This window comes from Alexandromys fortis, unplaced genomic scaffold (genome assembly GCF_014885135.2).
Source record: "Alexandromys fortis isolate MF-2015 unplaced genomic scaffold, M_Fortis_MF-2015_v1.1 scaffold_67, whole genome shotgun sequence".
Taxonomy (NCBI): Eukaryota; Metazoa; Chordata; class Mammalia; order Rodentia; family Cricetidae; genus Alexandromys; species Alexandromys fortis.
Window position 1 is genome coordinate 1,431,563 of NW_026067945.1, and position 144,179 is coordinate 1,575,741.

The 144,179-nt window shown below is 44.9% G+C and overlaps 2 protein-coding genes and 1 long non-coding RNA gene across 4 annotated transcripts; 2 read left to right on the forward strand and 1 right to left on the reverse strand.

Annotated features, from left to right (window-relative positions):
• Nucleotides 1-52,125: 52,125 nt before the first annotated feature.
• Tars3 (threonyl-tRNA synthetase 3) lies at nt 52,126-95,132 on the forward strand. Its single transcript, XM_050149193.1, has 19 exons — nt 52,126-52,463; nt 53,530-53,598; nt 54,480-54,670; nt 58,807-58,930; nt 62,574-62,695; nt 64,917-65,034; nt 67,220-67,284; nt 68,348-68,426; nt 70,095-70,241; nt 71,031-71,129; nt 80,913-81,079; nt 81,781-81,943; nt 82,129-82,266; nt 84,828-84,905; nt 84,998-85,098; nt 87,913-88,017; nt 91,873-91,945; nt 92,918-93,032; nt 94,242-95,132. Exons 1-19 carry the CDS (start codon nt 52,194-52,196, stop codon nt 94,388-94,390), a joined length of 2,373 nt encoding a protein of 790 aa, XP_050005150.1. The 5' UTR covers nt 52,126-52,193; the 3' UTR covers nt 94,391-95,132.
• Nucleotides 85,116-91,864, reverse strand: LOC126505946 (uncharacterized). The gene is made up of 3 exons (XR_007593017.1): nt 88,462-91,864; nt 87,887-88,002; nt 85,116-86,643 (listed from the first exon to the last, which is right to left on the reverse strand). It is a non-coding gene; the product is annotated as an uncharacterized lncRNA (long non-coding RNA).
• A 1,306-nt stretch (nt 95,133-96,438) lies between the features above and the next one.
• Nucleotides 96,439-107,739, forward strand: Tm2d3 (TM2 domain containing 3). Of its 2 annotated transcripts, XM_050149194.1 has the most exons (6): nt 96,447-96,563; nt 96,795-96,887; nt 98,067-98,251; nt 101,382-101,556; nt 102,511-102,586; nt 107,425-107,739. In XM_050149194.1, the coding sequence occupies exons 1-6, from the start codon at nt 96,473-96,475 to the stop codon at nt 107,588-107,590; spliced, it is 786 nt and encodes a 261-aa protein (XP_050005151.1). In that variant the 5' UTR covers nt 96,447-96,472; the 3' UTR covers nt 107,591-107,739. The 2 variants fall into 2 exon arrangements, with proteins under 2 accessions (XP_050005152.1, XP_050005151.1); XM_050149195.1 differs by lacking the exon at nt 96,795-96,887 and having other exon boundaries at nt 96,439-96,563.
• Nucleotides 107,740-144,179: the final 36,440 nt, after the last annotated feature.

Here is a 144,179-nt window from a genome sequence, read left to right on the forward strand (position 1 = left end):
GTGTGTGTGTGTGTGTGTGTGTGTGTGTGTGTTTGTGAATTAAATCCAGGATCTTGAATATTTTGGGCAAGAATGCTCATATTGAGCCACATCCCTATCCCTGTTTTCTTCTTTTTGTGGGGTGGGGCTGTGCCTCTCTATATTGTCCAGATTGGCCATGAACTTGGGATCCTCCTCATGGCCAAACACCTGTCTCCCTGTGACTCCTTACCGTGGTCAAAAATCTGCCTTCAGGAATTACTGAAGTGAGACATTCCCTTCCAAGCACACAACACTTGTTTAGATTCAGATATTTTAAAATGTTATTTTTAATTTTTTAAATAATTTCTTTAATTACATTTTTTATGTACATTGGTGTGAAGGTGCTAGGTCCCCTGGAACTGGAGTTACAGACAGTTGTGAGCTGCCATGTGGGAGCTGGGAATTGAACCCAGGTCCTCTGGAAGAGCAGCCAGTGCTCCTAACCTCTAAGCCATCTCTCCAGCCCTGTTTTTAAATTTTTAAAAATTATATTCTGAAGGCGTAAGTCACAAACAATGCCACACCAGTTTGGAATTATGATTAATAGGGTGGTATTTATTTAAAGGGGAAAAAACTTACAGATAACCGTCCCAGACAACAGCCCTCTGAGCAATCAGGAAGAAGTCTAGTAGCCAGAACAGGAGCAGGAAGCAAAGAGAGTGAGAAGGGAAGTAGCCGCTTTTTTAAAGGGAGAGAGACCACGCCCCAATGGGCTGGTATCTCAGCGGCTATTGGCTGGAGGAGCGGAAGGACCTCCCGCAACAATATTCATTTGTTTGTTTTCAGGGAGAGACCAGAACAGGACTTGCAGGAGTTGGTTCTTCCTTCCACCATGGGAGTCTCAGGGATTGAACTCAGGTCGCCAGGCTGGGCAGAAAGCACTGGGCCATTTTGCCAGCCCAAGTCTTTTAAGATAGTCTTGTTTCAGGGCTTAAGACTCGCCAACTTTTTACCTGTGCTCCAGGTAGAGTGATTATTTCCAGGAATATGTGTTTGTAAAACATAATTTGCAGAATGAATTTTCCTCGGTGTTTAGCAAGAGAACAAGATGTGTAACACATTACTGAAAGTTTTCAAATATTTAATTTGTAAGGTTTAGATCTTGAAGATTCCTCCTCATGATGCTATTGGGAGTTGGTAGAACCAAGAGTCACAACAAACCTTTCTGTCTCTCACGGCGGCGTGTCGCGGTAACAGAAAGCTGACGAGCAAACCGATACTGAAACCAACGGTTTGGTTAAAACGTTGACCTGGCCCAACCATTTAGTTGGATCATATTGGAAATCCAGGGTTTGGAATTTATCTTGTCTCATTTCTTTTTTCATAACTCAGCCACTATTTACCAAAACAGCTGTCTAAGTGTAGTGGTCCGCATGGTTGGTATCGAGTGGGGAAGGAAGTTAAGGAAGTTGGGAAGAACAACGTTCAGATTCTTAGAGACACCGAGGCAATTTGTACTTTTACAACTGACAGAAAAACCCCAGGTATGACAAGTTCTTTATCTGGTGCTTATGAATCCAGACGAAATCTAGGGAGCAAGTAGGAATTAGTAACTTGTTGGAAGCTCTCTTCCCCTCTGGGCAGGGTTTATGTAAAAAAAGGTGACTGAGATCCCAAATTAGGATGAGGCTTTTACTGGTTTGGGAAGGTGACTATATAAAGATAAGAATAAGGAAGAAGCTATGACCAATAGCAAGAATGAGATCCTAATCATAGCCTTACCACCCGCAACAAGGGCCACGGGCAGTCTCAATTATGTCTTATGTTATTAACTCAACAACCCCCAATTTTCCCCACAACATATTTTTGGGTGCCAATATTTTTGGGTTTTTTGCCTCCAAATCCTAGCCTCATAATGAAACCAGGCAGCTTTAAAGTGTGCGCGTGAGCTTAAGTTTTATAAATAGAGACGAACTTGTGGGTACATGAAAAGAATATTTATGTCACCCATACTTAACTTTAAAAATATTCATCGTTGTATAATGTTTTTAAAACATTAAAAATAAGTTGCTCTGAATTCCCGAGGAGTAGCACACATGTAATTAAAGACGTTCCTCTTCTGTTTGTGTTCTACATGTCTTAGTTCTTCAGACTCAGTGAAAAACACATGGGAGAAAATGATATGTGTATATAATAATAAAAGCACTACATGGGTTATTAATGAGTTGAAAATACTCCTTTGTGTGTATCTAGTCTGACTATAGTTTTGGATATTTCTGTATATTAGCACGTAAGGGGTACTGGTCTCAAAAATTAGATAAATCAAAGGCATCCTGGTTGAGCACAAAAAGTAATTTAGAAGATTTCCAGTTTCCTTTGATAGAAAATGAAGGATAGAATGTGGGTGGAATTACAGAAGTCTCCCCCAAATTGATTCTGAAACCAAACAGTGCTGACGACATCAGAACCAGGCAAATGTACTAAACACTCTGAGCTGAACACTTCAGTGGCCAAATGAGAGCATCTGCATGACATGTTTATGATAGATTGCCTTGTCAATGAGACAGGATTTAGAACCACATCGGAGACACGACGCGAAGTGTCTGAATATGAGAGGCAGGAAGACCCATAATGCATGTGAGTGGCTTCATTCTTTGGGCTGGGGTCCTGGAATAGATATGAAGGAGGAAGCAATCTGAGGACACACAGACACACATGTGTGTGCACAGGCACACACACACACACACGAACATACACACAGATATAGACACACACAGCAAACATACATACACAGATACAGACACACATGTGGTACACACACAGGCATATACACACAAACATACACACAGATACAGTTACACAGACACAGACACACACATGTGTGCACACCCAGGTGCACATGCACAAACATACACACAGATACAGACACACACAGACACATGCAAAGACGGACACATATACAGGTGCACACTCACAAATATACATACACAGATACAGACACATACACACAAACATACACACAGGTACAGACACACAGACACAGGCACACACAGACACACACAGGCGCACACTCACAAACATACACGCAGATACAGATACACACACAGACACACATTCCAGGAACTTACTTTTTTTAAATTAAAATAAAAAGATAAACTTAAGCTGAGTTTGCTGGATCACCCATCGCTTTCTTTGCTGACGACAGGAAAAATGTCAGCTAGCTTCTGGTCAATTGAGAGTCTGCTCAGCAGAGGCGAGCCAGCAGCGAAGCTCTGTGGGGCACGGGTAAGTCAGAGAGTCTTTGGACAGACTGTTGGTGTGCGTGCCCAGCTGGGCCAGCTGCAGACAGAAGTGAGCAGCTCGGAGAACTGTCCACGCTTGTGATGTCGCCCAGAGGCAGCTGGCTGGCACGGGGGGCCAGCACAAACCGCCCTTGATGCTAATCTCTGTTAGTATCCCCGAGGCACAATCTCCAATTCACTCCTTCCCTTTGGAGGCTGCAGTCTTAGGACATATTGGATTTTGGTTGCTGAAGAGGACAGGCTGAGTGGCAAATGGTTGTCACAAAGTAAGATTTTCTTGTGTGTGTATCTGTGTGCGTGCATGCACACGTGTATGCATGAGTAAATGGTGGAGATGGGTCTTCACTTGTGTGCTTATATGTGAAGACCAGAAGCCACTGTTTAGTGTCTTCCTCTGTCATTTCTATACCTTACTTTTTGAGGCAGGATGCCTTACTGAACCTGGGGCTCATCAATTAAGCTAGATTACCTGGCCAGCAAGGTCCAGGGTGCTTCTGTCTCTACCTTCCCCAGGGATGCAATGACAGGTACACAAGGTTCCTTTGTGCCTGACTTTTTCTGTGGGTGCTGGGAATCTGAATTCATGTCTCCATGCTTGCACAGGAAGCACTTGGCCTACTGAGCTGTTTCTCCATCCCCAATGTAGGGTTTTCTTCCGGCTAGGAAAAGTCTCGATAAAAAATTAATAACAAACAAAAAACGTGGACAATGCTAGACAGTGTGGTGGCTCCTGAGCAAATGTTGAAGTGTAAGTAGTGGCTTTGACTGTTGTATGAATAATTATGTTACAATAATATAATAATAATAGTCTTAGTGTTTCATAATTTGAAAATGGTGGAATTCAAGAGGGGTAGGAATGTGATAGGTCATTGGTGAAGAAGCTTCTACTTTCACTCCAGGGCAGAAGTTCGAATTAGATCAAATTCCCACTGGGGGTTGGGATCCAAAACATTCGTGCCATTGGGGCAGGGGTCTAACTACATGAACAACCAAGACATTGTCTAGGCTGTTCTGTGGAGCATTGTGTCTCAAGCCGCAGTGCGCATACTAAGCAGTTCCTGACTTGGTAGATGTTGCACTTCTAACAAATTCTCGGGATCTGGTCCTGGGGGCACTACAAGTCCCAAGGTTCCTGGAGACTCGGGAGCTAGCAAGAGAGAAGCTAGCACCATTCCACTTTGACGAGCACCGTCTACTAACTTCCTGGAAATTTTAACCTGATTCTTGCTCTAAAAGTCAATCCCAATAGATGATGTCAAACATTACACACAGCATATTAGATGTGGTGTGTTCTTTGACCTTTCATGTGAACACACACGGACACATGCACACACACACACATACACTTATGCACACACAGGCTTTCACAACTGATGTTTGAGAAATTAATAAGTAAACAATGAGACAACAGATCTTTTTGAGCCTCCATGTTAAGTTCAAGGAAGCTTCTGGAAAGGTTGCCTGGTCAATATGGGTCAGTATGAAGAAGATTGACTTATGTTGGCTTAGTCTTAGAAGCATCGATGAAGAATGAACATGTCTTTGGCACTCTAGGTAAGCAGCGTGGTCATGCTTAGACTTCATATCATATCACGATGCAGAGCCTCATAGCAGATGTCACATCTTTTTTTAAAATTTATTTATTTTTGTTTTGTGTGCCTTGGTGTTTTGCCTACAGGTATGTTTGTGTAGGGTGTCAGATCTTGGAGTTACAGACAGTTGTGAGCTGCCATGTGGGTGCTGGGAATTGAATCCAGGTCCTTTGGAAGAACAGTCAGTGCTCTTAACCACTGAGCTATCTCTCCAGCCCCCAGATATCACACCTTATGACATCTGACATCTATAAGGATTGTTAAATTTGTTAGTTTGATTTTTTTTAATTGGTTATATAATTACAATAATATGTGTTTGTAGCCTCATGGTCACACAAACTCAGGGAAATTTGAGTGCTGAGACTAAGTGTTTTTCGTACATGGGCCTTCCAGAAAGCTCGGCAGTCATCAGGGCCATGGCAACACTGTCTTCTCTGAATGAGAACTTTCTAAGCTGCTGTCAGCAGCAGTTCGAAGCCAGGAAATACTCAGACATTTGCAAAGGACACCTTGCCCTGGCTGAACATTCGCATCCATGAAATTCTGTACCTTGGCTGCACAAATTAGGAGATCACAGCTTGTGTGTGTGTGTGTGTGTGTGTGTGCCTGCGTATTACCTACCTGGGATGATACTTGCTACAATTTGGATGTACAGAGAAAACACTTTTTCTTGTTTCATTGTATAATCCCTTCCTTTTTTGGGGGGGAGGGAGGGGAGAAGGGGAAGAGTGGAGAGACGCGGGGAGAGAGAGAAAGAGAGAGAGAGAGAGAGAACTAGAGAGAGAAAACTAGAGAGAGGGTGTGGAAGGGGAGAAGGGAGGAGAAGGGAAGAGGCAGAAGCTCAGTCCTTGCCTTTCTAAAGTACCTCTTACTGCTAACAACCAGACAAAGCAAAAGAACTAACAAGGCTCAAGTAAACGGCCCATCTGATTTAAACATTAGATGCATACATTATTTCTGTCCCTTGTGCACCGTGAGCTTTCATCTGGATGGGTAAACTGTACCCAGTGGCTTGGTTTGGGGTCTTGGTGATGCCCTTGGCTTTCTGTGTGTTGATTCCATGATTTCTTCTAATTTGAGGCCAGGGCAGGTGAAACTAGAAGGTACAGAAGCCATTCTTGTATGGCACAGCCTTTAACAGACCCAGTTTCTCCCTTATCTCACTATTGGAAATGTCTCCAGATTTGTGTCCTCCACACAACTTCATCGACCCTTGACTTACCCTAGCCTCCCTCCATGAACACTGTCGGGGTAGAGCTTGGGTGCTATTAGCTCACTCCTTTCTGGGCAGGGCTTCCGGATGGATACTTGTGCTTACATCACCAGAGCTCTACTGCCCCCTTCTTTTCTTGCTCTTCCATCCCTCTAGGACATTCTCCTTCTGCCTCATGGAAGAAAACTCCAAGTTGCGGCAGAGATGGGGAAAAGATGTTATCTGTACTGACTATTAGAGATCCGAAGCAGGATGTCTGAATGGCAACAAAAGGAATCTATAGCTTGTATTCTGAGCCTTTCATCTCACCAAAGAAAGCATGCATTACTGCTTGAGTGTGAAATGCCCCTCACAGGTTTACGTTTTTGGTGTGGTCTCCAGCTGGTAACACCATTTTGGAAGGATTTGGAAACATTAGGAGGTGTGACTAACTGGATGAAGTAGATCAGCATGGATGTAGTCTTAAGAAAGCTGTATCTTGTACCAAGCTCCTTTCTCCTGCCCTCAGTTTCCCATGTTCCATGAACTGAGATGTTCCTAGGTCACAAGCTTCTGCCGCCATGACTGGGATCAAGTGACCCTGGACTGAGCCCTCTGAAGCCATGAGCCAAAAATCAACCTTCCCTATTTGAAGTAGTTCTCTCATGTCTTTGTCCTAGCAACAAGAAGAGTAAAACTCGTCTAGCAACGGCTCTCAGCCTCAGGCAATAAACCTCTTGCCTCTACTTCAAGATAAGAGTCTAAGATGAAAAGTAGCTCTGGAATTAAATGCCTTATATGTGTTAAGTATTGTCTCCATGGATCTATTTTATAGAGTCTTAGATTGAAAACCAAGACAAATCAACGAGTACTTGTGTGGCTCAGTAAACCATGACAAGAACAGACTTCCTTAATTATGAAATCAGGTGTTGGAGCTATTTTCCATATTGGCTGCATCTTGACTATGTCTGAGCATCTCAGATGCTGGCTGTCCCCTATACACACATGTGTTGTTTTCCACGTGTGGCCCTGTCTTCTTTTCTAACTCACACAACAAATATATGTTGTCCTCAGAGAGGAGAATAAGTGCGTGGATGTTAGGGCGTGCGCCTAGCACTCTGGGACATAGGAGATTGGCAGAGCCCTGAGTCAGCAGTCCGGTGCTCACAGTTCCTACTCCTGACAGCTGTTTATTTCTCTCAGTGTAATTTCAGAGGAAAATATCCAGAAGGGATTTGGTGTCCTAGATCTATCAGAAAACATGTGTAAGATAGTCTGTCATTTTACCGCATAAAAATCTAACTAAATAATCACATCATAAATGGTTAGAATCTCAGTAATGATTCATTTGAAATTGGAGGAGGTGTTTCAAGCATACGACTGCTAACTGAGAGGGATAGAAAGACGTGAAGTGGGGCAGCAGCGTGGGGTGAGAATGTTTTCCACCACTTTAAGGCAAGAAGAGGATAATAACATTTGAAAGGTTTGTTTTCCAAATATATCAGATCCAGGCCCTGTTTTCTGCACTGGAAAAGCAGCATGCTGACTTGCCCCTGGCGCATGAGTGGGGATGCTCCAACATTAGGAAGCTTTGAGGTCATGTTTGATGAGGCATAAAGGAGCCCAGATCAAAAGGTGTGAAGCCTTCAGGCTCATCCTGGAGACTGGGCTATAGGCCAGAGTGGAATCTAGATGGTCTCCAGACAGAAGCAATCCCAGAGAGGAATATGAGAGAAATTTGATTTGTAGAAACTAGTGTTTCCAGAAGCAAGAGAGAACACTATCCACACCACACACACAACATCTACACAGACAGCATCCACACAGACAACATCCACACACACAGCATCTACACACACGGCATCCACACAGACAACATCCACACAGACAGTACCACACAGACAACATCCACACACACAGCATCTACACACACGGCATCCACACAGACAGTACCACACAGACAACATCCACACACACAGCATCTACACACACAGCATCTACACAGACAGCATCCACACACACAGCATCCACACACACGGCATCCACACACACAGCATCTACACACACAGCATCTACACACACAGCATCTACACACACGGCATCCACACAGACAGTACCACACAGACAACTTCCACACACACAACATCTACACATACAGCATCTACACACACAGCATCCACACAGACAGCATCCACACACACAGCATCCACACACACAGCATCTACACACACGGCATCCACACAGACAACATCCACACAGACAGCACACACACACACATAACATCCACACACACACAGCATTCACACACACAGCATCCACACACACAGCATTCACACACACAGCATCCACACACACAGCATCCAAACACACGGCATCCACACACACAGCATCCACACACACAGCATCTACACACACAGCATCCACACAGACAGTACCACACAGACAACATCCACACACACAGCATCTACACACACAGCATCCACACACACGGCATCCACACACACGGCATCCACACACATAACATCCACACACACAGCGTTCACACAGATAGTATCACATAATATCCACATGGAGACTCAGCTTTGTCTTGCTAGCCGCATAAATTTAAAATATCAACTAAGAAAATAGCTAAGACAAAAATAGTCAAAATATTAACAAAATGATTAAAGTGGCACACTAGAAAATACCTACTGAGAAAAGACAATAAAGGAGGAACATTTACAACACTAACAAAACAAACAGAATCGTGTCATGACATATACACATGTATGTATGTATGTATGAATGTATGTATGTATGAATGTATGTATGTGTGGCAGACAAAGTGGCAGATAAAAGCCAGACTTGGTCGCATATTCCCACAACCCCAGCTCTTAAGAGACTGACAGGAGGATTGAGAGTTCAAGGCCAACCTGAGTTATGTTGTAAGACCCAGACAGAAATGCAAAACAAAAGCAGCAGACACTGTTTTGACCCTATCAAGAATAACATTAAATATGCATGAACCAAGCATCCCAATCAAAAGGAAGAGATTGTCAGGTTGGATTTAAAAAGGAGCATCCATTTCTATGCCGTCTTCAAAGGAGAGTTTAGATTGAACAAGGTCAGAAGTAAGAGACTAAAGGCAAATGGTGCAAATAGTAACTTGGTGAGAGCAACTTTGTGGGTGCCTGTGATACTGTGAGACAATAGAAACTTTAAGACACAAAAGGAGTTCAATACAAAGGGGCCTTCAGTTTAAAGATAGCTGCATGGCTTACATGAAGCAATTACTCTATGTAGAAGAATACTATATGTTTGTGCCTGTATATACCTACCATTATAATGCTACATAAAATAGTTCTCTTTCACTCCACCTGCTAGGCTCCTGACAACCAATGATCTTTTTTTTTTTTTTTACAATCTGATTTTACTTTTCCAGACTATTATATAATAGGACGTAGGGTGTAGCCTTTTGGAACTGTTTCTTTAAGCTAGTGTTTTAGTTACCTTCTCATAATCCATGACCAAATACGGTGTAAGGGAGAAAAGATTTCTTTCGACTCAGTTTCATGCAAGAAAGGCATCTGTGGCTTTTTGACATGGTTTGTTACATCTCTGAGGATCAGGAATCGGGGAGATCTGGCTACATACAACCTCTAAAACTTTGGAACAAAGTGAAGAGGTGGTGGACACTCCAGAAGAAGTGGATTCACCATGGTTGCCAAAGCTGTGCACTTGGCTGTGCACTTGGCACTGTGCACTGCTCCCGAGATGTGACCTCCAACCACGAATCGCATCTTCAAGCTTTAATGTTCCAGGCATCGATGGGCCAGCCCCTGATGTACATTGTGCTGAGAGAGGAGCTGAGAGAGGAATAACGGATATGGTTTCCGTTATTCATGGTAGAGTTGTCCTGCACCTTAGTCTGTTTTCTGATGCTGTAACTGAGTACCAAAGGCAGGGGTACCTCTAAGATAGAAGTTAATTTGCTCAATAATAGCTCAGGAGATGGGGATGATGAGAGCAAGACGGCAGCATCTGCATGGCTCATGCTGAGGGTTTTTTTTGATACATTGTGACATGTGAAGGGTTTCACATGGTGAAAGAGAGAAGGCATGAAGCTCAGCATGTCTCCTTCTTGGCTTTCAAAGCACAGACGAGGCCATGCCCTCAACCATTCGGGCATACAACCTAATCCGGAAGGCATTGCCTCTAAATACCATCAACACATGATTTTTAGGAGCTTGTGTTTTTGACACATAAGCTTCTGGAGAGTGCATTCAAACCATCACCAAGTGCTGGACTAGAGAATTTCCCACGACTAATGTTCCCACAGCCTCCCGGGGCCCCACCCTCTCCAAAGATGCAGGCTGCTAAAAACTGTGGCTATCTTCAGCTACCTCATCTTGCTGGAAGTCTTTTCTTCCTGCTGTTTCTTTTAATGCTTCAATTAATCTAAAAAGAATTCAATCCAAAAGGTGAGAATAGAGTTGATGATAGGGGTCACAGAGCTGATCTCAATCCACAGTTGAGAAAAAAAAAACACACATGTGTGAACAATAACATCTTTGGTTTAAAAACAGACTTGCCAAGCTTCAGCTGAGTTTACCGTAAGTGTGTCCTGTGGATGTGCACGGGGCATGTACTACACACCTGTTTTTGTGTCCGCACCAGACTGGGCATACCACAGTGGTGTGGCTGCCTTTTGTTTTTAACCTCAGGTTCATTTTTGGATCCCAAAACACAAACTGGAATCCAGGAAGTGTGAATTTGCTTGAACTAACCTGAAAAAGGGTTTTCTCAGCCTCTTCAAAACGAAGCTGCAGAATTCACAACAGTTTTAATTATAACACACTAAATAAATATACTAGGCGACTCTTTGCTCTGCGGTCGAGGTCTCTATTTTTGTCTCCAGTGTTCCGAGTGGGTTTTTGGGTGGCTGAGCATCAACAGCTTCCATGTCACTGTACTGCAGTGTCAGCTGAAGGAAGTCATTTGGACAAACAGGAAAACGGAGCAACAAGGTTTTAAAGATCCTTTTAGAAGAAATTCTCTTTCTACACAAACCAGGGCAGTTCACACTTGTAATCGCAGCACTCAGGAGCTGAGGCAGGAAGACCATGAATTTGAGGCCAGGCGGGCTATGTAGAAAGACACTGTCTCAAAAAACAAAACAGAATTGCTGGCTCATGTGAGAGCTCTAGTTTGAGGGACCACTCTTCAGTCTTCCGTAACGGTGACATCATTTCTCACCTCACTGATGGTCACAGGGATTCTGATTTCCCTGCATCCTTTACCAACTCTTTTTTTTTAAAATATTTATTTATTTATTTATTTATTTATTTATTTATTTATTATGTATACAATATTCTGTCTGTGTGTATGCCTTCAGGCCAGAAGAGGGCGCCAGACCCCATTACAGATGGCTGTGAGCCAGCATGGGGTTGCTGGGAATTGAACTCAGGACCTTTGGAAGAGCAGGCAATGCTCTTAACCTCTGAGCCATCTCTCCAGCCCCTTTACCAACTCTTGTTATTCTCTGTTTCCAGTAGTAGCTAGACATACTAATAGATGAGAAATGGTACTTCAGTAGGGTATTCTGCTCTTCTTTGTGTCTTCCTTCTTTCTTCCCTCTCACCCTCCCTCTCTTTCATCATTCTTTCTTTTTTTTTTTTTTCAATTTTGGCAACCTTTTGATGTGGTGGAGATCAAGCTTTATTGTATAATGTTTGTTTAACTATGAAAGATTGTTGCATTTGTTTAATTATGTAAAGATGTGTTGCTATTTTACCTTGCTTGCTTGGTCTAATAAAAAGCTTAATGGCCAATAATGAGGGAAGAGGTAGAGGTGGAACTTCTAGTCAGGGAGAGTATGTAGGAGGAGGAATTTAGGCTTGGAAGAAAGAAAAGGAGACAACAGGGAGTCACCAGGGGCCAGCCAGCCAGATACAGAGGAAGCAGGAAAGCAGGACATACAGAATGAAAGGAAGGTAAAAAGCCCCAAGGTGAACATAGATGAATAGGAACAGGTTAAATTAAATTAAAAGAGCTAGTGGGACAAGCCTAAGCTCAGGCCGAACATTCATAGTTAATAGTAAGTCTCCATGTCTTTATTTGGGAGCTAGTTGGTGGCCCAAGGAAAAATTCTAACTACAAAGCTTCAAGGTAGCCTAAGCCACTGAGCCACACCCCAGCTCCTCACTTTGACATTGATTTGCATTCCTTACTGATTAGGGCCGCTAAGCATCACTATGTATGCTCGTTAGCCATGTTTTTTTTTTTTTTTTTTTTTTTTTTTGTAAAACACCTCTGAGAATTTGATAGGGATCACATTTAATCTGTATATTGCTTTGGGTAGTATGGCTATTTTAGCAATAGTTATTCTTCCAATCCATCAACATCTGTTGCATCTCTATCTACTCTGTTATTTAATAAAAACTTTCTGGAACATTTCACCATTTTCAGTGTAAAGTCTCTTGTCTCCTGGTTCATTTCTAAGTATTTTATTCTTTTTAATTCTGTCACAAGTGAAATTATTTTCTTAATTTCCTTTTCTGATTTTTTTCATTGTTAACCCAGGGATATGCCACTGAGTTTTGCATGTTGATTTTGTGCCCTGAAAGTTTGCTGATTCATTTCCTGGCTCTAATAATTTGCTTATGAAATATTTGATTTTTTTATACATATGTAAGATCGTGTTTGTGAATAAAGATTATGCTTATTTGGATGCCTGATTATATTTTCTTTTCTTATTTTCATGTATGTATTAGTGTGGGAGGTCCTTCTATCTATGTGTTGCTTTTATTGGTTAATGAATAAAGAAACTGCCTTGGCCTGTTGATAGAGCAGAACTTAGGTAGGCAGGGAAAACTGGGTTGAATCTTGGGAGAAGGAGGCAGAGTCAGGGAGAAGCCATGTAGCCCTGCTGGAGACGGATTCCGGAACTTTTCCTGGTAAGCCATAGCCACATGGCAATACACAGATTAATGGAGAGGGGTTAAATTAATATGTAAGAGTTATCCAATAAGAAGCTAGAGCTAATGGACCAAGCAGTGATTTAAATAATACAGTTTCTGTGTGATTACTTCAGGTCTAAGCTAGCTGGGTGTCTGGGAACCAACAAGCAGCCTCCTGCTACAATGTATGTGTACATGTTCAGACATGTTTGCGCCTGTTTGAGAAGACCCAAAACTGACATTAAGAATCACCCATGACGGCTCTTCTGCCTTCCTCATTCAGGTGGGGGCTCTCAATCAAACCAAGAACTCACCAATATGGCTCATCTCACCAGCTAACTTGCTCTCAGATCCCCTGTCTCTACCATCTAGGACTGAAATGGGAGGTGACTGCCCTGCACACCTCATATTTACATGGGTTCTGGGGACCCATGCTTTGGTCCTCATACTCATGTGGTGATTGCTTAACTGCTAAGCTATGTTGGTTAGCTTTTTTTTTTTTTAAACTTGACATAAGTTAAAGTCATCTGGGAAGAGGGGACCACAATTGAGAAAATGCCTCCATCAGATTGCCTGTAGTCTAGTCTGTGGGGCAGTCTCCTGATGAATGATTGATGTGGGAGGGCCCAGTCCTTTGTGGGCAGTGCCATTTCTGGGCAGGTCATTAAAAAAAATATAAGTGAGCCATGAGTGAGTCATGAGGAGCAAGCCAGTTAGCAGCTCTCCTCCATGGTCTCTCTTTTAGCCCCTGCTTCCAGGTTCCTACCTTGAGTTCCTGCCCTGACTTTCTTTCATGATGAACGACAAACTGTAAACTAAAATAAGCCCTTTCTTTCCCAAGTTGCTTTTGGTCATGGTGTCTATCACAGATATAAGAAGCAAGCTAGTGCACAAGCCATCTCCGCCATCTTGTTTTGTTTTGTTTTTTTGAGACAGGGTTTCCCTGTGTAACAGTCCTAGTTGTCCTGGAGCTCTTGTAGACCAGGCTGGCCCCGAACTCACAGGGATTCACCTGCCTCTGCCTCCTGAGTGCTGGGATTAAAGGCGTGCACCATCACCACCTGGCCCCATCTTGATATTTTTAAGGATAAAATATAAAACAGAAGGAGTCGCAGGCGATCGAACTGAAGTTCAGAATGATATCCTCAGAACCTCTCAGCTGCTTCCCTCTAAGCTGTTTTCCTTTTCTGTTTTCGGGGTTCTGTTTCAGACCTGAGCACCAAGGCCACCAGCTGGCTGAGGCCACCGGCCAGTTAGGCCAGGAACACCTTGGGAAAGACGGAGTATCTTTCATAGCGTTATCAACAACATCAGCAGGGAAAAAAAGGCAAAACAAATAGAAACCAGGGCGTGCTCCCCAACTGCCTTCACTTAGTCCTTGATTCACTAGTACGGCAGAACACCACTCACTAAACATTCACGGTCCCACTGTTGTGAACGAACATATCAGGCTAAAAATAAAAATGGAGCCGCACAAAAATTCCCTGTCCCCAAGCTCGGGGTAAGCTCTTTATCTGACCTTCCAAGAAATCGGGATTGGAGAGAGAAAGGCAAGATGTCACCAATAGGCCCTTTTCAACTGCCGTGACAATGGAGTTCTTTCTGCTGTCATCCCTTACACGGAGAATGTAGCCAGAAATAGCCTGCCTTTTGCCAGCTGCTTTTCTATTATCGTCTTTAAAAGTAACTTTGAAATGACCAGCCTGCTTTTCATTTTATTTGTTTCGCTTCTATTATCCCCATTCTTCTATAAAATTAACCTCTCATGCTCAGTTAACCAGAATATTTATTCTATTTATTTGCTTTAAATTAATTAGTTACCCAAGTAACTATCTAGTTAATTGTGGTGCTAGAGTTCAAAGCCAAGACCTAATTCATGTTAGGTAAGTGCTCAACCACCAAACTACACCACAGTTCTACTTTATTTTTATCAAATGAAACCTTGTTCAATGCAGAATAAATTTAAAACCAATTAATACTACCAAACTCTCTGGTTCGAATACTCTCTTGACAGTGTACTTGAGTCTGGGTTCCAGACTTGGATTCTAAACATCAAAGGCATCTATGATCTGGGTGCTTTGAGGGCTCCCTGGCTCCTGTTTTTAACAATGTGATTATGAATATGTTGATTCATAGCTGTGGTCTTGAGTTCTACCTCAGGTTCTTGCTTGTAGTTTGCTTTTGCCTTCCCATTTACTCCTTTGGCCTGAGTTGGCCTGTCCATTTATTTCTTGAGACTTGAACTCTGGATATAGGAGCCAATGGATTCCTTCTTCTTCCCAGGTCAGGGTCTCCAGGCCTCTCAACCCGGAGAGCCCATGACCTTCAGAAAGTGCTGATGTCTTTTCAACTTGAGAGCTGTATTACAGGGAACAATGGGATAAGCCATTTGTAGGCTCCTTTTGCTTTTTAGTCCTCCCAAGGCATTATTATTCTGAGTAAAGCATTATTTGTGTTATGCGCACTCCTGTGTTTTTCAGTGGTGTGAACACAGTCTCAAGATAGGTCTCACCCCTTCCACCTAGCATGGAGATCCAAACTTTCCTACCCTCCCATAGAGAGATCTTTGGTGGCTGACACTAATTCCCTTATTCTGGATCTCTTTAGGTAAATTATATGTCCCTGAGGACTGTGACAAGAAGAACATGAAATATCATCTTGGTTCCGTTAAGTGACAAATTACCATTTCTTCTATTTTCTCTTTGACTAAAAGATCCATTAACTTGACAGGGCATTGCATTTTTTCTCAGTTATCTGAAACCGTAAGAGAATATGATATGCTCTATAAAGGTTAGCCTGGGGGCTGCAGAGATAATTTAGAGGTTAAGAGCACTGATTGCTCTTCTAGAGGACCAGGGTTTGATTTTGAGCACCCACAAAGCAACTCCCAACTGTCTCTAACTCCAGGCCCATGGGATCTGATGCCCTCTTCTGGTATTGTGCACACAAGTGGTACACAGACATACATGAGGACAAAATACCTGTATGCATATAAATGAATAAATAAATAAATAAATTTTAATTTTAAGACATTAGCTTGGTTGGAGCCAGGAAGATTTCTGATCCTTTGTTTACTTTCTTAGAAGTCTTTTGGGTTTCTGTTTATATTTCCTTCTTTGGGTTGGAGTTTACCTTCTAGTACTTTGTGTAGGGTTGGGTTTGTGGCTAGGTATTGGTTATTTCTGGTTTTATCATGGAATATCTTGTTTTGTTCATCTCTGGTGATTGAAAGTTTTGCTGGGCATAGTAATCTGGGCTGGCATCTGTGGTCTCTTAATGTCTGCATAATGCTTGACCAGGACCTTCTGGTTTTCATTGTCTCCAATGAGAAGTCAGGTGTAATTCTGATAGGTCTGCCTTTATATGTTATTTGGCCTTTTTCCTTTGTAGCTCTTAATATTCTTTCTTTATTCTGTATATTTAGTGTTTTGATTATTATGTGGCGAAGGGACCTTTTTTTTTTTTAAAAAAAAATCCAGTCTATTGGAGTTCTGTAAGCTTTTTGTATCTTCATTCTATGATTTTGTTAAATATATTTTCTGTGCTTTTTGTTTTTGTTTTTGTTTTGTTTTTTTTCGAGACAGGGTTTCTCTGTGGCTTTGGAGCCTGTCCTGGAACTAGCTCTTGTAGACCAGGCTGGTCTTGAACTCACAGAGATCCGCCTGCCTCTGCCTCCCGAGTGCTGGAATTAAAGGCATGCGCCACAGAGAAACCCTGTCTCGAAAAACCAAAAAAAAAAAAAAAAAAAAAAAAAAACAAATAAAGGCGTGCGCCACCATCGCCCGGCTATTTTCTGTGCTTTTAAGTTGGACTTCTTCTTCTATACCCATTATTCTTAGGTTTGGTCTTTCCATGGTGTTCCATATTTCCTGGATACTTGGTATTAAATTTTTGTTAGATTTAATGTTTCCTCTGATGTCGCAAGAAAGTCACAAAGAAAGACACATTTTGCACTCATTATGTGAGAATATAGAGTGTCCCCATTAGTGAATGCCTGCTTGTAAAAGCTCAAAGGCCCTGTGAAGCCAGCCTCAGCCGGAGAAGCCCATGAAGGGGCAGGGTTTGTCTGTGCCCTGGTGTTTCATTCCATGGATAGAGAGGAATGTGGGGCAGAGTGATGCTTCATTTGAGATGTCAGTTTGGCTAGATGGAGGGATGCTTGGCAACCGTAGGCATAGCTTTTAGGATGGTGTAGAGGTATGTTGCCAGAGGAGATGGGCATAGAGCCTGGCAGTAAGTTGGGGAATGTCATTCTGTGGATGGGTACTATCCAGTGGTCTTGGGCTCACTAGAACAGAAACAGAGGAAAAGCCCATGCTTCTTTCTCCTGGAGCTGGGTTGCATGCCTCTTCATGGACACCAGAACTCCAGCCTCTCTGGTGCTTGGACTGAACTTTGATCCCAGTACTCAGAATCTCCCTATCAGTTTCCCTGGTTCTGAGGCCATTGGACCTGGGCTCAGTTATGCCTCATGCATCCTAAGGTTAGCAGCAGTACAAAGCCTATTATGGAACTTCTCGGCTTCCATAGTCATATGAGCTAATTCCCACAGATCTCTCTATACCCTATTGAGTCTATCTGCTTAGAGAACAGGTGGCTAATAGACACTAATCAGAAATTAAGAACAAATGGTAATAGGAGATGAAAACGAAAAAGTTAAAATAAAGGCTGTCAGGATACAGTGGGCAAAAGTGCTGTTGCCAAATCAGGAAACCTAGTTGGATCTCTGGGAACCACATAATGGAAGGAGAGAATTGACTCCTGAGAGCTGTCCTCTGGCCGCCATACAAATCTCTCTCTCTCTCTCTCTCTCTCTCTCTCTCTCTCTCTCTCTCTCTCTCTCTCTCACACACACACACACACACACACACACACACACACATTAAATAAAAATGTAAATACAAATTGTAAAATATTAAAAACAAAGTGAGGTCATATTTTGAATTTTTATCTTTCTTACTGAATCCCAGAAGCTCCTCAGTAACCTACATGGTTCTATATCGACGGTTTGTTAATTACTATTACGTATTTATTTATCCTTTATTCCAGGAATCACATGAAGCTAGTGGCCAGCACAGACCTAGCACCATTCCCTCATGCCAGGCAGTTCTCGGGGACAGTACTGCTGTGTGTTACTCCCTGGAGATTCCGCCCCAGTTCAAGAACCTTCATCCCGAATATTTATACTAACTTTTACTAATATGACTTTATCAAGCAGAAATGCTTTTTTTTTATGTGTTCATCTGTATGTTTTCTCTGTAAGGTGTATATCTGGTGCCTCATGCAAGAAGTCTCCTCCTTGTCAAGTAGCAGTGGGATACAGGAGGAAGGGATGAGAGGAGGTAATGGGAGGTGGAAAATGACTGAAAATTCATCACATATATATGTACGAAATTATCAAAGAATAAGAAAATAAAAATACATTGTAAAAGAGAAAAAAATCTCCACCCCAAGGTCTTCAGGACCTAATCTTTTTGGCCAGCTTTGTGGCTTTACTTTTGTGATGTACGTACTGAGTCCAGAAGGACTTTCGGTTTTTAATACAGTTCAAGGTAAGGCACAACCTTGTGCCTCTCACCCAGCGAGGCCACTGCTGCTTCTCACATATTGCCCTGTGTGCCGCTGGGCACTTCCTGGGTCTGTGTGAGGCAGTTTGTGTCCCCGTTCCTGACAACATCTATGCTTTTGAGATTTCTGCAGTGGAAACAGGTAGACACATTGCCGAGGTAAAGGGCCCTTCTCTCTCTCACTTTACTAAGTGGTCATAACTCTCCAGGGACCTTGCTTATATAGATGATTTTTAAATCTGGTCTTTGTGTTTTACAAACACACACACGCATGCATGCATGCATGTATCATGACTGGGGTAATAGCATAGTTATTAAAGTGCATGCTTGCTGAGTTTGGTCCCCAGAACTCATGTGAGAGAAAACACAGGAGTGGCGCTGCATGCTTGTAATCCTGCCACTACAGGGGGACAAAGGTGGATCCCTGGGGCTTGCGAGCCAGTCAGCCTAGGCTACCTAGCATCTTCTAGGCCAATGAGAAACCTTGTTTCAGAAAATATCCAAGGTTGTCCTCTGCTCTCCCCCATGTGAAAGTGTGTGTGTGTATATGCATATAAATACATACATATATGGTGTGTATGAATGTATGCACATATATTTATTTAACAACCACTAACTATGAAATAAGTGCCATTATACTCTTCCTTCATTAAGGCACAGTATAAGAAGTAGGTATAGTGATGCACACCCATAATCTCAACACTTGGGAGGTTGAGGCACAAGGGTCACCATGTTGAGTACATAGTAGGGAGAGGAAGATGGGACAGCATCAATGCACACGATATTTGAATCTGGGAATGAGAGTCACAGTATCAGGGATGAGTTCAAATCTGCCCCATGGGGTTGATTACCCACAGTGATGCTCAGCAAAGCTGCTTCCCTAAGGTGCTTTGCCTCTGAGGCCCACTAATGAATGCAGGATGTTACCATGGTAATGGTTACTTTTCGTACTTTTTATAGATGAAAGTGTTACACTCTGGAGTCTATTCATGTAAAAGCCTGAATTTTAAGATACTGCAATACTTCCTTTAATGTAACATCAGACCGAACTGACCAATGTCTGTGCTTAGTACCTATAAGCACTGTGACCAGGTACACATGTGCACAGTGACCAGGTACACATGTGCACTGTGACCAGGTACAGATGTGTACAGTGATCAGGTACAGATGTGCAGAGTGACCAGGTACACATGTGCACTGTGACCAGGTACAGATGTGTACAGTGATCAGGTACAGATGTGCACAGTGACCAGGTACACATGTGCACTGTGACCAGGTACAGATGTGTACAGTGATCAGGTACACATGTGCACTGTGACCAGGTACAGATGTGTACAGTGATCAGGTACAGATGTGCACTGTGACCAGGTACAGATGTGTACAGTGATCAGGTACAGATGTGCACAGTGATCAGAAGCTAACTTCATTTATCCCTTTAAAATTATCAACACTTGATAAATTACAGCACAAATACAGATGACTTTCTAAAGGGCGCATACATCACTTTTGGAATCAAAAGGAATTTTCTAGAAAATGGACAACAGCTGGAGGGGTTTGTTAGAGTTCTCAAGAAAGACCTGTTGGCCCCAATGGTGCACTCTCTTATGTTACAGACATGTGTAATGAAACTAAAGGAACATGCCTGTGGCCAGGGCAGGATGCTCCCTAACCCGTGTCTGCAGTCTGCTTCCCTGCTGGAGACTTTCAGTGTCTCAGATGGCTGTGGGCTGCGGTTCTGGAAGCCACATTAGCACCTTACACTCACCTACATCTGAACTCATCGTTTGAGTCCTAAATAACTCCATCCTGACGTTGCATTTTGGCCCAAGATATTTTTGTTTTCCCAGTCTCCAAGTGTGGCAACCAGCTCCTGGTAGATCTCCAACTCCTGATATCCGTGCTTTGGATAGAGCCCCTCCCTGTATGTGAGAGATGAACTCAATGACCCGATTTCAATGAGTAAAATCCAACAAAGGTAATGGGTGTCCATTCTGAGATGGGACCATGATAGACTCTGTCTTCCATCTCCTTCATATATTCTTTCTCTGACGCCTCTCACATGCTTGCTGAGATGAAGCAAGCGGGAGAAATTCACATGACGAGAAACTGAGGGCAGCTCCCAGCCCACCACCAATGAAGCGAGACCCTTATTCTAACATCCCACAGAACTGAATCCTTCCAACAGCCACGCAGGTGAGCTTAGAAGCAGTCCTCCAGCGGAACCTTCAGATGACTTCATAGCCTGTCTGACACCCTGACTGTAGCCTTTAGAGAAACCTGGAGCTGGTTACACAAGTAACCTGTGTCCAGATGTCCTGCCCATAGGCACCGTGATTCAGTTATCACCAACTTTGTATTAATAGTTTGCTATTTGTCAGTAGATACCTTCTCATACCTACATCCTAGCCAACTACTGGAAGCTGTCCTCGGCCCATCCGGAATTTGAGGGAAGGTTAAGCTATTGAGGGAGAAGCCTGTTGCTCAGTTTACACAAGCCTCCAGATGCCCTTTTCTCTGTTCTGACGCTGTTTCTCCAGTCTGATCTTGATCCAAGTCCTTCCGGAAGTAAATGCTCCCCTCATTTTCTGCCTTGCACTTCTGGTGTTCCCAAACTCGGCTTAGAGCCTCATGGTATTCTTCTGCTTCCCTGACCTGGATTCCGGTTCCAGAGCTGGATCGCCGCATTTCTCAGACGATCTAGTTGGCCGAGTTGTTTTTATAATTGCAGCTGTATCCCATGGCTGAGTTACATTTTTGACTTTGCACAGTACCCACACAAATCGAAATAGCTTGGGCATTCCATCCCTGAAAGGTGTTCAGATTCCATCCTCCAGAAACATAAAGTTCTGAGTTACCAAAGCAAGGACTCCCCAACTGTTACCCTTGACCTTTCATTTCCATTTCTGCCGCCTCAAGGAGGCAGAAACCATGTCACAGGCATGTGTCAAGTTCTGAGCTCGTCTTCCTGTCTTTCCAGGGGGGCATGGGATGGAACTTGGCAGATGTGTGGTCCTCATAGGGAGATGTGAATGCACCAGCTCCAAGCAGAGCTGCCAACTGGCGCCACCACTCCGTGGCACAGCGGTGAGTCATGAAAGCAGCGAGGAGTGGGATGTGGGGCTGAGAATCAGTTCTCAGGCTCTTGCCAGCAATTAGGAAGCAGGCCATTGACTTATGGCCAAGAAACTAGAGTAGAAGTCTTGTTTCCTGGCTCCCCAGTGCTTCCACGCGTTCATGCCAACCTGCTTGCCCAGTGTGTCCCTTACCCTGAGCCCTCTGCACCTACAATCCCTTATGTGGACACTATTTTTGGAGTGATGGCTAGACTTGACTATTTTAGCTTCAGAATGGGCTTACTGCCCAAGAACAGGTTGGATGTAGACAAACAAGTCTGCTGTAGCCTCTGAGCAGAATCGTTATCACCTCCAAAAGACTGGACCACAGCAAGCCCAACTGCAGTTATCTCAGAGACTGAAATGCTGCCTGCCTGCAAGTCTCTGCATCAGAGCAGCCCCAGGGATGTCCCCATGCGGACAGCTTGTTCTCTCCTGCCTGTGTGTGTGTGTGTGTGTGTGTGTGTGTGCCACAGCGCACCAATAAACTCCGCCTCTGCCTTCATGCCCCGGTAAACCCTCTCATACTGCACATCACCGGCCCGTCACCACTATTTCCTGACACATTTTTGGGGCACACATGTGGTCACCTCTCTTTGCCTCCCCTCCCAGTACTGTCAATGGTGTTTGGTCTGTTGTCCCGTGGGCAAATGAAAGACCACAGCTGGAACTCCCCTCCAGAGACACCCAAAGGCCTCCAAGGTGTGACCCTGTGGTCGCAAGCAGGGCCATATGATTTGCCATAACCCACCTCCAACACATGCCCAGCTGCAAACGGTCAGACTACTGAAAAAGTGGAATTGCCTCCCTCGTGAGAGACAGACATTCTGTTCTCAGGGGTTCCGCACAAGAGATATCACTAAGGACCTGACTCCATTCATAGACAGTTAAGAGTTCATCAGAAAAGATCCGTCCCTCAGGGGCTGATGGGCCACACAGCTCTGCAAATGCCATGCTGCCTAGATTCATAAATGTGCCCTTGGAGACTTTAGATATGACCCCCAAAGCACCGTTTCTAGTCAACGCAAGGGCCACATATTCTTCCTTGACTGATTTCACAGGTCTATACTCTCAGTCCCCAATTCTCCTCACCAAGACCGATGACAGATCACGGTCTGGCCGGCTAATCTTCCCTGAGGATGTGTGGGAGGAAGCAATGGCTTGTGCTCTCCTGGTCTGCCCAAATTGCCTGGTTTCTCTACTAGGGAGAGACATCATGTCAAAATGACAGATTAATTTACTTTTGCACACCCCCATACTTCCTTCAATGTCTCTCCTGACTCCCTAGTCCTTTCATAACCTTGTGTAGAGACCATCACGTCACGTACCCATCCATCAAACCTCAGACCATTCCTGACCACCACACCTCTCATAACCTTGTCTTTCCCTGACGATCCTATGACCCATCAAAACCTGATACCCCTGTGAATCTGCAGTCATTGATTAACAAGTTCCTGGCCACTAAGCTGTCACACCTCTCCAACTCACTGTGCAGCACCCCATTTTGGCCACAGGACATCAGATGGGACTTACAAGAACCAAGAACCAAGAGCCACAGTTCTAATAGCCATAGTGCTAAGGAGATAGCAGTTCCAGTTCACCCAGGGCTTGCCAGCCCCTCTACGTCCCTGGAATGAAACCTCCTTCTTTCTCACTTATCTTTTGACTCTGATGTCATTTTGTAAACTTGCGCTCTCTGTTTGCTACTGACTCACCTGCCCTGCTTGCTTTAAACACTTAATCCCAGACTTTCCCTTCGGGCTCCTTCTGACTAGACCTGGACATTAATGATAAATTTTCTAAAGCCGCAATCTCACCCCAACCTCACAGGGGTCAAACCCTTGAAACTATTATAACCTTCTCTCTCCTGCTATTCCTCCCCCGGTTCCCACAGCAGTCTCCACTTCCCACCCACTCCGAAAGTCCCACTATCTCCTCAGATGCCCCAATCTAACTCGTCCAAGGGACTGCTGGCTTTGCCCGCCCTTAAGTCTTATCTGGACCATCAGTGTTTACCCAGCCATTCAGATTGACCTAATTAACAATCTCCCTTCGTGCACATCTCCAATGTGTCTGATAAACGAAAAGAGACATCCTACTTTCTGGGTTCATCACCCCTTTCAACAGTCTCATGGCCAAATACAATAACAAATCCCTCCTTCCATACATCTCTGCTTGTCACTTGATGGAGTAGCGTAGTCTTGTTGGGTTGTCAGCCTCTCAAGCCACTGACTTGAGTACCACAGGGAAGGATACATCCCTTTCCCCATACAACCTGTCTTAGTTAGAGTTATTGTTGCTGTGATGAAACACCACGACCAGCAGCAGCTTGGGGAGGGAAGGGTGTGCTTTGTTTACACTTCCACCTATTGTTCATCGTTGAGGGAAGTCAGGGCAGGAACTCAAGCAAGGCAGGAACCTGGAGGCAGAAGATGATGCAGAGGCCATGGAGGAACACTGCTAACTGGTTTGCTCCCCAGGATTTGCTCTGGACCCAGGACCATTAACCCAGGGGCTGTCCCCACTCACAATGGGCTGGCCCCTCCCACATCAATCGCGAATTAAGAAAATGCCCTACAGCCTTGTCTACAGCTAAATCTGGTGGAGGCAAATTCTCAACTGAGGTTCATTCCTCCTAGATAACGCTATAGATTGTATCAGGTTGACATAAAACTAGCCAGCACACAATTCTATCCTTTTATTAGATAAAATAAAAATCTCTATCTTTCTTCCTCTCCTTCCCCACCCCCTGTCTCTTACACACACACATACACACACACACACACACACACACACACACACACACACACACCCCTACCTCCAACTCTAAGGCAGCTTACAGGTCTCACAGACTTTTAAAATCAGTGAGATGCTAGATAAAAATCTCAATCCAAACAAGCTTGACCTTCCTCTTGCCTTAATTCATCTCCTTAAAAGGGTGCACCTCCTCAGGGGGAGGAGCTTGAGTTCAGCCTCAATTTGATTTGCTATACTTTATTGATTCCCATGGGAGGTCTGCCCCTTTCTAAAGGGAGAAGGAGGGAATAAGGGGGGGGGGGTAGACAGCAGTGGGGGGGGAGGGAATAGGAGGAGAGGAGAGAGAGAAATCCGTGGTTGAAATGTAAAATAAATGAAAAGAGCTCTTTCTGCCATCTCGGCACCTGTGGGGCCTGCCTGGAACAGGACTTATAAAAGGCAAGTATGTCTGGAAGGCTGTGGTGCAAGGCCATTTTTTTTTCTGGCTATAAGGAGGTCTCTGGAACCAGAGAGAGCACACAGCTCTTCTTAAAATTGAAGGTGTTTATGCACGAGATGAAACTGAATTCAACTTGGGTAAGAGATGTGCTATGTGTATAAAGCAATAGTACCCTTGTCTGGGTGATGTGACTGACATAGCTCGTGGTTCATCCTTTGTTTCCCAGATAGCATCCAGAGGAATGACCTGCACTGACCAGTGGTTCCTTGGAATGCCCTCACAGGCCCCGAGACAGCCGGAGTCCTCTGGCAAGGGATGGGCCCTGGTGAGTTCTGAAGTCTTATCATAATTCTATACAACCAGGACAGGAACTATGACGGATAAACTCCGTAGTCCACTCACTTCTGGGAAACCCTCTCTGCCTTCTTGTATTTGACTGCCTGATATTGCTAACGTTCATGCTGGCATCTAGGTTTATGTAGCCTTGTACTATTTGTAAAATTTCAGGCTTGTTGTTTTTTAATGTGATATCTGTTCTTGAGGGTAGGGACTATCACTTAAAAAATGTTGAAATAGGAGCGGCAGGGCTGCGTCCCCGGCACCCGGCCGCCCGCATGGCTAGGTTATGCCCGAAATAATTACATGGAAACTGTATTCTTTCAAACACTGTCTGGCCCGGCTAGGTCCAGTTTCTTATTGGCTAGCTCTTACATATTGTTCTAACCCATTTCTAATATTCTGTGTAGCCCACAAGCTGGCTTACCAGAGAGGATCTTAACCTGCGTCTGTCTGGAGTGGGAGCATCATGGCGACTCCTCTCAGCTTCTTTTTTCCACAATTCTGTTCTGTTTTCTCCACCCACCTAAGGGTTGGCCTATCAAATGCAAATGGGCCTAGGCAGTTTCTTTATTAATAAGAAATCACTCCCACATCAAAAAAACAATTTTTAATCAATATTTTGAGAGTGTCAAATAGGCGTATAATATATTTTGGTCACATTTCACCTGCATTTCTCCCCCAGATCCTCCATTTCATCTCTATACTTCCCTACTTTGCACCCCCAAACCTATCCCAGTATATGCTACCTTTATATTTATGGGTGTTAGGCCATCCATTGGTGAAGGCTAACTTATCAAGGGCCACACCTTTAAAGAAAACCAACTTTTCCTCCTGAAGGAGCCATCGACTATCAATGGCTCCTTAGCTAGGGTGAAGATCTCAAGCCTCTCCCCAGTCCATGCTGGAGTATTGACTGACTTGTTCTTCTGTTGGTCTTGTGTAGATCACTACAATTGCCTGAGTTCATGAGGACAGCAGTATTTTTAAATTGGAATACATATATCTCTATTTATGTGTAAAAATATATAAAGAATTGCTTTTAAGGTACTGAACTAAGTGCTTAGGGGATGTGTTCTTGATGAAAGAAGTAGGAATAGATGTCTAAATGCAAATATATTTTTCAGCTATTTAATTTTGTAATTTATTTATTCAGTGTATTCCTTATTGAAGAGAACCTTGTCTACGCAATCAGCCCTCTGTATTCCTGGATTCTGTTCGCACATGCGTAAACAACTGTGGACAGAAAATTTTAAAGGGAATGGTTGCCTTGGTCCTGAACATGCAGAGACTTTCTATTGCCAATCATTCCCCAAACAATATAGTATCAAAGCATTCACATTGCATGCAGCATTGTAAGTTGTCCAGAGACGATTTCTATATGGGAGGATGTTGACTAGGTCCATGCAAACGCTGTGATGTTTTACATGAGACTTGAGCACTGATGGGTTTTGTTCTCCGTAAATGATTCTGAAACTTGTGAGTTCGAGGCCAGCCTGGTCTACAAGAGCTAGTTCCAGGACAGGCTCCAAAACTACAGAGAAAGCCTGTCTCGAAAAACCAAAAAGGAAAAAATCCGGGAAACATCTTTGCACCTTTGACCTGCTGCACATAATTCAGAGGCTGGCTGCCTGGAGGAGAAGCTTTTGTTCTGAAGGAGTTCCTGCGAGCTGAACTGGGGCAGGATTTGGAGAACCATCTCTCTGACTCATTCGTCAAAAATGAGCTAGGGATTTCATCTATGCATTACAAACCAGAATAAAAATGACCTCATGTAAATAGTATGGATTTTTTTTTTCCAATGAAAAATGACCCAATTTAGCAGCACAGAGTGAAGTTGGCTTCCAGTGCTCTCTGCACTGAAAGGACTGCTTTCCTCGGTGGCTGAGGCCAGCACTGCTGCCCATCAGAGGAGCCACTGGAAGCTACAGTGCTGTGATTAAACAGGGAATTAGCCACAAACTGGATGCTTGAATCCCACTGGTAATGACAACATTCACCTATCTACCAAAAGCATTCTTTCCATGCAAGACTTAGCAATGAAAACAAGCAAAGCCTATGCTGTCAGCTACGTATATCATGAAGAGTGGTCAACTTCAGGTTCGCCCAATGTCATCTCTCTTTTCTTTGAAATTTTCTAGTTGGCTATGAAAACGATTATTTCAGATCCCTGCAATAATGTTTAGCTCAAATATATACATATTAGAGTACTACTCAGCAGTAAAAAACAAGGACTTCTTGAAGTTTGCAGGCAAATGGATGGAAATAGAAAACACTATCCTGAGTGAAGTAAGCCAGACCCAAAAAGAGGAACATGGGATGTACTCACTCATATTTGGTTTCTAGCCATAAATAAAGGACATAGAGCCTATAATTCGGGTTCTTAGAGAAGCTAAATAAGAAGGAGAACACAAAGAAAAACATATAGGCATCCTCCTGAATATTAACCTTCATCAGGCAATGAAAGGAGACAGAGACAGAGACCCACATTGGAGCACTGGACTGAAATCTCAAGGTCCAAATCAGAAGCAGAAGGAGAGAGAGCACGAGCAAGGAACTCAGGACCGCGAGGGGTGCACCCACACACTGAGACAATGGAGATGTTCTATCGGGAACTCACCAAGGCCAGCTGGCCTGGGTCTGAAAAAGCCTGGGTTAAAACCAGTCTCGCTGAACATAGCGGACAAGGAGGACTACTGAGACCTCAAGAACAATGGCAATGGGTTTTTGATCCTACTGCACGTATTGGCTTTGTGGGAGCCTAGGCAGTTTGGATGCTCACCTTACTAGACCTGGATGGAGGTGGGTGGTCCTTGGACTTCCCACAGGGCAGAGAACCCTGATTGCTCTTTGGGCTGATGAGGGAGGGGCCTTGATTGGGGGAGGGGAAGGGAAAGGGGAGGCTGCGGTGGGGAAGAGACAGAAATCTTTAATAAACAAATAAAAAAAGAGTAAAAAAAATAATGTTTAGCTCAAAGGCAGTTATGGAAGAAAATGAGGAATCAGGGCCTCCTCTCCAAAGCCCACTTTTTATTATTTAACCCTATGAGATTCTGTTGTGAATCAAAGGGTTGTCATTCATTCGAAACATGGCGGTTCACCAGACTCAAGTCAGGAGATGCTTCAAACGTACTGATGGGAAGGGCAAGAACGTATGAAGAGGAATTTATCCTTTGTAAAAAAAGAAAACCACTGCTAATGTGAAGCTTGACCAATGTGGAATTTAATAGTGCCACCTAGTGGCCATGTACCTCCAGCCTTGCATTAAGTGAGGACGGGTTCATTTTAGCCTCAAACTCAAGGCCCAGTCAATGGCTTATCACACACACCGGCTGTAAACTCAGAACCGTAATGGGTGAAAGGCATCTTTTGCTTGCATTTTCTTAAGGAGATGAAGTGAGTTAATATCAGGAACATCCGGGAAACATCTGTAGCTCATAAGATACAAAAATTAAAATTTAAATGCTTCCAGGGCTCAGGCATATTCTATATGGGTTCTCAATAAAAATGCCTTCTAAAATATTGAATAAGTGCTATAGCAATTGGTTCTGGATTCTATCATGAAATTCTGAGTACTGCTTTTTTTTTAACTATGAAGAATTGTACATTATATATTTCTTCCAATAAATATAAGCTGAAAAATAAACTTTGATGTGGTGTGCACTGGTGGGTATGGAGGGTAGATGGGGCTTTATGGGGAGAGCCTTAGCTGGGGATAAAACCCAGGATTCCACAGTGCTGGACAGGCAAGGGCTCGGCTTTTTTTCTAGCCCAAGAATGTTTTTAAAGGAACAGTTAATTGTTCCTAAGAAAACTTGAGGGCATAGTTGATAGAGTTCGAGGTCATTCGGGCACTTCTATATCAAATTCAGATAGAAGAAGGCCTGAAACACTTGGTTTGCCAATAGTTGAAATTAGGAAGACATTTTCATGGTTATAAGTCTAACTTGCTTAACTATAAATAAGATTCTCCAGGCTGGGGAGATGGCTGGGCCAGTGAAGTCGATACTGTGCAAGCAAAAGAACCTGATCTCCAGGCCCCAAAGAAAAGAGCCGGGGTGGTGGCCCACACCTGCAGTCCTCTGCTGGGGAAGCAGAGACAGGAGCATCTCTGAGGCTTGCTGGCCAACCTGCCTAGAATTGCCAAGGGCTAGGTTCAGGGAGGGAACTCTTCTACAAAAATAGGGAGAATGATGGAGGAAGACATTCAACATCTACTTCTACCGCCCACTTCCAGCCCCCTACAGGCACATTCACGCAACCATACCACGTCATACACACATGAACACACACATACACATATGCACACATGTCACATACACACATACGTGCGCTCGCACATAAACATGCTGCATTGCACACACCCTACACACACGAACACCCTCACATGTACACATAACACACACCAAGACATCATACACATACCATACATATGCACACATATATATGTATACACACATATTTATATTTAGAGAGAGAAAAAAAGAAAGGGGGTATAGCCACACAAAATAAGATTCAATGTGAATTTATAATTTTATCTCTTTTCAAGTATTTTTTATAAAAGGGACACTGACTATTTGGTGTGTATGAGTCTACAAATTAGTCTATTAGATGTCACTACAATGATAAAGGGTCTAAAAAGACAATGTAAATATTCAGGTGTGTGTGTGTGTGTGTGTTTAAGTGTGCACATGTGCGCATGCTTATGAGTTGAGACCAAAGGTTGGTGTCCAGTATCTCCCTAGCTCTCCGTGTTAGTTGCTGAGGGGAAGGTCACTTGTTAAACTTGCCAGATTTTGCTAGTTCAGCAGCTTGCCTCCCATACATGGATTACTGGGGGGGGGGGGGGGCTCAAGGTTCTCCCAGTTTTCTACGGGTTCTGTGGAATCAGAGCACCTTTCCTAAGCTCACCTGCCTGCACATTATCTGCGGAGCTGTCTCCCCAGCCCATTACATTTATTTCTTTAGGATCAACTCTCTCATTCCCATTTCCTTAGAAAGAAAATGCCATTGTTTAAATATCCCTACAAAAGCACAGTGAGAGACGTCAAGATAATACAGTGTTCATTTCTGAACTAGCCACACTTCTAAGTCCCGCCGCCTGCAAGGAAGTTAGCTAAAATTACATGGCCCTTTGAGAAGACTAAGGTCTCAGAGCTGAAGTAGCATGGCTGTTAATAACAGATACAATTTCCCTAACAGAGTCGAGAATTCCTTCAGGGCAAGCTTTGTTTTCTCTCTGCTGCTTGTTATCCAGTGTCCCTCGGGACGCGTTTGTGACCAGGGACAGAAGGTTAGTCAAGTGCTGGAGTAGGAGGGAAGTTAGCCCACGATCTCGCCAAGCCGAGACCCAGAATTGGACCCAGTTGTTCCTTCCATGTCTCACAGCCCTGATTCTGCCCTTTGGGGTTGACTGCGTCCCTTTCTGCTCCTCCTTCTTAGTAGATCTTTTCCCAACAAAGCCCACACATCTCCTTGCTGAGGTAGCATTAGGCTGATGCAGTCTAAGGTACAGAAGCCACAACTGGTGAACATTAAGAGAACAACAAGCCTTCTAGCTGCTGATGGACCAAATTCGCATGCTTATCCTCATCCCTCCTAAGACCCACTGCAATGACCAAAGTGATATCAAGGGGACAGCGGAAGTCCAAAGCCATCTTGGAGGTCTTGGAGGGTTTTAAAGGAGATCAGAAGAGACAAAACTTCTTAGAGAAATAAAGCCAATGGAGGCGGTTTGGTGGCAGGTCTATCTAGAATTTGGGTCTAGATTAAATCTGCCAGCAATGATCCAGAATAAAAGAGGAAACTGTGCTAAAGGTGGTGTTCAGGATGGGTTCTGGGCCTGTGGCCAAGTGAGTCAGTGCCTTGAGCTGACAGTTGCTCTGGGGGACAAGGAGGATATGTAGGGAGACATCAAGTGACAGCAGAATCTTCATTCCGACTGTCATCTGGTCCCCTGAAATGCAGAGAAGCAATCAGGGCTGGAAAGTTAAACACAGTTTCTTAACTAAGAAGACAAGTGATCGTGTTGCATAGAGAATCGGGCTGACTAGTCAGAGACCCAAAAGGATGTATAATGAAGTGCTTCTAGAACACAGTCAAAGCAAGATGCAGAGAGAACCCTCAGCGTTTATAAGTGACTGTGACTTATGGCTTCCACAGAGCTTAGGCTCAAATCCTACCTGATTTTTATTGCTGGGTAGGGCACATAAAGTACTCAAGTCTTCTGTTTCTTTAGCTTTGTCAGGGAACAAGCAGAGAGTTCCCTCCTAGGACAGGTTGGAGCACCATATGACATAATGGGTAAACTGCTTAGGAGAACAGGCAAGGTATAGGACACAGAACTACTTAACTACTCCGTATGACTAGCGGACCATTGGGCATATAAAAAATAAGTTAAAACCACAGTTATTTTTACAGATATTCTTAAAACAGAATTCTGAAGAATGGTAGAAAATGATAGCAAAAGAGTCACTTATTTATAAAAAAAGAAAGACAAAAACCAAAAACAATGGACTCAGAGAACCAATTCAAAACCCAAAGTGTTGGATTTTATATTTATAAATAAAAACATAAAGACAATACAATGGTCATGTGCCTTTATGACTGAACAACATGTTAATTAAATATATAAAATAGTAGTTCAATATTCAAGGCAATAGGCAAAATGAAAGAATTTAACAACTCTCAGAAAAGGATTAAGTAGATAAAAATAGGCCAAAGAGGTTTTAAATATTGTGATCAGAAGTTTGACTCAATAGTAGCATAGGTATTTCTTAACGCAATATGAGTACAGAACGTACATTCTAAGTACAAATGAAATATCTATAGGAATTGGCACAGTACCAAACCAGAAAGCCTGCATTTCTTTCCAGATGTGGAAAACATTCAGGCTATTTCTCTAATCACAGTGCACTAGTAGCAGACATGAGAAACAACACAGAAGAGAACATCCCCAATCTAAATGAAAATAATGGAAAAGCAAGCAAGCCAAAGCAAAAGGCTCTTTGAAATAAAAGCAAAACAAAGCAGAGACTCCTTCACTCTTGAGTGACACAGGAAGTCACAGGTGGTATTGCCCGCAGAAGAGTGTGTCCAAGAGGGAGAAGACAAAGAAAAAGACATGGATTCTAAAAGCCAGAAGGCAACTCCAAACATAGAGAGCAACCAGGCATGGTGCCACACGACCAGAATCTCAGCTTTTGGGAGGATCAAAGTTATTCTTAAGTGCTTAGCAAGATAGAGGCCAGCCTGCACTATATATGACTGTATCTTTAAAAAAGGAACAACAGATGAAAGTCGAAGGGTAAACAATAGAATTTGATAAGTCTCAACTCAAGTTATTTGAAAATATCTAAGAAAACTGACAAACCATTGGTCATCCAGTTAGGGCAGAAACAAAAACAAACAAACAAAACCCCCCAAAACTGTAACTATAAAGAAAGAAGGAACTTTCAAATTGTAGCTGACCCCATAAAAACAAATATGAAAACCTGGGAGAACTGAGTATTTGTAAGAAATATCAATTACCTCTTTTAGACCAAATTCTTAATCTCTCTGTTAAGGAAACTGAAAAGCCCTCAGCTAACCCACCCTGAAACAGTACCAGGTTCAGGCTGTACCTGGAGTGAGGCTCCTAAATCCTGGTGAATCTGACGTCCAAATTCTCAGGATAGTTGGGCAGATGAGATATTCCCTTCTCATCCCCAAGCCTAGCAACATCCTGATACCCAAACTCATTTGAATGAGAAGTATCTGAAGTAATGCATATGCTAATCAGCTTGATTTAACGATTCCATAGAATACATATTTCAAAAAACATGTTATGCAACGTCCATATGCAAATCCTGTCACTTTAAATAAGTCAAAAGGAGACTCAATTGCAGGGAATGGCGGAGTCTGAAGGTAAATGTATTCAAAACGCTCATTCAGTCCTAGAATGCCTAGTTAGCATGTACTGGGTTCAGTCACTGAAAACACATGTAAGTCAAAACCAGACCACATCTCAGGACAACTTAACCCTTCTTTTTTAGTAAGTATGTTAGTGGATTAATTAACTCATGTTATACTTTTAAAAAACTAATAATCTTACTGACCCAGCGACATCCTCCCGAACAGGCCTGAGGCAGTGACCTCCACAGGAGCAGGTACAAGGGATCAACATCAAAAAGAGAGCAGGCCCAAGCCAGGGACATCTGTGGGAACAGGCCTGAACCAGCAACCTCTGCCGGAGCAGACCTGACCTAGTAGCACACGCACTGTGAGAGACAATTACTAAATGGAACCTCCTGAAACTGAAAGCTTCTGTAAAGCAAAGGACACGGTCAACAAGACAAAATGACAGCCTATAGAATGGCTAAAGATCTTTACCAACCCTACATGGGGCAGAGGCTGATCTCCAAAATATACAAAAGACTCAGGAAACTTGTCATCAAAAGAACAAATAATCCAATGAAAAATGGGGCACAGACCTAAACAGAGAACTCTTGACAGAGGAATCTTAAGGAGATGCTCACCATCCTTAGCCATCAGAGAAATGCAAATCAAAATAGCTCTGAGATTCCATATTATACCTGTAAGAATGGCCAAGATCAAAAACACTGATGACAACCAATGCTGGAGAGGATATGAGGTAGAGGGAACACTCCTCCACCCCTAGTGGGAATGCAAACTGGTACAACCTTTTGGGATATCAGTATAGTGATTTCTCAGAAAATTAGGAAACAACCTACCTCAAGACCCAGCAATACCACTTTTGCGTATATGCCCAAAGGATGCTCAGTCACACCACAAGGACATTTGCGCAACTATGCCCATAGCAGCATTGTTTGTCATAGCCAGAATCTGGAAACAACCTAAATTCCCCTCGACTGAAGAATGGATAAGAAACGTGTGGTACATTTACACAATGGAGTGTTACATAGCAGAAAAAAATAATGATGTCTTGAAATTTGAGACCAAATGGATGGATCTAGAAAACATCATATTGAGTAAGGTAACCCAGACCCAGAAAGACAAATACTATATGTACTCACTCATAAGTTTGATGTGGGAGTGTCATATATCAATCTGTTGATTTCATTGGTTAAGTTATAATAAACCAGCTGCTTGGCCTCATGGCTTGGAACATAGATGGGAGGAGTAAACAGAATAGAATTCTGGGCGGAAGAGGAAGTGAGGTCAGACTCTGCTCTGCTTCCGGGGAGAGAGCCGACAGCTTGGGAGCAGAGACGCCATGCTCAGCCCTCCCAGGTAGACACAACGATGGATGGAGGCTAGAATCTTCCCGGTAAGCGCACCTTGGGGTGCTTACACACATCATTAGAAATGGGCTAGTCCAGGTGCGAGAATTAGCCTATAAGGGCTAGGGTTCATGGGCCAAGCAGTTCTTTAAATGAATACAGTTTGTGTGTTGTTATTTCGGGCGTGAGCTAGCAAGCGGCCGGGGTGTTGGGGACGCAGCCCCGCCGCCGCCCTTATTTCAACATAAGTTGCTTAGACATAAAGCAAAGACAAGCAGCCTACAATTCACAATCCCAGAGGACATAGACAACAATGAGGACCCTAAGAGAGACATACATGGATTTAATCCACATGGGAAGTAGAAAATATAAGATCTCCTGGGTAAATTGGGAGCCTGGGGACCATGGAAGAGGGTAGAAGGGGTTGGGAGGGGAGAGGAAGGGAGAGGAGTGAAGAAAAATACATAGCTCAATAAAAACAATTAAAAAATAATCTTTAGTGTCTTCTAAAGTCCTGGGAACAGTTCAGTATCCCCTATTATAGCAAGATCTTTTTCCACTGAGTTTTTTTGTTTATTTGGGTTTTTGTTTGTTTGTTTTTTGAAACAGCGTTTTTCTGTGTATCTCTGGCTCTCCTGGAACTCACTCTTTAGACCAGCTGACCTCGAACTCACAGAGATCTGCCTGCCTCTGCCTCCTTAAATGCTTTGATTGAAAGCATGCATCACTATTGCCCGGCTTCCACTGAGTTTTTTTCCATATAATATTTGTTGTAATTTTTTAAAAGCATTCCTTATTTTATCTGGTAGTCCCTTTTAAACCAAAGATGAGGTTCATATCAGCAATTGATAATTTCTTTCTCTGTGAGGCCGGAGACTTTGGCTATTCAATCTCTGTCTTACAATTTTGACCTTGGTGATTAGCTTGAAAGCCACATATAACCAATGCAAGCAGATTATATCCTATAAACATTGCAAAACAGACTATATGAAGAATTCAGTATTTTTATATATTTTATTTTATTAAACCTCTGCTGGAAACCTTGTCCAGTTTTTTTTTTTTTAACAATTTATGTATTTATTTTTTAGGTGTAAGTGCTCTGTCTGCATGTACACATGCAGGCCAGAAGAGGGCATCAGATTCCATTATAGATAGTTGTGAGCCACGATGTCATTTTTGGGAATTGAACTCAAGACCTTTGGAAGGGCAGCCTGTGCTCTTAACCACTGAGCTATCACTCCAGCCCATCTTGTTCGTTTTTTTTTAAACAACTGTATAGACTGTATCCTTTGTTCTTCGTATAGCTCCAGAAACTAGGGGTGTGTCAGTGAATGAAACTGGCTGTCCTCAGGGAGGCATCATTTTATTGAGAGAAGACACACAGAGCACACACAAGGCACATGTCTGTGAGATTAAGTCCATGAAAGAAACAAGATGAAAGCTGGGTGGGACTAGAAGTTGGGTTGGCTCATAGACAGGCACTGCCTTCCATGTCCGCCCCTGGCCTAGCCAGAGAACACCATCCCAGGCCTCTTGTGCTCTAGAAATGCAAGGCAGATCCTTTTTCCTTTTGTGTGTGTGCAGGGAGGTAGTGATAAGGGAAACAGCTCAGGGAAGAGAGAGAGAAGCAAGACAGAAAGGAGTCCCATTATCCTGAGGAGCCTCAGATAGAGTGCAGAAACAGAGAAGGGCCTTATGCCATTTTAAATGTTGCGTATTTCCTATCGGGTGTGCACCACATGAGCGTGAGTGCCAGTGCAGGTGCCACACTGCTCACCTGACACCAATTCTGAAGGTGGTTTCTCTCCTTCTACTATAGGCTTCTTGGGATTGGATGCAACCATCTTGTTGACCCATTTGTTTTTTCTTTTTGGTTTTTTTTTTAACAGGTTTTCTATGTGTAGTCTTGGCTGTCCTGGAACTCATTCTATAGACAAGATCACGCATGACTGCTTGTCCTCCCAGCTTCTCCAAGAGGAAGAATTCATACCTTTATCATTCTTAAACCAAAAGCAGATTCACCCAATACCTCATTTCCCCCACACCCAATTCTATCACCAAGTTCTTTCCACTCTAAGTGAACTTCTATCAATTTAGTTGAGGGGTATCTTCTTTCCAGGGCTCCTCCCAAAAAACATTCACCCACCTCAATCATCAAACGTCCCCCTACAGCTTTTCCTTAGGTTCTGGGATTTATAAGTCAGAGTTGTCATCTCCTTTACCCATGGCTCCCTGGTCCATCAAGTCAAGCTCTGATTGGAATAACACAGCTCAGCCTTGCCCTATTCTTCCAGCCTGGAAACATTCCGGAGTGCACACACTCAACAAGCTCCCAGGTAGGCTGCAGTGGGGGTGAGTTTTGAAATATAACTCCTGGGGAATTAATTGGACAAGGAGCCTGGATCCCAGGCATATGTTGAACATACGTTGTTGCCATGGCAACTTTGCTTCTGTTTGCTGGACCAGGTTGGCTGTGCTTTGGCTGTTTTCTGCCTACAGCAGAGTTTCTAGTAGACAGGAGTGGGAAGTAGGTCTATCTATCCCTAGGCTTAAGAGCTGGGCTGGACACATTTATCTGTGTGGGTCTTAGATACAGTGCCCTGTATTGAGGAACACAAGGTTTTTGCAGATGACGAGGTCTCCAAAAAGAACAAAGAATGCAGAACCTAGGTGAAGCCTTGCCCTCTTTGAGCCTGCTCCCAAACCTGGGGCATCTGAATAACTCCATACAAGGGAAAAGAGAATAACAAGTTGGAAAGTCCTCGTGGATTTTGCAGGCTTGTATTAATGTCTCACTATCCCACGGAAGTATCTAGCCCAGTGGTTCACCACCTTCCTAATGCTGAGATCCTTCAATAGAGTTCTTCATGATGTGGTGACCCCCAGCCATGGAATTATTTTCATTGCTACTTCATAACTGTAATTTCGCTACTATTATGAATCATAATGTAAATATTTGTGCTTTCTGATGGTCTTAGGTGACCTCTGTGAAAGGGTTGTTCGATGTTCAAAAAGGGGTCTTGACCCACAGGTTGAGAAGCGCTGATACAGACTCTCACTGACTTATCAAGTCACCAAAGGGACATAATTTTTGATTTACAATTTGGGGTATAAATTATGACCAGCACTTGTCTCAAACACTTTTTTTCCCCAGTGCATTAAGGGTCTGCAGGGCTTGGCTTGGTCTTGAATGCTGCAGCCTTGACTAGATGAGGCCTACCACGGGCGTCTCATAGGTAGATCCTAGGTCCTGGATACAGTTGCCTTGGTGAATTTATACAGATGTGTGTGGGCAGGGACAGGCTCTGTGATTTATTGCCTGCTTCTGAAAATTGAGGTTATCCTCACAGACACTTCAAGTGGGTTGTGGCATGCCCTGACGTCTGCTTTCTTTTCTCTTATGTATGCCTCTACATTGTTTGGGTGACTGAATGAGCAGGCAAAGGGGGAAGGCGAGTATCTGCTTTGTCCCAGTTAACTCCGTTCTTTCTAGTCCTTCAGCAATAGGAGAAAAATCACGTTTCAGTTAGCTGAGGAGGGATGAGGTCTTCTTTGAAGGACTCCTTCTGGCCTGCCTTCTGGGGCTAGCTTCTGTTCCTCTGCCTTCCAATGGTGAGGTCAGGGAAGTCAGGAGAACGTATGGTTTCACACAGAGGGTCCAGAGGGTGGCTTGCACAATGACAGCAAGGTGTGGGCACTTGAAAAGTCCTCTAACAGGCCAAGGGGATTCAAGTTGAGTTTACTCATAAAAGTAACTCTCAATTCCCTTATAAAATTTAGTATGTGCAATCTACCTATTTGTTCATAAGCTAAACAGGATGGTGTGTGTGTGTGTGTGTGTGTGTGTGTGTGTGTGTGTGTGTGTGTGTAACTTATCTGAATTACTATTCTTCTCATGGGCTGTTTTGAAGGGTTCATGATCTAGAAGCATCATAGCATATTCTCGTTGTTAGTGTGACAACCTAAAGAGGTGAAAGTGTAGTACCATCGAATTCAGAAAGAGAAATAGCTCTGGGACTTGGGCCAGGACAGAGGGAGCCCAGGAGAATACCGCTAGATTCCTCCAGTGCGCTCTGTAGCCCACAGGCACCTAAATTAACTGGGCTGGATGCTGAGAGAAAAGCTGGTGGTAGGTGTGGAACTTAGGAATGAAGGAGAAAAAAAGGTACAGCCCTTCTCCACGAACCAGAAAGGAAGCCAACTTCAAGGGCTTCGAAGCCTGGCTTCTGTTTACTTGATGTCCAATATAGATATGATTGAGCACAGTGTTTTTATCTATTTATGTATAGAAAAAGAGCCAGAGGAAAGAGGGAGGGAGAGAGAGAGAGAGAACAAGAGGAGGAAGACCAAAAGCAGTTTGATGGTAGAATTTCCAGTTTTTGTTCTCTTCATTCAGACCTTCAATTTATCTGGGAAGACCCACCCACATTTTGTATCTTATAGTTTATTCAAATTCAGCAGGGTAAATGTTTACCCAGCCCAAATACAGTTGGCAGAAACATCCAGAATAATGCACAATCAAATATCCGGACATTGTGGCCCCACCCAAGTTGACACAGTATCACACTATTCTTATCCTGAGGTAGGGGTCCAAAACAGAAGAAAGAAGAATCTAGAACTCAGGGGTGGGTGCATTATGATAAGAATCCACAAACATGATCCTTCCTTCTAAGACTGGAAGTCAGAATCTAGGAAGTTTTGCGGCTTGTGACGCACAGAGTTTAAGCAGGTTGCCCAAGGCTACACGATCCATGTGGTGCTTAATTTTGGGTCATGTTTGCTGGGCTGTAGTGCCCAGCTGTTACTCCAACAACAACCTTCAAGTTCCTATGACATATTTTTAGATGTAATCAATATTTAAATCAGTAGACTTGAGGTGATGTGTATTGTCCTCTGTCCTGTGGATGGGCCTCATCTAATCAGAGAATGTCAGTGAAGGAGCAGAGGCTGCGGGTTTTTCAAAGCTGCCTCACAGAAACCAGATTCTGGAAACTCTGAATCCTGGTGGCCACACCAACTCTTGCCGAAATTCCCAGGGACCAGCAGCTTGGGGATTTGCCCGCTACCCAAATCATGTGAGCCAATTCCTTAAAATCAGTCTGTTGTTGTTTCTGTGCTATACCTACTTATATACTCATAAATGCTGCTTGCCCCTCTCTGTTTGCTGAAAGAAAGATGAAAAAAAAAAGAAAAAGAAATAGAAGTCCCCGCTTTCACAAATGCTGGAGGTGCTGGGAGTCCAGGGCCTTGAACAGGAAGGGATGGCAGCAAAGGGGCCAGACCTCCTCTCTTGGACAGGACCAGCAGGGCGTGTTGCTCTGCATGGAAAGGGCACCCCTGAACCAGCAAGATGGTTCCAGCCTCAGCATGTCTGCTGGCCCTGCAGGGCACCGCCCAAGGTAGGTTCAGGGACCACTACAAGCTTGACTGCAAACTGCATGGTCTCTTCCCAGGGTAGAAACCAGGACATGCTGCAGAGGGAACAGACGGTGGCAGTGGAGGCAACAGGGCAATTACAATAATCCTGGTAACATACACATAGTCAACACTGGCTGGCACAACTTCTAGAAGATTTACTGATCACATCTTAGATACTTAGAAGATATAAGCAAATTAAAGAAAACTGATGGCTAACACAATATGGGCATCACATTTCATGCTTTCTGGAGATCAAGGAACACAGAGGGCCATTTTAATGACTGTTCTGAATTCTCAATATACAACAGTCTTTCTTCTCAGGACGCTAGTACTTGAAAGAAATGAACATGAAGTCTAACCATGGGTCAGACCTCAGTATCGCTTATAAGACAGGCAACTTATGAACCAAAAAGACAGATGAAGTCCATATACGTTGAGCAATTCTGTAACGTTCTACAAGCAATTAAGAGAGTCTGGGTTTTTACATGAAAGAAGCATCAGTATGCTTTTTAAAGGAGCTGCCTCTCAATTTCTAAGTCCCATTTAGAATTAGCCTTTGGACATGTGTGGTCATTCGGGATGCTGTGGATGAGCCAGGCCAGAGTCAGTCAACCGCCTACCATCAGAGAGCAGCCTTCAAGTGCCATTCCCCAGCTCTACCATATGACAACGAAGAAGTCACACGCTGGCCTTCACACTGGCAAAACGGAACCTCAGCAGAATTCTTTGTAACTAGTTAGCTGAGAGCACAGTGGAATGAGGTCCTGAGAGGAGGAGGAAGAGGGGAAGAGGGGGGAGGAGAAAGAGGGGAAGTGGGGAGGAGGAGGTGCGGGGGGGGGGAGAATGAGAAGTGGATAGGTGTGATCATTTAAAGGTAGCAGACACACCTAGAGTGCTTACATACTTGTGGAATAACTGGGCCCCGAGTTCTCGGTCTTCAGTGTTGGAGACGTTGCTGAGGTCCCGTCGAGCTCCAATCCTTGTGGCTTCCTCTGCCACAAGCATGTCTTGTAGGGTCCTTTGGGTGTGTTCTGCATTGCAACACAGGAGGTTGTCATATTTCTGACACTGGTGTGAGCCCACTCACTGCTGCTACCCAGCTCTTCTTCTCTAAGTTTGTAACAAAGTATTACTGTAGATTTAGCAATCTCAGATTGTACGCAAAACAAATAGGACCAGGTTCATATTTCTCTGCAGAAACATTTCTGTTAGTTTATTTAAAAATGATCCAGGTGTCAGGGCACACGCTGTGAAGACAGCACTTGAGTGGAGGAGACAGAAGGATCAGGAGATCAAGACCATCTGCAGGTTAGCAAATTTGAGGCCAGCCTGGGGCACATGGGCCCTAGCTAAACAGTCATTAACTATTCCAAATCAATACTTGCCTCCCATTCCCTCTTCCCCTCCACCCCTCTCTCTAAAAGAACATACTGACATTTTTTCTAGATATAGAAGTTTTGGGGGACATTACCAGTTTGGGAGCTAGTGGCAGGCTTAGTGTCTAAGGGCACCTGCCATCAAACCTGAGCTTGACCCCTGGGACCCAGAGGGTAGATGACAGCTCTGACTCTTGATGTAAATTGTCTTCTGTCTCCTATACACAACAGCAAGTAAGATGTATATTTAAAAAATACCAATTTTCCTTGTAACATTTAAAAATGTTAATAGTCACTGCAATGAGTATCTAGTTTATGTTTTACTTATCAGTATTTTAAACTGAATTTACACTGAATAATTACGCTGAATCAGTTTTCAAAGGTATAATAAATATTCAGTAACAATAAAGTATTTGGCCACATAATTTCATATTTCATATATTTCAGTGATCATAGAGCATTAATACACAGTGGACACTGTGCAGTTAGACAGAACAATGGATCAGAATTCATACACATCTATAACATAGAAATTTATATTACATTATATCCTAACGGAAGAAGTCGCTCATAAATACTGATCTAGACATGCTACGTCTACTGACTCTATACTGACTATTTTCTTGAGAGCTACAAGGCTGTAGGATGGACAACCTACCTCTACCATAACCTGAAATTCACAATGATGACCCTGAAAGCCGAGGACACTTCCTACAGAGACAAATCTTCAGACACTTCTAGAAAGCCGGGCCCTTATGATTCAGTCACAGACAAATGGAACTCAGCAACCAAACACCACTCCAGAATATTCAGACCTCCTGCTGCAAGCTCCTGCAGCCCACAGCCTCGCAAACAGCAGTCCCCTCTCTTTCCTCTGTCCCCACTGGTCCTGCTGCTGCCCCAGAACGCACATCACCGCCACTTTCCTAAGCCAGGCTTGGTCTCGGTTTCCTCTTCCAGTCCATCTCCCCCCTTATTTTCATTCATGTCTTAGGCGGCCCAAACACACCTCAGCAGTATACAGTCCTTTCTTTGTAGAAGGACGAAGTCGAGAATTTGAACGAGCCAACTGCAGGGCTCCCTTTGTACAGACCACAGTTTGTTATTCGTCAGTTGATGAACATGTGGCATATTTCTGTTTGGGACAGCCATGAACAATACATGTCTGTATTGTTATGCAGGTCTTTGTGTGGACACATGTTCATTTCTTCTGGGTGGATGCCCAGGAGTAGAACTGCTGAGTCATATGATAACTCTGATATTTTTGAAGAAGCATCAAAACATTTGGGGGATTTTTTTTGTGAACAAAATTTCAGCCTGGCTTCCTTAACCCGTTAACACTTGCTGGCTTGCACTTGAAATCATCATTGAAAGAAGAAAGATAGAAATCTTTAAGATAGTTAGACACCCCCAGGCTGTGTCAGGAGCTGTGCACCATTTTCTTTTGTATCATAGTATCTCTTTCTATGCTGTGATTTTTTTTGTAGCAATCTGTACATTTTTAGTGAGCTCAAAATCAATGCTGTGTTGAGACTCTTATTCCACAGTGTGAGCCGGGGTTATTACAGAAGTCTGGATCAGGCCATCTTTGTTACATTTATTATCTCTAGAGTGAATCGTGTTCTTACCTTGGTAATAAAGGAAAAGTGAGGTGAGCAGGTAAGGGCTGAACTCTTCCAGATGAGAGCAGAAGGCACAGAAAGCCTCTGGACCTTTGGAGAAAAGTCTCAGGAGAAAACACTCCACTCTTTCTGGGTAGCCATCCTGCGAGAGGATCTCTCTGTATTCTTTTAGGGAGAATACACCATCATACACCAAGTAGGGGAGTACCTGGCCCAGGGGGACGTCCTTCAGTATCTGCTCTTTGTACCTCAGCAGTGTATCTGAGAGCCATCGATTCCTCGTCTCCTTCTCCCTCTGTGTTCTTGTTTCACAAGAATAAAACCAAGAGTTGACTCCTCTCTCCAGCATACTGGGCCGTGTAGAGTTAGTTGGTGACACGTTTCCCTCCTGGTGGCTGCTGCTCTGAAATGTCTCAGAGACCCACACACTCAGATACCTAGAAGCAAAGACATCCTACTGTTTAGAGTTGATATAGGTCCGCAGGGAGAAGGGGGGCATCGGATTAACTCCAGGGAGGATGCGGCAAAGATGGTCTTGACCCAAGAGGATTGTGCTATACTCATTAACCCTTAACCCCCTGCAGCAGCCAACTTCAAAGCATACACAGGAGACAGCCTAGATGAAGTCCATTCAATTCCCATTCCTCCTTCCCCCTCCAAACAATCATCTTCTTAGCACTTCACGCCACAATCGATTCTTTTTGACATAATGAGCCTGCCACGCTCACAAAGTGAACTTAAATCATAATATTGGTAGCTGTACCAGGGAGGTACACTGCTACCTATATGTGATGGGTGCACGCCCCACCACACATTTGGGGGCTTGCAGTAAAGCCACAGGAGTAGAGGTGGGGAGTCGAAGCCAGCTGGAGTATAACTACAACAGCCTTTCTGTTTTATGAAGCCATCCCCTGCACAGCTTCTTAAGATCATAATCCTTTCATTTTTAAAGAAATTTAAAAACTTCCAAGAGATCCTTTGATTAAGTAGCTCAGTCCCATCCAGAACTCCTGTCCGCGGACCTAAGCCTAGTAACCATTTAATGAGACTAGGTTAGGAGAAGGGATTATTGCTAGTTGGGGGCTGGCTGCTGCCACAAACAATGTGTCACCCAAGATTGTGCAGCTATAATACAGTTGTGCCCAGCCAGTCTCCATGTTTACACCCACCTGGAAACTCTGTGTCCCTGGCGTCACCTCAGGGCAGTATCCTGGTTGGCTGCTCCTTGCAGGCAGACTCTTGTCCTGGTCCGCTGTGCTTCTGCAGACAGGGGAATCACAGCAGCGGGGTCCTTCTCCAGCTCTCAGCGTTCATGTGACCATGAGCCTGTCGTGAGGATTGATCTGAAGCTCCAGTGTTGCAGAGAACTGGCGAACATCCTTGCTGGTTTGGGCTAGAGAAGAAATCAGAGCTTTTTCTATAGCACGTGTCTGGAAGATTTGCTCGGCAGTAAATCCGAACTCCCTCGAATGATCTTGAGGTTCTCAAGGAAATACTTCGCTTGACTGTGGCTTTGATCTTGGGTTCGCGTGGTATGATAAATTGTTTTGCTGACCCTGGAGAAACACCCCTCCTAGATGAGTCAACTCCTGGAGATAGCAAAGAACTTTCAGGAAAGTTCACTTTTCATGAGCAAGCCAATCAATCCAGAGCCCACCCCAACCAACCCCTTTACCAGGCTCTTAGACGTGGCCACCTGCCCTCATCCCTAGGTACCAGCCACAAGGAACAGCCTCTATACTTGCCCCAGAGCCCTAAAATCATCCGAACCTGCCAATCCTAAACCAAATATCTGTTGTTGCCATAGAAACCACAATAAAAGCTCTCTGACTACATCTTCATCCTCCTGCCTCCTTGCTTCCAGCTTTCTCTGGAGTACTGGAATGAGCCATCTTCCCAATAAGGTGGTCCGCTGATCTGTTGGCTTTCCCTTATCTGAGTAGTAATAAAATCTACACTTAATAAAAGCCCATTGAAAGTACACAGAGGGGCTGGACGTGACAATACAGTGAAGGCCTATGAGCTTCAGAGCCAAGGCAGGGGAAGCAGAAATCTCAGCTGCTCTTAGCACCAGCAACTTCCCTAATTGGAGTTCTCATTGAAACTACTGAGAAAAATGGTGCCATCTGGTGGTATTTTGTGGCCTCTGGTCTCTTAGGTTTGTTGTTGGTTTTTAGTTATTTTTATTTATTTTTTTTTTAGTTAGTGATTTGTAGCTCTCTTGTGCTCCTGGCGAAGTTCAGGAAAAAGTACAGACTTTTCACATCCCTGCCCACATGGGCCCTCACTTTTTGTCCACATCCTGGCCCACAGGTGACCTCACGTGCTGGCACATCTCCCAGGAGTCTGCACTGTTCCAGTGATGTCACTATCCAGGGCCCTGGCACAGTCAGGCTCACTTTGTAGTGTGTGGTCCATGTGTTTGGAAGAAGGAACGACAACTGTCCACCCTGTACTGCCACAAAGAACTACTTCACCATCCTAGACACCTCTGTTCTCCATCCGCAGCCCACCCCAGACACTGGCAACACGTCTTTTGTGGCAGGCCAATTTTACTCAAAGGTCTTACACAGCAACCCACTTTATCGATGTTGGATGCGCAATAGAGAATAATGATGATAAGCTAGCCAACCTCCCAACTGCAAGGAAGAGGTACAGGTAGGGTCAGGTAAAAATCAAACAGGCAAATGTGTGAACTAGTGTACCACACAGGTGGAAGGAATATGGGCAGGGCTGCCTCAAATAGAGTGGGGGAGGGAGAACCTGAGCTAAAACCTCCAGGCTGAAAATAGATTAGATACGGGGTTGATGGCTCAGTGCCTGAGAGTGTTTGCTGCCAAGCCTATTCAGTAGAAGGAAAGAACTGCGTCCTGATGTCCTCTGACTTCCACTACAATGTAGACACAAACACACACACACACACACACACACACACACACACACACTGATTTTAATGAAGTTGAAAAGAAGTCAGATATTGAGAGAGGACAGACAATATTAATGAATAGCTGGAAAGAGTAGCGTTGAGGATCTGAGAGCTTGGTGAATTAGCACGAGAGGTTTCAGGGTGTGGGGTGGGGTCAGAATGGCCAGTGTTAGAGAGCACTGGGCACCTGGTCTTGCTGGCTGGTAGGTTCTGCATGTGGTGAGTTCATCTCAACCTCACCTTGCTGAGACAGAATCCCATGGGTGATCTCTGGGCATGCCTATCAAGTATTATTTGGAACTGGTTCATTGATGTTGGAAAAAACTGTTCCCTGTGGGTGGTACCATTTTCTGTCCTAAGATCCTAGACTGTATGAAAGGGGAGAGAGTGAGCTGAACTTGGGCATTCATCGCTCTGCTTCCTAACTGTGGGTGTCACGTGACCACCTGCCTAATCTACCAAGCCTTCCCCACCATCACTGGCTGTCCCTTGGAACTTTAAATTGTTCGTTTTGAGCCAAAACGAACCCTTCCACTTTTTTTTTTTTAAAGATGTATTTATAAGCCGGGCGGTGGTGGCGCATGCCTTTAATCCCAGCACTCGGGAGGCAGAGGCAGGTGGATCTCTGTGAGTTCGAGGCTAGCCTGGTCTACAAGAGCTAGTTCCAGGACAGGAACCAAAAGCTACGGAGAAACCCTGTCTCGAAAATCAAAAAAAAATGTATTTATTTGTTTATTTATTATGCATATAGTATTCTGCCTGCATGTGTCCCTACAAACCAGAAGAGGACACCATGTGGTTGCTGGGAATTGAACTCATGACCTCTGGAAGAGCAGCCAGCGCTCTTAACCTTTGAACCATCTCTCCAGCCCCCCTTTCACCCTTAAGGTGCTTTTTATCCATCTATTTTATCACAGCAACATCAAAAGGAATTAACATGCTTCGTTTGAGGCGGGAAGCATTTGCAGTCTTTACCCATGGGTGGAGCATAATCAGATAGACATTTTTAAGAAGTTTCCTGGCTAGTTTTATGTCAACTGGAGGCAAACCAAGTCATTTGAGAGGAGGGAATCTCAATTAGGAATGCACCTCCTTAAGATCAGGATATAGGCAGGTCTGTAGGGCATTTTCTTAATTAGTGACTGATTGGGGAGGGTCCAGCCCATTGCAGGTGGTGCCATCCCTGGGCTGGATGGTTCTGGGTTCTGTAAGAAAGCAGGCTGAGCAAGCCATGATGAGCAAGTCAGTTAACAGCACTCCTCCATGGCCTCTGTATCAGCTCCTGCCTCAGGTACCTGACCTGTATGACTTCCTGTCCTGACTTCCTTCAGGACTGAACAGCAATATGGAAGTGTAAGCCAAATAAACCCTTTCCTCCCCAACTTGCTTATGGTTGGGGTGTTTCATCGTAACCCTAACTAAAGACAAAAATCTCACATTTGTTGCTATTTTAACTTCCCTGTACCATCTGCTCACTCTTCTACAATTTTCTTTCTTGATCCATTTGCACATAGTTCCATTGTGACTAGATATAATTTCTCAGCCTGATTTTTTTTTGTTTTAAAGATTTATTTATTATGTATACAACATTTTGCCTCAATGTATGCCCGCACGCCAGAGGAGGGCGCTAGATCTCAGTACAGATGGTTGTGAGCCACCATGTGGTTGCTGGGAATTGAACTCAGGACCTCTGGAAGAGCAGCCAGTGCTCTTAACCTCTGAGCCATCTCTCCAGCCCCCATCAGCCTGATTTTTTTTTAAACAAAGATTACAGATAAGTGTCTTCTCTGGCTGTCTTAGCTTGCTCTTATTATTGCTGCAATAGAATGCTCTGACCAAAAGCCACCTACAGAGGAAAGTGTTTGTTTCATTTTATAGCTTATTGTCCTGCATGAGGGGAAATCAGGAACTCAACACAGGAATCTTGAGGCAGAGAGTGAAGCAGAGGCATGGAATAGTGTTCGTCACTGGCTTGCTCAGCTTACCTTTTAGACAGTTTAGGACCATCTGGCAAGGGATGGCACCCACCCACAGTGTTTATCCCACCCAGGAGTCAGTGTATGATTAGGTACTGCATTTGGTTGTCACGACAACGGTTCTCTTTAATTTGAAATTTTTCTATGGGCTTGGTCTTCTAAAATGTCAATATTTTTAATTAAAAATGTTTATTTTTATTTCACGAGGTGAAGTGTTTTGCTTGCTGATTTTCCATTTAGTTTTTGACATGGGTTCACGAGCTAAGCTCTCCTCTTTTGGTTTCAAAGAATTATTTGTGTGAGTATATGGATAAGTGTTTTTCAGTGGCTTATAATTCATTATTGTACTTAATCACTTTTATGTCCAAATGGCTCCAGTTTTGTTTGTCAAAGCCCTGTGTGAGCCCTGTCTTCTTGTGGCATATTGTTCTCACGTAATGAAGAGCCCTCCCTTAATCTCCATTAAGACAGGCTCCTCCAGTCTTATCTCCCGTCCACATGCCCCAGCCTCGACACAGCCCTTCCTCCAGGAGTTCTGTCTCTTCTACTGTGGAGAGGCGTGAGAGGGATGCCCTAACCGCCACTGGGTACCCACTTCTTCACTCGTCTCCTTCCACAGTATCTTTCTTCCTCAGCGAGAATGCCAGATCCCCGAGTCAGGCACTCAGTCTCGTTGGACTGAGCTCAGTTGTCCTAAAATGATGTCACTATTTCCTCACAGTTCTTCCACCCTTCCTCGGCCAAGGCTCTCGAAAGTTGCTCATCCTTTTCTCCTCTCTACTCTCTTCAGTTTGGATGACGGTCGTTTGAGTTTAAGTTTGCTTCTATTTGCTCTCAATGTATCTGGTACTTTTTCAGTTTTAAGTACAAAGACTATAGGTCTTCAGAAGTCAAGGCTACAAAGGATGCAGCCAGAGAAGTGTGGTCCTCAGGCATCACTCCCACCCGTTTCTCCTCTCCTGGTCCTCTGTAGATAGCTGACCTCACTGCCTTCTAGTCAGCTCTGAGTTTCTCTCTGTACTGGTAAGCAGATGTAGACATGCTCTATTTTCTCTTCTTTCTTGCATGACGTAACATCACAAAAGCTCTTTCGAGCTTAGCTTTTTCATGCCGCAGTTACCTCAGGAAATGACTCCATATCGATTTACAGAGATCTCCCTAACGCCTTCTGAACAGCTACCCAGTATTCCATCGAGTCTGTGTGTTATAACTGATGATACCCATTTCCTATGGAATTTTACAACCACAAATAACCCTAAGTTGAATTTGTGTACAAATGCAGTTCTGTGTTCTTAGAAATGTATCTTCAGAGTAAATTTGCAGCAGTGAGATTGCCGGGTTGGAAGAGACATGTATACAACAGGTCCTTGCTTCTATTCATTCTGCTTCTTAGATCAGCAGACCGCAGCCTGGAAGCGTCTGGAGAGATGGAAGCCGTACGTCATGCACACTCTTCTCTTCTCCCTCTTCCTACACAGCACTGCAGTTCACACCCAGTTACACTGGTAGGTGCTCTTTGGCACCAGAGATGATGCAAGGATTGAGTGCATGAGGCGAATGCAAATATTTGGACATTTAACGTAAAAGACAAACATCTGTGGGATATCTTTGGGGAAGGGCTCTTCCCCACGAACCAATTATCCATGAACATTGGGGAGCAACTATGTGTAGTTTTCTTTGATATCATCATTGGGTTGTCTTGTTTGCCATTTCCTAGAGTTTTTAATTGATAACTTCCATCCTTTTGTTCTTGTCAATGTAGATGGTTGTTATTGTATGTTCTCAGGTTCATGTACTTCTTACATTTGTAGCACTTCATTGTCCTCATCTTAAACTCTGTACCTCTCCTCCCTCTTCCCACCCTGCTGTGTGTGTGTGTGTGTGTGTGCAGAAGTGTGTTGTGCCTAGCCATGAGTGTGCAGATGTGTGTGTGTGTGTGCATGTGTATGTAGGGGCCATACACATATTCCTCAGGAGTTCTCTGTGTTGTTTTTTTAAACAAAGCCTTTCACTAAAACCTGGACTCTCCATTTAGGATACGCTAGCTGGCCAGCAAGCCCCAGGGATACGCCTGCCTCTGGCCACTGTGTTGTGTTAGAATTACAGGCACACACCACCACTGAGTGTTGGGCATCAAATTCTGGTCCGCATGCTTTCAAGGCAAGCACATCAGCAACTGAGCTATCCTCTCCTCTCTGTTTCCTCCTTTCCTTTTCTTCTTCTCTTCTTCTTCTTCTTCTTCTTCTTCTTCTTCTTCTTCTTCTTCTTCTTCTTCTTCTTCTTCTTCTTCCTCCTCCTCCTCCTCCTCCTCCTCCTCCTCCTCCTCCTCCTCCTCCTCCTCCTCCTTCCTCTTCTTCTTCTTTAAATCTTAGCAGGAGCCCAGACTGACTTTGAGCCACTAATGCCCCTGTTTCCACCTCCTGGAGCTCTATACAGATGTGCACCACACCCAGCTGTGTTTCTTCTTCCCACAGATGTTTACTAGGTGGCCTTCAACGGAGACAGTGGAGTCTCTTGTTGGGAGTGGTTTGCGATTCCAATGAACTTAACTCCTCAGCTCCTTCCACCCAGTTCCCCAGAGTAACATTTATCCACCTGTCCGTCCACTTTTCTGATGTCACCCAACTTTCATTTCCCAGAATCCTCTCCCAACCTCTGAACTACCCACCCCAAGATAAACCCCATTTCAGGACTCTTGTGGTGTTTATTATCCATATCATACCAGAAGACATGTTTTAATAAATTTTACCAATTATGCAAGCAAGACACCAGAGTACCTGCTTAGACGTTGGTATTGGAACCCAGCTCTGTGATCTTGATCATGTGATATACATTCTCTGCATCCTAATTTCTCCATTATACGGGGATATAAATAATAGCATCTCTTATGACGAAGATTTAAGGGGTGGCTGTTTGCAAACAGCTCCATGCAAGTCTTGGCACATCCTAGGACGTAAGAATAGTAAAAGTCTGCTTGTGCTCTTGCCACAGGAAGTTTCTTGCTTGTGGTCATAAGAGATACAAAGTCACATGTGAAATTACTACTGGAGATGTTAGCGTCAAAGCCTGGATGCTGGAAGTCACAACTAGATAAGCTCAGCTATGCCTCCGCAATGTGCCAATTTAGGGGACAGCGAGCAGCGAAAAGCAGAGAAAGGGGATTTATTCATTGGAGTTACAGTGGGAAGATGAACACCTGCATGGGTCCGGTGACCCACCCAAGCCCATCTTTGGGGTACTAATATGAGATTTAGGTTTAAGTAGAGGAGTAAAGTTATACATCACTAGGCAATGCTGCTGGAGGCGTGCCCCCATCGTTGGCTCAGTTCCCGTCTGCCAGCAAGGTGGTCTGGTGAGTTGTGAGGGCAGTGTGAACTCTCCTTAGGACAATTCCTCCTCTGGGGTGGAGGAGGAGGCAGTGGCAGGGTCTCAGCCTTTTCCTTCTCCAGGAAGAGCTGCCTGGGAGGAAACTTAATTCTTTACACACCGTTGTTTCCATAGTCTGGCAGCACAAATGTTTCTACTTCAAATCATCTTCTTTCCTGTCAGGACAGCTACAGACAGTGTTTGTTCCAGACCCAAAGAGTCAGCAAAGCTGTGCTGGCCAGGCTGACGTTTTTGTTGTGCTCTTCTGTGCGTCCTTGTCAAGTGGCGGCTGTATGTGCACAGCCTTGGTTGGCATGAAGGTCCGTTTTCAATGGTCGCTTTTCAGAACCTATTGGCACACTGTGGCGATGGCAAGACTTAAAGAGGGAAATAAGAGGACTTCATCGGACTTCGCCGACACTTTGGACGATTTGGTCAAGAGGCAAACCTCCTCTGTGTTTCCATTTCTTCAACTCCAGTTCCAACTGAGCACTCTGGCACTGGCCCCTGGGCACGCCCCTGAAAGCTAGAGAAGCCCATCCAGTGGTCCCACTTCTACTGCCTAGGTCCAGTGCGTAGTTCTCAACCCTGCAGTGCAACCAACATTGGCCACGTCCCTATCCATGGTCCCCTTCCCCTGCGCATTCTCCTTACTACTTGAAGTATTGCCCAGCCATCCCATCACCCTCAGCTTTGATGCCTATACTCCATCACTTTGCCTTTGCAGTGTTGCCCCGCCCTGCCCCCATCTCCCCGCCCCTTACGATGCCCGGCTCAGGCCCCGCCCCTCGCCTTCTTATAACAACTCGTCTCCATAGCCCATCGCTCCGCCCCCTGCACTGTCGCCCAGGCATGGTTCCGCCTCCTGTCTGCGCATCGCTCCGCCCCAGGCAGGGATACCCAGCCTCGGACCGCCCCTTTTCCTCCATCGCCCCGCCCCTCGCCCCGCCCCCAGAGTGATGCTGCCCCATAGACTCCGCCTCCCGAGGCCCTTCAGCTCCGTCCCGCCCCGTCGCCTGGTCACTCGAGCTGGGCCGGCGGGCGCCGGTGAGTGACTTAGGGAGGCTGCCATGGCGGCCCAGGCCCTGGCGGCTCAGGCCGTGGCCTCGCGCCTGCAGCGACAGGAGGAGGACATCCGCCGGCTGTGCGCGGAGGTGCAGCGCCTGAGGGACGAGCAGCTGCGCGGGCCCGAGTTGGGACAAGCCGAGGGCACGCGCCTGACGCGCGAGGTGGCACAGCTCCGAGCGGAGAACCGCGACCTGCACCAGCGTCTGTCTGGCCTGCGGCTGCGCCTGGCCGAGCAGCATAGCCCCGGGGCCGGGCGGACGGCGGCGCAGGAGGTAACCGGGCGGGCTTCTGGGGACGCGGCCCAGTCGCACTCAGCGGTCTCCAGCTCTGCACCCCGGCACGGGCAGGGCTGCAGGGTGTGTCCCCGCCGGCGTCCTGCCTGCTGCCCACGGCCTGGGGAACCGCTAGGTTTTCACCAACCTCCTAACTGATCAGCTGATGTCATTTCTCAGCTCTTCTTTGGATAGACTGGCAACACTTTCCCCCCTCCAGCGGCAGGAATGACTGAGGTGCATGCCTCGAATCCAGAATCCTAGAGGCTGTCAGGAAAATGATTGAGAGTTTGAGGCCAGGGGTAAATAGCGAGTACCAGGTCGACCAGCAACAAGACACTGCCTCAAATAAAACTTCTTAAAAGACTGCTAAAGTGTTTAAGACCCATGGTTTCCTAAGGGAAGAGGACCAGCAATTTCTGTTCCCGCTGCTGGTTAGTTCCATGCTATCCAAGACAGGTTATTTTTACCGTCTTGTTTTGGCAGTCTACTTTGAGGGCTTAGCGGGATTATTTGATTACAATATTTTCATGTTTTTAGAAGATTATTAAATGCAAATTATAAGGGCATCTTTCAAAGTTCTGAAGGCTTTCTAAAACTGACATGCTTTTTAGTTTTTTGTCAAATGCACTGACAACATCTAATGAAAAACAGACTATGAAAGTCTGGTGGCATCCACACATTTTCCAGTAATGTTATTTGTTGAAAGTTTAGTGGGGAGAGAGAGAGAGAGAGAGAGAGAGAGAGAGAGAGAGAGAGAGAAAGAATATTCCAGGATACGGAACCCAGGGCTTCCTGCATGTTGGGCTAGTGCTCTCCTTCTGAGCTGCATCCCCAACTCTTTATTTGAAGCATTTTAAACTCCAAATATATTTAATGCCCTTGGACAGAAAGGGCTGAACTCTGAAACTTGATCCCTGAGGGTTATAAGTAGGTCTTAGTCCCCACAGTCTAGCAGGGACTTTCAAACCGTGGGCCCCCTGCCCTGAGCTGCCTGGATTCCCTCTTTCCTTGGGTTTCGAATGGATTTCTCTTACCTGCCATTGCTGTGCCGTTTATCTTTCAGCCTCCTTCTCAAAAACAAGAAAAGGATACCAGAAAGAAGAGGCTGAAAGAGAGTGAGCCTGACAGGGAGGTAAGCTGTTGCTATGGAAACAACATAAAACGTTCGCTGTCATTTAAAACAGGGGTCTGCAGGACTTGGGCGGGGGGGGGGGGGGGTGGCAGTAAGAACGTAATTAGTCATGAAGTTACCGTTTGGGCCAGACCAGTAACCTCTTGATATAGAGTCAAGCTGGCCACCGGCTGGAATTAAAGTACTCTCCACTCCTTTTCAGGTGAAATAACAGCTCTGCTTTCATGTTATCTGCTTTTAAAACTAAAGAAGTTATTGAAACAGCAGCAAGGGCTCATGGAGACTCAGCACTTGCTAGGCTCCAAAGGGAAATGGCCTCACAGATGTTACTCTAGCCATGTCGATCAGACAAACCCAAGACCAACAACTAGAGGCAGACTGGGCGAGCACAGCCAACCAACCCCCTCCCCTGTCATGTGGATATACATGTTCTTCATTGTGGATTTTTAAACCCAAAAATACTTGGGAAAATGCTTCTGTCCTGACTTTGTTGGTCATTATTCCCCAAATAGTATTGTATAGCAGCTATTTTCCAAGCCTTGTATTTTGTTTTTTTAGTAATCTGCTGAGGACTTAAAGTATATGGGAGGCTGTGAGAAGATGTACCAGTACTATGGGACTTTATTAAGGACTTTGGCATCCATGGGGGTTTAGGAATCCAGCCTGAGGGTGCTGAGGGTTGTATATTAAGAAGTGCTATACTGTATAACCTTGCCTATATATACTGGAAACAATGGGAGAGGGAGAGGTCCATGTAGTATTGAGAGGAGTTCGGTAAGGGATGTGGAGAGAGGGTGAGCATCGCTGAGGCAAAGTGGGACTGCCGAGCACCTAGCTCAGTGGGCCGAGCCGCTGCCTTACTGTGAGCCAATGACTTTCAGGTGAAGCAGCCAGGTTTTATAAAAGAAAGACTGGCGCTGTTCGAAACGTTGAAGACAGAGCGTCAGCTCTTACCTGCTGCCCAGGAAAGGAAGAACGCAAGCAGCGCGATCACAGTGAGGGTGGCTGGTGGGAGAACAGTGCAAGGAGAGAGGTGGAGAACGACGCCTTACCAGGTGGCCGCCGAGATCAGGTGAGAGCCCTCCCGCACAGCTGCGCTCGCCGGCTTGCACGCACTCGACACCCACACCCATGCACCCGCGCACCCACGCTCCTTGTGCATTTGTCTGCCGCCCTCCCTCCCTGTTGTGAATAGATTTGGAGAGGAAATACTTCATACTATAGTATAGTAATGATTTTTTCAGATCCTGGGTCTCATGCTTACCAACACCACTAAAGTAACAGGTTCTAAAGAAGACTCAATTTCTTGCATAGCTGACCTCCTAGGGGACCACCATGAGTTTTGTTCTTATTATCAGCTTCGATAAGAATTGTTACATTGCCTCAGTGCTAGTGCTAGTGCCTTCGGGGAGGGGCCCTCAGTGTCAAAAACACAGGCAAAAATTGTGTAGCAAATTCCATCAAGGGCGGTGAAGGGTCAGTCCAGTTGTCCATGTACTGAAACTTTGTCAAGCAGCTTGGTATCCCAATTTTTCTTATTCAGCTAGCTAACCAAATTAAATAACTAAATTTCCCTCTGACTCCTAAAAGGACCACATAATTGAATACAGGATCATGATCTCTTCCTATGTAAAAGGTCCAAATTTTAAAGTTCTAATAAAACATATATCCTAGAGAAAAAAAATGTACCTTTGACAGGCCATTCATACTGACTTTATTCATATATCAAGTCACCTTCATAAGTTTTTATGGTTTTTCAAATTGTAATTTAAAGACACAAGGTGACACTACTGTTGGCAGTCACAGAATGGTTCTCATCCTTCCTAGGCCCTGGATACATGAATAAAGTCTTGATTAGTGGAAGTTCCCGCTTGTCCTATTTGCTTCCTGTCTCTGTGATGAACTCGACTACCAAAAGAGACTTGGGGAAAGATGCGAGGGTTTATTTGGCTTATAGGTTACAGTCCGTTGTGAAAGGAAGCCAGAGCGGGAACAACTCGAGGCAGGAACTGACACATAGACCATGGAAGAGTGCTGCCCACCCTTGGCTTGCACAGCCCAGATCCACCTGCCCAGGAATGGCAGTGCCCGCAGTGAGCTGGGCCCTCCTACAGCAATAAAAAAATACCTCACAGGCCAATCTGATGGAGGCAGTACCTCAACTGAGGTCCCCCTCTTTCAGGGTGTGTCAAGGTGACAGCCACGATGAACCACTACAAGGTGTTATTGGAGAGTGTTGGAGTCTGGTGAACACCTGCCAGATTTCCGGACTCTTTTCTCTGGGAGCAAAGCACTGACTTAGACACACATTTACTAACAAATGGTGCGCTTCCAAGGAGGGAGACACGGACAGAGCTGGGAGAAAGGTTAGACACTCAGCGGCAAACACAGTCCAAAAGTTGGGACTTCTAAATTCCCTATCACAGGCAGGCTTTTGTATCACTGAATCTTTGGCCTTTCTCCACCATCCTTGGGGGGCGGGGGTTAGTCTTTCTCTGTGGGCAGCTTTTCACATGCTAATTTACATCCTGGCCCTCACACACCTCACTGCACCCTATACTCATACCTCAGTCACCTCATAACTGCTTACACAGTGATTAGGGACGTAGCCCCTGCCTAGAGGACCAGGAAATGCTCACCCTATGCTAATTCTGTGGAGAATCTAGAGTGTAGTAGGGGGTTACTGGATCCTGCATCACAAGGAGTCTAATCTGAAACTAGTGTAACCCAAAAGACACACATTTTACAAGGGTGCTACAAACACTGGTCCAAACAAGAACAACCCGGCTATGCCAACCAATGATCCCCAAAGGACAAGAATCAGAAAAGCCATGGCTACACTTGGCCCCAGAGAGCAATCTTCATATACCTTGTTCCCAAAGGTGAGATCCCTTTGTTATACACTAACAATGTGGCAAACACAAAAGAACTATTTTAAAAAGGAATCCAGTAAAAGAGTCAAGTATCCAGAAGAAAGTAAAAGGAACGTGGTGGGAGGTTGTACGCACTGAGTATATGTCGTATACTAACTGTGACAGAAGAGAAAGAGGGAAACGGCACCCAGAGGCAGGTGACAGCTCTGGGAGATGTGTAAACGGGACTCACCCTGGTGTTTAAGAAGGTAAGTCACCCTTGTTCACTTCACAGAGAATTTCTATGTCCTTCAAGAGTTTGCAGGTGGAAGACACCTGTGTTCAGGATGATCTTGAAGCTGTGGAAACTCCCACATTTTATTCTAGAGAATAAATTTGTTTTAGTCCACATGGGGTAGGCTTTTGTGAAGGTATCAGCACGTGTCAGAAGACATTTAAGTCTTTGAGAAGGTTCACCTACCTGCGTTGCTTTGGGTTCTACAGACTGTAAATGTCTTAGATGCCCACATGTTGCAGAACAGCTGGAGAGGTTAGCTGTGGCTCTAGGAATGCCCCTGACTGAGGTGCCCAGGATCACACCATGCTGCATTATCAGGCCACATATATAGTGAGTCCGGGAACCCCAGGGACAGAAACAAGTTCTTTGGCCTTAGGTTGTCTCCATCTATGGCTGCACCCTGCACAGGTTCATTTGGTAGGCTATCATGATGCTTATCTGCCGTTGTTTGAGCAGTCTTTACCAAGGCACCTTGGAAAGTATTCCTCTTTGGGGACCACCCTCATTGGAGATGAAGGCCCATCCTCCCTTTAGAGTAGTGGTTCTCAGCCTTCCTGGTGCTGTTCTTCATTCATGGTTATTTTGTTGCTATTTCATGATTGTAATGTTGCTACTGTTATGAATCATAATGTAAATATCTGTGTTTTCCCATCATGAAAGGGTCATTTGACCCTCAAAGGAGTTGCTACCTACTGTTTTAGAGGGTGTACTATTCTCTCCTTGTGGGGCTTCCCTTTTTCTAGAGGGGCAATGCCCTTTTTCTTAGAACTCTATCGAGGGCCAGTACTGTTTCCCAGCACCTACTTTGAGAGCAGTGGGAAGGGACTCTGGTGCCTCTGCTGTTAGGGAAGTTTGGCATTGTGTCCTGACATAAACCATTGCCATTGACATCACAGTTTTGCTTTGAAATTTTTTTTCCTGAGAAAAAGATTGACTACTAACGTATGTGTTCAGAATGTTCATTACAGTAGCAATAAACCAAAGCCCACAAAATATAACCAAGATGCCCAGCAAGTCTTGATTTTCTTGTAACGATTAAATAATATGCTTTGGGAGTCTGTGTGCAGGTAAAGACAGTGCCAGAGTGCCTTTACAAAGTGTGCTACAAAGTTACATATACAAAAGGAGAGTATTAAAAATTTTATATCAGTATATGTGTAAAAGATTATAGCAGTCATTTTTGAGAAATGTGATTGCACGTATTCCACACTCCCATCCCGTGCTTTCCTAGGTTTCTTCTTATAACTTTGTTACTCAGTAGTTTTCAAACCATAAATGAATGTTATTTTAAAAATATAAAAGAAGGAAGGTCGGTGTCTGTGGAAAGTAGGTAAAGGAAGCAGACAATCCATTAAAAGTAAAAATAATCACCAAAGAAATCAAGTACCAGTTTTTGGTATCACACTGACAAAGATCTGAAAATCACTTCGGGTGAGTGTAAGTGTGCCAGACTGTATTTATCAGAGATCTAGTGATGGTGTCTGCCCTCACCCTATTGTTCCATTTCTGTGCACTTATGGGGGCACAAGGAGCATTGCTTAAATGGCTGCATGAGTCCCCTAAGAGAACAAAACTGAAAGAGATCAAAGAGCAAAAGCCAGGGCAAACAGGACACTTCTAGACTGATGGCATAGCAACAAGAACAACAACAAAGGGCTATAAAATTATGTTCATAACTAGTTGTTTTTAACATGGATGAGGAGCTGATATAGAAAAGACTAGGGAGTGATGTACCAAAATGTTATAAATGGTTATTTCTAGGAATAAGAACTTTATTTTATTTATGTGAGATCCTAATTTTATTATTTGTTCTTTTTATTTTATTTTATTTTTTGTTTTATTATTTGTTCTTTCTTTATTTTTCAAGTTTTAAAAACAGCAAACATTTATGGCTTTTATATATAAAATAATTGCTACAAAATAAAAGATCCTGATCCTATTAGGTCATGTTTGTACTTTCTAGCTACCTTTTTAAGCCCTGACAATTATTTTAAGCTTTTTCTTCCAATGAATTACATTGTGATGATTGTTAACCACAAATGATTTTTCTCCTATTAGTCGAGAACTGGCTGAAAATGCAGTAATTGCCAAAGTGAATGGTGTACTATGGGATCTGGACCGCCCATTGGAAGGGGACTCTACTGTAGAGCTGCTGATGTTTGACAATGAGGAAGCTCAGGCCGTAAGTGTTTGAAAACCAGAGTTGGATCTTTATGATAAAGAATTATGGGAAAAGCCACACATGGAAATCAAGGGTGATGACACTTTCAGTCTTCCAACATTAAAAATTACATCCTGGCATCTAATAACAGCTAATGACTATTTGTAGAATGTGGACTCAAATATGTAGCCCGTGTTTGTTATTTCTTAAAATAATACTTTCCTTAGGTTAGATCAGTGTGTATTCAAAATTAGTTCCTAGTCAACTCTTAAATATGTGTACCTGTAATTTAATATCCATGGGAGAATTTGGAAAAATTCCTTAAATACTTGTAAATGCAGTATTTTATACAGTAAGTGCATGTCTCTGATATGCATATCATCTTAGCGTGTAGCCTCCTTTCAACTGACTTATTGCCATTGCAAAAACCCAGCTATGGTTAGCTGAGATTCTATTATTATGCTTTCTGGATGATAAGAGCTGTGTAATTTCTGATTTAAGTATGCCAAGGTTATTAGTTATTTCTTGTTACTGTGTTAAAACACCATGACCAAAAGCAGCTTCTGGAAGAAAGAGTTTATGTAAAAAGGAGGCCGCTTGTTGGTTCCTGGCCGCTTAGATCCGAAAAAATCACATAGAAACTGTATTAATTAAATCACTGCTTAGCCCATTAGCTCTAGCTTCTTATTGGCTAACTCATACATCTGAGTTTAACCCATTTCTATTCATCTGTGTATAGCCACATGGCTGTGGCTTACCAGCTAAAGTTCCAGTGTCTGTCTCCCGCTGGGCTACATGGCATCTCCCTAACTCCACCCTTCTTCCTCCCAGCATACAGCCAAGCTTTCCCCACCCAGTTCTGTTCTTCCCTGTCATAGGCTCAAAGCAGTTCTTTATTCATTAACCAATAAAAGCAACACATAGTCAGAAGGACCTCCCACACCACTTCCCCTTTTCTGTTTAAACAAAAAGGAAGGCTTTAACTTTAACAAAGTAAAAGTACAGGTACCAAGCAAGAATTACAGCTAAATTTATTTATATTTACTTTATCTTTTATCATAATTGAGGAAAAGCATATCTATTCTTCAACTCTATCAAAGACTCCAGAAAAATATAATATCACCTAAGTAAACAGGAAGTGCATTGTAAGCAATTGACAGAGACATCTTTCTGCTTGGACAGTCACCAAAGTTCTTCTGTACCTCTGGAGCATCCATCTTCAGCTCATAGTATCCAGCAGACTTTTCCATGAAGCAGGAAATTTCGACAGTTCCGCCTGTACTCGCAGTTTGTCAGTCACATTCTTCTGTTTCCTGCAGAATGTCTAGCAGACTCTTTTATGAAGCAGGAACTGCGAAGGAACATTTCACATTTAGACAAGTTCAGCAGTCATTTCTCTGTGAGTCCTTCATGTCCGGTTCATCAAGCAGTACAGGCAAGAGCAGTTTCTTGCCCAAATGGCTAACCAACTCCATAAGGAGCCTCTTCGATACCCTTCATCCTCTTGAAGTAGATTGATGCTGCCAGGAGCAGATGTGTCTCACTATCATGAAAAGTCCTAACTTCTTAAAACATTTTAAATACCATATTCTATAGTTTTTGAAAGGTTTGAAGAATAACTATCCATCTGAAATACATATCTGTCCATTTAGAAAATATAACTAACATGACTACAAGCTTGACTATTATAGATGATTATCTATTAACCTATATTTCTTAATTATACATTACATTTTTAAATGAGCTGGACAAACATAATACTTTAATCAAGATCAGAAATACATATACACAGTATTACAAAGTTGACCTTAAATTTGTATCAATAAAGCAAGATCCATACCAATGCAAAGTATCCATCTCTATAGAACATCCCCCTTCAAATATAAAGAAACATTTACAAACAAAATTTGGGAAAATTGCAAGTCCATAAACTGTCCACGTTCAGTGATCTGCAGATAGACACACCTCAGTGCTGTGTGTTACACCTAAGTACCGTCTCCATGGGGTGCTGAGCTAGAATTCCACCATGAAATTCTTGACTCTTACTCCTTTGCTGTCTGCCCATCTGAGTATACCCACCACATGCCCACCTCTCTCAGACCAGACCTTCAGCAGTTATGCACACTTATTTCCTCTCCTCAAGTCACATCTTGAAGTTATGGGAAGCCCAGTAGCCTGCGCCCTCCTAGTGTCTGTAGAAGCTGCGCATTCTCTCCATCTCTATGACCCCTGGCTACAAACCTACACTCAGCCAGTTTCATCATCACTGCCCAAACTGCCCACTAATGTTTGCCTCTGAAATCCTTTCCTGCCCAGCTGTTTTAAAATGTGAGCTCAGTGGTTTCTGCTTTAAGTTCATAAAGCTCATGCTCTTGCCATGGTTTGCATGTTACTGGTTCTTCCTCACCCCTCAGATCTTGGTAAGCTCCCCTCTTCTCACACATGGCACACAGACCTTCCTGCACTGTGTGTGCAGGCTTTACTTTTTTTTTTTTTTTTTTTTTTTTTTTACTGAACCATGATCACCTCATGGCTACCACACCACTCAGGTGTAACACACAAAGAACAGGTGTGTCTGCTGGCCTGCCGCTGGGTGTCACTCCCCATAGCTGCCACTAGGGCATTGTCTCTGTTTCTGTCACTAGCTATTATATTCCTGTATCTAGCAATTGTTTGGCCTGACAAATACCTAGATAAGGGCAATGCCTGCTATTTCAGCAGCACCCTGAGTCCAGGTATTCTGCTGCAAGGACTTCCCGCTGGCTCTGTCCCCAGAGCATGTCCAGCCTGTTGCAGTAGACTAGGGTTACACACAGCTTCTCTGCAGTTACCCCTTTCCACTTTGGTTTACCGAGTGGTAGTTAATTTAACAAAGGAGAAGGCTTTGACCTAGGACTCAATTATCATTCATGTTTGCCATATGTATTTATTTGGTGACTTGGTTAATTTTAACTCATAGGTAAACTAAAACTAATTCCTTATAAGCTAAACTAATTTTATTTGTTTTAGTTAGCCTTAAAACAATACTAATTCCTTGGGAATTTGAAACCAGCTCAACTTTCTGAATTTGTGGGGCTGATAACCTGTCCTTGGACTATGGTAATTTAGCCCACACACATATTCCTCCGAGGTCTCCAGCAGCCAGCAACACTCCTTGACTTTATCTTTCCCTTCTTAGCCATCTTTCAAACTCTTTCAAACTTCCAGAGTCATGTGTTAGTCAGCATATGGAGACTGCTATCTAGATGTGAAGTCTCAGGGACTCTGGTAATATCCTCAAGTAGCCACTTCTCTGTATTGTGTTGAGGTCAGAGAGGCTGTCTTAGAGACATGCCGGGCACCCGTTCCCTCCCACCCCAAGCCTACACCAAGTTTCCATGTGGCTACTCAGCTCAGGGTTCTGAAAGGTCAAAGGCACAGAAGGAAAGTGGGGAGCTGCTACACTGTAGCTGCAGTGCTCAGCAAAGTGACTCTGAGCTAGACTTAAGTTCTCCAGGAGTACAGGGAAGATACAGGGAACTTTCCCATCCAGGTAGGCATTGGAGACTCTCTTCTCGGTATTATAGTATTATCCCCTCAACAGCCATTCCCTTGCTCTACTGCTCCTGATGTCCCGTGACAGTTCTGGTTGCTGACAACTCTCCTGTCTGTCCACATCCTGCAGGTGTACTGGCACTCCAGTGCGCACATCCTGGGGGAGGCCATGGAACTTTACTATGGGGGCCACCTGTGCTACGGCCCGCCCATCGAGAATGGATTTTATTACGACATGTTCATTGAAGACAGGTAAGGCTGCTGAGCGCTGGGTTCTGATTGCATGTGTACATGCCGTTGTTTTAGAATGGTTACATATTATAGCTCAGTCATAGTGTATTGTGTGACTATCAAGTGGTTATTGAGTTATAGAAATTGTTTTTCAAATGCGCTCAGATTGGAGAGTAACTTTCAACACACTTGCTAGAGCATCCAAACCAGAATCATCATGCGCTCCATGCTGGAGAACGGTTGTGGCTTCTGCCCTCGATGGTCGAGGCACTGTCCACTTCACCGAACGTCACACACACTTGAGTCAGGTGGTGGTGTTCACAGGAGTCTCACACTCAGTAGGTCTCTGTGTGGAATCATGGCCCTGTAGCCCTGCCCTCGTCCACCCCTGCTCTGTATCTCTCACAGTTCCTAGGGACACCACCAGGGGCCCAAACTGAAACCTTGGGTCCTTCTAGTTCTTCTATATTCCCTAATACCCCTATCTGGCATCCCAGTTCAGTTCAAATTCCCCTGTGCCCCTCAGCACCCCATCTAGCAGCCCCGTCTAGTTTTCCAGTTTTATGTCCTAAACATTTCTGTCTTCTCTCACTTAGGCTTTAACTCACACTCACAGCATCTCCTGCTTGGGCAAATGTGGAACATTTCACCTTTTCCCATCACCCTCATGCTGTGCAATGACCTCCCTAACAGTGTGTCTGGCATTATGTAGTTGGGGTTTTTTGTTTGTTTTTTGTCTTTTTGTTTGTTTGTTTGTTTTTTCGAGACAGGGTTTCTCTGTGAAACAGTCCTAGCTGTCCTGGAACTCACTCTGTAGACCAGGCTGACCTCGAACTCACAGAGATCCACTTGCCTCAGCCTCCTGAGTACTGGGATTAAAGAATTGTGCCATCACTGAATGGCTTGTTTTTATTTTTAATTTTTGTTTGTTTATTTCTTTTTGAGATATAGTTTCACTGTATATCCCTGGCTGGCCTGGAATTTACTATGTAGACCAAACTGCCTTCCTCATGCTGGGATTAAAGGCATGTGCCCCCATGCCTGGCTTATGTCACTATTTTTTATAGTCTTTTCCAGTTTGAACTGTTTTTTGCTTATAAGTTAGAGCAGTGCTACTCAACCTGTGGGTTGTGACCCCTTTGGGATCACATATCAGACATCCTGCATATCAGATATTTACAATATGATTCATAACAGTAGCAAAATTACAGTTATGAAGTATCAATGAAATAATTTTATGGTTGGTTTCAGCACACCAAGAGGAACTGTGTTTAAGGGTCAGAGCATTGGGAAGGCTGAGGACACTGGGCTAGAGTGTGTTAAAGGGTCAGAGCATTGGAAGGTTGAGAACCACTGGTTTAAAGTGTGTTTATTTATAATACTTTGACCCTAAGTATATGAGATTTTTGTTTGTCTTGAGTTTTTGTTTGTTTGTTTTCCCCATGCAACTACTGATACCAACCAGGTATTAACCCAGACCTTCAACTCAAGTCTCAGCCCTATAAGGCTGCCACAGTGCTGATGCCAGTCACAAACTGAGGCTTTCTATATGTCTGACCCACAGCCCACTAATTGGGTTCAGTAGTTGGTAGACTGGCTCACAGAGAGCTATTGATTTATTTTAAAGACTGCTCCAGAGGGTACAGATGAGCAGCCAGGAAGCTTTCCAGGTCTCTTGGGCTGTACCACCTGCTTGGCAGCTGTTGGAAACTTGTTCTTCAGTAATTTTCAATGGATGTTTTGTAACATGCACATATTCAATGTAATCACTGGCCATTGCTGATAGACTCCTTTATTCCTTCTCCCTTTCTGGAGTGAGGTTTGGGGCTAACGTTCCACACCTCTAGAAATAACTTAGTCTCTGGAGGCCCCTTCATGTCATTAGTACAGTTAAGGCACAGTTATTGATCAAGACACTGTCTTATCACAGTAGCGTATACAGTGCCCTCTTGTTCCCATACCCCCAGTTTCATGTGGGCAGCAAGAGTGTTTTGACTATTTACCTGACAGTCTAAGGCAGTGGCTCTCAACCTTCTTGTGAGGCTAGATCCCGCCAGCCACTGAGGGCAGGGATATGGGGAGCCCATCACACAGGTTTCTGAACAAAAGTACATATGCCTGAACCACCAACTCAGTTTAGAAAGCTTGTCAATTAGTAGTGAAGGGCACAGGACCAAGAGGAAGAGGTGAATGGCATCTGGAAGATCGTACTGAAGCTCAGGATCTCTTCTTTGTTTTTTAGAGTGGTGTCCAGCACTGAGTTGTCTGCCCTGGAGAATATATGTAAATCTATCATCAAAGAGAAGCAACCATTTGAAAGATTGGAAGTCAGAAAGGATTCACTCCTGGAAATGTTTAAGGTAACTGGAAAAACTTAGCATAAAATTCTCTCACTAGAAAGGAATATTAAAAGCTGTTAAAATAGACTAGTGTTTTTTTTTTTAAAGATTTATTTATTTATTATGTACACAGAGTTCTGCCTCCATGTATGCCTGAAGGCCAGAAGAGGGCACCAGATCTCATTACAGATGGTTGTGAGCCACCATGTGGTTGCTGAGAATTGAATTTTAATTAATTTTCTTGTTTATTTTAAATAAACTAGAGTGACTTGCATGAAACTTTAAGGATGTCTCTTTTTTAGACCAATGCACTTTAAATAAATTTGATTCTTTTTTCTTTTAAATCATACATATCAAAGAAAATTCATACTTTGAAAGTACAACATTGTCAGTTTAGCGGCTTGAATTTAAGAGCTAGATGGTTTTGGTTAAAGGTACCTTTGTGTGGTAAAATACATAAAAGTAACTGTCTTAGGGTTTCTATTGCTGTGAAGAGACACCATGACCATGGCAACTCTTATCAAGGAAAAACATTTAATTGAGATGGCTTATATTTTCAGTTGTTTAGTCCATTATCATGTTAGGTACAGGCAGATTTGGTGTTGGAGAGTTCTACATCTTGACCTGCAGGCCACAGGAAGTGGTCTGAACTAGACATAGCTTGAGTAAGGGATACCTCAATGCCAGCCCTCACAGTGACACACTTCTTCCAACAAGGCCACATCCTATTGTAAGAGGGTGTTATTATGTTCTTTGAACCCTTTTGGGGGGCCCGACACCCAACTCCCAAATGAATCACACACGGAGGCTTATTCTTAGTTATAAACATCCGGCCTTAGCTTGACTTGTTTCTTGCTTGCTTTTTTAAAAACTTAATCCCTTCTACCCTTTGGCCTCTGTGTTTTTCCTCTTCCCGTCTTTACGCCTTACTCTTTTACTCTGTGGATGCCGTGTAGCTGGGTGCCCGACCCCTGATGTGCTCATGCTCCTCCTCCTCAGGCTACTACTCCAAACCCTCTTCTCAGATTTCTCCTTCTGTCTATCCTCTCTGCCTGCCAGCCCTGCCCATCCTTTCTCCTGCCTCACCATTGGCCGTTCAAATCTTTATTAGACCATCAGGTGTTCTAGACAGGCAAAGTATCACATCTTCAAAGAGTTAACCAAATGCAACATAAACAAAAGTAGCATACCTTAAAATAATATTCCCAACAATACCTCCTAATAGTGCCACTCCCTATGAGCTTATTGCTAAGTATTTTCTTAGATGAGCTTCTTCGCCAACACAAATAATCCCAATCAGACCAAATCAGACCAAATAAAAAGATGTCCATCTTTAATGCAGTGCTCCCGAGTGGCCCCAGGAAAGCATGGAGAGGGGAAGAGCGTGAAGGGGAAACCTCACAAAACCCAGAGACCATGTGTTCATTCTCTGGGTGGCCTGTGGGAGTGTTCCTGAACTTCCCTAGGGAGGAGTTACCATTTGGCAGGCTTTCTTGGAGGTGGAGTTTGGACTGTGGCAACTCCTAGGGCTGGTAGCTTATGCTAGGAGCTGGGGTAAAGCCCCCAGCCAAACACTTATGGGGGCTAATTACATTCAAACTACCACAGTTACATTGTACAAATGTGGGCTTGTTTCTCCTGTTTTTAGTTATTTAATATGAATTAATACTTGGTACTGTGATTATTACAATAAAAGCAGAGAAAAGGATGAATTACCTTAGTTTGCTAACTGTAATGATACCATGGCTTTTTAGCAAATGCAATGCCACAATGTAAACCTTGCTTTTATACAAATAATGGATATGTGTGCCCTAAGAACTGGATTTATTTTATGTTGTTGAAATCGGATCTTCTAGAAGAGTGCTGTCCAGTAGGATCTGAGCCCAGTGGAATAACCTGAATCACATGACAGCTATGTTTCAAGAGTAAAACTAAGATGGAATTAATTTCAAATACATAGCTGATATAAAAAAAAATATGTGCATTCTATGTCTGTGGTCCTAACTTACAGCATGGTCATATGTGAGAGTTTACCAACCATGTGACTTGGAGTCTCATACAGGACAGTGTCACTCTTTGCTGTGAGTACAGCTTGTCCATGGTGTCCCAATACCTTTAACAGAGTAAGCGTCTCTTGGAGCTTTTTAAAAAGAATAATTTTCCTGTTAAAACATTTTTATAATAATATGTAACATTTTCTTTGTAGTACAATAAATTTAAGTGCCGGATTCTGAAGGAGAAAGTCGACACTCCAACAACCACTGTTTACAGGTTTGTGTGCACCAGCTTTAAGTGGCTCAGTGGGGTCCTGGAACTTAGCAGCAGCAGCCCCAAGTCCTGCTGGGGAACAGGATGGTTCTCTGGTTTTACCACAGTGATGGGACAGTTAAAAAGGATGTCTCTGCATGCACAGTGTCTTCAGAAGATTTTCTGAGGGGTTCAAATTTGCATAGAGAGAGCGACGTGATCTGAGGCTCGATGGGTCCCTGCTCTCACTGACCCTGAATTCAAGCTTACCCCATACATGTGAAGAGTGCATCCTTCTACCTAAAACCTGTGTGCCCTGGCTGCCTTCCTGTGGTTGTGATAAACACGCCAGCTGAGCAAAAGCAAGTTAGTGGAGGGAATGTTTTATTTGGCCTACATCTGTGGGCCGCAGTCAGTCACTGAGGGAAGTCAAGGCAGGAACCCAAGCAGGCACTTGAAGTAGAAACCATGCAGAAGGGTGGTAGAGTTAGGCAGAGTTCTCTCTTCAGGGCCAGTCTGCTCTACACATTGAGTTCCAGGACAGCCGGGACAATATGTTTGTTTAAAAAAATACCAACAAACAAAAACAGAAAGGAAGGGAAGGAGGAAGGAAGGAAATGAAGAAAGGAAGAATGAAAGGAAGGAAAAAAAAAAAAAAAAAAAAAAAAAAAAAAAAAAAAAAAAAAAAAAGGAAGGAAGGAAGGAAGAAAGGAAGAAAGAAAGACAGAAAGAAAGAAAGAAAGAAAGAAAGAAAGAAAGAAAGAAAGAAAGAAAGAAAGAAAGAGGCCCTGCTTCCTGACTTGCTCTCTGCTGATTTCTTACATGGCCCATGACCACCTGCCCAGGAAGGTCTTCCCATGCTGGGCTGGGCCCTGCTGTGTCAGTTAAGACAAGACAATTCCTTACACACAAGTCCACAGATCGACCTGATAAAGACAATTACTCAGTTAGACACTGTTTCGGGTGATTCTAGGCTGTGTCAAATTGACAGTTATTGCTAATTGGTACAATATGATAATGTGATTTATAGTGAACAGTCCAAAAAGTTATAAATATGTCTGGGCCTGTCTTCAATCTTTCATTATAGGTGTGGTCCATTAATTGACCTTTGCAAAGGCCCCCATGTAAGACACACTGGAAAAATTAAAGCCATAAAAATTTTCAAGGTAAGGATTTTTTTTAAGTTTATAAATATCGCAGACAAAATAAACTACATAAGGGATTTCAGTCACGTCTTCTGTAGTCTGAACAAGATGGTATTTTAAATTCTTCATTCTTATTTCACTAAAAGTAATGTGTTAGAGTCTTGATAATTAAAACACTATATAGCTTTTGAGTTTTAATCTTATTCTAAATACTGTGATGCATATCTTTATGTGCCGTATCTTAAAGATTTATGATTATTATGCATGCATGTGTGTATGTATGTGTCCCTGCAGAGGTCAGAAGTGTGGTCACTGAAGTTACTGCCTAGTGTGGGTGCTAGGAACTGAAGTCAGATCTTCTGCAAGAGCAGCAAATGCTCTTAACTACTGAGCCATCCTTCTAGTCCTCTATACAGTTTTTAAGTATATTGTTCCTTATTTAGATGCCCCAGTATTCACAGGTTTCATATATGTGGATTTAGTCAACTGCTAGATGAAATATTTGAAAAACAAATTGTGCCTATGGTGCGGGACAATTGTATTCTGTCAATTATGTTTTAAATAAACACTGATTGGCCAGTAGCCAGGCAGGAAGTATAGGTGGGACAACCAGACAGGAAGTAGAGGTGGGGTAATGAGAACAGGAGTATCCTGGGAAGAAGGAAGCCCATTCTCAGCAAACCTGTCCAGACACCGAAGAAGCAGGATGTTACCTGCCCCGCTGAAAAAGGTACTGAGCCATGTGGCTGACATAGATAAGAATAATGGACTAATATACATTATAAGAGCTAATACAAAGCCTGAGCTAATGGGCCAATCAGTTTATAATTAATATAGACCTCTGCGTAATTTGTGGAACCTGGTGGGAGGACAGAAACCAAGCAGGCCCTCATGTTACATGCCTATGCTGGACATGTATATACTGTGCACATGGGGTTTGGGCTTGTTGGGAGTGGGGAGGTAGTGATGTCCTTAATTCCTAAATGGCATATTGCAACAGATACATACATAACATTTATTTTGCATCAGGTACTCTAGAGATGGCTTAAAGTGTGCAGGACATTGTACAGGTTATGTTCAATTGCACCATTTTATATAGAGACTCGCGTGTCTGCAGATTTAGGTGTCTGTGGAGGAGGCAGAGCTAACACCAAGGACAGCTGTGCAGTGGATGTCTTTCATTGCCCAGTGAGAACAAGAGCATCTTTCTGCATGTAGACGACTGTACCACAGGGAGAGAAAAGCGGGAGTGGAACTAGGCCCCGGCAATCATAAGCAGTGGGGCTGACTTTGAAGCCCTAGCCTTTCTGGACCTTGGTTTTCTCAAGGTGAAACATGGGTATTAATTACCCATCACCCACTGATGCCCGTTCCCTTGAGCCATAGACCAGAGAGGTTGACACTTCCACGGACCTCTGCCTTTTCTGGTTCCTCAGCCCCCTCCTTCCTGTTCTCTGTCACTTTCATTCCTAGAAGCCACAGCAGACTCTTTGTGCAACTTACTGATTAGTGCTATAATTTGGATGAAGAGGTTCTTATTAGACCCAGTTTAAGACTTTTCCAAGCACTACAAAGATATCTGTAACTGAGCATTGCGGATTTTATGAGGGGAAATTGCATATGTGCTGTAGAGTGGTGTTACTGCCAAACGTTTGGTTTTGAAAAAAGCAATGCCTTGCTGATGTTTAGAATTCCTCAACGTATTGGGAAGGCAATCCTGAGATGGAGACATTGCAGCGGATCTATGGAATATCCTTTCCTGATAGCAAAATGATGAAGGGCTGGGAGAAGTTCCAAGAGGAAGCCAAGAGCCGGGACCACAGGAAAATCGGGAAGGTATGCCCACGCTATCGTCACACAGACACGCTGTTGTTGCCCATGACTGCACCTCACAAACCAAAATCTTAAAAGTAATATTTCTTCTTTTCTCTTGTGTTATGTTCTATTGACACTTGTTTCCTGTAGCTGAGTTCTTCCACAGCCACACTCCGAAAGTCAATAACAAGCTCCTGTCCTCTATCTTTTGTTAGAGCCTTAAAAGCTCTTGAGAGAGTCTATTTTAGCATGTTATAAAAGCAAAGTCAGTGGGCCTAGGGTTTTAATCTCCATCCTGCCAGGATCGAGCTGTGTCACATGATGGGCAAACCATTTGTCTGTCCGTGTCTGTTGTGAGGTGTAGTTGGCAGGGCTGCTAGGAGTCACCCCGTGCACAGGGCAGACTCTCAGGGGTTGGCACTGTAAGAAGGGTCACATGACTGGAAACCTGCCTTCTGCAATGAGTTTTTTTTCTCATTTTATTCTGTTGTCCCCACATGAGACCTATATCTAAATGTATGACAAAACCTTAGACAGTTAGCTACTTTCCACTTACACTAAAAAAAAAATAGTAATGAAGAACAAAAGATAACAAAACATCCAAAGATGAGGCTAAGTGATCATAAATAAAGCTGGTCATTTTACATGTGCTATTTATATATTTATATGTCTGGATAGATCCTGAGGGACCTTGGGATGCCTCGTAATAGACGATATGAGGATAAAATGACATTTCATCACTGTCAGATCATGTATGATAAACATTAAGTAAGAGATGAAATTTGAAATGCAATTATTGTTTCAATCTAGGAACAAGAGCTTTTCTTCTTCCATGACCTGAGCCCTGGAAGCTGCTTCTTTCTCCCAAGAGGAGCCTTCATTTATAATACACTTACAGATTTCATACGAGTAAGTTAGTTTTTGGAAATATTCTTACTTATCAGCGTTCTACATCTTACTATCTTCTCTTGTAATTAAGTGTTTCCATTGATTCTTAGTAATATAAGAATTTTGGAACTAAAAACAAAATGCCATATTGTACCTGAAGACGTGGAGATGGTTTACTTTCTTGAATTTCATAAAATACAGACATTGTTCTAAGTCTCTAAGGATGTTGAAGCATTAATGATCTACTGAGTGTAGCTCTCCTGTGGCAGAGAATACTGTTCTGAGAGGCACTGCTTCTCAACAGTGCCTAATGGCCCCAGTGCCTTCTGCTCACAACAGTGTAACTACCAGGTAACCAAGCATCTCCAGAGGGGAAGGAAGTTGTCTCTCACCCTGTGGTTGAGCATGCTTAGTGGTGCAGGCTTAGGACCTTGAAGGTACTGTTCCAAGGCGGGCCATCTGGACTGCTGGACCTAACCTTCCTCTCTTCTCCTGCTCAGCCTTCCCTGTAACAGTTACAGCCTTGCACTGTCGCCTGCTGTTGACATATCTATGGTGATCCCTTAAGAGTGTATTGTCCAGACTATAGTGGGCAGCTTTATGGACCCGTAGGATTTGGTTCCTGTGATTTTCTGAGTTGTGTGAGGGGACTCATGTTCCCACAAACTGCCCCTCAGTGCAGTTCTCAGAAACACCCAGAGTGTGATCTGCCCGAGCTCTGTGTACTGATTGCTGGTTAATCACAGACCCCCTTCAAAGTCCATCATGCTCCCTCCGAAGACCACCGTGCTCCCTCTGAAGACTACTGTGCTCCCACAAAAGATGGCTGTGCTCCTACAGTTTCTTTGCAGAGGTTCCCATTGGCTCAGGAAATTTTTTCTTCATTTCTGTTATGAAGAAAGCTCTCCCGTCTTACGTTCACGCTTAGACCCTGTGACCTCACATGTTCCTTAGCATCCCCTTCTCCTGTTCTTCTTCACCTTGACTGCTGTCTTCATGTCTCAGCTTCTGAAGTCCTTCTTTTCTGAGCCTGTCTTCCTCTTGTTGTTTCTCCCTAACTCTCATTCAAGGGATCGCTTTCTTCAGGAACTTTCTGTGGAAAAGTGCATCCATCAGATGTGCTGGGCCATCACTGTGGCTGCAGCTCTTCTCTTCCCTTCTTGCATGGTGCTTATGGAGGCTGGATTGGCGTCTGTGGAGTAGCACTTGGCCTGCATTTCCTCCAATACGGGCTACTACAAGGCAGTAGAACAGGGACAGGGAGGGAAGCCTGAAGGGTTCTTGAAGAGTCTGGAGACTTTGGTGGGTGGCGATGGCCACTCGCTGCTGCCGCCTTGTGCTCTTTGCTTTCAGCTATGGTACCTGAAACTCCAGGTTAGGTGTGAATGATGGAGAAAAAAACACAGAGCCTTTACAGTGGCCTTAAAGGGCTCTCTTATCTTTTATAGATGCAAGACAGACATGGCTGATGATCAGGCCCAAGTCTGATTGTGTGGGTTGCTGCATTGGAAAGCATTTAAATACACAACCCCAGTGGGCACTAATCCTAAGGTAGGGCTGAGCCCCTTAAATTCTCAGATACCCTGTGTGAAGTAATTGGTCTCATCATACAGAAAAGAACTTACAATGACCTCAGCTAGTTTTTTTATGTTTGTTTTTTACTTGCTTTTTTAAAAAAGGGGACTAATATAGACCAGGCTAGACTTGAACTTGCTGTATATCCAAGGGTACTGGAATTCCTGACTTTCCTGCCTTACTGCCCAAGTGCTGAGGTTACAGCAAGTGCCACCATGCCCAGCAACCTTAGCTAGTTGTCATCCTAATTCTCAGTTATATGGTTTCGGTTCTTTCCTCCTCTAATAATTTTTCAATTATGTGTCTTATTTAATAAATAAAATAGCTAGACACAATGATGCTACCTTCCAGTAGGATGTTCACCCTCTGCCAAGATGGAAAATGATAACTCAGTGTCCTGGTTTGTTGTTGTTTGTTTGTCAACTTGAAACAAGCTGGAGTCACCTAGGAAGAAGAATCCTCAGAGAAAATGCCTCCATCAGACTGGCCTATAGGCAAATCTGTGGTAATTTTCTTGATTGATAGTTGATGTGGGAGGGCCCAGCTCACTGTGGATGGTGCCGTCCCTGGGCAGATGGTTTTGGGTTGTCTAAGAAAGGAAGCTGAGAAAGCCATGGGGAACAAGTCAGTGCGCAGCACCCCTCCAAGGCCTCCAGGTCCCTGCCTTGAGTTCCTGCCCTGCCTTCCCTAGGTGATGGAATATGACCTGAGAGTTATAAGGTGGAATGAACCCTTCCCCAAAAGGGGGCTTTTTGCATGAGATCCATATGGTTTGCTTTCATCCTGTAGGAAGAACATAGTTCTCTGGGTCTCCATTTGACAGCTTGACAGGTCTGGGTCTCTCGTCAGCTCCAACTGACCAGAAGAAAGTCAGCTCTGCCCCTCTCCTGTGTTCTGCTTCAGAGGAGCAAACTATTCCAAGTCTCATCTGATCGACACACCACTGAGTGTCCAGTGAGATCTGGTTCGAGTGCAGATGAGGTTCCTTAGTAGCAAGTACATTCCCTCTCCATCTTCAGACCTTTGAGTGGCAGATACACAGCAGCTCTTGGCCACCTCCCTCTTTGCCCACATTACGTGAAGAGGATGGAGGGAAAGGACGCAGTGGAGTTCCCTTCAGAGACGGCTGGGGAGGGTAGGAGGCACTTGGTGGTGACCAGGCTGTAGAATTCTGATGTCTATCAGTTGTCCCTGTGCCCACCTGGTCTCCCCTGTGCTGACATCTATCAACACAGATTAGCTTTGCCTGGTCTTAAACTTCATGCAAGTGGGATCACACAGTACTTGTTCTGTTTTTATGATTCAGCCAAGCTGAGGTGGTATGATAGGGACTGGCGGCGTTATTTCAGATACTCCGTTTTGTGAGTGCAATACATGATAGTCCATTATCTCTCATACACTGTCTATCCATACATATCTATCTACCATACGCTGTCCACCATGAACTTTCTTGTCTTTTAGTGCATGCAACTGCTCGCTTCTGGTAAACAGAAATCATAAGACAGTTGTTTGGACTACTTCTATACTAGACTAACAAGTCCAAATGGAGTCAGCCACGCTAAGGTTCTGTACTAGACTAACATGTCCAAATGGAGTCATCCTGCTAAGGTTCATCACCAGGTCAAGGGCCTGCTCCTTACCTCACCTTCAGAGAGACCGGGGTCAGAGAAGGACTGGCCAAACTCCTTAACTGGGCCATTTTCTGTTGGCATGAGAGTGACATGTCCCTCTGCGTCCTCTCTTAAATGAGGAAATGTAAAATAAAGAAGGCTGCCCCATCAGTTGCTTCCTTATTTCTGTATTTTTGTCTCCTACTACCTCCTGGCAAGGAAAATAATTTTGAGATGAGCGGCTCACTTCTGGCTTTTGTTTCCTTCTTAGGTCTTCCTGCCCTTGAAGTCAGATGCCTTCCTTGAGTTTTCAGGGCACTGCCCATCTGTGGGGGATGAAGGGCAGCTCAGTTCTAGAGCAGAGATTTAAGCTATTTAAGATAACTAAATTGTTATAATTTTGTCTTTTAGTATTCTCTAAAAGTAGAATCGCTTGGTCACAAGGTATTTTTATTAATTGTAGAATGATTTTGAGTCACAGACTTAATATATCCACATTCGCCTCAGGAATTCAATCCTCTTGCCTCAACCTCCCATTTCTGGATATGAAAGATGCATGCCACCATACCCAGGTAAAACTTGTTTTTCTTCCATACTTTTCTCTTTTGTGTGCTGGAGTGGGTAGTAGAATACAGTACTTAATTACATTTTGAGACAAGGTCCATTTAGGTTGACTTTGATTTTTTAATGGAAAAATCTCCCATGTTCATGTATTAGTAGAGTTAATATCATGTCCTACTAAAAGTAATCTATACATTCAGTTCAATCCCCATCAAAATCCTCGTTCTTCATAGAAATCGAAAAAAAAAAACCAATTTTTAAAATTCACATGGAAGCACAACAGATAGCAGCTAGCCAGAGCAATCCTGAGCATAAAGAACAGGGATGCTAAGGCATTACCATACCCGATTCAATTTTTTTTAAAGATTTATTTATTTAGTATGTATATACAACATTCTGCCTCCATGTATGCCCGCACGCCAGAGGAAGGTGCCAGATCTCATTACAGATGGTTGTGAGCCACCATGTGGTTGCTGGGAATTGAACTCAGGACATCTGGAGGAGCAGCCAGTGCTCCTAACCACTAAGCCATCTCTCCAGCCCGCCCCTCCCCCCCGATTCAATTTATACTAGAAGCCACAGCAGTGAAAATAGTAAAAGCATGGTGACTAAGCGTGATGCCACATGACTTTAATCTCAGCATGAGGGAAGCAGAGGCAGGTAGATTCCTGTGAATTCAAGGCCAGACTGGTCTACATAATGAGACCCTGTCTCAGACAAACAAAATACCTAGCATGGTACTGGGACAGAGATCCATAGGAAGATCAATGAAATAGAATAAAGACTCCAGATTTAAGTCCTTCAAAGACATCGCAAATACACAGTGGAGTAAGATAACATCTTCATCGAAGATGTTGAGAGCTGAACCTGGATACCCACATGTAGAAAATGAAGCTAGATTTAGAGATCTCTCGCCCTGCACAAAACTCAACCTCAACATTAACCCGAAAGAGAAACTGCTAGAAGAGAAGCTAGGGAGCATGCTACAGGATACACGTAGGTGTAGGCAAGGAGTTCCTAAGAAGGATGCTGATGCTCAGGAAGTAAGGCCAGCACTTGACAAATGGGGCCTCATGGAAAGCTCCTGTATAGCCAAGAAAATAGTTAATCAAGTGAAGAGCAATCTGCAGAACGGGAGAAAAATTTTGCTGGCTACACCCGCCTCCACCCTGCATTGCATACTCCAGGCTGTCTGGTCCTCAAGGTCTCCAGTTCTCCCACCTCCACCTCCCCTCTTAAAGTAGAAATTCTGGGATTACAAATGTTCACTGCTGCCTCTAGCTTTTTCAAAAAGCATGGGTCTGGAACTTACAGAGATCCACCTGCCTCAGCCTCCCAAGTGCTGGGATTATAGGCATGCACCACCACTGCCCAGCTTAAAAAACATGGGTTTTGGAGATGGAACTGAGGTTGGCAGACTTATCCGACAAGTGCTTTTCCTCACTGGGCCATCTTGCCCGCATAGTTTGGCTGGCAATTTCCCTAAAACTAAACAGGTATTTAACATAAGATAGCCAAACATAACATAATCAAAAGATAGGTCATTTCTTTTGATTATGTAACATATATAACCAGCCAATTCTTCTGCTAGCTGTGTATCAAAGAAAAATGCAAAGGTATTGCTACACAGTGACCTCACTGGGATGCTCCCAGCTTTCTTAATAGTGACAGAAAGCAACCAGCTTGGGAGAGGCTGGGCATCAGTAGACCACTCCTCAGATAAAAGGAACAACGTCTTGCTACTATGGTGAGAGAGTACTCTCCAAATGTTACTGAATTATATACGTAAAATTGGTGAGCTTTCTTGCATATAAATTATACCCCAATAAGGCTGTGTTGTGGTGAAATACACATGGGATCAATATTGACAAGCAGGCACGTGAAGCACGCAGCCCCCTCCCGTCGTACATGTCTCTGTCGCTGTGCGGCTGTCACCACCTGTCTCCAGAACCCTTTTCCTCTATAAGACTCCAACTCTTCAGGGTTCTGTCATGATCCCGAATTGAAATTCTGTACTCATCAAACACGAGCGTCTCTCTTTCCTCCCAGTGTCTAGCACAGTGGTTCTCAGTGCTGTGACTCTTAACACAGTTCCTCATGCTATCGTGACCCCAATCAAAAATTTATTTTCATTGTTACTTTATAACTGTAATTTTGCTACTGTTATGAATCGCAATGTCAATATTTTTGGAGACAGATGGCTCCCAAAGGGGTCTCGACCCACAGGTTGAGAACCACTGATCTTACACCACCATTCTGCTTTCTGGAATTGCTCAAAAGTGAAATAAGAGGATATTTGCCCTTTTACAGACTTTTTAAAGTTTGTTTTGTTATTAATATAAGCAAACCAGCTCTCATATGCTTTACTTTGCATAATGTCTTTTTATTTTCTTCCTCTCTCTGTTTCTTTACTTAAACTATATCTTCTATAAGAGGAATACTGTGCAGTTCACGTTCCTGCATTTGACTACCTACATCTTCTTTCTCCTGTGCTCTCTCCCTCGAGAGCCTCTGCCTTTGTGAACCACTGTTCTGGAGAGGACATGCATGCAGGACAGATTCTCAGCAGTGCTGGGCTGCTGAGAATATCTGCCGGTCCAATATCAACAGCCTCTGGCTTAATGCCAAGTCCTTGTCTGCCCAGGCGAGGGCAGGGAGATCGGTACGTGTGGTGGTGGCTTCAGTGAGCTTCTGTGGAAGCAGTGTGGGCAGGACCCGTCCCCTCTGAGCTGGAACTGCCTTTCTGTGGGAGAGCATGCCGGCAGCTACCTGGGCTGGCTGGCACATCCTTCCAGACACAAAGGGAGCTCCAAAGCTCTGAAGTAAGGTGACCCCTGCTTGTAGTCCCTAAAGTGAGCTGTCTTTGTCTATGTTGGCTGCCCGCTATCCTGACAACAGGCTAGGCCTAAACAGTGGTACTGTGCCGTCACTTCTGTCTGACTCTTCTCCCTCCCCTCCTGGAGACTGCCATCCATTGCCATCCACTTTTTTAATTTTAAAATTTCCTGCAGTGCAGTATAAACTTTTGATAACATGTGAACTCTGTTACCACGGTGACAATGAGGATATAGAAAGGTTTTAGGATCTCCAGCTACCCTTATTGAGATGCACCCTACCCTACCCTACCCTACCCCCCATCTTAGGTGAACTCAGTGGATTCCTTCTCCATCACTAGACTTTTGGCATAGGAATGGAATTATAACAGGATAAGCTTTTAGAAATGACTTTTTTTGTCTTCACATATCTGTCAGGTTTCCAGTGGCCCACCCCTTTACTGCTAAGTGGTGTTCTGTTGTCCAGACATACCATGGCCTATCTATCTTCTTCCCGACTTAAGGTCATTTGGATATTTGTTTTCAGTTTAGGTAATTGGAAATAATTTTCTATAAATATTTATGAGTGGGTTATTGTATGAGTGTAAGTTTTCATTTTACTTTAGCAGATATCTAGAAGAGTCAGTGCAGGCTCTCCTGGCAAGCTATGGTGAACTTTAGAAGGAAACATCAACCTAGGCATGCAGTGGTGGCACATGCCTTTATTCCTGACCCTCAGGGGCAGAGGCGGGTGGATCTCTGCAACTGAGGTCAGCCTGGTCTACAGAGTGAGAGCCAGGACAGCCATGGCTACACAGAGAAACCCTGTCTTTAAAAAACCACAAAAAGAAAGAAAAAGTGTGGTGGTGGTGCACACCTTTAATCCCAGCACCAGGAAGCAGAGGCAAGAGGATCTCTGTGAGTTCAAGGCCAGCCTGGTCTATAAGAGATAGTTCCAGGACAGGCTCCAAAGCTACAGAGAAATCCTGTCTCAAATAAATAAATAAATAAATAAATAAATAAAAACACAAGAAAAAGAAAGAAAACATCACACCCATTTCCATTCTTAGTGACTGTTAATTTTGTATTCCTTCTAGCATTGTGTGGGATTCCCTTCATGAATCTTGTCAGCCATGTGTTTTGAATTTCCAGATCTGCCTGACTCACTGAGGCATGATTAAGAACTGTAGAGGGGAGGAGAGGTTCTCGTCATCAGACTAACCCCCTGGAGCCTGCGGGCCTCCTCTTTCCTCATCGAGGCAGTGGATTTCTTTGCAGATGTGTAAAGAAATGTAAAGAAAAACCCCTTCCTTCCCACGATGAGGGTCCTGAGGATGCAGTCAATGGTTTGGCTGAAGAGTCTGCTGAAGGAAATAGTGACGGAGGAGTCTGTCTAGTCAAGAGGGACGAGAGGGCTGGTGGCACACACAAGGGTGCCCCAAGGGGCGTTGTTTCACCCTCACTGTTAGGGCTGAAGAGGGAAAGGAGCAGAGACACCCGGAGTGCTGGAAGCAGCAGAACAGAACTTACATAGAAAACAGTGTCAGAGCCAGTGTAAACTCAAGGCCGAGAAGGAGCAGGAAAGAGGCAAGTGCCCCAGCTTTGCTCTTGGAATCTTCAGTTTCTCATTGGTCAACCAAGAGACACATTAGTCAGGATTCGCCAGAGAGCTAGACCTCTTGGGTCATAGAGGAGGAGACTGGCTGTGCGGGATTGCCATCGCGAGAGGAGGCGATGGAAGTCCAGTCCAAGGACAGAAGACTGGCCTGGCAGCTCAGTGGGTGGGCAGGCAGGAGCCAAAGAAGCAAGTGTCTCCTTCCTTCACGTGAGGTCCAGCATGGCCACATGGCACTGGGAAATGTGTTCTGATGGAAAACATCAGGGGCAACTCTTTCCATCATAAAAGTATGCTTTTTTGGGGGGCTGGAGAGATGGCTCAGTGGTTAAGAGCATTGCCTGCTCTTCCAGAGGTCCTGAGTTCAATTCCCAGCAACCACATGGTGGCTCACAACCATCCGTAATGGGGTCTGGTGCCCTCTTCTGGCCTGCAAGCGTACAAACAGACAGAACACTGTATACATAATAAATAAATAAATAAATAAGTTTTTTTAAAAAAAAAAAAGTATGCTTTTTTTTAAAATATGTGAGAAATATATTTTAGCTTGTGAAGTATGGTGGTTTAAATTTGTGTCATGTGTTCACTAAATTAATTACAAATAATTTAAGAGTATCTAAGGAATAATCAACTAAATTGATACGTTGAAATTTAAAAATAGAAGACTATTGAGAACTCAAGAACAATGGCAATGGGTTTTTGTTCCTACTGCATGAACTGGCTTTGTGGGAGCCTAGGCAGTTTGGATGCTCATTTTACTAGGCCTGGATGGAGGTGGGTGGTCCTTGGACTTCCCACAGGGCAGGGAAACTTGATTGCTCTTTGGGCTAACGAGGGAGGGGGACTTCAATTGGGGGAGGGGAAGGGAAATGGGAGGCAGTGGTGGGGAAGAATCAGAAATCTTTAATAAATAAATAAAAATTAAAAAAAATAGAAATAATACTTTAAAAATATTTGGGGATTCTCCTCTCTTAGCCCCACGGATTTAATGAAGGAAGCTGCTAAGAAGTGAGAGAAACATCTATGGCTTAGTGTCTACTACTTGATGTATTGCGAATTAAAATTCTCAGTTATATTTCTACTTAACACTAAATGGGCCAATGCTATAACAGGGATCATGACATTCAGATTTACAAGTTCTAAAATTATTAGGTCTTCTAAATCATAGGGTGAAAGTGTTAGAATTGATTAAGAATATAGGACTTAGAAATTTTTAGTTATAGTGAAAGAACTATAAATAAATAAATATAAGTAACTGTATATAGCATTATAGTTACTAAGTTTGAAAGCACTGAAACATTTGCGTCTATACTATTTGTATCTGGTTGAATTTTCTTCTGTAAGATACCTGAAACAGTTTAAAAGAGGAAGGACTCATTTTGACTCCCAGTGTTGCTGGCTGTGGTGTGCTGTGAATAAATACACTAATGAAAAGCTTACTGAAATATGCAGACTCTGTGTTCATACTCCACGAAGCTGTCACCTTAAACCTGTAGCACCTGAGCCTGAGGAAACAGGAATTAATGGAAGACAGGGCCTTGAGTTTTGCAATAGCTGCTCACAGTATTATTCTGCTTGGCATTGTGCTTTAGCTTGGCAGATTTTAACATCAACCATGTTTGTCTTCAAGGAGGAGTATCACAGGCGTAACTTCACGGAAGTGCTCTCTCCTAACATGTACAACAGCAAACTCTGGGAAACCTCGGGCCACTGGCAGCATTACAGTAACAACATGTTCACCTTTGATATTGAAAAGGACACCTTTGCCCTCAAACCCATGAACTGTCCAGGGCACTGGTGAGTCCTGGACATGAAGGGGACCCTGCACGTGTACATAGCACCTCATTGGAGTTAGCTTTGCATTTTATTCCTTTGCTCTTTAAAGGGATTTCTTGTCATGGGGAGAGTGGAGGCCATTAATCATTGTACCTCGTCATTTCATCGTAGAGAATGGAGTTCCTTGTTAAAGTGTGCCTGGTCTTTGGCAGGCATGGAATGTTAGCTCGGAATTCTCATTTTCTGCACTTCTCAGAGGGTAATAGTGTGCACTGATATTACAGATCATTATATTTGTAATTATTATACATCAAATATACATGTTTACAGGCTATTTAATTCTTATACACTGTTTGGCTGATTATAATAAAATGCACAAAACCCTGGTCAGCGGATGATCTGAAGGGGGCAGCATTTCAGGAAGAGATGGTGTGGACAGGATTCTTTGTCGGCGCTGCGGTGATGGCAGCTCACAGTTTGTCTTTTCCTAGAAGAGAGCTAGGGCTGTCAGTCACCTGTGTGGCACATCCTTAGTATGTGAGGCACAGGGTTCCATCTCTGGGCCAAAAAGATAAATAAAAAATAGTCATAGGGGAAAGAACTGCCTGTTGATCTAAGAGCCAGCACGAGGCATTTGTGCATCTAGAGACTTGGCTTCAGAGTGTAAGATGATCACTTTTCTCTCCGTCATGTAAAGTCTGTCCCTTCCATGCCTTTTCTAGTCTAATGTTTGCCCATCGCCCACGGTCCTGGAGGGAAATGCCCGTCCGGTTTGCTGATTTTGGAGTTCTTCACAGAAATGAACTCTCGGGAACTTTAAGTGGCTTAACCCGAGTCAGGCGCTTCCAGCAGGATGATGCTCACATCTTCTGCATGGTGGAGCAGGTAGGCAAGGACTCTGACCTAAAAAGTGGAAGATATATAATGTTAAAAAAGTTTAAAAAGCTTTTCAAATCAGTTTGACTATTGATTTGACTACTACTATTTAACATAAATAATGTATTGTTAAAACTATCATGAATTAATTTAAATTGGCATTCTGTGTGAGTGTTTCAACTGCTTTATTTCAGATTGAAGAAGAGATAAAGGGATGCTTGCACTTTTTGCAGTATGTTTACTCAACGTTCGGCTTCTCCTTTCAATTAAACCTGTCAACACGGCCTGAGCACTTCCTAGGAGAGGTTGAGATGTGGGATGAAGCAGAAAGGGTAAGCACTGTGGCAGTGTCGCATGCCTGAGGAAATGCTCTTCCCTGGGGAGTGAGTGTGTGGACTATGGCGTGTGGCTAGCCAGTTCTCACTGCTGCAGTGACCATCTGCCCTACCCTCTGTTTATCATCTTCAGTCCTAGTCCGCCTTTCCTAGACACTCACAGGTGCTAAGCATACACCAGGAGGCCGGAAAATGGGGGACACTGTATGGAGAGTGTAACGGTTGCTTTCATTTAGGGAGAAGATGGATGCCAGGTAGAGGTGCACAGACGCAGGCTAGGCGTGAGCTGTAATGGGGTCTCCTCCTCACACATACCCCTGTCCCATGCCCTAACTCTTCTTCCCTACCTACTGAGTGGATGATCAAAGTCCATTGAGGTCTCCTGCCCTGGGAAGGGTGCTGACTTGGTTTACCTAAAAGTCGCATGGAAGTGGAAAGAGAAAAGAGGGTTCAAAGCATGGTTCTGTGGCTCTGCTTTCTCACACGTCAGTTCTGCGGGCAAGCATCAGGACTGAAATGAGATGTGACAGGGTGGCTACACACAGGCCACAGCACTTGCCGCGTAAGGCTGTGCTCGGGACCTTAAGTGAATTCACGTGTATGAACTAATGGTGGACCTGTGCCGTCGTCACCATCAGCCTCACTCCAGCTGTTGAATGGGGTGGGTTACAGGGACTAGAGGAGGGACGGGCCTGGCATGGGAACAATGAAGTGGAGGTCTTGACAGTTTTACTCCTTTTGATTGACATGGCTAAAGTTTAGCAGACAAGCATGAAGTCTCCCAGGAGCATGGCAGTTACAGGATAGAACTTCCTCTGCTTTGGGGGCTTTCTCCCAAGTGGCCACCTTGGATGGTCTGGGAGCCAGTGAAATGAGCACTTAGGGTCTAGTCTATTGCTGTCTTCCCCGCTGTCCTCTCGAGTCTCTGTGACGGCTTGAAAACAACCGGAGCTTTCTCAGCCCTCCCCATAGCAGCTCTGCTCCCTTTGTGCTGCCTCATCCTCTTCCCAGAGCCTGAAAACAGTTTGGTGACCTCCGCTTCATAGTCTTCTCCAAACCGTGGCCTGCCTGAGGAACTCTGGGACCCTCCAATGCTGTCACAGGGCCTCAGTTTCTCTGTCTAGTATCCCTCCTCCTACTGAAACAGTACAGTCAAGGAGGGACTCCCAAGCCTGTGAAGTACCTCTATGCAGGTGGCTTTTCCTGGTCCCAAGCGAGGGGAGGTCGCTCCTGTAGAGTTTGGTCCACTAGGGGTGTTGCCGGCAGCTTAGGAATGAAATTCTCTCTGTCAAGAGCATGTCGTGACTGAGACCCTGGAAAAGCCCACCATGACCCCCGGAATCAGTTTCTTGGTGATTCCAGCTGGAGCTCAGAGGTACCATTGTTGCCTTGACTTCTCAAAGACCCCCTGTATTACCAGTTGGTCAAACTCTTCCTAAGTGCCAGTGTATGGGGTTATGACAAGAACCTAGGTGGAGTTTTGACATATTTTGTTTCGTGCTCTCCAGAGAAACTGGCCCAAGGCTTCTCCTGTTAGTATTTATCTGGACACTCCTTCACCATAAATAAGTGCCAAGCAATCTTCACCATAGGCTGCATCCAAAGCCTGAACTGGATTAGACTGAAGACAAAAGTGAGGTTCCATCCTCATACCCAGTAACTCATAAGGGTTCCCCACCCCCCAACTGAAGCAGAGGTCAAAGAAACATAAAGGGAAGCGGTGGCAAAGTCTTCTGTCCCCACCTTCCTCCCCACCATCCACAGTGAGAAAGGGAAGCAGGACCAAAGCTCTCAGGCTCGCCCACCTACAAGAAGACAGAGGTCTCAGGCACACTACTGGGAGACATAGTGTTCTGCTTGTTTTGTCAGCTTGCCACAGACCTAGACGTGTCTTGGAAGAGAGAGTCTCAGTTGAGCTATTGCCTCCATCAGATTGACCTGTAGGCATGTCTCATGTCTGTGGGACATTTTCTTGATTGCTGACCGATGTGGGAGAGCCCAGCCCACTGAGCATGGTGCCACCCTTGAGCAGGAGGGCCTGGAAGGTACAAGAAAAGCAGCTGAATCCCCGAGCCCAGGAACAAGCCAGTGAGCAGTGTCCCCAATGGCCTCTGCTTTAATTCCTGTCTCTTGCCTTCTACCCTGACCTCATTTCATGATGGCTATGGCCAGGGACTTGTAGGATGACAGAAACTGTTCTGTTCCCCGAGTTGGTTGTGGTCATGGTCTCGTCACAGCAACAGAGAAGCGAACGAGGAGCCACTGCTGTCAGTGTGTAGGACACAGGGCCTGCTCTGGAAGGAACAACTTAGGAAACAATGCATTTTCCCCCAGTTGAGAGGGACATACGCTTCAGAGCTAGAACCACTGTGGTTGTCTTTGCCTTGTCCTCACTCAGCAGTTTGTTGAATGCGAAAGATGCTTGAGCGTGTGCACTGACTGAAGGCAGAGTGTGATTAATATGTATAGATAGTTGTGAGCTATATAGCCAAAAAGACGATTATGAAATAAAGCAGAAGTTTCTAATGATCTCTCTCTTTTTTTTTAAAATAAAATAGCAACTGCAGAATAGCTTGATGGAATTTGGAAAACCATGGAAAATGAACCCAGGAGACGGAGCATTCTATGGCCCTAAAGTAAGTAGAACATATGCCTGAAAAAAAGAGAAGGTAGAAAAATAAACCAAAACATGAAAACTGTCTCTAAGCAAGCATTTCTTAATTTACAGATCGACATAAAAATTAAAGATGCTATTGGCAGATACCATCAGTGTGCTACAATTCAGCTGGACTTCCAGCTGCCCATTAGGTTTAATCTCACTTATGTTAGGTGAGTGATTCTAGTATCTTCACTATTTTTTGTAAGATCATGGACAATACACAAATAAGCACTATTGAGTTCCTAGGGTCTGTGCTATGCACTATACATTTGTTGACTTCTATGTAATATTGGGGTTTTCTTCATCTGTTTATAGTGCTAGGTCAAAATAGTTAAGCCTGGGTACTTTATAAAGGAACGAGATTTATTTGGCTAAAGTTCTGGCAGTTCTAAAGTGCAAACAGCCTGGCACAGGCTTCTGGCATAGGTCTCCGGCACAGGTCTCCTACTGCTTCTCAATGTGGCAGAGACACGGGAAAGGAAGTAGCTTTGTGTGGACGACATCTCTTGAGAGCTAAGCTAGCTGTGCGAGGAGACCTACGGTAGTCCCTTCCTGGGGTATCCTGCTTGACCTAACCACTTGCCAGACCTTTTCAATCTGCCTCTCCCCGGCTCAGGGTGGAGTTCAGTGATAGAGTGTTTGCTCAGCCTTTGCCAGGCCTCGGATTCAACACTCACCTCCCAATTGTTTCCCAATATTTCTAATGGCTGAAGAGTTGTTTTAATCAAGAATTCTGTTTTTTTTTTCTTTAGCTTATTTCTATGGTGGACCGTGTTTATTTAGAACTCTAACCACTTCTAGGATAAGATCTACTTGGATCTTGGCCTGTCATTAATTTGTTGAGATTATTTGAATGCATGTTCTTACAGGAAATTGGTCTGTAACTTTGTTTTTTTGTAACAGCCTTGCTAGATCTCAGTATCTGAGAATGCTGGTCTTTTAAAACAATTGGGGAAGTATTCCCTTCTGTTCTGTTTTCTGGAAAAGATGAGGTAAATTTGGTGTTATTTCTCTTACAGATTATTGGTAGTTTCCACTGAAACTGCCCAAGTTATATGTTTCCCTTTAGGGGGAAAACTATTGTCACATTTCAAATCCCATAATTGTCCTATCAGGGTTATTATAATAAACAATCCCTTTTCACTTGAGGGAGGGGTGGAGGGGAATTCAATCATACAGGTAAGCCATCCTAGGAGTGTGTGGAGTGTGGAAACTAGGGGAGCATTGGTCCGTAGACAGATCAGGGTAGTGATGGTTAGAAGCAAGTGAACCCAATGGCGGTGTTTTGTATAATTTGGAGAAGGGGCTGGTGTCATTTTTGAAGCGTAGGGAGCAGGAGAGCAGAGCATCACCATGACTTCTTATCTTAAGATCTCAAGGGGGCTCACTATGGAAACACGTGTTAACCTCTTGCACACAGCCTGGAGGAAGGGCATCTGTAAAACACAGTAGCCATCCTATGAAATGATGCAAATAAACCTCCCATTATGATAAGGAACATTTATCAGCCAACAACAGCATCTCCCCAGAACCAGGAAGGCAGTGAATATATTGCCTGTTTTATTGCTGCCCAGAATTATCCCAGGAGTGCAGATAGGTAAAGCTTTGTACAAGCTCTCATGTCTAAAATCCTGCAACTCAGATGGCGAGACCTCAGAGCAGTGACTCTAGAGCGCGATGTCCAGTCCGCCTCCAGGCATTTCAGCCGTCATCTGCTGGGAGAAACAAGACAAGCATTTCAGAAGCAGTGGCACAGAGTGTCAGGGAGGATAGAGTGTGTGATATTTATATGGTGCTTCCATCATGAGATTGTATCAAAGGCAAGACAGGTACTTATGAGAAGGTTCGAACCACATTCTTGAAATGGGAAGAATCAACATGGCAGAGTTACTGGTTCTCTCCTAATTTACATACAAAGTCTAATCCACTGCGATTGTTTGGAGGGACTCAGCATTTATTCTAGGTTTGTTGGATAATGTAAGTGTGTGAGCATAACTTTCTGTCACTAGTTGAAGAAGATGATGAGACAGAGAATGTTGGACACACAGAAGCCTGCACAGAGGCTAGCCTACTTCTCTTCCATTTCCCACACAGAACAGCCAAGAACATTTAGGAATATTCCATACTGCTCCATGTGTGGAGTAGGTGACATCTGCATAGGTCCACACAGGAGTGAGCTCAGGCTGCTTCTGAGTGTCCCCTCCCCACACTGCCAAGCTCTCTGGGATCTGCACAGATTTCTGCCTGAGCCTGCAGTGCCCATCAGCAGGAATGTTCAGCAGTGACCATGTCCAGTTTTGACACATGTGCACTGGGGCTAAGTGAGGCTCTCTCTGATTTGTTTGTCTTGAGTGTGGTTTAAAAGTAGCTAGCTGGTATAATTTTGAGAAAAAAGTTTTTCAAAAGAACTTCTTCTGTGCCATGAATTATGCGTGCTAAATGAACCAAGCTTTGCATTCTGAGGGTGTGCACACAGGTCTTGGTGAGTCTCGCTTCATTGAAGTTGGCAGTCACAGTTGGCATCATAGTTTTTTCCTATTGGGGAATGATGAACATGTCTCTGTCATGATGGTGTGTTGGTCTGTGAGGTAAATTTGACTGGTAGACTTTTAAAGTATCAGAAGTATATTGGAAAAATAAGGCTTACAATGGAGGAGTGGATGCAGGGAGAACTGGGTTAAATAAGACTGTCTGTGAGGGGCATTTGTGAAGCTCAGAAAGGGCACGTGGGGGTCACAGTGCTGATCAGCCTTTGTGTATTTGTGGTGTTCTCTGATAAAGTGATTTAAAAATAAATAAATAAATAAATAAGTAAATAAATAAATAAATAAATAAATAAATAAAGTAAAGTCTTGAGGAAAGCAATTTCCTAATAAAGATACCAAAAAATAATAATAACAGACAACACTAACTATAGGATTAGGAGATATAAACTTATTGCTGGCTTTAAGGAAATACCTAATGTGCATTTTTCATTTCTTCAGTAAGGACGGGGATGAGAAGAACAGGCCCGTGATCATCCACCGCGCCATCCTGGGCTCTGTGGAAAGGATGATAGCCATTCTCTCGGAGAACTACGGCGGGAAATGGTAGGTGACGTGGAGGGAAAGCTGGGCGGCTCTCCTCCATCTCAGGTCTGAGCGGATTACGTCTCTGCCTCATAATTAGCAAATGCAGAATTCTTGTTCCATTTTCCATACGGGAAACAGAAGAGCACAGGCAGACTGACATAAAACTGCACCATTGCCCTTTAAGGCCCGTGAACTTGGGTGTCAAAGAGCCGTCCTTTCACCTTTCCCAAGCCCACCAGAGCTTCAGTTCGGTCTGGGAAACATGTCCAGTCTCCCACTGTCCTGTGTCTTACCCAGCTGCATTCCCATTCACCCGACTGTTCCCCTGGGGGATCCCTGTGCCCAGTGACCACAGAGGACAGCACGCACATCTGGGGCATATGACACACACAGTACACCAGCACCGGGGTAGAGAAGCCGCCCCAGCGGTACAGGCCTAGTAAGGAAAGGAAATGTCCTCACGTGTTCCAGCTTGGGGTCTCCTGGAAGGCAAGGTGGCCACAGGTGTGGTGAGCGGGTGCCATTCTGACCGCAAGGCCAAATCTGGAGAAGTAATCAGATTGAAAATAGGCGACAGGTTTGCAGAAAGGGATGTTATGTCACCATGGGACACTGTGCTGGATGGCCTCATGCCAGCTAGACACAAGCTAGAGTCATCTGAGAGGAGAAAGGCCTCTGTAAGATCTGCTTGTAGGGCATTTTCTTAACTAGTGATTGGTGGGGAAGGACCCAGCCCATTCATTGTGGGTGGTGCCATCCCTGGTCTGGTGGTCCTGGGTTCTATAATAAAGCAGACTGAGTGGAGCAAGCCAGTAAGCAGCTCCCCTTTGATGTGGGAGTGATTTCTTACTAATAAAGAAACTGCCTCGGCCCTCATAGGACAGAAAATTAGGTAGGCGGAGTAGACAGAGGAGAATGCTGGGAAAAAGAAGCTTAGTGGGAGGAGTTGCCATGATGCTCCCACTCCAGACAGACGCAGGTTAAGATCCTCACTGGTAAGCCAGCTCATGGGCTACACAGAATATTAGAAATGGGTTAGAACAATATGTAAGAGCTAGCCAATAAGAAACTGGACCTAGCCGGGCCAGGCAGTGTTTGAAAGAATACAGTTTCCGTGTAATTATTTCGGGGCATAAGCTAGCCATGCAGGCGGCCGGGTGCCGGGGACGCAGCCCCGCAGCACCTATTTCAACACCCCTTCATGGCCTCTGCATCAGCTCCTGCCTCTAGGTTCCCGCCCTGTCTGAGTTCCTGTCCTTCAGTGATGAACAGCAATGTGGGTGTGTAAGCCACATAAACCTTTTCCTCCTCAAGCTGCTTTTGTCATGGTTTTTCATCACAGCAATAGAAGCTAAGACAGCTCTGATGGTGGTATTGCCCAGCAAAAGGCCTTCACTGTTGAGTTTTTGAATATTCAAGAGGACCCAATCATTGGTTCATGAACTGTGGCCAACAGGATAGTCATGGACTCTACCACATGAGTGTGACCTCACTAGGTTCCACATTGCTAAGCTCTTCTGAGGAATCGATTCTCACCAGTCCTAATCCAGGGGAGCAACGAGCTACTTTGGGGCAGGTGATTGTTTTGTGTCCCTTTCTTTATGCAAGGCCAATGACAGAGGATAGCGATTTCCTTAGAAAAGATGGCAGCTCTGGGTGTTGCTTTGTTCTGTCCTGCCAGCAGAGCCATGGAGCAACTTCTTAGAGAAGTGAGGGAGTGAGCCAGCATCACGGGACTCACTAAACCCCATGCTTAGAGGCAACTGCCTCGCCAACAGCCACAGCAAGAACTGGTACCAATGTAATGCACCCTGGGATGCTGCACTCCAGAAGCCATCAGCAGAACGATAGCTCCTGTCACTAATAGCTTAGTTCTGCCTTCAGAACCTGCTGTCTCCAGAGCTCTTGTCCCTTGCAGCCACGCAGTAGATGTTGGGTGCCATTGCCAGGGCCCCTGCCTCAGTTTCCTCCAAAAGTTCTGTGTCATTGCATCAGCCTTGCCAGGCGATGCTGCCTTCTTGGTGACAGGGTCCCCAGGCAGTGAAGGCGTAAGTCACAAACAATGCCACGCCAGTTTGGAATTATGATTAATAGGGTGGTATTTATTTAAAGAGGAAAAAACTTACAGATCACCGTCCCAGACAACAGCCCTCTGCGCAACCAGGAAGGGAGTCTAGTCACCGGCGGAGCAGGAAGTGAAGAGAGAGCAAGCCGAGGGAAGTAGTTTTAAAGGGAGAGAGACCACGCCCCCAATGGGCTGGTATCTCAGCAGCTATTGGTTGGAGGAGCGGAAGGACCTCCCGCAAGGCAGTATGCTGTGCTCATCTGTCTGAGCAGTATAAGTAAGTGGGACATTCCTGAACTGATCTTAAAAAGGTCCTGCATATTTAGAAAGTCTATGTGTCCCCAGTAACTCATCCAGAGCAATGTACTGTGGTCTCACAGAGCTTATAAACTATTATTACAGTTCTACAGAAGCCAAAGCGCAGGGATGAATACACACGAATTAGCATGTTTGTATTTCTAAATGGTTGGCTCTGCTTTAAACAGGTAGAAATAGGTAAGGTGATGTGTCTTCATTAGAGTGGAATAGTGAAGTGGGTCAAACCTAAGGGAAGCTGGTGGGATGAGGACGTGCAGAAGGGGACAGAGGTGATTCTGTGGAGTGACTAGTCTCTCCTCAGGGACAGCCATTCTCCCCACACTTTGTGTATCAACTTCAAATACCTGCCAGATTTTGATGAAAATGTCTTAGAAAATGAGATTCCCTGGGAGCAGTAGGATGGGGTAGGGTGAGACCAGAGCATAGAAGTATGTGACTGTGCATATTCAAAAAGTAGTGGCTGGGAAGGGTCCCCACCACACCACGATGAAGAAAAAGGTAAATGTATCTCACAGCAAACATGGCCCTCTGTATTTTTTAAAACAGCGTTGTATTTGGACACACTCATAGGTTCACATGTAGTTGTAAGAGGTAATGCAGAGAGATGTATAATTTACCCACTTTCCCCGGTGGTTTCATGTTGCAGAATTATACAGTACATCACAACCATGCGTCAATGCTGCCAGCCCTGTCCGGATATTACCATTTCTTGTGTGGTCAGTTCTATGCATGGGTGTGTTTTGTTCCATAAGATTGTATCACGTGTAAACATGAAGTCGTCACCACCAGTCATGGTACTGAAGATGCCACCGTTTGTAACAACCACTCATGCTGACCTTTTATGGATACACATGCTCTATCCTACGGCAGTCTACTAATCCAGCAACCGTACACCAATTTTTTTTCTCCACAATTCTGTCAGTTCAAGGATGTCACAAAATGGGGTTATGCAATATGTCATTTTATGACTGGTTATTTTTCATTTGCTACAAGTGAGAGCCATCTTTATTCTGTCGGTTCACTGGGATTGTTCTTGGTGTTCCAAAGTGTGGTTGACCATGTTAGACGGTTCACCCACTGAAGAACAATTGGGATTTTCAGTCAGAGCTGCACTAAGTAAAGCTGCTGTGGATGTCAGTGTGAGGTGCTGTGTAGCCACAGGCTGTCAGTGTGAGGAGCTGTGTAGTCACAAGGCTACAGTGTGAGGAGCTGTGTAGTCACAAGGCTGTCAGTGTGGAAGTGTTATGTAGGCGCAAGGCTCCTAGGATAAAGGCCCGGGAGTGCAAGAATGTGTCCTCCTTCTTTTCCTCTCAAAATTCCTTTTCTGTCTACTCTGATGTCTCCCACCTTAAAGTTTCGTTTGCTTCTTTGCCATTTTACCAATACCACTGTCTTATGAAGCTCACCTTGAGAAAGTATTGATTACTTTTAACCACATAAGTGGTCACTTTTAAATACCTTTAAACATACATATTTTACGTATTTTTCAGGCCTCTCTGGTTGTCTCCTCGCCAGGTAATGGTCATCCCTGTAGGTCCAACTTGTGAAGATTACGCACTTCAGGTAGGATGACGGACCTTTAAAGTATATAATAACCTGCCATGCACTTTGTGTAGGTAGGTGATTGAAGATAACGCCTACCCAACACGTTTCTAACAGCCTGAGCTTTCTGTTGTTGGGGGCAATGTGTGGATTATGTCTGTGGAGCTGCATCAGATCTGGTGCTTATGTTTTTGAGCCCTCACACTTACTCTTTCCTACATGTCTGTGTTGGGGAAAGAAAGCGAATTATCTACAGCTCATAACAACGGATATTTATCCTCTTACTTTTGGGTAGAGGTCTGGGAGCAGCTTAGCTTGTTGGTTCTATTTTTTAAATTTTAAAAAAATGGTTATTTGGACTTTTTTTTTTTTTTAAAGAAAGGATCTCTCTATGTAGCCATTCTGTCCTGAAACATAGACAAGGCTGGCCTCAAGCTCACAGAGATCCTCTTGCCTCTGCCTCCTGAGTGCTGGAATTAAAGTCATACACCATCACACCCAGCTCATTTATTTTCTATGTATGAGTGTTTTCCTGCCTGTCTGTATGTGCACCATATTTGTGTCTGGTGCCTGAAGAGTTTAGCAGAGGCTCCCAGAGCCTCTGAAACTAGTGGGGGTGGGGGCTGAGCCATGATGTATGTGCTGGGAACCAAGCCCACATCCTCTGCAAGAGCAATACTTACTTTTAACCGCTGAGCCCCTAGCTGGTTGTTTCTAGCGTGGCTTCTTGTGAGGCTGCAGCTAAGGGCGCAGGCACCATGAGCCTGTGTGATCTCAGGCTGTTGGAATGCCCTCCAGAGCGAGGGGTCTGAGTGGAGCGGCGGGCTTTGACAGCCTAGATTCAGTAGTCACACGCCCTCCCTTCCAAGCCTTTCTGAGTCACGAAGTCTGAACAAAGTGGCAGTCACTGTGCAGGGTATTAGGAGATGGGAAACAGGGCTGCTGTGGCGTCTGGCTATGATGCAATGACAGAAATATCCCTCTTTCTTCTAGGTGTCCAAGGAATGTTTTGAAGAAGGCTTTATGGCCGACGTGGACTTAGATGAGAGCTGTACACTAAATAAGAAGATACGGAATGCACAGCTGGCTCAGTATAATTTTATTTTGGGTAATTTAAGCTCATCCACTTTTTCAGATACTCTGCTTGGGGTTTTACTTAAGGAAAGTAAAAAGGAGGGAAATGGTGTAACTACTTATCACAAGTTGACTGTTGATGGTAGTGCACATGGAAGTGTCCTGCAGCGCCACACCGAGCCCATGGTGCGGTGTCACTTGCTCCACGTGGGGTCCCGGGTGTGGCGTTGCTAGTGACAGTTAACGTTTAAGCCCAAATGGAGGTAGACACCCAGATTATTTTTTCAGTGGAATTGCACTGCTTCTACCTGACCCCAGCACAAAGCTCAGATGTTCCTCTTGGTTTTCTGGTTTATTAGAAAGCTTGAATTAAGTTATGTGTAGAAAAGACTCCAAATTTTAAATGATCAAAAGAAAAGATGAATAAATAGCATTCCAAGAGATATATAATTGGGTATAATCCAAAATACGGCTTTAAAAAAGAAATGAATGAAAATTAGCAATGATATCAAGAGAAACTGAAATTGCTATGCCTGGAGGCATAGTATGGATATGACCTGAAAGCTAAAAGGTTGTGTAACAGAAAGAAAAAAAAAGTGCCCAGAGTTGTTCTGCCAACAGTTGTTCACTGGTAATGTTTGCCTTGTAGAAAGAATCTTTGTTGTATTATAAATCTCATATTACCAGATTGGAAAGGCACCAGAGTGACTAATGACCAGAAAGGTAGAATTAATAACCATGCTATTGAAAGAGTAACCAGGAACTCAGCCCTCACTAGGACCGTGTCTCTCCATTTCTGTTTCCTGTTTTGCTCTGATCCTTTATACTTTATTCCATTTAACAGTTTCTTCTTTCTATGTGGCAAGAAACTTGAATGCATATTCCTGCATCTGCTCACTGTATGGTTACTAGAGAGAGCAGGCTTTCCCCCACATTCTAGAAAATTCTGGTTGGCTTGCCTGGATCCAACCACTTGATGGTTCCTTGGCGTCATCAAATAGGGTAGGAAGAATCAGATGTTGGTAAAAGCTCCTTTCCCATTTGTGTTCTCAGGTAGACAGGAGAAGGGCTTAGACACCATCCCTCCTCTCAAGACACTTAACTATTGAGGGAGGCCCTAATGTTCACTAGACTGAAATGTAGTCAGTAACATTGAGGGGAAACTCGGGCATGTATCAAATGACTGTTAACTGTCGGTGAATCATTAATTTTAAAAATGTTTATTTCACTTTCTTTTCTACAGTGGTTGGTGAGAAAGAAAAGATAAATAACGCAGTAAATGTTCGAACAAGAGACAACAAAATTCATGGAGAAATTTCAATAGCTTCTGTCATTGAAAAATTGAAGAACCTAAAAAACTCACGCACTTTAAATGCTGAGGAAGACTTTTGAAGTCTGTTCCTTGTACTTCTACACTTTCCTAACCACTTAAGATATTAGCACTTCTCAGAACCTTGGGGTCACTGGTAGGCCACTAATGAGTTCACCTAATGGACAATGATTATTTGATATATACAAATTTTTAATTCATTGTGTTCTGAGACTAAACAGGAGAAGTTGGAGAAACACAAAGAGATCAAAACTTCAGAGACCTCACTGGTAAAATGGTATTCATTCAAAGAGGGAAACACTAGTGAGAACTATCAAAAGTTTTCTTTGTTTTTTTTTTTTTTTTTTTTTTTTTTTTTTTTTCTCAAAAGACAGGCTTCCAGGCTGGGGGCTGTAGTTTCTAACTAGAGCATCTGCCTTGCATGTATGAGGCCCTGGGCTCCGTCCCCAGCAGCCACCGCCTCTCACCCAACAACAGAAATAGACTTTAAAGAAAAGCCCATGGGGAGGGGGTCTTATTTTCTAATACACATGTCTCAGGTATTTTTTAGGGCTCTTTTACTAAAGTTCACACTAAAACTTCATGTCCAAAGTCGGAATCACTACACCATTTAGCCAGCCATGACAGGAGAAGCACTAATATTGTGTTAGTGGCAAAGGACTATGGACCTCAAATTTCGTGGAATTTGTTATTTGCATTGTAGATTAAGAGCTGCAATTTTAATGCTTCTAAATCATAATTTCTTATCATTAGAAAAAAATAAAGTCCCAAATAAAATGCATCACATGGTGTTTTGAGAACCTCTGCAGTGTATGTGCCGTGTTACATTGCTTTCCTAGGGCTTAATTACTGCTTTCATGGGGTGTTTCACTGCTTTGCTGAATCAAGTGGATTGCTGACTTTTTTATTTTTTTATGTAGTCCTGGCTGGTCTGGAACTCACAGAGATTTGCCTGTCTGTGCCCCTGGACTGTATTTCTGATACTTTTAAAATTATTTTTAGTATTTTGCTTGTATGACTGTTTTGTCTGCCTGTATGTCTGTGCACTACAGAGGCCAGAAGAGGGTACCAGGTCCCTGGAACTGTAGTTGTGGGTGGTAGCGAGCCTACGTGTGGATGCAGGGAATCGAACCTAGGTCTTCTTTAAGAGTGGCCAGTGCTCTTGACTGCTGAATCATCGCTCCACCTCCATACTTCTGATTTTAACTTTAATTAGGTTCCAAACTTTACTGTCTTGGAACCTAATTAAAATAGCTTTATGCCAAAGGGAATTTAGTTAAGGATTTATTTCAGTAGGTGCTGCAGAATTCAAATTAGATGCAGAAAGGAATCTGTCTTTAACATAGTAGTCATTGAACTTCCTGGGAACACTAAGAATGAACCATCAGTTAGTGTCATAGATGAGACCAGAGTGACAATGTAGAGTGCAGACTGTGACAATTTTTAAAGCTAACTTCGGGTTTGTCGAATGCCAGACACCATTTCATGTACTTTGTCACTTATCAGATGTACAAGTGGGAGAATGGGGAGTTTGAGGACCCCAAAGTGCATGTCAACAAAATACAGGCATAGGAAAAGGGGGCCTAACAACAGCATGTTTTCTGAGATACGCATGATGGAAACAGTGCAGATCGCCAAGGGCAGCTCCCCTCCTCACTGTTGGTGGTCTCTTGATCGGGCAGCGTTGGGAAAATCCCACACACTTGGCTCTTGTCCCAGACCCCTGAGGCTTGACCTGCTTTTCCCTGTCTCAGAGGAACTGTTGTAAGAACCGCGTGTTCCCTCCAAATTTAGACTGGGTGAAACCCAACGCAGGAGTCCTGGGTCCTGGAGCCTGGGACCCCAGCCACCTGACTCTCTTGGAGCTACTTTCCTAGCTGCATGGATCGGCGGAAATAAAATGAGTTAACATCATCACCGGCCTCTCCCAGACTCCCAATGGAAAGAGGGACGTCTCCTCAAAAGGTGTGAGGGCGGCTCAGCTCCTAGCCACCTCCAGTCGCTTGCTACCCATCTTCCGAATTGGGACCCAGCAACGCCCGCAGGCGGAGCCCAGCAGCAATGCGCCTGCGGGCCACGCCCTGTCACGCCCCCATCGGCGCGCCCCGCCTACTGGCCCGGAAGTGCGCACGCGCACCGGCAAGATGGAGGCTGCGGCGGAGCCGCTGTGGTCTGTCCGCCTCTTGTCCCGCGTGCTGCTCTTCCTGTCCCAGTGCTACGTTCTGTCGGGCGACGGTGAGTTCAGGGTCGGGGGCCGCAGCGGGCAAGCTGGTGGCACCAGGAGCCGCGGAAGGCCGGCCACAGACGACTGGGCGCCACAGCCCTCCGGGCCGCGGTAACCCAAAACCCAAGTCGTCCCGGTCGTTCCCGTTTCATGAACCTTTAAGTGCCCTGCGCAGCCCCTGCCTGTTAAGCACATAAACCAAGGGTACCATATCCCAGGATAACATGTTTCTCTAATTGTAGGATCCTTAAATTTAGAGCATTCGCAGCCGCTGGCTCAGGCAATAAAGGATCCGGGCCCAACAGGCATATTCACAGTAGTTCCCAGGGCAGCAGGTACTAGACATTTTCTATTCTAGTAAATGTGCATATTTCTTTGGAGTAGGTTTTCCCCACTTTCTCTGTTTCCGATAAGCATTTCTTTACGAAGTCACCTTTTGGTTTTGGCTATTTGTTGTGGTGTTGTTGTTTAGAGATGTAAATGAAGGGCACAGCCGCTTTCAGTTAGACAGGTTTGATGTTTGATTCCTTTTTGAAGCCTGACTCACCTCTTAATCCAGCCCCACACTCCTCATTTCCATTTATTTATTGTTGCCTATTATTTATTTATTCTTGCCTATTATTATCTCCCAATTCCTTACCACCGTTGTTTTCCCTTGAATAAAAGAAGTCTACAAAGCCTCCTTAATGCTGTGCGATACACAGCGATTAGAAGGGCTGGATAAATCCGTGGTTATAAACTTGGTGGGGTCGTGCTATCGGGAGCTTGAGGAAGTTACCCCTTTAGGGTCTTTGTTTCCTCAGTTTCTCCGGCAGCCACTGTAACTAGCTGGACCTATGGCCATTTCAGTTTTGTGATTTGAACCAGCCAGTCACACGGAGGTAGGAACATGAGGGGTAATGATAATTTTATAGAATTGGCCACTTTAGGCCAGCTTTCAAGTGCTTCTGTTTTGCTAAATGGATGCTGGCTCTCTAGGTTCTTCTCTTTGGAGTTCCATTATTTCAGTGACTCAGACTTGAAGCTGGCAGAGGTATTTCAGCGATTGTTATTTGGGCATACATACTAATAACAGTATTTTCTAGAACTGAGTGTCAGTGGCTTCATTTTTCTACCAGTAAATTCTGATGAAAAGGACATTGAAGAGATGTGTGTTCTGATTCCGGGTCTGTCGAATACTTCCTCTGGGATTTTGCACAGACTCTGCCTTGTTCAAGCTTTGGTTTTTCCCCTGTGCCTGTAGCTGTTGAGTCAAACTTGGACCCAGCACTTTGCTGGCATTGTATATCAATGAGCACTTACGGTTTTCATAGCTACTCGGGAGGCAGGGATGGAGTGCTTCTTACTAATGTCACCAACCAGGTTCCCAGCTCCTCGCTAGCTGGTGACAGAACCCCTCCTAGACTGCGGGTGTCCCAGACCCGAACTCTGTGCTGTCTGAATTCCAGTAATGTGTCCTGGCTAATGATTGGTCTCTCCACTGTCTTTCCTGTTCTTCTCATCACTGTTCCTAGAGAATAAGATGCCCTCTCACCTCCCAGAAAGTACCGAGATCCCCCCTTACATGATGAAGTGTCCAAGCAATGGTTTGTGTAGCCGCCTTCCTGCAGACTGTATAGACTGTGCGACCAATTTCTCCTGTACTTACGGGAAGCCTGTCACTTTTGACTGTACAGTGAAACCTTCTGTTACCTGCGTTGTAAGTATTGCAGTTTCCTTATTCCAACTGCGTGGAGTATAGCATTAAAAATGTGCCTTACACTGGTCAGACGCGGGCCGGGGATATCCAGAAGTGATTGATTATGGTCTTTTGTGACTCATTGCAGAGTATTTTTTAAGTCTTGCATTTGGTTCTAGGAGTTTATCTCAGTGGTAGGACATACCTTTAGTATGCATGAGGCCCTGCCCTCAACAATCCCTGACCCACTGCCATTTTTCTTGGGCTGAGAGGCTAGCTCAGTTGGTCGGTACTTGCTGTGCAAGGACAAAGACTGGAGTTTGGGTCCTTACATCATTGTAAAAATCTGGGAATGGCTGCATGCACCCATAATCCCAGCGCTGGAGAGGCAGACACAGGACCTTGAGGGCTGTCTGTCCCTTCTAGCTGAACTAGCACTGGATGTTGGCTTGGTTGGTAAAGTGGTTGCTGTGCCTACCTCAGGACCTGAATACAGAACTCTAGGTTCAGTAGAGAACTATCAGGGAAGACACTGGATGTCAGTCTGTCTTCCACATGCAGATGCACATATGCACACATACGAGAACACATACATAGTACACACACACTGAAATAGACATGATTATAAATAAAGCCTTCCACTTCCTTCCATACCGGGTTTTCTTGTTTCGGTTATGTTAACAGGCGGGCTGGGTGTTGTTGGGTGGCAGTGTTGCTCTGTGGGATTGGGAGTGTTAGTTTACTAGCCTAAGTCCTTCATGTGTAGTGTGTAGTGAGAACTAGTGTACAGAGGGATGGTAATGTTTTTACTACAGGTGAACTTGCAAAGGGATTTCTCTCATCAGTGGTGGGGATGGGGATGCAGCATAGTACTGTGACCAGTGCCCTGTTAGGGACTTCCCACTTAGTTATAAAGCCATTTCCATGACTAGACCAAGTCAGAGTGAAGCAAAGTTTATTAAAGTAGAAATATGTGATGTGCCTACTTTAGACTTAAGAATGAGGAGAGAGGGAGAGAAGAGAAAAGGACACTGCGTACTCCAAGTCAGACTCCTGGTTTCTTAAGAAAGAGTTGTGCTTAGGTGTCTTCACAGTGGCTGTAACTTTCTAAGTTACATTATTTAAAGGCTATCATATAAAAGATTTAAAGGATCTCCTATTTAAAATTTAAATGAAAAGTATGACCTGGTTTACTTAGTTTTCCTAAAGCACAGCCTTAGAAATGAAATTGCAGTGGTCTCGAGGAAGGCGCTGTTTAGGGCTGGAGGTGAAAGAGGAGCCCTAATACGGTTACAGCCGAGGCTCCAGACATTCTAGCCGGGAGTGAGTACTGGCCTTGTCTTAGAGAAGGAAGCATTGCCTCTGTGGATAGTTTTGGTTTTATGAGTTGACTTGACATTTTTAACTATAGCCTGCAGGAAACATAAACTAGATCTCAGAGCATGGGGCTTCGTTCCCTTCCCGTGTTCTCGTACGTTTTTCTTCTTTCTATCCGGTCTCTTTTCTTGGTGGTGTAGAGATGGGTTGAGTAGGTGCATGGCATACCTGGTAGCTCACAGGACAAGTAAGGGAGCAAACCTTCCAGGTAGATGGAAGGATCAGGTGTGGTCTTTGTTGAGAGACCCGAGCTCTGGTCCCGGTCTGGTCCTTATGTAAGCAAAGCACATGGCCCCACCTCAGTGCTAAGGTATCCTCCCTCTCTCCTGACTCAGGCTTTCTTGAGCTCTTGACACGTCCAGCAGAATGCAGTCTACCTGAGAGCCACATGGTGGCAGTCACGCAAAGCTCTCCGTGTGGTGTTTCTTCTGAGCCCTGTGTTGAAGTGCTATAGAAAGTGCACACCTCCTCCTCCTCCTCTTGCGCTTCTTCCTCCTCCTCTTTCTTTCTTCAACTTTTTTTCAGCGTATGGGTGTTTTGTCTGCATGCATATCTGTGCAGCCATGTGCCTCTGATGCCCTCGGAGGCCAGAAGAGGGCAAGGAATCCTCTAGAACTGGAGTTAGAGATGGTTGTAAGCCACCATGTGGGTTCTGGGAATGAAACCTGGGTTCTCTGGAAGAACAGTCAGTGTTCTTTTGGGGAGGGGAGTGTCCTTTTTAATTGGAAAAAGAAAAACACTTTTCTTACAATATATTCTGATCATGTTCTCTCCAGGATTCTTCCCAACTTGGTACCCACCCAACTCCACACTCTTTTTTTCCTCTCTTATAAAAACAAGCAAACAGAAACTCAAGAAACTTACACACACACACACAATGCACACATACAAAATTAGAAACTAGAATATACAAACAAAAGACCAATAAGATGAAAAATGTCCAAACCAAGCTATCTGAGACAAAAAGTCTGCAAAAATACCATTGAGTCTGTTTTGTGGTTTTGTGTTGGCCAACATCTACTCCTGGGCATGGAACCTACCCAGTAGTGTAGTTAATGTACCCAAGGAGATGCTGTTGGAGAGGAGCAGTTTTTCCTTTGAAAATGGGTACCAGTTGCAGATAGTTTCTTGGTTAGGGGTGGGAGCTGTCCACTCCCCACTCTCAGCACTGGGACCCTGTCTGCAGTCATTCTTAACCACTGAGCCATTTCTTCAGACTCTTATATATTATAAAAATACGAATGTACATTATTTAAAAGTTAACAAGAGTAGTGAAATACCACCCTGAGATAACGCTTTCTGGTTTCTGAGATAGGGTAGCCCTAGTTGTATTAGAACTCACTGCACAGACCAGGCTGGCCTTAAACTCAGAGATCTACCTGCCTCTGCCTCCGAGGTATTGGGATTAAAAGGGGTTTTCCCTTTTCTTTCTTTTATTATTTTTGTTTTGTTTTGTTTTCAAGAAGGAGGGTCTCACTATATAACTCTGGCTATCCTGGAATTCACTATGTAGACCAGGCTGTCCTGAACTCACAGAGATCCACCTGCCTCTGCCTCCTAAGTGTGGGGTTAAAAATATGCACCAGCACACCCAGTCCGTAGCCATTTTCCTTGAGTGACCTATATAGATGTTTCACCCCTGATGCTACTTAACCTGCTTCCTTTACTTACTGCTAGTCCTAAATAGAGATGTTTTAGAAATCTGGTGTCATGTGACTGTGGTCTGTTGATGTTCTAACAGCTCCATATTGTAACTTTGTGCTCCGGTCCTTAGGATCAAGACCTCAAACCCCAGAGGAACTTCGTCATCAACATGACTTGCAGGTTTTGCTGGCAGCTTCCCGAAACAGACTATGAGTGTACCAATTCCACCAGCTGCATGACAGTGGCCTGTCCTCGGCAGCGCTATCTGGCCAACTGCACGGTGCGAGACCACATTCATTGTTTGGGTAAGGAGCAGAGTCCGAGGAATCTGTAAGCAAACTTTCTGAGGTCTAAGACAAAGTGAAGCTCACTGGGATTAGCTGCCAGTCAGTGCAGATGGACTGTTATCTGCCTGAGGTAACAGGTTTCCCTTTGCACCATCTTTGCAGAGATGACTCATCTTCCGAACTTATACCCTGCTTCCTTCCAGGAGAGTGTCTGCCTCGTAACCTTGTCTTCCAGAATGACTGCCTTCGTGTGTGTGTGTGTGTTGGGGGGCGGGGGGCACGTAGAGGCCTGGAATTGGTATTGTGTGCCTTCTTTGATTGCTCTCCACTCTGTTGAGGAGGGTCGCTCACTGAGTCCAAAGTGTACCAATTCCAGTTCTCACTCGTCAGCTGACCCGGGCCTTTCCTGTCCCTGACTCCTCAGTGCTAGGATTGTGTGCCCACCCAGCTTGTCAGTGAGCTCTGGAGATGCAAACCCTGGTTCCCATGCTTGCACGCATGTGCTTTATCCCTAGAGCTGGCACTCCAGCCCTCCCGGACAGAACTTCTAAAATGCACTTGAGTCAAAGTGGGAGTTCCTTTCAGAACCAGCCCCTTCAGCCTGTGTTTTTATTGTTTTTCTATTCTGGGTTCATAAAGACAAAGGCATTTTCTTCTAAAAACCAAGTTTGGCTTTTCATGTTTAGGTCTATAATCCTTCTGGATTTGGTAGATGATTTAAGGTGGATTTAGTTTTATATTTCTCTCCACGTGGTTAGCCATAAGTTAACTAATGTAGGCACTGCATTTTTTCATTAAATGACAAGGATTTTGTTTTATGTCGTTATGTTGTTTGACATAGAAAATATTTTTGTAAAAAGATTTTAACTTCTTTCATATTCTAAATTACAAGACCAATGCTCATAAATAAGTCTCTAGGAGAGTGGTATTTTATGTACCCATAGTTTTGTTTTGTTTTTGTTTTTGTATAAGGTAACCGGACTTTCCCCAAACTGCTGTATTGCAACTGGACCGGAGGCTATAAGTGGTCAACTGCTCTGGCTCTGAGGTATGCTTTGGTCTGCTGAGTTTAAATGCTCCTAGGGTGTCTTTGGGGTTCGTGGAATCTTGTAAACAATATACTCAGCCAGTCTGGTCTTCACCTTAGCCTCCCCCTTACGGTAGGTAGATGCTAAGAGACAAGAGTGGAACAGTAGATGGAGCTCTGTGGAACTGAGCAGCGTTAGCTTCCTGCCCTCCCCTTTCCCCTTCAAATGTGACTTGTTGGAACTACTGTTACAGGGTCTTAGAGATTGCCAGCAGCCACCTGAGTCCCTAAAATGCTGCAGACTGTTTGATACAGGTCTGTAATACGTATTGTCAGTGATTTACTATAGCCAGTAGAAAGAAGTGTGCCCAAACTGAAAACTAGAAAAATAAAGGAGAAGTTTTAATTTGAACATTTTGTTTTGCTGTGCGTGTGTATGTGTCCATGAGTAAGTGTATATGTGTGTATGAGTGTTGCCCAGCATACATGTGGAGGCCAGCAGATAATCCTGTGGAGTTGATTCTCTCCTTCCCCTTCTGCTTGGGTTCTGGGGATGAGACCTGGGACCAGACTTTTGAGGCAAGCACTTAAACCTACCGAGCTATCTAGTTGGCCCAAAACAAAAAAGATTTTAAATTACCTATAATTTTGCTGTCTAGAAATTGTATACCTATAACTCTTGCATAAAAATGCATGGGTATGGGGCTGGAGAGATGGCTCAGAGGTTGGGAGCATTGCCTGCTCTTCCGGGGATCCTGAGTTCAATTCCCAGCAACCGCATGGTGGCTCACAGCCATCTATGGTGAGGTCTGGTGCCCTCTTCTGGCCTTCAGGCATAATGCAGAAAGAATATTGTATACATAATAAATAAATAAATAAATAAATAAATATTTTTTAAAAAATTAATGGGTATTAGGGAGAGGTGGATGATTCAATATGTGGAGTGCTTGCTGCACAGGCACGAGAGCCTAAGTTCCGGTCCAAGCAGCCATTGCAGCAGTGCGTGCTGGGTCCAGTGGTTCCCAGGGGCTGGTGAGCTTCGGATGCAGTCAGGTGTTGACCGAGGTTTCTGTCCCACCCAGTCCTGCAGTCATTCAGTCCCAAAGAAATACACAGTGGTCTACATTAATTATAAACTGGTTGACTTATTAGCTCAGCCTTCTTATTAACTCTTATTACTTATATTAACCCATAATTCTTGTCTGTGTTAGCCACGTGGCTGTACCTTTATGGCAGGGCAGTCACATCTTGCTTGCTCTGTATCTGTAGACTGACTCTTTCCTCTTCCCAGAATTCTCATTGCCCCACCTCTACTTCCTGCCTGGCTACTGGCCAATTAGCATTTATTTAAGATACAAGTGACAGGGTACAGACCATTGTCCCACAGCACAGAGTTAAAGCAAGAACTCTGAATCGGATCTCCTTTGTTTAGCTTTTCTACTGATCATTATCCATAACAACTTGTAACCAATATTCTAAACAAAGGCAAGCATACATAATCCACTTTTTGGGGATGTGGGCATAGTTTTCCAGGATGCTTCCTGCTCCTTGGAGGCACTGATAATCTTTCTGGGATCTAAAGAAAATTTAGAATTGTGATCAAGTCCTGACTGGAGTATCCTGTGAGGTTTGATCATCTCAGGCAGCAGTCTTTGAACTGTTCTGGATGTAGAACTCAGACATCTGGGCCATTCCTCCTACTGGAGATTTCTCAGGGGGGTCTTCCTTGGTCAAACCTGATTTTTCTTAATGCAGAATGAATCCACAGTCCCTCATTTCTTGTGAAAACAAAAACAAAACCTCTTCTCCAAAGTAACATATCTTGACTTCAATTTTATAGTCAAGGCATTTTCAAAATATATATGTTGGATTAATTCAACAGCATCTGTAATCAAATGTCTTTTAGCAGCTGTTGCTCCTTCCTCAGTAGACATGCAATTTAAAGACAACACAACAGCATCCAGACTCTCTATGTATTTTTCATCTTTACGTGGTCTTATTTTAAACTCTATTCCTTTTACTTTTATTTTATAATTTTTCGCTTTTTGAGACAGGGTTTCTCTGTATCTCTGGCTGTCCTGGAACTCACTCTGTAGACCAAGCTGTCCTTGAACTCACAGAGATCTGCCTGCTACTGCCTCCCAAGTGTTGGGATTAAAGGTGTGCACCACCACAGCCAACTACTCTCTTCTTTCTTTCTTTCTTTCTTTCTTTCTTTCTTTCTTTTTTATTTTAAGGACTTTAACCTTTTTCTTTCCCACGCCCACATATATATTTTTAAACACACTGTAAACCATTTAGAGTTTTTTTTATTTATTTATTTATTTTTTGGTCTGAATCTATCTTTACTGTATATCTCTCTTTTTCTGACCACATGAGCCTTTAATTTGCTAAACAATATAGCTAAGATTAAAGCCGTGGGTTTGATGGCTGGATCCATCCCATTCAATAGCTTTCTGAGAGTCTAGCCTCATGGCAGAGGTACTGGCCGAAGCAATGTTTATTGCCACAACTCTATGGCATTTCAAGGTCCCTGCCAACACCAAAAAGCATGCGGTCAGCTTTTCATCAACACCATTTAAGTGTTTCATGGTAGCTAAAGCTGAGTCAGGAAGCCTCTCTTAAATGAAAGTGCTTCCCTCTAGCAAGCAGAGCCCACCTGAGAAAGTGCTGCTATCAAGAAGCTGTGCTTAACTCTATTCTTTTCTACTTGAATTACTTCCTAAGCTCTCTCAGGCTTTTAAGTGGATTTGGTCAGCCCCACGTTGGCATGCCATTCTGTTGACTGAGGTCTCTGTCTCACCCGGTCCTGTAGTCATTCAGTTCCAAAGAAATACATAGAGATCTACCTTAATTAGAAACTGGTTGACCTATTAGCTCAGGCTTCTTGTTAACTCTTATAACTTACATTAACCCTTAATTCTTGTCTGTGTTAGCCATGTGGCTTGGTATTTTTATGGCAAGGCAGACACATCTTTCTTGCTCTGTGTCTGGGTGATGACTGCAGACTGACTCTTTCTTCTTCCCAGTATTCTCATCGCCCCGCCTCTACTTCCTGCCTGGTCGCCACGCCTATAGTCAGGTGATTAGGTGATTAATAAGAGAGCAGGGCAGCTCAGGTGAGCCTCTGACCCCGCTCTGCACACACACATACTACACACTGCATGCACAGAAGGAAAGGAAATACACTTGTGTGTTATTAAACTTTAAACGGTGTTTAAAAGAAGTATACCAGCTCTTCCCATGGAAGGAGAAACCAGGAGGGACTTCAGTGGAATGATGCTGGAAAGTTAGACCTTGAACATCTGAAGTCTTAGGCCGGAGACCCCAAGGCCTGTAGTGTGTGGCGCTAGGCAGGGTTCCCTTCCATCTGCTGTTGACATTTTGGGCCAAATTCTTTGTCCTGTGCCTACTGGGAAGCCTGCTGGCTTCCTGATCTACTACTACTAATTGTCAGTTTTGGTAGTCAGAATCTCTGCAGATGTTGCCTAAGGTCCACCTTGGTGGCAACAGTGCCTAGGTTAGGGTCTAGGCTGAGGAAAGAGAAGGACCCTTTCTGGGAAAAGGGATAATTGAAAACTAGAGGACTCCATGGAGGAACACGAGTGCGACCCAGTAACTGTCTCTCCATCAGCTCTGTCTGCAGTGGCTGAAATTAAAACGCATGGCTGACTTTCAAATTGTTCTGTTCATTCATTTTGCTTTTTGAAATTGGTTCTTACCTGTAGTTCTGGCTGGCCTGGAACTTACAATGTCATCCAGACAGGCCTCAACCTCACAATGATCCTATCTCAGCCTCCAAGCACTGGGGTTACAGGTGTGAGCCACCAGGCCCGGTGAGACAACAAACCAGATCTCATCTTAAAGGAGTGTGGTCTGACGGAAGATTGCAATGATAGCATTCCCATGACACCCTCACCTGGGATCCCTTCCGCTGTCAGCATTTCCCCCATGTGGTACACTGAACAGCTGACTGGAATTGTGAACGCATTTTGTCACAACTCAGCCTAGGCTATTCAGAATGTTCACCCTGAAGACAAGATGTCTGCAGTTTTGCTCCAGAATGCTCTTGGTTCCTCAGCCCCTCAGATACCAAAGTCATGGGCGCTCCAGGTCCCTTTTATCAAGCGGTATAGTGCTTGTCCAGACCCCTGCACATCCCATGCCTTCACCTCCCATCCTGAGATGGCCCGTGCCATCCAGTGTAAATGCTGTCATTTGTGGTTTAGGGAGTAATGGCAGGAAAAGGTTGTGCTTGCTCAGTACAGGTGCAGGCTTTTTCTCTTAAGTATTCCATTCAGTTGGCTGAGATGCAGACCCTTCCTCTGGATACAGGCTGCTCTGCACTGGGGGAGGGTGTAGGACCCCAGCAGAGTTGGCCATGGGTGGGTGCCTGCTGAAGCTGGTCCATGGCTCCCATCCTCTGCACTGTTATGTGTGCTTGAGCCTTTCCCTTGTACTCCAGCTTGTTAGATCTTAGAATGTAGAGGAACTTTAAGAATCCCTCTCTAGGGAGAAGTAACTAAGATCAGGTGATTGATCCGGGTCTGCCAGGTGTGTTAGGAGCCCGAGACTCAGTTTCTCACTCCAGACCGGCACTGCAAGCTGGTCCTCGCAGTGAGGAAACGCTGGATTTCAGTAGAGCTAAAAATTGTGTGTTTCCTCATGTTCCCCTGCTACCAAGAACCGAGCCCCCAGGGTGTCACACATGCTGAATTCTTTATTTTTGCCTTCTTGTCCGTGATTATTTGGTGTTGTAAATGTAGAATCCTGAGGAGATCCTCTGGGATCCTTTCCTACCGTGGTGCTAACTACCTGCTGCACCCACGGAGTCGGGACCATTCTGTCTTTCTCTGCAGCATCACCCTTGGGGGATTCGGAGCAGATCGCTTCTACCTGGGCCAGTGGCGCGAAGGCCTTGGCAAGCTCTTCAGCTTCGGGGGCCTGGGAATATGGACGCTAATCGATGTTTTGCTGATTGGAGTTGGCTATGTGGGACCGGCGGATGGCTCTTTGTACATTTGACTGTGGTTACCTACTTCAGAGAGCAGCAGCTAGGACAAGTCCTTTGTGTGGAAATGGACGTGTGTGAGAGGTATATTTATGTTTTTAATGTACAGCATCTGTACTTGGCTTGCCTTGATGAAGGTAAAATAAAGAAATGGAACACTGAACCATGACTACCTAGAGTTTATTTTTTTATTTGCCTGAAATCCTTTTGTTTTGTTTTGTTTTCTTTTGTTTCTGTGAATTAAAAAAAAAAATCTTAATCTTAAAGCCAGAAAAACAAAAAGGGAAAATCCTCTGTTGAAAGTCCTGCCTGAGTCCTGCTGTGTCCCTTTATCTCCCACCTTCATGCCCTTCGGCTGTCGGGATGGGCGGGTTATTCTGTCAGCTAAAGATCTTCCCTAGACTCCCATCATCTGTAAGTCATGAATGGAGCGCCATCGTAGTGTGACCTGTCCGCAGAGAAATAGTTCTGTTGAGTTGGTCATGATGGATTCTGTCAGTGGCGTGAACAGTTGCTAAAGTCCTGAAAATCAATGAAAACGCAGACCGCTTTATATCCAGAACAGCTTCCTGTGCGTGTCCTGCGCTGAAACGTTGAATAACTATCACAGCTTACTTACAGAAGTACAACATTGGTTCTTTTCCCCAGCACACCGCTCCATTCTAACAGGACGTGGTCATAGTTATCTGGATCATTGACACAATGGAAGTTTTTTTTTTTTAATGGACTTCTGTGTGGCAAGGAGTTTTGAATGTTTACACACGGAAGGGAAATTAATAACACTTTAGTCCAGAAGGAGCCTTGCTGAATGTCAGTTTTGAAACAGTAACATTAGTTCTGCCCTTCGTATCTGCACAAGACTTTCGCCAACATGCCAGATCTAGAAACCCTACAGTGTCTCCGGGAAATATTGCTACAGATCTCATGGGGCAGCCAGCCATGGTGCCTGTCATCCTGGCATTTGCAGCGACTTTGAGAATAGCCTGGATTATGTAGTACATTTCAGGCCAAACTGTCTGCAGAGACAACCCCTGTCTCAAAGGAAAAATAATCCAGGGGGCAAACTTCATATGATTTACTAATTGTAGGCTACCTGAAAGTGCCATCAGGTCGCTGTGGTGGCAATGACCCTTTCAGAATGGGAGTCTTCTTCCAGGACAGGCTCCAGAGCTACAGACAAACCTCGTCTCAAAAACAAAAACAAACCAACAACAACAAAAAACAAACAATAAAAAGAATGGGAGTCTTCTCTGATCTCTGATTAGCCATGTGGGTGTAGCTGGGAGCAGTTCCAGTTCTGACCACTAGAGGGCGCCTCCCCCTTATGTTTGCTCCAGTGCCGTTTACTGATATAGCTAAGTTTTGCTTTTCCACCCAGGAGCTGGCCTTGTGCGGAACACAGCAGCGCTTGCAGCTGTGTGGACTTTTCTTTCTAAGGATCAGTGACTACTTCACTGTGATACTTGGTTGAGCAGGTATTTATGTAGAAAGTAACTTTTCTTTTTCCTAGAAGCAGCCTTTTGCCATCGATCTCTTCCTCCCCTTAGCTCTTTGAAAATGACTGTAAGCGTTTTCATTTGAACAGCCGCCTGAGGTGGAGTAAGGAAAGCGACATTGGGATGTGATCATGAAAGAAATAATTAATAATTTGCTGGACGGTTGACCATCCTTATGGCCTCAGGGGTCTAGGATAACAAAGCAGCTGTATTAAAAGGGGGAAATGCAAACATTGAGCAAAGGAGTTCCGCGTGAACTTCCTCCCCAAATACTACAAAGTTTGCCGGAAGGGATAGCTTTTGGCACCAATAGAGAATTAGCCCGTCGTGTGCTCAAAGGCTTACTCTGTGAGATCCGAGACAGAGTCTTTCAAATTGTTTTAAATAAGTTCACAACGAACTTGAAACAGTGATAAACTCACGCCTGACCCCTGAGAGAACCCACAGGAAGAGCCGTACTTGCAGAGGCTACCAGAGACGGCACCGTTCGGCACAGAGCCATGGGAGCCAGCTGGCAGCAAGGTGCTCACTGGGCTGGTCTCATGGAAGGTGTAACTCGCTTTATATGCTCATGGTGTGTCAAGTTGGAGGCCTAGGTTGTCCAAGATCAAAGCGCTGTGGTCCATCAAAAAGTACTCCGCGTTAACCATAGCCTGGAGACTATGCCACCTTCCCGTTTTCCTTTCCAAGTGAGTTTGCTCATTATTTTTAAAATCAGCTTCATCCAGCACACATTTCTATAGCAGTATTTTTTGTTACTATGTAGCATAACTGGCCTCTAACCACATTCCCCTTTGAGGCCTTGTTTCCATCTGAAAACATCATGAGCCAGCTGCATTTGATGTGGTCAGCCAATGTAAACTGGAACTCCGGTTTATTTGTGTGTTTTAGAAAGAGATAGGTGGAGAGGAGAACGTATATGAAGCTGGATAGGAAGGGAGGCAGCTGGGGGAGGGATGCATAGGATAAAAATATTCATGATATCAAATATATATGATATTTTTATGTGATATTTTGAAGAATAATTAAAATATTTTTTTAAATTTTGCATTTTTTGGGGGGTAGGACAGTGGTGGCGCACGCCTTTAATCCCGGCACTTGGGAGGCAGAGGTAGGCAGATCTCTGTGAGTTCGAAGCCAGCCTAATCTACAGACTTAGTTCCAGGACAGCCAAAACCCTGTCTGAAAAACAAAACAAAACAAAAAAGAGAACTGACAATCAAGGAGTCTGCATGGGTCTGACCTAGGCCCTCTGTATATATGATAAGGTTGTTTGGTTTTCTTGCAGGCTTCCTAACAGTGGGAGCAGGGCTGTCTCTGACCCATTGCCTGGTTTGGGACCCTATTCCTCATCCTGGGTTGCCTTGTCCAGGCTCAATAGGAGGGGAAGTGCCTAATTTTACTGCAACTTTGTATGCCATGTTTGGTTGATATCCCTGAGAGGCCTTCCCTTTTCTGAAGAGAAAGGAGGAGTGTTTTGGAATGGGGGAGACCAAGAGGGGAGGAAGAAGGGGAAGCTGTGGTCAGGATGTAATATATGAGAGAAGACAGAAAAACAATAAAAACCCTGAAAATTAAAAATTGAAAGGTTTTGTGGTCGTAGGGACCATGCTTAGGGTCTTGCTTATGATAGGAGCACTCTACCACTGAGCCATATCTCCATTTCTTGGGATCATGTACTCTTGTGCCAAAAATCTATATTTGGCATAAAGATACTGATTTCATGGAGCCCTTCCAACATGGAGGGGACATGGATTTGAACTCACTGGAATAAACACATTCTGGTTATGAATATGTAGCCCCCACCTTTTGACACTTTACACCTTGTAGCACCAAGTATGAGCTCATATTTATATTATAAATATATTATAAATAAATAAAAAATATAATATAAATATATATTATAAAAATTTATAGATAATATTTAACACATTATATTTTTTTCAAGATGTATTTTCTCTTAGCATGCATGCTCAAGGCCTTGAGTTTGATATCCATTAAGTAAATAAGATTACTAAATTAATAAAAGGTTATTTTAAATCCCTTTACTTACTTATTGTCAGGTCCAAAAGAAACTCCCAATTCTCCAAACCCCAAAAGGAAGTCTGAATATTCAGAAATGGCTCATCCTGGATCATAAATGGATTTCTAGTGGTTAAATAAAAGCCAGCATTCCCCAGGAACTTCTACCAAAAGGGGTCTTCCTCTACCGAAAGAAGTCATTTCCTTACCTCTGGCAGGACAAATGGCTACCTGCGATGACCATCAGAATATCAGAGTTCATGGTGACCTCCAGTCTTCTTCAGTATCTGAATCCCTGTTACATATTCCAAAGTCCATGCTATAGCATCCTAGCCCTTCTCACCTCGCCCTGTCCTAAATTCCCTCCCGCTCACAGGCTTCCCTCCCCAGCCACTCATTCTCCGTATAAGCCTGCTGGTTTCTATATGCGCTCTCTCATCCTCTCTATGTCCCTTTCTCCTTGTCTCACCCCCATTCCCATTCTCCCAGTTCTGTTCCTGCTTCTCTCGTGGCCAGGTTCTCTAGACTTTTCCAGAGAGCTCTGACAGTTCTCTCTAATATCTACAATAAAAAGCTTAGCTATGCTATGGAGCAGCCATGTTCTAGACTTTTGAGACGATCGGTCTCGATTACTGACTTGATTAGATTTATAGGTCCCCAGTAAGTTAATTAAATGCACCCCTGGATGTGTCTGTGAAGATGTTCCCGGAGTGGCTTAGCTAAGGGGGAAGACCAGCCCTGGATATAGAAGGTACCGTCTAAGAGGCTGAAGGCCTTGAGCCCCTGGGAAGGTGATACAGGGCTGTATCTCACTGGTGTGTGCATTTCTGATACCCTCACCTGTAGACATCAGACTCCAGGTGTCTGAGTTAGGCTTTCTTTTGCTGTGTAGAGACACTATGGCCATGGAAACTCTTATAAAGGACGATCTTTAATTGGGCCTGGCTGACAGTTTCAGAGGTTTAGTCCATTATCATCACGGTAGGACATGGCGGTGTGCAGACAGATATGGAGCTAGAGAAGCAGCTGAGAGGTTTACCACTTGATCCAAAGGCAGCAGCAGGAGAATGTGTGCCACACTGTGCATGCCTTGAGCACCTGAGACCTCAAAGCCTGCCCCAACAGTGACATGCTTTCTCCCACAAGGCCACACCTACTTCACCAAGACCACTCTCCTAATAGTGTCATTCCCCATGGGCCAAACATTCAAACACGAATCTACGGGGGGACATACCCATTCAAGCCACCACCCCAGCTTCTTGAGTCTTTGCCTGAGGTCCTCCCTAGAGGGCTTCCTGACCTTCAGCCTTGGAGTGGATGGCATCATTGATCTCTCTCCTGCAGCTTCCATTCCTGTGGACTGAGCACAGCATGGTTTCCCTGGCTTTCCTCCATGCACAGAACCACTGGAGGAGTGTTCTGCCTCTGATGCTGTGAGCCAGTGCATCCAATCTCTCATCACGGTCTATCTACCTATCTATCGTCCATCTATCTGTCTATTTATCTATCTTTTTCCTAGTGATTCTCCAGAGGACCCTAATTAATACATATCCTTTCATCCCCATTGTTCTGAGGCTCCTTCTGCTGTCAGCATCCTTTCTGTTTGAAAAAAAAAAAACATCTGAGCATGTTTTGTTTTGTTTTGGAGTAGAAAAACACATTTTCTTCAATTTCCTTCACCCTTATTTTAACCTTCATTCCTGGAAGATGGTTTTATTGAATACGTTTTTCTGGGTGATGAGCTTTTTTTGCTTGAGCGTTTGCCTTTGTGGCTCTGCATGAGGTGTGCCTTTTCTTTGACAGTCTTCAAGTTTTATTCTTTGCAAGCAATGGTGCCGTGAAACCATCAGGCCGGACAGCTCCATGGGGGAGGAAGCTTATTGTAAATATGAAATTGCTATGTGAATGTCACTCAGGTGTATAAACAGAGACTATGGTTCCATTTCCTAGCCACCCAGACCCAAATAATCACACAAAAACTATATTAGTTACAATGTTTGATCAATGGCTTCAGCGTATTCCTAGCTAGCTCTTATATCTTAAATGAACCAATTTCTATTAATCTGCGTATTGCCACAAGACTGTGGCTTACCGGTACGGTTCTGATGTCTTTCTCCTTCGGCAGCTACGTGGCATCTCTCTGAATCTGCGATCTTTCCTCTTCTATCTCTGCTTGGATTTTCTGCATTGTTATATTCTGCCCTGCCATGGACCAAAGCAACTTCTTCATAAACCAATGATAATAAAACTTATCCACAGCATACAGAAGGAACCCCACGCAGGTGGCAGAGAGAGAACAGCTGGAGACATTTGGAGGGCTTCAAAGCTGCCGTCGCTACCTCTTGGGAGGCAGAGAGGAGTGAAGGCATGCTCAAGGGGGTGGGGTGAGTGTCTGGTTATGAAAAGAACAGGGGTGAGGGTAGCTGTAGGGAGGGAGTTTTGCAAGCCAGAAGAGTCTGAAAACCTGGCTTTCATGCCTACAGAGCCCAGGGACTTTGATATGCATTACAGGTACAGGTTCAAAGGAGCCTTGAGTTAGCTGGGTTGTGATGTGTAACTAGATGCCCCATTTTCTTGAGCGGGGGGGGGGGGGGGGGGGGGGGGGGGGGGGGGGGGGGGGGGGGGGGGGGGTGGGATATGGGATTAGGGAAGTGGCTCTCGCTCTGAGGATGGTGGGTGCCAGCTTTTATCTACCTGGCCAGCAGTTTTTCTTTTTGCCCTGTCAGCATCTAGTCTGAGCTGAGCCCAGGCTGTCATTTTGGGGAGTTGGGACCTAATAATTTTTGGCTTCAACTTTAGACAATTTGACTTCAAGTTAGTAGACATGTTTTGGGACTAGTGTGGTGGTAATATACTGTGGTATCTTACTCCATTCCCTTTTGGTATCTTGGCTTTGGATTCTCTGAGATCCTTGACTCTCCAGTTTATTGCTAGTTTTGAAACAGTCTTAGCTATTATCTCTTCACGTATAGCTTCTGCTCTGTTCTGTGACTCTCCACTTGCACATATGTTGGTCTATCTACTGGTGCCCTGTAGCTCTTGAATAGTCTGTGCTGTTTTTATTGTATTTTCTCCTATTTGAATGATTTCTATTTTTGTAATTTCAAGGGTTTTGTTTTGTTTTTTAAAATTTACCGAAAGCTGTATTTATTATACTTACGTATCTAATTTTCATTGGTAACGTGTGTGTGTGTGTGTGTGCCTGTGTGCCTAGTGTTCTGCTTTGCTAATACAATTCCCATCTCTCAGACACAATTCCCATCTCTTCGTGCTGGTTGACTCGCTCCTGTGTCACTTTCAGCAATGCATTAACATAGCCATCAGAGTTGTTTTATAGTTCCCATCTGGTTCTTCCAACTCCCTGGGCCATGACGTCTCTTTCTGTAACTTACCCCATCTCAAGATGGCTCCCTCCATCCTTTTTCTTCAGTTGAATTCTTTGATGAAGGCCCAAGCATCATTTGTATGAACTCGGATAACTACGGGTCGGCAAATGCTCACGATGTTCAAGCACGCTTTTAGTGCAAGGCAGAGTCAGCCTAGCTGGGGGCTGAGGTGGGTTTGGCTTCTGTCGTTGCTAACTGCTGCCCTCAGCACAGCCACAGCCTCTCAGTTCTCTGCCAGGGGTCGGGGGTGTTCTGCTTTGTGTTTAGATGGGGACTAGACAGGGAGATGGTTTTCCCTGAGCTCCGCATGTCTGTGTCACAGAGGGCTGTTTTTGTACCCTTACCTCTTCTTCAGGGCAGAATGTCGGCTTGTTGCTGAGTGCTAGCCTTAGAGTAGGGTGGTTTTCTCTGCTGTTCTGTTACAGCCTTGTTCTCAGATCCTAAACCTCAGTGTGGGGCTTTCGAGGTTTTTCTGCCTCTCCCTCCCGTGGTAGCTAACTTCTGCCTTGTTTCTGCAGCAGTTCTTGTACAGGTGTTTCCCCTCTACCTGCTGGCAGCAGACCTCTGCTTGGGATTGGTGTCCTGTCTGTCTTTCTTCTGAAATGAGTCGCTTTTGTCTCTGGTCCTCTTACTGGGTCTTTCCCTGTGTGCTTGGGGGCTCAAGGCTGCTTCTGCCTCTCCCAGAGACAGATGGGTTCGCGTCTGGTTTTCTTCAGAAGCAAGGAATTTTTACCAGAGCGGGGCCTTTGCAGCATGGAATTGGGAAGGGCTGGGATTGATAGACCTGCACACTCAGAGCCTGTGAGATTGGGAGCTCCTTAGTCTTCTCCGAGATGCAGACATTTTCCACTAGTAACCCCGGGGTGAACAGTCAGCTTCTGCCCTGCTGCAAATTTGCATTCCAGCCTAATCTTGACGACGCTGATTTCCTGCTAAAATTTACCTAATGCTCTCACACCTGATGGTGGCCATAGGCATCTCCCATGCCCTGCCAAAGGGTGTGATGAAGCAGTTTGAACCCAATTTCCTAGTAGGGCCAGGTCTACTTGAAATCCAGTTTATTTGATGTTTCGCATGCTCAGATCTCTGCTCGTTCAAAACAACAACAACAACAACAACAACAAAGTATAACTTTGGTGCATTCTGTGCATTTTTGTAACTGATCTCTGCGGCTTTTCCCCGTTCTACATGGATGATAGCAAGAAGGAAAGGCTGTAAGTCAAAACTGCTACCACTGAAACTTGTCTGCACATCTGTCTATCATTGTACTGTTGTGGTGGTGGTGGTGGTGGTGGTGGTGGTGGTGGTGGTTTTCTCAATTACATTGTTTTAGTGCACTGGTTCTCAACCTTCCCGATGCTGCCACCCTTAATACAGTTCCTCATGTTGTGGTGACCCCCAACCATAATATTATTTTCATTGCTACTTCATAACTGTAATTTTGCTACTGTTATGAATTGTAATGTAAACATCTGTGTTTTCCAATGGTCTTAGGCGACCCCTGGGAGAGGGTCTTTGGACCATTGAAGAGGTCATGATCCAAAATTTGAGAACCGGTGTTTTAGACTGAGAAAATGGTTTTATTTGTTTGTTAGGTTGGTTTTGTTTTTTTTTTCCGAGACAGGGTTTCTCTGTAGCTTTGGAGCCTGTCCATTTTTAAGCTGTGCGATCTGTCTTCTCATTTGCAGCAGAGGCAGGGCTAAAGATTATTCCCTTAAAAGAAATCCCAGGGCTGATATGTGATTAGAAGGCCACTTAACTCCTCTTTGCTTTGGAAATTCTCAAATTGGCTCATTTAAATTTTTGTGGGGTCTCTGCAGTCAACTAAGGCAGCATGTCTCATAGGTTCATAAGACAGAATGAAATGTGTTGTCTTTGGTTAAAAAAAATTTATGTGTGTGTTAGATCTATCTGTCTGGCCTAGCTAGTGCTGGAGTATGAACATAAAGACAGACATTTTTGTGATTACCCAATGTTCCAACTTCTATGAGTATGTAACTAATTACTTTAAATCTTAGTGGTTTAAAACAGTTCTTTATTTTCCAAGATTCCTGTGGATTTGGCATTTGGATAGACACAGCAGAATGTGTGTGACCTCACAGAGGGAGACTCAGAGGCTGGAGCCATAATCATGTGATGATCTGTGAGTCACGTGCTGGAGGCTCCTCTGCACTGGTCTCTTCAGGTGGGTGTGGTTTGGCTCAGCCCCAGTGTGGTTGAACTTTGACCCCCAAAATGTTTTTGTCCATTACACATGATCTTAGTGTGCAGATGTTAAGAGGTGGTGGAGTTTCAGGAGGCGGACTCTAGTGGGATTTGCTCAGGTTATGGGGTGTACTGTCCTTGGAGGGACTAAGGTGGTTTCTGTGGGATCCTGAACCAGTCCTTGCAGCAGTGAGCTATTATAAAAGAGTGAGCCAGACTCCTGAGTCACTCTCTGACTGTTTTTTTATCACCATGATCTCCCCCTTTTGCATATGTGCCCAAGATGCCATCACCACAATGGCCTCATCAGAGCCGAGTCAAGAACAGTGCCATGTTCTCAGATTTCCAGAAACGCGAACTAAATGTGTGTTTGGCTCCATTATTTCATAGAAATCACCTCAAATATTGCTGTCATAATGGGAAGCAGGCTACTGCTGTTGGCTAGGCAGCAGCTGTATAGCCCATCCTAACTCAGCTCCGAAAGTCATGCATCAGCGGTCATTCAACAGGCCATTGGTTGATCCAGTCACAAATCCCCACCCACATTTAGGGGAAGTAGACAAACTCTAGCTCTTAATGAGGGAAATAAAAAGATCTGAGAAAAATCACTACAAAACTAGAGCTATTTTCATAAAATACAATTTGTCACAATCAATCTGTAAGAGATGGAGAAGATGAAAGAAAGCTGACTACAGTTGCCTAGGAACCTGTTCAGAACCTATTAGAATTTTCTAGTTCTTTCCCCCCCATGATTTGTTGTTGTGAGACTTTCTGAGAGATATGAAGAAAAGTCTCCTCATTCTAGATAAGGATTGACAATAGACCAAGTCTACCATAGTGAATCAGGAGCATGATAACTTACGGGTAGCCGGATCACTGAAAAGCCAGCCATGAGTGATGAGGACTCATGAAAGCTACAACCCTGGAGCTCCCTGGTCCATATGTAGTGAGATTGGCAGGTCGGACAGTCTCTTCTCCCCAGCAGTCCTTATGTAATCCTGGGGAGGGATCGTGAATCCTGTATACTTCAGGAACTTCCTGAGATTTGTGAATGGTTTACTTCCTGAATCTTAAAAGCCTTTCACAGCCAGGCATGGTGGCACATACCTTTAATTCCAGCACTCAGGAAGCAGGGGCAGGTTGTGCTCTGAGTTTAGGGCCAGTCTGGTCTACAAAGTGAGTTCCCAGAGGCCCCTCCATGATGGAATGTACTCAGGTGATGTATTAGTTTTCACTTACTTTTTAGTTTGTGACAGCCAGTGTTGAAATAGGAGTGGCGGGGCTGTGTCCCCAGCACCCCAGCCGCCTGCTAGCTCATGCCTGAAATAACAACACACAAACTGTATTCATTTAAAGACTGCTTGGCCCATTTCTATCTAGCCTCTTCTAGGCTGATTCTCACATATTAATTTAGCCCATTTCTAATAATGTGTGTAAGCACCCCAAGGTGCGCTTACCAGGAAGATTCTAGCCTACGTCCATCCTGGGTCGGAGTTGCCTGGGAGAGCAGAGCCTGGCGTCTCTGCTCCAGAGAGCAGAGCTGTCCAGTCTCTCCAGGAGCAGAGCAGAGTCTGACCTCACTTCCTCTTCCTCCCAGCATCCTCTTCTGTTTACTCCACCCACCTATGTTCTCCTCACAGAAATATTTCTTCCCTGACTGAAACCTATTCAGCAAATCACTTTAGAATCTGAACTGAGTTTAGAAGTTTTCTTGAATCAAGAGAATAACATAGACCAGTAAGTTGTTTAAATTTCTTCTTTCTGTTTGTTTTTAAGATATTACTCCCAATATTAATATTGTCTAAATTGAGAGTTATCCAAAGTGGACACTGCAATTTTGAATTATCCTTGGTGAAGTATAATGTCCCAGGTGAAATTCAGCCTTTCTTCCACAGTCCATACCCAGAGATTCAGCCAACTGCAAACGAAATTATGAAAAGAAAAACCCACCAAAAAAAAAAAAAAAAAAAAAAAAAACAAGCTGTAGGACTGCCTGCTCCCACAAAGTCAGTTAGGGTTCCTGGACTGGGGGGATGCTAAGGCTAAGGAAATGTCAGGTGACTTTTTCTCAAGCAGTATAAGGACAGAGGAGGGTTAGCAAGGGAAACTGCTGGCCAGCAGAAGGGACCTTGAGTGTTATAAGTGAAGAGGAACATGGCTTAGGAAGGGAAGGAGGGGACCAGCGCTGGTGGGCACATGTTGGGAGCAGTGAGACTCCTGAATTTCTTGTAATCCCTGATCTGAGTTCCTACAGCTGCTCTGAGCACGAGAGCTTCAGGAGTTCCTGATGGCAGGAGAGTGGTTTCTGGTGGGTTTGGCTGGGGCCTGGTTATCTCTATATAATCTGCCCCTGAACACAACAAAGGGGGCATTCTTGGGGAATTCAAGGATGACCCATGTCACGGTCTCTCTGTCTGTGTTTCTGTATTTTAACCTCCAGCTCCCTTGCCCAAAACTCACGAACTGGGTAATAGTGCACTGAGCGCAGACTCGGGCGCGGTGCGAGGCAATACCATAGCTCAAATGGGAGGTTGGGTCCAGTGGTGACTGGGGCCCCTACTACTGGCAATCTTAACGCCTGTTGCCATGGGCATTCATTTCTGAATTCTGTGTAAGATCAGACAACCCTAGAGAATGCAGCACATGGTCACTTAGTAGAAGCAGGATCAGCTGGGCTGCTAGGGAAGCCAAAGAGGTGCACGAGCGAGAAGGTGTCTTCCGTGCACTCAGCTGACAAGAATGAATGTGCCACGGGCGTATGGCAGCTGGGGTATGTTATTTAGGGGACTGCTCCTGGGGTCATGGCAAAGCCACTCCTAGAAGTCCCGAGTCTGAAATGGTCACACACCTCTGTTCACTTAAGGGGAAGAGGGTGTGTGGGAAATAGTATTAGGAACCAACAGTCTCTGGGATCTACCTGTCTTACAGGCTTAAGTTGCTCTCTGTGTTTCCTAAAAGCCAGTATTCTCCTGAGGAGATGCTGTTACTCTCTCCTGAGTACAGATTCAATAGAGTGCTGGCCAAAGTGAATCTAGGTGCAGTAGAGACCAAAAGGCTGTGTGGACAGGAGGGTCTTCTGTTTTATAAAAAATTTAGGGAGGGAGATGTTGGGAGCAGTGAGACCCCAAATCCTGAATTTCTTGTAAACAACTTGTTTTCCTTGATCTGAGTGCCTACAGCTGCTCTCAGCACGAGACCTTCAGTTCCTGATGGCAGGAGAGTGGTTTCTGGTGGGTTTTGCTGGGGCGTGGCTATTTCTATATAATCTGCCCCTGAATACAATAAAGGGGGCATTCGTGGGGAATTCAAGGATGACCCATGTCGCGATCTCTCTGTCTGTGTGTGTGCCTGTGTATTTTAACCTCCAGCCCCTTGCCCGAAGCTCGTGAACTGGGTGCCAGCGCACAGAGTGCAGACAAGGGGGAGGCGCGGTGCGCGGCAGGCACAGAATGCATGAAGTGTGCCCTTGCTGCCAGTGTTCCTGAAAAAAAAAATTTGTTAATTTTTCCGGCCACAATCTTAGGTTTTCTGTTTCACATTCGTGCAATTTTTCAATTGCAAGCAGTCGGTTCCCTGCTGCCCCGTTTGCACAAACATGTCTTTCCAGAATCAATACTCTGCCCAGCTAAGCCTGTGCTCCCCCACCCTTTGCAGGAGCTGCTGGCTAATGGTGGGTCAGGGAACAAGGGAGGGAGGTGGCCCTTGCCAAGCCTCTCCTTTTGAGAAGATTTTCTTTCGGGACCCAAACTTTTGGAACTGAGCCAATAAAAATGTAAAGAGAGGTAGAGGCAGTAGAAAACAATGCCAGACAAACAGGTGCTGATACCACTTACACTTTTCAGAGACGGGAAAGCATAAAACAGAACAGCAACCTAGTAACAGGCAAAACACAGACCAAGACAAAGAGCGCCCATCCACTCACACCTTTATAAATCTCTAGACCCACAGTCCCTTCCGCAGGGAACCAGGGACACACATCCTTCACACACTTTAAAAACTGGAGCAATTGCTGTTGGCCTTCCTAGTATCCCCAACTTTAAAATATCTATAAGTAAATATACAAACTCTAAAAATTTACTCGGTTGTGGACGCCCTACCTTGGCATGCCTAACTTTTAAAATATCTCTAAGTAAACGCACAAACAACTGTCTACTATTTCTTAGATCCACAATTGTATTAACACTTAAACTCAACTTAAACATGAGTTTAAGTAAAATTAACTTAAACATGAGAAGTTACTTCTCATGTTTCCACGGTGACTGCGGCTAGCTATTCATTTTATTCACTCCGCGCGACTGCTATTAATACCCCCGAAATTTACTTACTGTGCTTTTACTTTTCCAAGCGCCCTTTTAACCTGCGGTGGCCTTACTGAGATTCCCCTCCCCAGACCGCATGACTGGGCAACCGTCTGTAGGAGCCTGTTTCCACAAAGTCAGCTAGGGTTCCTGGATTGCAGGGACATTAAGGCTAAGGAAATGTCAGGTGAAAGAAACGGAGACAGGAAACATAGGAATCAGGAGGTCTGTTTGGTCATGCCGAAACAGCCAAATGAACCAGAGTTTATTTCAGAACTTGCTTATTTACAAATGCAAAACAAAGCACAGCACAGATGGCCGGTCAGTATCTAACCACAAGACCATTCCTGTTCTTGAGTGAGCATCCTCCTCTCCGACATGTGCTTGTGCTCGGAAGCAGCCTCTCTTTCTATCTTGATGTTCCTGAGGTTTGGCATCCGCAGTATCCTTTCTACTACAGAGAACATTCTTTTCTCATGGGCAAAATGCTCTTTCCCATGGGCTAAATCAGAAGTCTCTCACAGCCCTCAAGTTATTGGAAAAAGCAGAGCCGGCAAGCTTGAACTCAAATGACTTATAAGTCAGAATGGATTCCAGGTGGAAACCGGGTCATACTTGGGCGACCACACAAACAAGCAAGTAAACAAAAAGACAGCACCTGTCTCTGTCCCAAGATGCACAGGCTTCTCCTCCCTTTCCATCATTCCCTAGGTGACTTATATTTATATAAAACATCTTGTCGAGTATCATAAGCCATCTATAAAGGAATTCAAATATATAGGAGGGTGTGATGGATTATATGCAGACATGGTATCACTTATGTAAGAGACTCGACGGCCTGTGAATTTTGATGTGGGTGATCGTGGGGGAGGTATTCCTGGAGTCAATCCCTCCAGACCGACTGTGATGCCATCCGCATGAGTTAGAGTTGCTTTGTGGGGCAAGCTAGCATTCTGCCTGAAAGAAGCCCTATATGGACCAAGACCAGCCCTGAGAACACCAGGGCTGGTAAAGAAGGAATGTCCAGAAGGCTCATCTTCAGAAACTACCCTGCTGCGAGTTTGGACATAAGATCTCTCCTCTTCCTTATCTGCTTTCCTGTCTCCGGGGCTACCTATAAGAGGCCATCTATAGAGGGGACACAGCCTGGTGGCTGGCTTGAGGAGAGCCTCTTCTGTCCCTCTGTCTAAATGGGCAACGCTCAGTTCACTAATGGGTTTGATGAAATCCTTGGATCTTAGCTTCCAACTTATCGCCACAGACAGTGCCTCAAGGGAATGTGAATATTGTGATGGTGAATATTGATGATCGAACAGACACGATGGGGAATCACCTGGAAGGCAAACTTCTTGGTATGAATGGGAGGGAGTTTCTAGGCTGGGCTAACAGAGATGGGAGGACCCACCCCAACTGTAGGCAGCACCATTAAATGGGCTGGGGCCCCCGAGTGAGTAAGAGGAAAGAGGGAGATGTATTCCTGTCTCCCTGCTCCTTGCAGGGACAGTGTGACAGCCACCGCATGCTCCTCCCACCGTGCTTTCTCAGCCACGAGGGGCTGTACATGCAAATCACAAGCCAGAACAAACTTCTCCTTCCTTAAGTTGCTGTTGCCAGGTGTTTCGTCACAGCAACAAGGAGTAACTGGTACAGATATCAACTGTGAGTATGATTTTCAAGTCAGGATAAAAGAACACATACTGGAGAGAAATTCTATAAAGTTAATCAATGTTGCAAAGCCTTTGCCTGATGTTACAGTTACCCAGTATGAGTGACTCGGGGTCTCACCTGTATCATATGAAGACATCACCTGCTGCAGCCTGCTGACTCAGGACTGCCAGGAATACATCTCCTGAAGTCTGCGGATGCCCCCCAGGTGTGTGCACTGGAAACTTAACCTTTAAGTCCATTGTTAGTTTATTCAGAAGAGGAATCCTTGGGAGGTGACTCTGGTGGTTCATGAGGGTAGGGAACCCAGGGTGGCATCAGTGGCTTTCCCAGAAGAGAGAGACCTGAGCTAGCATGCTTGCTCTGTCTCACCATGTGATGTCCCCCATCGTATGAAGGTTCCGCGTACTCACCAGACACCTAGCAGGCATGGGCGCCACACTCTTGGACTTCCTAGCCTACAGAATTGTTAGCTCGGTTAACCTCTATCTCTTTACTCAGCCTGTGGTAGTCACAGTTAGCAAAATAAAATGAACGAAGACAACTCTTTCACTGAAAAGAGGAAAGCTTTCTCGAGCTGCTGCAGTGAGGAAAACCTTCATTGTTGGTGAAGCTAAATCCTGAGTGACATACTTACTGGGGGCTGTAAATTTCCACTTGCTGCAAAGAACTGTGGCCTAAGAGGAGTCCCTGGAGACCCACAGTGCCAGCTGCAGAGGCCAGCCGTGGCCACCAGCTCGGCTTCCCACTGTGAATATATCTTGTGCCTAGAGCTATCATGTCCCTGTTTCCAAAGTTATCCTCAGCCCCAGGGGTCACAGCTGCTTCCTGAAGTTTTGAATCTTAGTTGTTTTTTTTTTTTTTTTTTTTTTTGTACCCGTATTTGCCCTTTCCCCATTTCCATTTCTATGTAAGGATTAGCATCCTCTGGCTGACTGTCTGAAATGCCTCCAAATGCCAAGCCTTCTGAGCGTGCACACAGTGTGCGGAGGGTGTTAGAGCTGGGAGCATTTCAGAACAGTGACAGCCAATAGTGAAGGCTGTGCAAATGTTTCCACCTCCAACACTCCCAAGCACTCCGGGTCCTGAGCGTTTCAGATAGGGAGATTCTCCCTGAACGTGTATCAGCCCCGTTGTGTTGGGCGCACCCAGTGTAGTTAGGGTTTGCTTGCTTTCAGAAGGGACCCTGCCTGCTGCTTCCTCTGGCTGCGGTGGAGATGGGGACCTTTGCCCCCAGGTCTCACTCAGAGAGAACAGAAAGATGGCTGTTCCCTGAGCACACGGTGGTGCTCCCACCCCAGCCCCAACTTCATCTTTTCCACAGCAGAAAGAAAATCCCTTCCCTGTTTAGGCCGCATGCCCCTTCTCACACTTCAGCTGTTGCTACCTGAGCTGACCCTCAGGATCAGCTACAGTGGGTAGCAGAGATGGGGCAATGGGTGTGTAGCCCTTGAAAGGGGACCCTGGGAGTTATTCAGCTAATATGAGGTCCCATGATGGAAACATTGTGGCTACTGCTTCCAAAAGCTTTGCCGGCCTGTGCCACTGCTGGTTTGGTTTTTGTTCATTTGTTTTTAAGACAGGGTCTTTCTATTTAGCCCTTGTTGTCCTGGAGCTCATTGTATAGACCAGGTTGGCCTTGAATTCACAGAAATCCCCCTGCCTTCCTCTTCATTGCTGGCAATTGTGTGCACACACAATAGGCTGCAGTTTATCCTAATTCCTCCTCACCCCTGAAGTGAGGTCAGAAACTTAGTGGATGGGTCAACCTGACCAGAAGGCAGGGCTAGCGGAGGAAATCAAAGAGGTTCCAGAGCTTTCAAAGGCATGACTGTGATCTTTAATTACTTGGGGCCTCGGTCTCTACAAATTGGGAATGAGCTAGCTCAGGAGTTGATGCAGTCATTCAACAAGACTACATAAAACAATGCCAAAACCCCATACATGTCATCCACAATCCACTCTTTACAAACTTAAGGGTGGCCCATTCTTATTAGAAGATGACCGTCTCTGCTTATGGCTTACAGCACTCTCCAGCATAGTATCCCGATTCTTGAGAATCTAAGGGAGACTGAGGCTGAGGACTGAGTTGGCTCTCCAATTCATGGGTGTGGCCCTAGCCACAGAGCAGGACCATGTTGGGGTTTCCATGGATAAGAACAGCTGCCTGTTGCAGGTACTCTAGGACTGGTATTTAGGGGAGCCCTATATAAGTGGGCAAGTGCCCCAAATAAGGCTACAAGTATTTGCCCCCCGAGCCTTCTGTGGATTATCGTGAGCCCTTCAGAAGCTCCAAGAGACTGAGAGGTCTAGAAGGCAGTGACATACAACCCCAGCCAGAGCCAGAAGACGCGGCCTTCTAAGAAGCCCTGCAGCGTCCCAGCCTCCTTGATCCTCCAGTCACTCCCGCTGCTCCAGCAAACCTCAACGGATGGATCACAAGACTGATTGCCTGTCAGTTGCACCAAAACAATCCAATTGACTATGGCAAATCTCACCCTGGCTATTTTGTTATAACTGCCCTCCTGGGTGTTTGTAAATTACCGTGGGGGCCGCACCGTTCTAACTGACCATTAAAATGAGAACAAACGCATGAAGCCAACAGATGCAGCCACCTGGAGCCTTTTTGTGGGAACCAGATGGTCACATTTAAGTTACTGTCATCGTACCCCAGGGAACAACCCAACTTTCTTTCACTGGGAGGACGCAGGGTCTCGAAGGAAAGTTAAATTGTGTTTTTGAATAGTTCAGTTAAGGCTAAAATGTTTCTGATAAAAGTGCTGACTTGAAAGTTAGGGTGATTTCGGAGGTAATCGCCATCTCCCGGCAGGACTGAATGAGACGCCATTGCCGTCCATGCCCTCTGTAGTCAGGCTCCCCTTCCTGGTGTTTACTCCGGGGAGACAGACTCCAGTGCCAAAGCCATTCATCCAGCTGTGTGACTACTGATCACATATCTGCTTGGGTCCAGGATAAGGGGATATCACCTCTCCCATGTCACGGATGTCATATGCCTTGGCTCACTTGCACACCCATGCTCACGCTCAGCACACATTTGGAACCACTCAGACACGGTGTCTCCATTGGCAACTGAGATATCGGGCGTCTGACGGTGGCCAATCAGGAAACCATACACATTTATAAACGTGGCTTCCAGGGTCTAGTTTGTAATTTCCAGTGTGTGACTTGGTAACAGCGGTTGGAGAAATGGCTCCAGAGGTTAAAAGCACACACTGCTTTTGCAGAGGCCCTGGGTTCCATTCCCAGTGCCCACATCCGGTGATCCACAGCCATTCTGTAATGCTAGCTCCAGAGGATCTGATGCCTCTGTGAGCACCTGCACTCCCATGGACATCCCCTCTCTCACACACGTACACCTAACTGAAAATCAAATAAATCTTACTAAAATGGGTAAAGCAGGAAGAGGGCAGGGGAAGTGAGGAGAGTGGATAGAAGGCGTTAAAGGAGAGATCTACGGCAATCAGGTGCCATTGTTGTCCCCTGAGTGGCCCAAGCATGTTTAAGTGCAGCTCCAGTGTCACACATGACATGGGATCCAAATGGTCCTACATGAGACCATATATGTATATTATAGTATAATATATATTTATATTATGTTTATTATATTTATGTATATATATATTATACTATATACTTCAAAGTGCTAAGTGATTGTGCCAGGTTTGGCTAGTGTCTGTCTAAAACCTGACATCCCTTGTATTTTAGACAATATATTTCTGTTTGGGTCAAAAAATATAAAAGCAAAAACAAAGCAAACCAAAAAGCAAGCTGCTTCCCCACACTTGCTTCATGAGGTCTGCACCAGGTCAGAACATTGCCTTAGTGGATAGACGAACTGAGGGAGAAACAGGGTTCTGGTGAGTGCTGTCTGCTTAACATCTGTGGACACTCAGAAGCCAAGGATGCTGGCACACTATTGACATAAGTGAAAGTGTGTGCTTAGAACCCTGGTTTTGCCCCTCGTTCCATTTACATATTTTTGGGTGATCTCAGTCAAGATTCCAGGCTAAAGTCAGAGTGTTCAGTCAGCGAACCCCAGCGTCAGGGTGTGCCCCAGGCAGGTTTGAGGCTCCAGCCTCCTGTCCCATAGAGAGAAGGTGCTCTGTGGGTGAAATCATCGTAGCCACCACCCCTGTCAATGTGAGTTTACATCTACAGACTCCTCTTGCACTGTCCTTTCTGCCCTATAGAGCGGGTTGGTGGCTACTCCTTCCTTCGTGCTTCTGTTCCCGAAGCCTCTGAAGTTCTCTGTGCCCACCACTTGAGTCTTCCAGGGCCAAATTCTGCCTTCACTGTGCCGCTTTTTTACTAGGGTGTAGGCCTATCAGCACCGGGACTGAGTGGGAGTGGGTGTTCTTCTGCACACTGTCATGACCTGCTACGGTGGTCTGGTGGAATGCAGGAAGGCCAGACTAAGGGCTTAGAAGAGATGAGCTGTCCAAGGCAGGTCCTGTCTCTGCCAGACAAGAAGGCAGGTGGAAAGGTGGGCTGACTGACTGGGAAAGGGTTTCTGATATGTTGGAATTTTAGGAAGATCAAAGCATGGGAAATACCATATCGAAGCATAGCATTTAGAGGGGCATATGGCTGCTCATGGAACTCAACCAAAGACCAAAAAGCCCTTTCCCCACCCCCAAACTACAATGTCCACATGTTAAACCCAAAGTCTGGATCCCCAAACATCACCATGAGACCGTATCTGATGCAAAAGCAGAGTCTTTATTGTGAGTTAACACGGGTCACCCTGTTGGTCTGAAGCAGCAGCAGCAGGAACAGCACAGGAGAGACCTGGAGTGGCAAACAGAAGGGGTTTGTTTATGTAGGGGAAGAGGCTTAGGGAATGCCAAGCCTCTGGACTTGTGATTGGCTGCCCCTAGTGGGGTGAGGGGAATTCCAGGCTTGGGATTGGCTGCACCCTATAATGTAAGGGGGGCTTTTCAGGCCTAAGGAGAATTCCCACCTGCCTGAAGGGAATACTAATCCTCTAAGGGCTCACTGATTGGTCAGTTTTTCCTGCTCAGGGATTGACTGGTTTTGTGTCAGAGGCAGAGATGGCTCCGATTCTGGGGCCAAACTGTGTTTCTTTCTTTGGTTCTTTTTACCTTTTTGACCCTAGTTTTGGGATCAGTGTGAATATCTTTGGTATGCTCTGAATCTAGGGGCTTAGTTCATTCTTTGGTTCTGGTTTCAGGGTTCAGGGACTTTTCTCCTGCTCTAGGTTTGGGAACAAAATGTCTCTTTCCCTGGCTCTGGTCCCATTTTCAGGGTGTGTTTTTTCTGCTGTGTTGGGGCTTGGAGTCGGGACAGGGTCTATGTAGGAGCTGCGGATCAGGGCTTTTTCCGGGGCCTGGGTCTCTTACACAACCTTCAAGATTCGGAATCCCTAGACCCACATTGAGGGCAGCTGTTCTTCTGATAGGGTGTAGAAGGATAAGCCATGGGCTGAACTGTCCAAGCAGAGCCGGAGAGGCTATATCCCCGCACAGTGCCGAACTCTGACTCGAACTCTGACTCTCTTTCTTAAAGCCCCAGAGTTTCCTGAGCGATGCCTCCCAGGCTGCTTGTCTGCCTGCTCGCCGGGGGCTGTTTCCTTGTCCACAATTAACTAACTGCCTTTCCCAGGAAAATGAGCCCGAGGACATGATAAGCACTAGAAAAATGCTTAGGCGAGAAGGCTGATGACATGTGTGTCAAAAACTAAGAAAACAAGGCTGGCGACAGGGTTAGCATGTAAAAGCACGGCAGTGCTCGCCCGGCCTGGTCGCAGGGATTGGGATGACAACCAGAACGTAGTCAACAGGACAAAGCAGTTGCCCATGCTGTTGGTGTAGATTGCAGCTGGGGTGGGAAAGCTCACCTTTCTATCCCCGTTAGCATGTCCCTATGCAGCCCCAAACCTTCTGCAAGGCTTTGCAGGACCACCTCTGCCCTGGCTGCAGCACACACCTTGGGTTCCCTCTGTGATGGACAGGTAACCTGTGAGTCGGCTAAGCCCTTTCTTCCCCAAGCTGTTTTCAGCCCGCGTTTTATCACAGTGGTAGGAAGCAGATCAGAACACTCACAGTCTTGAGGCAGGAGCAGAGAGATGAGTGACACCAGCTCAGACTTCGTTTGGTTGGGTTTTTTTGTTCTTGTTTTCAGTCAGGGTTTTTCTGTGTAGCTACCCTGACTGTTCTAGAACTCGCTTTGTAGACCAAGGTGAACTCAAACTCACAGAGATCCACCTGCCTCTCAGTGTATTCACACAAAACTGTACATTGACACATATACATACTTATATGGATGTCTGTAACTATAGATACATACACACACGTACACATGCACATTTATGTAGAGATGTTTATCAGTGTGTGTGCTGGTATTTTTCTATCCATCCCTTTATTTATTCTTTTTTAATTTTTTACTTTATTTTTTAGCATAATCTTGTTTTACAATCCCAGTTCCCTCTCCTTCCCATCCTCCTGCTCCCTACCCCACCCCCATCCACTCCTAAAGAGGGTGAGGTCTCACATGGGGAGTCAACAAAGTCTATCACATCACTTGAGGCAGGACCAAGGCCCTCCCCACTGTATCTAGGCTGAGCAAAGTATCCCTCCATAGCGAATGGGCTCCAAAGAGCCAGTTCATGCACTAGGGATAAATACTAGTTCCACTGCCAGTGGTCCCACAAAATTGCCCAAGCCACATAGCTGTCACCCACATTCAGAGGGCCTAGTTCAGGTTCCCCAGCTGTCAGTCCCACTAGCTTGGGTTGGCTGTTTCTGTGGGTTTCCCCATCGTGATCGTGACCCCTTCTTTTTTTTTTTTTTTCCCCTTTGGTTTTTCGAGACAGGGTTTCTCTGTAGCTTTGGTGCCTGTCCTGGAACTAGTTCTTGTAGACCAGGCTGGCCTCGAACTCCCAGAGATCCGCCTGCCTCTGCCTCCCGAGTGCTGGGATTAAAAGCGTGTGCCACCACCTCCCGGCTTTCGTGACCCCTTCTAAATAACCTTCTGTTGACTTGGAACCTTCCTTACACCCTTTCATCTGTCTTTCATTAATGAGACCAAGAAAAGGCACGGTGGCCAACAAGTCTGTGGGTTGGTGACTTGGCCACACTTGGAATAAAGGCAGAGGTGAAAAGAGGAAGAATTGAATTCACAGGAGGCTCCTGGATAGCAGGATCCCAGTCCATCCATTCCTGCCAAGCCAGCTTTCTCAGACTAAACCAGACGGGGTTTTAGGGAAGGGGGCCTCTGGATGAGGCCAGGAGACAGAGGCAGTAGGAGCAGGGTGGGGAGGGACGGCTAGAAGCCAGGGGGAGTCTAGGGTGGGGGAATCTCTTCTGAGACCTTCTCTATATCCCCTTCAGGTCCTCCTGAGTTTGATTTGCCAGAGAAAGACCTTGTTCCATGTCACAGTGTGAAGTTTGCTAAGACCTGGACTGCTCAATCTAGGGTGGGCCCCAGCAACCAGGAGCCAGGGAGTGGAAAGGAAAGGACCTAGCTGGAAGAAGGGGATCGTCGTGGCAGTGGCCAGGACCTGGGGGTGACACTGACTACAAATCCCTAGGGTCTCTGAGCTAACCTCACAGACAGGCTTGGGGATTACTTTCTCGGAACCTTTCCCTAGTGCCTTGCCTTGGGCACTGACCCCGCCTGAGCTGAACCCTGGTCGGTGCTTGTGAGGTTTGGTGCAGTTTCATTCCCTGGACAGCCCAGGATGCAGGCCAGCAGCAGGCAGAAACCTCAACCGAGGCTCTGTTCCCAGGCAGCTGGCTGCTTGGTAGCAGTGATCACACCCTCTCCAAGGATGCCCTAGAAGGTCACAGGGGTGGGTATGGGGAATGTTTCTATCGCTGCGAGGAAATAGCTCATCTGGAGTTTATGTTAGAGGCTCTTTGGTCCCTGGGAAACATGCAAGAGTAAGATCAGATGGCTTGCCTGCATTTAGTTTTCCGTGGGGGAAGGCCGGGCTATCTGATAGTGTCCTGTGATCTGGGACCGCTGCTGGTTCCCAGGAATAGGCTTTCCCAGAGAGCGTACAGCGGGCCCCAGCAGAGCTGCTTCAGCTCTCTCGTTCTGTCCTGGCTTCCGTGACTCGGTCCCACCCTCACTGGACCCCTGATACATCGGGCATGCATGAGTGGTGGATGATAGGCTCAGAGTCCCTTTGCCAGCCAGTCGTGAGGGGAAAGCTTTGCAGCTAGCACACCTAGGTATGGTCGCCTGATAATGGTCATCTTAACCGACCACACTTGGGAACAAAGCAGTGGTCACCAAGACACGCATTGCTCTAAGACGCACAGGGCACGGTTACACTGTTGTCCAGGAGTACGGCTGCCTCCAGGCATGAAGAAAGGTAGGTGAGGACACAGTGGAAGACAGGAGAGACAGATGGAGCCAATGGAGGTTCCTCCTGCCCCAGGTTCCACCCCAGGGGGCCATCAGAAGGGCCCAGTTCTGGCTGGAAAGACGCTCAGCACCCTTGGCATGCTTCCCATGGCCTCTGTCCCAGGGCTGGCCTGCAGTTGGTTTGTATTGCTCAAGGAGAGCCAACTCTCAAGTGGTCTGGAATTTTGTAAACCAGTTGTTATACACATGCAATTAATTATATGAACTTGCAATTAAGTATGTTGTATGAAAACAAACACTGTGAAAACAAACATTTCCTAATTATTTTGACCACATTTTTAAAAATTACTTATGCTCAGGGCCTGTATCTGTGTATTATATCAATTCAATGGAAACTGGAGATAGTGGCCACAAGACATCTATCCCTTCTAAACCCGTGTTCTTGATGGGTTGGTGACTGGAAATTAGCAGTGGAAGGGGTATTTACACCATGGGAATTGGCCAGCACCACAAGCGAAGACTTGGCTATTGCTTTGTTGATTTTCTGGATTGTAATGGGAAAATAGTAATACAGATTCAACTTAAAAGTTGGTCGTGGGATCATACATGGTAGGCTAGATCTAATCAGGAGGAATTCAATATAGAATTACTAACCACAGTAAAAGGACAACTTATTCGGGGACTTGGGGAACCCACACTTGATAAAAGCTTTTACGGATGCAGACTTTGTTGGACAGAGTGAGATTCAGCTACAGGATGGTAGAGAAGGGATTTACTTTGCTCAGAGTGAAGTGGACAGGCTGGAAATAGGGGATCAGCAATTGAAATTCGAGGTCTGTGGGTGCTGAGTGGGGAGCAGGCACAGAGATCCTGCCAGTGCTGTGGCCTGAGTCACCAGGCTTCAAGGTGGGGCTGGGTACTGGTCAGGGAAGGGTGACCCAGCAAGGCTGCAGATGGGCAGTGAGCTGAGCCGGATGCTGCAGCGGACTTCACTGGATCTCCCCACATCTGCATTGCCGACTCCTCCCCCAGTCACCCAGAAATGTCAGAGAGCCCCATCTACAATCTATCATGGGTTCGATTATTTAAAGTAATTCACATAGGTTCTCTTGCAGTTTGGGGATCAGAAACTTCAATTTTCACTTTGGCTGTAGTCATCAAGGTAGTAGAAGGGCCACTCTGCTGTGGCCTTGGATTCTGTAAAGATTTGTCACTCATATTGCTTTAATAAAACACTGATTGGCCAGTAGCTAGGCAAGAAGTATAGGCAGGGCAACCAGACTAGAAGAATTCTGGGAAGAGGAAAGGCAGAGACGTAGTCACCAGCCAGACGCAGAGGAAGCAAGATGAGAATGCTGCACTGAGAAAAGGTACAAGTCATGTAGCTAAATAGACAAAAATCATGAGTTAATTTAAGTTGTAAGAGCTAGTTAATAATAACCCCGAGCTAATAGGCCAAACAGTTTATAGTTAATATAAACCTCTGTGTGTTTCTTTGGAACTGAATGACTGCAGAACCTGGCAGGATGGAAACTTCCATCTACACCACTCCCTCAGGCTCTAGGAGGGAACCACTTCCTTGCCCCCCTCCCCCCAGGCAGCTTGGAGTCATATTTCTATTGTCAAAAGGAGCAGCTTTGGGCTGACAAGATGGCTCAGTAGGTAAAAGCACTTGTTTGCCAAGCCTGACAACCTGAGTTCTACGGCAGGGACACACATGGTAGAAAAAGAGAACTGACTTCTGAATGAAAGAAGAAACAAAAGGAGAGGACATGACAGCTCCTAGGTATGGTGACGGGGAGAGTTTATTCGAGATAAAAGGGAGAGGCAGAGGCAGAGACTGTGGGTGAGTCCAGAGTGAGCATCACCCTGAGCCTGGCCATGTGAGAAGGGGGAGGGGAGAAGAGCCACCAACTAAAAGGGGCAGCCTGAGCCAAGAGGCTGGCATCACCGAAATGGCTGAGCTATAAATGGGCCAAAGGGGCTGCCGGAGGGAAGCCCATCCCAACACCTGGGCAGGAGAGTTCAAATTACATGGTGAGGCATGCCAGGCAGGAGGGCCCTGTAACAGACAGACTGAGGGATGCTGGGAGAACCTGGCAGCCAGTGTCAGCTTTAATGTGTTAATGGTATCTCAGTCATTGCCCCAGGGTTGAGAATTGATAAGCCCGGTGGTTGAGAATAAGACCATTACAATTTTCAGTCAAATCTGAAGCAAGCTTTAATTAAATACTGGCCAGGATGGTGGATTCTGGCCCAGACCACTCCAGGATTCCCAGAAAACGGCGAGACGCATTTTACAGACACTTATAAAGGGAAACCTCTAAGGCTACGCATTTCCCACCAGGTCCACTCAGGGGCAGGCATACATCCTCACATACTCCTTGCATGTACCTCCCTCCCACGTGCGATCAAGAACATCTGGTGCAGCTGGCTCAAGCTTGTTTAGGGAGTGAAAACAAGTAGGTTTTTTCATGAGCAACAGCCTCCAGCATTTCAGGAGCTGTCTGTCCTTGGGCAAGGGGCTTGCAGGTCAGAGGCATTTTTGTTTCATGGATCTCTTGGGCATATTAATTAAAACTTAAAAGGTGACCTTGGTTCTCAAATTCAAAAGTTTCTCTCACCTCCACATTCATACTGTGGCACACACCCATACATATACACCAAATATATGTAATATCATAGTTTTCAGTAGCAGGTTGGCCTTCTCAATCTGCCTCCTCTGTGTCAAATATCTCTGTGCCCCTCCTAGGAAACTGGGCCTTGTTGAAATAGGTGTGGTCTTGTTGGAGGACATGTGTTCCCGTGGGGACAGGCTTTGAGGGCTCTTTTGGTCAAGTGTCGCTCAGTGTGACACAATATTTCCTGTTACCTCTGCGTCAACTCCCTCTCCAGCACCATAGCTCCCTGCATGCCACCCTGATGATGATGGACCGAACCTCTGAACTGTAAGCTGCCCCCTCAGTTAAATGTTTTCCTTTGTAAGAGTTGCCGTGGTCATGATGTCTCTTCAGAGCAATAGAAACCTAACTAAGACAATCCCTGTCTGATCCTTGATCTAATGATATTTGCAATGTTCCCTTTATTATATACAGTAACAGTCACAGGTTTTGTGGGTTAGGAGCAGTCTGTCTTTGGGGGACACTATCTTATCACATATTTGAACGAGCGTAATAAAAATGAACAAACAGAAAAATCTGAGACCATAATGTCCAGTGACGGGGGGCGGGGGGGGGGGGATAGAAAATTCCAGAACAGTTACCTGGTCTGATTTAGTATAGAAGTCATCACAACCTTGACGAGTAAGTGAAGGTCCAACATTCGTTTCGCTGTCTCACTGACTGACATAAAAGAAAACCTCAAAGGGCTCCCATAACCAAAGCACACTCAATCACAGGTTAGCTGTGGGCACACGAATTTGGCAAAACCCAATGAAAGTTCCAGGAGGCATGGTGAGTCACACCTGTAATCCTAGTACTGAGAAGTCTGAGAGAGGAGGATGAAGGAAGTTCCAGGCCAGCCTGAGGCTCGTCTTCAAAAAGAAAAATATAAAAACCTCAACAAAAACAGTCGGTGAGAACTAACTATCTGTGGAGCTTTAGGAGACGGATATGCTGTCTACTAAGCTAACAGAAGTACTTGCTGTGGAGTGTGTGTGCATGTGTGTGTGTGTCTTTGTGTTTGTGTGTCTGTCTGTCTCTGTCTCTCTCTATATGCGTGTGTATGTGTGTCTGCCTGTCTTTCTCTCCGTATCTCTTTGTATATGTGTGTCTGTTTGTCTCTCTGTGTCTGTCTGTCTGTCTGTCTGTCTCTGTGTATGTCTGTCTGTATGAGTGTATTGTATGTGTGCATCTGGAGAGAGAGTCTTCCAGGACCATATGGACACCAAAATTCATGGCTCCTTAGAAAATGATGCAGTATTCACATATAACCTATAATAATACCCTTCCATGTATTTTACATGATCCCTATAGAACTTATAATATTAATACAACGTAGAAGCATAAATGATTTTGTAAGCTATGGCTGGAAAGTAAATGCAAAGTCTTCCCCAAATTCTCGCCCCTGAGACGAGGCAGACATCACTAGCTGATCAGTAGCTGCAGAACCTCTTCTTCGCCAAAGATAAACCAGAACTTCGGCATACTTGGTGAAGGTTTCCGCCCACTCTTGAACACATTTGCAAGCTCGAAAAACAAAAAATTACTCCAACCGGGTCTGGTTTGTCTCGTGATTGGCCAAGCCATGGCCCATGTGATAGGTGAGAAGCAGAAGCCTTCCTGGGCAGCATCTGTGGTCAGCCTAGACCTTCCTTAGTCCTTGAAGGCCTTGGGGGTGGGGTTGGAAGTCAGTCATTGGCACTTAAAGAAAAGCTACCTCCTCCCTTGCCCCAAGTTCCCTAAGGACGTGAAGAAAGAGTGTGTCAGCAAATGTCACTTCTTTGCTGATGGGCTCCTCGTCCCTAATGAGCTAGCTAGCTCAGAGTGTGCTTTTTAGTTCTTGAGACTGTTTTAAAAGGCAGGTGATGTCTCATGCAAAAGCACCATTTCTCCAAAAAGACAATATTCTCATATGCTCTTGAGTCCTGCTAAGGGAGGTGCACATTTAACTCCTAGAACTGGAAGGGAAACCTAGAAACTTAAACAAGACAGCGTTTAGGCCCCAAATCACCACAGTGCTTTTTTTTAAAAAAAAAAAAAAATGAAAAAGTGTATTATCCCACAGTTTCTTGAGGTTGGAAACCCAGGTGTGTTTTTTTTTTTAAATTTATTTATTTATTAAGGATTTCTGCCTCCTCCCCACCACCGCCTCCCATTTCCTTCCCCCTCCCCCATCAAGTCCCCCTCTCTCATCAGCTCGAAGAGCAATCAGGGTTCCCTGACCTGTGGGAAGGCCAAGGACCACCCTCCTCCATCCAGGTCTAGTAAGGTGAGCATCCAAACTGCCTAGGCTCCCACAAAGCCAATAGGTGCAGTAGGATCAAACACCCATTGCCATTGTTCTTGAAATCTCAGTAGTCCTCCTTGTCAGCTATGTTCAGCGAGACCGGTTTTAACCCAGGCTTTTTCAGACCCAGGCCAGCTGGCCTTGGTGGGTTCCCGATATATAAAGAACTCAAGAAACTTCCTTAGCGATCCAGGTGTGTTTTTAAACTACTTCTGACTCTGATCTCTGGTTCCCAAGGCCATGCTAGGTATTGTCCAGGGCTACGGAGGAGTCCAAAGGCTCCTTTGGAGGAGAAGCCTCCCACACTGGCTCAGTGAGAATCATTGAGGGCTCAAACTCGGGTTGTCAGGCCTCCATGGCAAGTGCTCTTACCTGCTAAGCCGTCTCTCCACCCCTCTCTTCTCTTTGTAAAGCTGATTATTTCAGGGATTTATTAGAGTGCTGCAGTTCCAGGAAAGCTAATAAAATAATTTTATATTTTTTCTTAAGGGAAACTTTGAATTATATGAGTTTGAGTCCTACAAACCTGGACCTTTTCATGCAGAAGCCATTTTATCTGGACCATGGGTACCAGCTAAGGGCCTAGTTAGAGCTGCTAGGATCTACTAGATTTGCATTGGGGAGATCAGTTGATGAAATCTATAAAATCTAGAAACTATAGCCTTACAAATAATATTAAAAGAGATGGCTGTTTATGAGCACCTGATGCACCCAGTGCCCACATGGCACCTCACAACCACCAGCCACTCCAGTTCCAGGGAATCCGGTGCCGTCTTCTGATTCCTCCAGCACCGGGCACATACACAGTACACTTACATACATAAAGTCAAATACTCACACACATGAAATAAAATAAACCTTGCAAGAAAGAAGAAAAGGACTTGGAGGCTGGAGAAATGGCTCAGCAGTTATGAGCACTTGTTACTCTTGCTAAGGACCCAGGCTTGGTTCCCAGCACTCACAGGTAGCTCAAAACCATCCATGACTCCAGGTTCAGGGGCTCCCACACCCCTTCTGACCTCTGCAGGCACCAGGCATACACATGGTGCACAAACATAAATTCAGGCAAAACACTCACACGCATAACATAAAATAAATAAATGAATAAATAAATAAATAAATCCAATATGTATATACTGGGACTCAGGAGGCTGAGGTTCCAGAACTATGGTACCGCAGAGGCCCAGACATTTTCCATGCCTGGCCTGGCACTCTTTAAATCCTAGCATTGTCATAAGCCCATGTAACGTCCGATGGGGACCTAGCAGCGTGCTGGGAAAGGTGCTTGTTTAGAAGGCAGCACTTCACAAGGTAGAGGCTGTGTAAAACTCATAGAGGATATTTAAGAAAATGTTATGGGGAGCCCTCACTGTGACTTGGGTGCTCCAGAGAAATAAAACCAAGAGGAGATGTATGTGTATGGTGGGGGCAGGGAGTAGATTCTGTCCACCTGATAAATGCTGAGAAGGTCTATGAAAAGCCATCTTCTGAAGTCTGTGGCTGGAGCTCAGTCCCACAAGCAGAAAATCTCAGAACCGCACAGACCAATGATGTGGTCCCCAGTGTAAGACCAAAGGCCCAAGAGCAAGTCCAAAGGCCAAAGAACCTGGATGCTGATGTTCAAGGGTGGAAACATGCCTACTCTGGAAGGAAGAACCAGAGAGAGGGAGGGAGGGACGGACGGAGGGAGGGAGGGATGGAGGGAGGGGCTGTGAAGAGAGGCACAGACACAGAAGCTCTCTCCTGCCACTGTTCTGTTTGTTAGGGGACCCCACTCAACCCTGCAAACCGAATGGTGCCACACCCAAATTGAGGAGGCACCTTCTCCACAAGGTCTGATGACCCACATGTCAGTCTTCTTTGGAAACATTTGCTGTCATACGCTGACGTCTGCTTTCCCTGCTCCCTTGTTCCCCAGTTCAGTCAAGTTGACATCCCAAATTATCCATAGCACTCAGGGTTGTCCACTACATTATATAAATAATGCATACATATATAAGTCTGCTGGATTTGGGGGTACACATTGAAATGGATTATTAAAAATGCTGCAGATCCCCAGTGGTAGCAGGCAGTGGGAAGGGGGTCCTGAGAGCAGCCAGTCCCAGGCAGGGATGGCTGCAGGTCCCTGGGCAGTGGTTGGTCCCCGGCAGGCAAGAGACAGAGACATGGATGGGCACACCATGCAGCATGAGGTTGGATATTTATTCAGTGGGTTATGGAGGGGTAAGGGAGAAGGAGAGAAGAGTGGGGGAAGAGAGAGAAAGAAAGGGAGAAACAGAAGGGGGAAAGGGAGAAGTGGGGAGAGGCAGAAGCTGCCTCTCTGAGAGGGAGATGGAAAAAGTCAGGCTTCAAGCTGAAGATCGGCCTGTCTCAGCAGACAGAGTGGGGGAGTGGGCGGGGCTTGTCTCTTAAAGAGACAGAACAGATCATTACACACATAAGTACATAAGGCAGGGTTTCTCAGGACTCCTAGGAGCATGGGACAGACAAACAGCACCTGGACTCTCAGAGAGCACAATGGCTCCACCAGAGGCACCCTTAACAGTTTTTTTTTTTTCGAGACAGGGTTTCTCTGTGGTTTTGGAGCCTGTCCTGGAACTAGCTCTTGTAGGCCAGGCTGGTCTCGAACTCACAGAGATTCGCCTGCCTCTGCCTCCGAAGTGCTGGGATTAAAGGCGTGTGCCACCACCGCCCGGCTGACCCTTAACAGTTTTGACAGACAGTCTTGAAAGGGAGGACCACAATGGCTTTGACAAGCTTCTAATGGGTTCATTCTGAGGGGAGAGGTGCAGGCTGGCCTCACTGGCCTAGAGAATATGTTGCTGCCAATGGTGCTTCAGGAATTCTCGGCTGCTGGTAAATATTACGTTCGATCATATTCACAAAGAAGAAGGGAGGTTTAAACCTGAAAGTGCAATATATATCAAAGAGCATCTTCTTGTCTCCCCCACAGAAGTCACAATATAAATGAAAGTGTTCTTTTGGTTTCTAAATTTATGTGTATCTATAAGAGGGAAAAAAAGAAAGAAAAAGAAAAAAAAAGTATAAGTAACATTTCAAAATGTAGCCCCCAGCAGATGACGTGAAGAGCATTCTGCAGAAACATTGCTTCTGTAATCCAGCCTGGGGTCGGCAGGTATCCAGGCAGCAAACAATAATGACAATTATTTCAAATGCAAAGAGACAGCAGAAGCAAGTAGGAAGGTGCTGTTAACTCAACTGGGCGTTTGGCATGCTTGCCTTTGTGATTTGATGACGGCTTTCAAAAGGCTTTAAGGAAATAGCATCTTTTATTTATGATAGGTGCTAGGTGTAGCTCGTCTGCTTGGAAATGATGGAACTTTGTTTCTCTGAGCCATTCTGATTTTTCCATTACTCATGTCAGTTAGTCCCTAAAGTCTGCTTACCAGAGCTCAGATGGAGACGCTGGATCTGACAACTACAACCACAGGACCTTTGAGGTGAGAAAGACAAAGACTGTATTTGCTGAGTCCTTACTCCAGGCCAGGCAGGGAGCATCTCTGGGAGGTGCTGTGATTACAAGGCGACTTCCTATTTCAGGGGAAAGGCAGGCACAGGCAGAGAAGTGTTCCAGTGAGTGACCAGGCACTTCTGGGTCTGGCAGGGTGTTCCACTCACTCCCTCCTGCCCAGTGCCATCCCATGACTGGAGCCCTGTCTACTGGGTAGGGCAGGGGGAACAGGATGCTCACTGAGGTAGGCTCGGTTCGTAGTGGAAGTGACCATAAAGGAAATAATGCCCACCAGGCCACTTCAAATTTTCATTAAAATATTTAGCATACAGGATAATTAATTTCATCATGACATTTTCATAAATATGCCATTGTTGTAATTATGAATAATTACAAATAAGGCAGCACTTCCGGGTTCTAGAGCTATGCACTGTGCAGACAAGCCCTCAAGGCAGAAATGCCTGAATGTTAAAGGGCCCCCATGTGCTCCACCTGCACGCCTGCGCGGTACACCCACTATGACTCAGCTAAGCCATTGCGTGCGTGAGTCCTGTCCGTCATCTGCGTCATCTGCGTATGACATAGCCACGTCAAGCTGGACACCTCTCTCTCTCTCTCTCTCTCTCTCTCTCTCTCTCTCTCTCTCTCCCCACACACCGATTTGTACACGCCCCTCTAATAAACTCCTAAGCTCTGTAGTTCGGAGTCTTCCCTCAACACTCTTGGAGAGGATGTTCATGGTGTGTGCATGTACACTCATGTACATGGGCATGCGTGTGCAAATATTGTAGGGTTAGTGGGCAGCCCTGACAACCGCCCCCATTCGATACAGCTGAAGAAAAATCAATCATCCTATCACACAGGAAAGGCACATCATGGACCAGTCATGTGTCCTTAGATAAGTGTCCTACCAACCTCACCTCTAAACTAGAGTGGAAGAAGTTCTTTGGCTTTATCAGAAATTTTCTGCGGCATCACAAGCCTGCTAAGGTGGCCTGAGGACCCCGTGACGGATGATCACCGGTGAGATCAACAGGAAGAAGGGAGAGATGAACTGGCTGTTGGCGAGCCCATCTCGTCTCTCCATCTCAAGTGATGTCTTTGAGACATTCTTCATCCCTTCCCCGGGGAGCTAGGAAATGACTGGACTCCCCTGTATGTGTGTGGTTTAATATAAGTGCCCGTTAAATTTTCTCCTGCAATTTAGAGAGCTCTATCTGATTGGTTGTCTTGGTCAGCTTTGGGATATTGGTCTGAAAAAGGATCATAAATTTTGTTTTCAATTTTGTTTCTGCGCCTTTTATGCTTTAATAGGCCCCTGCAGACTTGTGGAGCCCAATGCTCAAGCTGGGGAGAGAAATGATTCCAGAGAAGAGTCATCTACCCCATGAAAGAATTTCCACCCCAGAAAGAGCCCTTCTTGACCTTTAAGGACGTGAAGCTAGTTGGAACTCAGATAGTGTCGTATGGAAGGTTCCTGTGTTTCTTCTGTCCCGTTCTTCCACAGATTCTGTCTTTATTCCCTTCACCAGGGCTCACTCCACTCTAGCTGCAGGGTTAGACATTTGCTTCCGATCAAGCCTTTGGAGAACTCACTTTGTTGGGATGAGAAGGGACTGCGGAAGCCGGGCCAAGCACAGCCTACCCTGGAGCTATTGCTAGCTGCCCAGCTATGCCTGAAGCCCTACACTTGTACAGTACTGGATTACAGATGTGTGCCCCTACACTTGTACCCCCACAGTACTAGATTACAGATGTGCGCCCCTACACTTGCTCTCCTGTGGATGCTGGGGCTCCAGCCTCAGATTCTCATGCTGTGCAGCCAGCACCTCACCTGCTGAGGCTCCTCCCTAGCCTAGGCTAGTCGTTTTTATTCACAGGGGTCCCCATGAGCATCCTCTCTCACACTTGGCTGTCACTTTGGCCGCACTGTTGGGTTGATGCCATCTTCCTTCAATCTTTGAAGTTTCTGTTCCATAGTTTCCAGCTCCTGGTGAAGCCGTAAGTCTTCTGCTTGTCTGATTCTCATTCCTTTGAGGGCGATCTGTCTTCTCCCAGCTGGCAGCTTTCTAGGATTTTCTTTTCTCTGTAAGATTTATCCGGGCTTTCCTGAAAATCCATCATGGGTGTTTAGATGGGGATCACTGTGTCCCTCAGAATGCTTTCAGGTGCAAGTAATTGAACACCCACTGTGAGCGGCTTAGAAGATAAGGAGATGGATTGGCTTGCAAGCTACCAAGCTCCTTAGCGGTGCAGTACTGGGCTGCTTTGGTCTTACAGTCAACCCCCCTCCTCCCATCTCTCCGGCCTCTTTTCTGCCAGCCCTTTCCTAACCTCAGCTAACTGCTAGTCGGTGCTAGCCCTTTGCTAACCTCAGCTAATTGCCAGTCAGTGCTAGCCCTTTCCTAACCTCAGCTAACTGCCAGTCAGTGCTCCCGGGCCCTGCTCCCCATACTTTTGCCTTGCAATGTCCAGAGCAGAAGAGAAAAGCATCTTTTCTTCATGCCTTGTTTTAAGAACACAGAAATCCATCATAGCATCCCTCCTGGGAGAATTTCCTAACATCTCAGCATCTAGAATTGGGTCCAAAGTCTCCTCTATGTTTGTGGCCAGATCTGCCATGATTGTATTAGACCAGTACAGGCCCAGGCTTTGGGCTGCACAAACAATTGTGGAGAACTGAAAAGTCCAGGTTGTGTTATAAGGAAGGAAGGAAGATGTCTGTTGAGCCTAGGCTATTTCTTGTCAAAATGTTTTCATGTTTCTTTCGTGCTTTCAAACAGAGAGTGATCCAAATCATCTTAGGGCTATGCCAAACAGTTCTAGACGTTTAGAAGTGTGTCTTTTCAGTTTGTTCGTTTAAGTAATGGTGTGATCTACAGATATCGTCATTTTCGGGGCAAGGATATAGAACCAGACAGGTAGATTAGGCACTAGAACCTGTCCTTGTGTAAATCGATCCCCATTAACATCTCCATCCAACCCTCCATTCCCTTACTAAGAAAACTGTGGTGTTACCTCATTAAATAAGTCTCTGTTTTCAAGATACACAGAAAATAAGTATCTTCCTTATACCCACAAGTCTTAAAAAAAAAAAAAAAAAAAAAACACATGGTCACAGTACCATGTCTCACCACTAGGGGTCCCCCCACGCTGTTCCTATTCTTAATGCTCCACCCCTGAGTCCTGTTGTAGAGCGACCCCCCTAACACTTTGCCCCTTCATCCGATCAGCTGTGCCTGTTGACTGGTGTCATTCTCTCACAGAGGATGGGGTAGAGAGGGTCCTGGGGCCTCCCCATGATTCCGGCTGCTCCCTCCCGCACCTCCAAGTCATTAGAATGCAGTTCTATCCTACGGCACAAGAGAAGACTAGGGGAAGTCCATCTGTGTGAGGAAAGCCATCAGCCATGCTGGAGGAAGACTTTCTAGTGTATCTGCTCTGGGTCACCCACACTCCCATAGCCTCTCATACCCTGTGTGTGAGATAAACTCGCTGCTGAACTTTGGTGGAGTTATCCTTTGGTCTGTGCCTAGAACCTCACAAGGAGGGGACAGACATTGTTTAAGTCTCCTGGGGTAGGAATTCTCACAGTGTAACCTGCAGAAAGGGCGCTGAAACTGAGCCATGGCAAACTGAGCTTCATCCCCATCCAATATGCCCATGCCTGCTGAAGCCATGACAAGGGCACAGAAAGCCCAGCTATGCCGACACCTTAAAGTTAGAGGAACATTTTCCCCAATTTGTTGACTAGAGTTAAAACACTTCACCTGGGGGCCAGGCATCGATGGTGCACAACTTCAATCCCAGCACTCCGGAGCCAGAGGCTGGAGGATCTCTGTGAGTTTGAGGCCAGACTGGTCTACAGAATGAGTTCTAGTGCAGGCTCCAAAGCTACAGAAACTGTATCCTGAAAAACCAACCAAGCAACCAACAACTGGGGAAAGATGGGAACTCTTCAAGAGGAAAATGATGTCCTTATGCCTTTTGCCTTTCGGTCAGCTGAGATTCAAACTGTCCCATGATTCATTTCTGCTCCTAGGATGTTTTCTTGCAGTGTGTTCTGAAAATTAGATGTATGGACTTTATTTGAAAATAGCCTTTGGCCTGAGCAGAGGTTATACATTCCTTTGTGAGATCAAGGAATCATTTTGAAATTGCTAACAATGCCACATTTTAAAAAAACAAATACTTTACTTAAGCTCATGATAAAGTCTTTTTGTACTTCTCCAGTTCAACTTCGAATTCCCAGTCCTCTGAGGGACTCCTGAGCTCTTTAAGGAGGTTTTCCTCCACTTATCTCCTTATCTCTGTGTAATCAGGGTTACTGCTGGGTGTCGAGTTTTCCATTTTAGATATGCTTTACTCCATAAGTCAGCCGTGTGCTTCTGCAGTAACACATCTGACACTGGCTGCCTTCAAAATGGAGAGAGTCCAAGACTCTATGGGCCATCTTGGTTTGAGTCTTTACACCATGCTAACAGAGAAAGTGCCCACAACATAAGTTAGGAAGCACACACACACACACACACACACACACACACACACAGAGAGAGAGAGAGAGAGAGAGAGAGAGAGAGAGAGAGAGAGAGAGACCGAGAGACAGAGTGTCACGTTGTTTTGTTTGTGGGAGGGGTAGGGTTTGCTTTAATACCAGGTTAATCACAAACATTCTTTCTACCTCAGGCTAGTCTTGAACTCATGATCCTCTTGCCTCTACCCCCAAAGTGCTAGGAATCTCTCTCTCTCTCTCTCTCTCT

Coding starts and splice junctions, on each gene's coding strand:
- Tars3 (XM_050149193.1), top strand. CDS start 52,194: ATGGCGGCCCAGGCCCTGGCGGCTCAGGCCGTGGCCTCGCGCCTGCAG. Junction 70,242..71,030: donor ACCACAGGAAAATCGGGAAG/GTATGCCCACGC, acceptor GTTTCAATCTAG/GAACAAGAGCTTTTCTTCTT. Junction 81,944..82,128: donor TCTTCTGCATGGTGGAGCAG/GTAGGCAAGGAC, acceptor GCTTTATTTCAG/ATTGAAGAAGAGATAAAGGG.
- Tm2d3 (XM_050149194.1), top strand. CDS start 96,473: ATGGAGGCTGCGGCGGAGCCGCTGTGGTCTGTCCGCCTCTTGTCCCGC. Junction 96,564..96,794: donor CTACGTTCTGTCGGGCGACG/GTGAGTTCAGGG, acceptor CTCTAATTGTAG/GATCCTTAAATTTAGAGCAT. Junction 96,888..98,066: donor AGTAGTTCCCAGGGCAGCAG/GTACTAGACATT, acceptor CACTGTTCCTAG/AGAATAAGATGCCCTCTCAC.